The 112,928-nt window shown below is 41.6% G+C and overlaps 1 protein-coding gene across 2 annotated transcripts; it reads left to right on the top strand.

The window, feature by feature from the left end:
* Window positions 1–5,406: 5,406 nt before the first annotated feature.
* KMO (kynurenine 3-monooxygenase) lies at window positions 5,407–111,967 on the top strand. Of its 2 annotated transcripts, none has more exons than XM_075200697.1 (16): window positions 5,407–5,476; window positions 6,541–6,637; window positions 18,833–18,902; window positions 31,473–31,570; window positions 36,694–36,783; window positions 39,035–39,083; window positions 46,288–46,375; window positions 53,121–53,286; window positions 63,780–63,851; window positions 66,205–66,326; window positions 68,086–68,233; window positions 70,897–70,954; window positions 71,073–71,155; window positions 98,280–98,381; window positions 103,792–103,851; window positions 109,317–111,967. In XM_075200697.1, exons 1-16 carry the CDS (start codon window positions 5,436–5,438, stop codon window positions 109,494–109,496), a joined length of 1,524 nt encoding a protein of 507 aa, XP_075056798.1. In that variant the 5' UTR covers window positions 5,407–5,435; the 3' UTR covers window positions 109,497–111,967. The 2 variants fall into 2 exon arrangements, with proteins under 2 accessions (XP_075056798.1, XP_075056799.1); XM_075200698.1 differs by lacking the exon at window positions 5,407–5,476 and adding an exon at window positions 5,479–5,536.
* The last annotated feature ends 961 nt before the right edge of the window (window positions 111,968–112,928 follow it).

Below are 112,928 nucleotides of genomic sequence, written 5' to 3'. Positions count from 1 at the left end.
GACTGTATTTTACACCCTACACTTTCACATAGTGAAATTGACAAAACAGCAGCCTTCAAAGACTGTACGTTAAATAGAAATGCCCCAGTATGCAAAGGGACTGTCTGACATTTCCATATTGATAAAGCGTACATAAATAATCTATTATTTATGTTTAATTTTATAACATATATGAAGATATTCAGTCACAATTGAATTAGCACACTAGCTTTGCACAAAATCAGCCTTCTACCCCCATTGCAAACATTTGACCTGCTTGTAAAAACCAGATAAACAGGTTTTGAATACATTTGGCCAGTAATTAGCATATGAAAGCCTGTAGCCAGCTTCTAGAATCTGCCCACAAGAGGGGTTTACACTGGACAAGGAAAAAGTTCTCTCCCTCACTCCATGCTGGATTTCCAGACTGATGCAGGTCATGCAGCTCCTAGGTGAACAGGCCAACATAGGCCCTAAGTAGTGTGAATTATGGAACTGGAATGTAGTAAAAAGTGAGTGAGTGGATACATGAATGTTGTAACTTGAGAATGAATGTTGTAAGTGAAAGTTTAAGTGAGAATGAAAGTGTGACATAAATGCATGCCTGGTTGGGATAAATGAAAGCATTTATGTTATACATAGTTAATGATGTAATGCTGTGATTTGTGAGCCAGAGCCCGAACTGTTTTAGCTATCATTTCTTGAAGAGATAGTGGTGAAATTACTGTTATATTGTAAACTTTGTTATTTTTTTGGTAGAGGGGCGGGAACGAAGGAGGTAATATTTGTGTGATATTTCCTTACGCCTTTTCTAGAAAACGATTTTGACAAGTAACATTATTTCATCTTTGTCCTGGAAGATATATAATTAATTACAGCGAATCTAGATTATGATTTAGAATCTTAATTTTCATATTGTGTTGGCAAATAGACGTTTAATAACGGGAGTTGTATGTATCTGTTGAATTATTCTGTATTTATAGGAGTACTTTGTAAGCATTATGTATGATATCAAAGTAGTCTGATAGTTATTTCATGATAACTGCGAGAAATTATGATGGTTATTATTTTGTCTTCACTTATAATACAGTGTAGTTGGAAGGACTTGTGTTTACTTAGCGGTTATATTTATAGTTTAAATCTGATTCTGTGGACTGGTGGGGACAGATATACTCAGGAGAAAATTTTGTTTTGCCTCTTCCTTTTTAATCTCAGAATCAAATTTAGTTATAATTTCTCCTGTGGCAATTTATATTTTAATTAGGACTTTTTGCATAACCAAATTTGCAAGTTATGTGATAATTAGGGATCATTTTAATCACATAATAATTACACCTTGTCTACAGAATAGGTTTGGAGAGGTAGTTTTGGATACTTGGCGGTTTTTGTCATGGGGTGTGTGATATCTGGGTATTATAGGACCCTGTCAAACAAAAGAGTAGCACTCACGGATTCTTAGCAGGAACGCATAAGCGTGAAAGCTGGGACACCCTGTCCTGTATTGTAGTGGTAGGAGGTGATTGTTTTGAAGATCGTGTAGAAAGATGCCTCTATAGTACATCGGAGATGTCACGGGTGCGTATTATTTGACGAGACGAAAATAGCGAAAAAGGCGCAAATTGTATTATACGCCGATAGTTACTTTGGGTTGATACAATATTTTTATGTTATATGGATAGTTCAAGTTGCTTGTACCATGTAGATTAAGTATACTAGGTAATCCATAAAGGCAATTCCGATATGTAACTTCTGTAGAAACACGCCTTTGACAGTTGTTTAGTGGGTACGGCTACGGCGACACTTAAATTATGAGCGGATCATGCGCAGTGGTTCCCCAGTAAAGCCATTATTAGCGATTTTGGCTGGGTGCAACCAGATCTGCAAGACGAATTTACCAATCGTTATACGATCGAGAACAGCATTTCCACTCAGTAGACAGGGGGATGCTCACACACATTATTAACACACAAGTCTATAACAGGGAACATATGGATTTTATTTTTTTTAATTACTTTAGAAACTCGCAAAGTGTGGTATGTTTAGCCTGTTTGTTTAACCCTGCTAAAACTTATAGTGATCACCAGTAGTAAGCTTATAATCAGGTTATGTATTGATAAGCTGGGTGTAATTGCGTTGCCCATATCACAGGTCCCTGCAGGTAAAATATGAATATTTATATTATTCAAGATGCCACAGATGTAGTTTGTCTAAATCAAGTTGTTTTTTTAGTAAAGCAGGCCACAGGTAGGTATGTACATGGCTGCAAAAGACTTGATTTTAGATGGTAAAATATATAACATTATAAATTCTGAGAAATAAGGTATTATATGTACTCACAGCATTGAACACTTAATTGCCCTTGTAACATAATAGGGAATAATAAGTAAAATTTGGGTTTTGTCATTGGAGGTAGTTGAATGTATACAAGGAGACGTCCTTGCTGTTATATCAACAAATGAAAATTGATTTAGCCTTTGCAATGTCTGAGTAATATATGCATTTGTTTTAATACTGTATATAAGGATATATGGGATAATAGAGGTGGTATTTAAAATCCTACTCCTTTAAATAACCCAGGTATATACAGGTAATTTATAATGGTATATTGTAAAGAACAAATAATATTGGTAACAGACACACTACCTAGTGGTCACAGGTATGTATTGCAGCCCCTTCATCAGAGTTTGTACTCTGGAAACAGGCGGGATAAAATATAGATCTGATCATTTTACATGTCATTATTTTGGAGGTGTTTGGCAACATGTAGCATTACAATTAATGAAACCCCTGGATAATGGTAATGTGTTTTATTGCCTAGAGATAAAAAGGGGGATCCTAATGCACAGTGGTATATGCCACTCAAAAATGTGACATGAAATTTCCACTTATGTAAGGTTACACAGCATCTGATAACCCAGGGCATGAATATTAGTGCTTGCTGATGACAGACACAAATTTTTAAAGTAATTTGTGGAAATAGGTGTTCAGCGCTCCCTATTATAGCGTGTCAGTGGATAAGCAGCCACCTGGGGTGGGGGAATATAGGGATAGCTCAACCCTAATGAAGGATTAGATTGGATATAACTCCCTTGGCGCTTGAAACAGAAGGGACAGTGAGTGATATCAAAACCTGAGTTTGATGAAGGCAGTAAAAGGGTAACACCCTACAGTGTAAATGTATAACACTCCCTTGGCGCTTGGAACAAAAAGTCAGATAGGAAATAGTATACAGATTTATTGATCGTCAGTATATGTGGGTGGCAACCCTGCAGTGTGAATCACACTGACATAATAAAATAAACAAGGCACATGGGCAAATTTGTATAGCATGAAAGCAGGCAAAAAGTTATATGTTGTAAAAAAAAGTCCATATTGGCCACAAAAACTCTCTGATAGGGCTGGTAAAGTCCACTAGATAACAGAGATTACAACACAGTCAATAATATGCAGATGTGGCAATTGTGAATTCTCCTTTTGGCTTGTCAGTCCACAAAAGCACGGTTCTCTGATAGGGCTAATGAAGTCCACTGAATAACAGAGATAACGACAGAGTCAATCCTATGCGGATTTGGCAAATGTAAATTCTCCTTTAGGTATGTCAGCTGACATAAGGTTCCAATGGAGAACGCCTAAGATAGGCTTGGTGATAGAGGACTTACCCTCACTGTTGATGGGCTGTAGTGTCCTTCCACATAATCCTGCTTAGTGCCTAGAAAACCGATACGATGAGCACGCTTGTGCCATCCGCTGGAGTGCGATGGTGCAAACCCAGAAGTCGCGGGCGGTATCGTGGTCTTAGCAGAGTTGCGCATGCGTGAGATGGATCCATTTGCTTCCCAAAGCGGCGGTCTCTAGTGTGTGTGTGGTGCCTGTGAAAGGCAAGAACTTGGCCACCCAACGCGTTTCGCACTAGGCTTCTTCAGGGATCGATCTCTGATCTTCATCGATCCCTGAAGAAGCCTAGTGTGAAACGTGTTTGTTTGACCATACCTTTGCCTCTCACAGGCACCGCACATACACCAGAGACCGCCGCTTTGGGAAGCGAACGGATCCACTTTGCGCATGCGCAACTCTGCTAAGACTGCGATACTGCCAGCGACTTCCGGGTTTGGACCATCGCACTCCAGCGGGACGGCACAAGCGTGCTCATCATATCCGCTATCTTGGCACAAAGCAGGATCATTTGGAAGGACACTACAGCCCATCTACAGTGAGGGGAAGTCCTCTATCACCAAGCCTATCTTAGGCGTTCTCCATCGGATTACAATGTCGGCTGACATACCTAAAGGAGAATTTATATCTGCCTGATTCGCATAGAATTGACTTTGTCGTTATCTCTGTTATTCAGTGGACTTCAGTGGCCCTATCAGAGAACCGTGTTTTTGTGGCTTGACAAGTCTAAAGGAGAATTCACGATTGCCACATCTGCATATTACTGACTTTGTTGTTATCTCTGTATCTAGTGGACTCTACCAGCCCTATCAGAGAACTGTCTTTATGGCAAATATGGACTTTGTTTGCCGCATATAATAACTATCTTTTGCCTGCCTTCATGCTATTTACAGCTGCTTATGTGCCTTGTTTATTTTATTATGTCAGTGTGTTCAACACTGCAGGGTGCCACCCACCTATACTGCCGTCAATAAATTTGTATATCAATTCCTATCTGACCTTTATTCCAAGCGCCAAGGGAATATATTATTATACATTATATATTTACACTGTAGGTTTGGTACCCCTGTACTGACCCTTGAAATTACCCACTGTCCCCTCTGTTTCAAGCGCCAGGGAGTTATACCCATCTTACCAAAGTTAGAACAACCTTAAGATCTTAGATTTAATTGTTGAGGGATAATTTATTGGGAAGTACCTTGACATGTGTTGATTTTTTTTTTTCTCCTAAGACAAGGTTTTTTCATCAGATATGGCAACGTAGGAGACCCATTAGCGTCTCCCCCTTTCTTACTTGATATTTGTACTCAAAATTGCCTTACCATAATTAATTCCAAACTCATTATATATATATATATATATATATATGTATATGTAGCCCTATTGACCACCTGTTCACACACACTCATACACGTTGCATACAATGACTAGGAACACTAAGGACACTGATAAGAATTGACAACAGATATCTGTCAGTCTAACTGTAATGACAGACAACTGACATCAGGGGGAATGATAAAGAGTACATAAATAATCTATTATTTATGTTTCATTTTATAACATATATTAAGAGATTCAGTCACAATTGAATTAGCACACTAGCTTTGCACAAAATCAGCCTTCTTCCCCCATTGCAAACATTTGACCTGCTTGTAAAAACCAGATAAACAGGTTTTGAATACATTTGGCCAGTTATTAGCATATGAAAGCCTGTAGCCAGCTTCTAGAATCTGCCCACAAGAGGGGTTTACACTGGACAAGGAAAAAGTTCTCTCCCTCACTCCATGCTGGATTTCCAGACTGATGCAGGTCATGCAGCTCCTAGGTGAACAGGCCAACATAGGCCCTAAGTAGTGTGAATTATGGAACTGGAATGTAGTAAAAAGTGAGTGAGTGGATACATGAATGTTGTAACTTGAGAATGAATGTTGTAAGTGAAAGTTTAAGTGAGAATGAAAGTGTGACATAAATGCATGCCTGGTTGGGATAAATGAAAGCATTTGTTATACATAGTTAATGATGTAATGCTGTGATTTGTGGAGTGCTGTATTATACATAGTTTGAATTCCTGTTGTGCTTGGGATCGATTGGTTAGGCTTTGGTCATGAAAGCATTTATGTTGTGTTATACATGGTTCTGTATTGGTTAGGCTTTGGTCATGGAGACGTTTGTTGGTTAAGTGTTGGTCCTGGAAACATTGGTGCTTTATGTGAAATACCATGTGTTAAAATTGGCCAGTGGACATTGTGTGTTAATGGCTGAATAGAGAGCTATTTGTGGTGGATTGGCTAAATACTGCTTGTAATGCGTAATGGGGTCTGTACAGACTTCACATTGTTTAGTAAGTACATGTGTTTCTAACAAAGCAGGGCAAGTCAGCCATTTTGGATGGTGACTACATTGTAAGAAGTTCCATAATGGACTTTGAAGGAAGTGAGTTTACTTTAATGTACATGCATAGAAAGTGATGGATTAGGAAGTGATCAGATCGTTAAATATAACATTTTGTTTGCTGTGTTGGTGTTATACATAGTCCTGTGTGGTTTTATGTTGGTTTATGCATAGAATAAACCCCAAATTTAAAGATGGCCCCTGCACACCTGGGGCCAGATCTCGGGACTGTTAATCCCAAGCATACTTTTTATATTGTATTGACTTTTGCAATTAGATGAAGTGGAGATTAATGTTAGAGAGAAAGCAATTTATTTTTCCCTTCAGGCAGCAGGAATCATGCGTGTATCAGACAACTAAAGGTTTTAACCTTGTATTAAATATTAACTTGCTTTTCTCTGTTTGTGCTAACAAGTAAACATAGACTTTACTCAGTGGTATGTCAGCAGATTTAAATCCTTTAAATCATTTTAAAGTACAGTGTGCTTGATTTGTTAGGGTGAAATTTTTGCAATCCTGTACCCACATCTCAGCACTCTATAAGATGGATGTATCTACAAAGCAGAGGAAAATATCAATTATTGGAGGTGGATTGGTAAGTGTTTAATATCATAGAACACTTGACGTAATTTTGCCACTGCAGTATTAATTCAGTTTTGTGAACTACTTGTGTATTTTGGAACGAAAACTTATATGAAAATTTTATCACATACATAAAACTGGAGTGAGGATCTCAATTGAAATCTGTTCATGAAAAAAATGTAGTCTTGATGCTTTGATTCAATCAATAATCAAAAAATATATTGTATGAAAATGTTTGACTGGGTGAAGCTGCTGAAAGTTAAAGGTAAGAAGGAAAAAATATTTATTTGCATTTTTGGGAGAAGTATCGAAAGACACAAATAATACTTATGGAATATAGAACATTTTGCAGCTTTATTATTATAAATGTTGACTGATTTAATTCAAATTGAGATGTAACCACAATTGACCACAAAGTTTAAAAGGTATATAAAAAATTATATCTGTCTGCTCACATCTAATTGAGGCTACATCTATCATAATATGTACAGTGCTCTATTTCTATGGCAGCTTAAAACACTTGCCTAACTGATTCTATAGTGAGGACGGTGTTGTAAAGAGAGTAACCATGTAGACCAAATGGAATTAATACATTCGGTAACCATGCAGCAGATGATCAATGAGATATATATTTATAATTATATTATATTACAATATTATTAAGTAGTTATATATACAGAATTATTGTTTGAGTAATAGCCTTGCAAAATTCCCCACTGGATAACAATACAAACAAAAAGACAATGACAATGTTAGGGCTGACTGCAAATATCATAAACTCGTAGAACAGGCAGAAGACATCTTCACCTATAGCAGCCGCCTTTAATGTAAAGCTGAGCATGCTCACAGGTACTCGGATGCCTCCAGGGCTTAAACTCAGAGTAGGACAAGTTTATAATATTACCGTAGCGCAGACGAGGGCCAAGCGATAGTAGCAGCAGCGAAGTTCGAAAGGCTTAGGTCAAAAGGACCTAAGCAGCGGTAGTGAGGTCCAGGCAGAGGTCAGGGCTGGCAGCAAAAACAGCGTTTCCAGGTAACAGGCAGAGATCAGGCTCAAAAGCAATCCAACAGAGTCCAGTAAGCAAGCCAAGGGTCATACACAGAAGAATCAATCCAAATAACTATGAGCAGAGTAGCAGAGAAAGGGAGCAGGTAGTACACCGAAGCAGCAAACTATAACCGGCTAAACCCTCCCTGCCTAATATACCAGGAAGGACCAATAACAATAGAGGGGCATGGAATAATAATCATTCCCCACCTGGGAATGAATGACTTATGCATTAGCACACGGGACCGTCGACCGTCGTCATGATGATAGCTGGGGTGAAAACCGGAAGTGAGCCCCGGTCATCATGACGACGGCTGGGACGCGTCTGCAGGGCCGAAGCGAGTCACGACGGTGCCTGGGCCACCAGACAAATGTTCTCATGGACAAGCAGCTAGTCTAGACTGTTCTATAGATAGGACGTCAGTGGTGTAGACATTTAGCTTCCACCAGGGAAAGCAGAAGTAACTCAGTTATTGATTCCCTCTAGTTATATTTAGCATACAGTATGAGCCCATCCACACATCAGGGGCACTATACTATAATATAACTTTATATATGTCTGAAACCAACCGTACTTAAGAGAAACCCGGAACTTGAATTGGCATATCTGTTTTGGTACGCTTTTACTGCACTTTGTCTATGTCCGTCTTTCCCTTCTCATACCCATTCTGCCCTTCAAGTAGTTGACAGTTAAGTTCCAGCAGCGGCGCACCCTCCCTCAAATATAGTTGTGGCAAGAAAAATGACACAATAAACTGTACCTATTAATATTAATTCCAGCAAGGCCATCCCTTGCCATTGTTGAATTATATTTCTGTTACTTAATCCAGGTTAACACAGGTCATGACCAGTAAAGCTGGGGAAGTTTTTTAAATAATGTTATTGAACCTTTCATTGGTAGTACAACTTTTCTGCATTTTTGTGGAGATGAAAAATTAAGCAGACTTGTTTTAGCACTTTGAGGGTTATTTACAAACATTGCTCCAAAGTTCAAAACTGTTACATAATTGGAAATTTGGAATCGCACTAGGGATAGAACAATCCTCATTCCTGAATTAAAAAAACTCAAGTATAATTGACAAATACAGATCAGGGGGTACTAATACAACAGATTAACATTTTTAATCTTAAAGACCAGTGTTAGAATAAAAGCAACAAAAAGCACTCCAGTCCACTAATCTTTAAATAATATCTCATATATCACTTGTAAATTATTAATCACATAGCAATTGGCCGAAGCCTTTATTTGGAGACTAATGTAGGCGAAATATTAAAAGCATAGAAGAAAGAGGTGAGTAAATAAGTATAGAAAATTGTGAACGTAAAACAGTATCGGAACCCTTCAGTGGGTGCCGCCCTTATATCCACACCTTTTGTGATTTTATTAGTCAGTGTATTGTACATTAATTTGCTTCTCCCATCTTATTGTATACAAATATCTTAGATGTAGGAGTTAGCAACTATTAAATAATAGCATTCATTGACCTTCTTATAATTTCCTACAGACCATCTAAATTATGAGATCAGACTCCTCCAATAACTATTGGTTGTACTTATATAGTACACCTATTAAACAGGTCTCACTCAATGATGGAATCAACTAATCAGTCTTAGATTAAGATTGTATAAAAAAAAATGACAAAGGGATACAAATTGTATAATCCATGTAATCAAACTTTATAGTGGGTTAATATTCTTGGACTTCTATCTGTACTTCAGATGACCGTATTCGCCCACATATACTTGGCTAAAGCCATTTATTCTCAAAATAAGCATTGCTTTTATTGTATTGCACCAACGGTACCCTATGCATCCCACATATCCTCTTGTTTCCAAGATAATATATTTTTCCCTCTAAGAATGTGTAGCAAAAAAATATTTTTAAAAATTATTATTGCAGTACCGTGTTAGCCAGAAAAATCTATGTGATGTTAAATATTTTCATGTCAAAAAAGACAAAAGTATTATAGGAATGATACCTTTTATTGGCTAATCAAAAAAGAATGATATACATTCACTGATTGCTGTGCACACATACAAATCCTATAGTTTGCATTGGAGTCTCATATCTTCCAGAATGCTGCTACATCATGTATATTAGCCTGCAAATGTCCCATTGTGTTATAGACTAATCATAGTCAGAGCGTGGAATTGATCTTCGTAATTATTCTATTGATCATTGATTTGAGAGTGTGTATGTATGTATGTATCTATGTGTGCATGTCACACACCGGGCCTTTGGTTTCTATAACCGAGGCCCAGCACACTTACCTGCATCCCGCTGACCGCCACGCTCCGTCCGGTCGCCGGCATCTTCTTCTCGGGTCTGCTTATGCTCTATCTTTTTATGTCCTTTGCCTCTCTTCCATTGGCTACTCAATTTTGGCTCCAAAGTTTAAAAGGCACTTCCCCCTACAGCTCAGTGCCTGTTTACTAGACGTGGCTCCATTTCTCCTGCTGTATACCAGTTGTCCGCAGAGCTGACGCTTCATCACTCCTGTGTAACATGTTGTCTGCAGAGCTGACACTTCATTAAGTACTTTGCCAATATTCCTGTGGTATACAGTTGTCCGCAGAGCTGACACCTTCCTTACTCCTGTTGTAACCTTTCATCTGCAGAATTTCTCCTATGTACATTCCCCTATAGGTCTCGTCTGACAACTCCAGTAAGGGCCATGACCTGCGGTTCGAACGCAGCTAAGACCAAATCACCTTGCCGTGGTCCCTGGTTAATACCGTCCGTCCGTTAGACTCCGTGCCTTGCTGGGAGTAGTGCTAAATTAGGCAGATCTGGGATCCGACCCCTTTTAAACTGTGGCATATATATCTATATATATATATATATCATCTCCAAAAGTATGTGGACACCCACACATCTGTCAGCCACACGATTATTAATGAGGTTGGGCACTGATGTTGGGCGATGAGTCCTGACTCACAGTTAGAATTACAATTCATCCCAAAGATTGAGGTCAGGGAGAGAGAGGGAGAGGGAGAGATATATGAAGGAAATATTGGAAAAATATGTTAGTGGGCAACTACATAAGTTTGAGCACATAGGCATAAAAAAAAGTTGGCAATCATGCAAAGGGTTTCATGTATTTTTATAGCACAGGACTGGCAGCTTTTTCCCTGCATTGACTTAGAGATGACCCACTGTGTCTTAAGTCATCACATCCAGGTTTTCAAAAATGTTACTATAACTAAATTCCAGTAGTTCTAAATCCTGCTTACTTTTGTGTTGACCCCACACACATGAGGCCACTTCAAGAATTTTTTCCAGGGCCACTTTAAGTTCCCAATCCACCCCTGAATATATATGCATTAGCTGACATAATATGGATGGATATCAGTAATTTATAATTTTCTGTTCTTGAACAAACATGAGCATGTGGCATGATTATTACTTTTGACTGTTACGGTGTTTTCTGAATGTATAGTAGTATGAAATTACTGTGATTCTGTCTCTTCAACTGCCTATTAGCAACACCGACTACAAATAAAACAACATTTGCCCTAATATATTCCAGGACTGTCATAAGACAAACCCTGCAGCCATATCCATCAGCCATTATTTACTATTACATCTATTTAGTAGGACCTGCCATCTCACAGTGCACATATTCCCTTGTCATTGCTGTGCATAAGTGTCGCATTTATCATATCTGTGTTATTTCACTCTGTGCATGCAACCTGTGGCTTTGCCAATGGCAATGACATGTGGCATGGGCTTATGCATGACAAGCATAATCTTGGAAGAAGCAATAGGACAGAAAATATGAAAGAATTCTTACATTACTGCAAGGTCAGCTTAGTTTCAGCAAAGAACAAACACACTCCAGCCTAACAAATTGCAAAACATTCTGTTCCAATTGGGACAAAAAAATTAGCTGAAGAATTTTGAGGAAGATTACAAGATCGTCCATAAAACATATAGCAGACAAATCGGCCATTCCAATTGTGGGACCTATCAATCTTTAAGAGAAAGATGTAAAGTATTTATAAAAGTTGAATTCAATTGACTGCAGAACAGGACATGGGAGAGGGGTTTGGTTTGGTTTCTGATAAAGATGCTCAGGCTCGGTTCCTCGGAAACCGAACACACCCGAACTTAGGGGCTCCAGGTACCGAGCCGAGTTGGCTCTGTACTTTTGCACTTTTTCGGATTCCAAAACGAGGCAAAATGTCATTGTGTCATTGTTGGATCTCGGATCTCACGAGTTTTGGAATCTATAAATACCGCCCTCCACGGCAATCTAGCACCATTTGAGAGAGGAATACATAAGGGGTAGTATAGAGTGTTGAGCAGTTGGGCAGGCAAACTTACAGAAGTGAAATAGGCAGGGCTGCCAAGAGGAATTCAGGGCCCGGGTACAACAAATTCATGGGGCCCCCCTCATAGTCGAGTAAGCCCCAAAAATTCAGGGATGTGGTCATACATTCAGGGGCGTGGCAATGCGTCGTTGGGGCGTGGCTTGCCTAACAGCGGTGCAAATTTTTTGGGGTGTGTGGTCATACATTTGGGGTGTGGCTAGCACATCAAAATCACTAGGTCCTGAATTCACAAGAACGTCACATATGTCCCAGCACTCCTGACTTAAGACATCTACCACCACAGTGTAGTATACAAAGAATGCAGTGTGTACACATACAGTTCAGTCTTGGCCTGCACCTTACATTGGGCACGACACTCACCAAAAATTTCCATTGTCCCTACTAGAATCACAACATTTCACACACTCTGCTGCTCTCTCCTACCTGTTCTTCTCACTTTCACCACCTGTAGCTGCTGGTTTCTTTAGTTGCGGCTTTGTCTGCATCCTGGAATGTTGAAGGACCTATTTGGGGGGAAAAAAATGGCTACATTTAGAAAATTACAGCCAGACGCAGCGTTAAATTAATAGCACCCACGATTAATAATTAGGCCTTCCTCCAGCCCCAACATTAAAATAATAGTATTCACATTTATTAAATAAACCTTATTCCCTTCCTGCAAACAGCCTAGCAATACCTATTTCCCGCAACCATCACTGCCATTAATAAATTCATAGTCACATTTAATAAATAGACCTCATTCTCCCTAAATATTCAATAGCACCCAAACCACCCCATCTTAAATTAATAGTCCCCACTATTAAATGTGCCTCTCCCCTTTTTTTTAAACTCTGTGCTTCTCTCCCCTTTTTTATTTATTCTGTTTCTCTCTCCTTTTTTATTTATTGTCTCTCCCCTTTTTTATTTATTGTGTCTCTACTTTTTTATTTATTCTCAGCCTCTCTCCCCCGTTGTTTTACTCTCCCTTCTTTATAGCACTGTCCCTTTACACCCCTTGCCTCTCCGTTTCTTTACTTACCTCCTGTCAGCTTCTTTCTTTTTCTCTTCTTCTCTCCTGTCTTCTCTTCTTTCTTCTAGCTGTGTCTTGTCCGGCGCGCCTCACTGACTGACGGGCGTGACTTGATGACGTCACGCCCGGCAGTCAGTGTGAATGGAGAAGAGAAGAGGAGGGACGTGGCGCCGCGCTCACGTGAGTATTTTTTTTTTCTTGTTTTGTTTTATTGTTCCAGTTCCCCCCCACCAACGAACCGACCCGACCCCCCCCCCCCCCCCCCCCGCCCGCCGCGGAGAAAAAAAAAAAAACATAAAAAAAAAAAAGCAAGATAAAATAAAAATTACAAATTAGAACCGAGGGCCCGGCCCGGGCCCGGGTAAAATGTACCTGCTCCCCCCCCCCCCCCTCTCGGCGGCCCTGGAAATAGGAGGGTGGTAGCAGTGTTCAACAAAGCTCCATTGCTAATTGTTATTGCTGAAATACAAATATACAAGTCCTTGCAAGCTTTTTTTCTGAATTTGCACCAAAAAGTGTAAGGGTGCTATCCAAATGGGTTCAAAGCAGTACACAGAAGAGCAGGAGCACCAAACAGCTGCTGCCACCAGTCCTGATGATAGTAATCCCTGTACGTCATCTGGTAAAGCCTATGTAAAAGTACATAGTCTTTTGTAAGTCAGGGAAAAAAAGATAGAAAAAACACCTTTTACTGTGGTGAAGAAAAAAAGAGCTGGAATCCATGAAAAGTTATCTGCCGGAAAAAAATAAAATTCCAACATACCATTCTACACACGCAGTGGCAAAGAAAGAATGAGGCCTTTGCCTTTCTCTATGAGTGCGAGATCTAAAATTGTTACTGAGGCATCTTCTTGTAAGGTCACTCGTGACAAATCAAGACCAAGTAATTCGGACTCCAAGTGGTGTACAAATACTTTTACGTGTAAAAGCCAAGCTGGAAGGGTAAGGCATTAGAGAAAAATGTATGCTCAGATTCAGAAATGACACCAATCCCTGAGTAGAGTCCATCTACAAGTGCCTGAACAGCCCGAGTGTAGCCAGTAATACACCAATTGAGGATGCCAATTTGGAATTGGAAGTTCAACCTATTTTGGATCTCCTGCGATCCTGCACTTATATTTGAAATTGATCCAGAGTAAGCAACCGCCAATCTGTTTCAATTGTGAAAATCCCCCCAGACTCAATATTGCAGTCCTATTTTTACCCTGTATCCAGTACTATCCTTCATTTTAATTAACTGTCGTATCCCTGGATATACTTTTCGCTAAAAATTTGTCTAATGCTTTCTTAAACATATCTTTTGAATCTGCCATCACAACCTTCCCTGTCAGTGAATTCCATATTTTGACTGCCCTTACTGTAAAGAACTCCTTGCTTTGCTGGTTGTGAAATGTCCTCTCCTCTAAACTTAGGGGGTGACTGCGTGTCCTGTGTATAGTCCTTGGGGTAAAAAGTTCCCATGAAAGTTCTCTGTATTGACCCTTAATGTATTTGTACATAGTAATCATATATCCTCTTAGACGCCTCTTTTCTAAAGTAAACATGCCAAAACTGGCTAACCTTTCCTCATAACTTAATGACTCCATGCCCTTTATCAATTTTGTCGCCCTTCTCTGAACCCTTTCTAGTTCCAAATTATCTTTTTTATAGTGGTGCCCAGAACTGTACTGCATATTCAAGATGAGCTCTTACCAGCGATTTATACAGTGGCAAAATTACACTGTCTTCCCTTGCATCTATGCCCCTTTTTATGCATGCCAATACTTTATTTGCCCTTGCAGCTGCTGCTTGACATTGAGCACTATTGCTAAGTCTACTGTCTACGAGCACTCGCAAATCCTTTTACATTATAGATTCTCCTAAATTAATTCCATTTAATTTATAGATTGCGTTCTTGTTTTTGATCCCTAATAACTAGAATTCAGAATGTGTGGAACTATTTCTACCCAAATCCTGACAACAGTCCATTTCAGTAGAAAAGCTATTCCTCACCTCTACCAGAAGGTTCGTAAAAATTTTATTATTGGGCTGCAAAATGTACAAAATGTACACTTAACCACTGATATGTTGACAAGCGTAACTGGGCAAATTTAAGATTATATGACTGTGACAGCCCACTGGGTTGGTGATTCGCCTTCACCAGCAGGAACAGCGGCAGCATGTACCCAAGTACGTCACATTTGTCAGAGGCAGGCTACTGTGTGTATCAGCGACTTCACTAAGAGGCATACAGCTGACAATCACTTACAAAAACTAAGGGATGTCATAGCAACATGGCTTATCCTGCTTGGACTCTCCTCAGGATATGTCATTTCTGATAACGCCACTAGTATTGTGAGAGCTTTACAGTTGGGTTAATTCCAATCACATTTCCTGTTTTGCTCTGTTTTGCTCACACAATAAAATTGGTGGTTCAGAGCTTTTAAAAAAATGACAGGAACGTTCAGGAGATGCTGTCTGTGGCCCGTAAAATATCTGGACATTTCCAACATTCGGCAACAGCGTGTAGGAGATTGCAGCAGCTGCAAGAGAAATTTAATTTGACCTGCCACCAACTGAAGAAAGAGGTGGTGACAAGGTGCAATTCCACCCTGTATATGCTTCTGCGGATGGAGGAATAGCGAAAAGCCATCCATGCTTACTCCACAAGCCATGACATTGGGTAAGGAGGGGGATGTATTTTAGTCAAGCGCAGTGGAGAATGGTTTCCGTGTTGTGCATGGTGCTGAAACCATTTGAAGTAGTCACCTGTGAAGTGAGCTCAGACACTGCTAGCTTGAGTCAAGTGATTCCCTTAATTAGACTTTTGGAAAAGCAGCTTGAGAAATTGAGGGAGGAGATTAAACAAAGCAATTCCGCTAAGTATGTCGGACTTGTAGATCAAGTACTTTATTCGCTTCGTCAGGATCCAAGAGTTATCAAAATCTTGAAATCGGATCACTACATTTGGCGACTGTGCTTGATCCTTGGTATAAGAGCTATGTCTTCTCTTTGTTTCCAACTGACTCAGATCTGAAGAGATGCAAGGAGCTCCTGGTGAGCAAGATGATAGCTCAAGTGTTACGTTACAGGATGGTGTCTCCTCGTTCAGTTTCTCACTCAACTGCTGCTAGGAAAAAACGTAGCTTTCCCAAGAGACCCAGGGATGCTGCAGATGACTTTGCACCAAATTTTGACATCTGGTATGGTCTAAAAGAATTGACCAAAAAACGTGAAACCTCTGCCGTAACTCCACCTGATCCTACAATCAACATTCAAATGATTGTGGTGTATTATTTGCACGATGGCATAGAAATAGACACATCAGACAATCCCTTTACATACTGGGAGGAAAAAAAGGGAATTTGGAGACCCATATACCAACTCTCTTTGCACTGCCTAAGCTGCCCACCCTCCAGTGTGTACTCAGAAAGAGTATTCAGCACAGCCGGGAACCTTGTCAGAGATCGGCGTAGTAGGCTACTTCCTCAAAATGTGGAAAAGATGATGTTCATAAAAATGAACTTCAGGTTCCACGAGGAACTGCAAGTTCTGCCAATTTACATCAAAATACTGAGACTTCTGTAATGGTGTATTCCAGTGGTGATGAATTAATAATGTGTGAGGATGATGTACGTGTGTACAGATGAGGGTAAGGATGAGGTTGAGGATGATGACAACAACAACATCTTGCCACAGTAGAGTTCATTAACAGCACTGTTAACTTAGGTGGCTTAAGGCCATTGTTACCTTGTTTTGTGGGGGCCCAAACAAGCCAAGCACTTCAGCCACAAGGAGTGGCACTTTTGTGGCTGAAGGGCTTGGTTTGTTAAAGTGTGCATGTCCTTTTTAAGATCCAATATAAGGGTGGGTGGGAGGGCCCAAAGACAATTCCATCTTGCACCACTTTTCTTTTCTGCCACTGCTGTGTGCCAATGTGTCCTAGATGTGCTAGGAACTGCCGTGTGTTTACTCTGTCGCTTAGCATCCAGCCCGGTCGCTACAGTATTTGTCCAAAAGTGTACGAAAATAATAATGTGACCTGTGAGGGGGTCAAAATTGACTGCAAATGACTTTAAATTAGTGTTAGCGAGGTTAATAATAATAATGTAGGAACAAAAAAAGAGCAAAATTATGTGATTTTAGCAATTTTTCCCCAAAAATACAGATCCAAAACCAACCAAAAAAAAATATATACTGTTAATGAAGGAGGGGTGGGTGGTCTGCCACAATAAAAAAGCTAACACAGCCAATGCACATATAATATTGAAAAACCATACTAGAAATCATTGTATATACTGTTATGTGGGGTTTGACATAAGCCTGCAAATGAACACAAAAAACGGCCTGCTAGAAAACATTATATATACTAGTGTTGGTGTGGGGGTTCCTAAATACTATATTTATTATTATTATTATTATTATTATTAGCGGTGTGGGATTCTTGCAGGGCCTGATTATTATATTAATATTGGGGTGCAAATTTTTGAGGTATAAACTGAAATTCACTTTAAAATATAAGGGATTATTTGTTCTCCAAAGTAAAAAGAAAATATGAAAGAAAAATGTAGAAGGTTTTAATCTTGACGCATTCACATGGTAAAGGCTGGAGACAATGAGTCATCTTTGGACAGGCACTTGAGAATAAGCAAGTAGGAGAGACAGAGACGGAGACAGGCGCAGGAGTGACAGCCCCTCACATCTTCACTCTCAGTAGCGCTCGTTCATGCCTCCAATCTGCTCTACAATTCTGATTTTACAATGACAATGAAATCTGTGACAAACATTGCTGTGACCCAGTTAAAAAAGCCAAGTGTAGTGGAGTTTCAACTCTAGTTCTTTTACATGATACATGTAAAATTGGCCTTATTTGCAATGTCCACTTTTTCTTTATGGACCACACTATGGTGCTATACTTTGTTCTCCATGGGCTGACCACACCCCCTTTAATGACTAACCACACCTCCTTACAGTTGGCCACACCCCAGTGTAGTGGGTCCCTACCACTGCATTCCACTGGTGGGCCCTTCATGTCCCAATCCGACACTGGTTGTAGCATTAAGATTTCCTTTCACTGGAACTAAGGGACCCAGTGCAAACCATGAAAAACAGCCCCAGTCCATTTGTCCTTCTACACCAAACATTTCAGTTGTCCGTATGCATTCAGTAGAAAGTGCTCTCCTAGCATCCACCAAACCCAGAGTTGTCTGTAATACTGCCAGTTGATTAGACGTGATTTTTCACTCCAATGAATACATTTACACTGCTTCAGAGTCCAATGGTGGTTTTGCTTTACACCACTCCAGTAGACTTTGGCCCAGTGCATATTAATCTGAGGCTTATGTGCTGCAGCTCGGCTATGCAAACCCAATCCATGAAGCTCCTGATGAACAGTTCTTGTGAAGATGTTGCTTCTAGAAGCAGTTTGGAACTCAGTAATAAGTGCTGCAATCGAGAGCTGATGATTTTTATGCACTACCCACTTCAGAACTTAGCAGTCTGCTTCTTTGAACTTGTGTGGCTTAACTCTTTGCAGCTGAACTGTTATTGCTCCTAGATGTTTACACTTCCATATAAAAACACTTACAGTTGACCAAGGCAATTCTAGCAGGGCAGAAATTTGCCAAACTGAAGTGCTGGTAAGGTGGCACCCTATGACAAATTAAAGTCACTGAGCTTTTAACCCATTCTACTGCTTGACTACGGAGATTGCATGGCTGTATGCTCGATTAGCAATGGGTGTGGCTGAAATGGCCAAACACACTAATTAGAATTTTTACTAAAATTACATTAGTAAACAATTTTTTTTTTTTTACTATTTTCATAATGTCTTCCAGGTCGGCAGCTTAAATGCATGTTTCTTTGCTAAGAAAGGATTCTATGTTGATCTGTATGAAGCAAGAGAAGGTAAATCTGAACTAATTTCCTCAACATTTAAATCTATAAAAAGCAACTCATACTATAATGCTCGAAGTGGAATGGTATGTGCCAGTATGACATACTGGCACCTATTCTTCCCACTTCCTTTCATGCTGCACACATGCTCTGCAAGCAGGCCCTTTGCTTGTAGAACAGCATAGGACTTATAAACACTGCTGCCTATATAGCAGCTAAGGAATCAAGTCCATTGAGTGACAGAGGTGAGCAGTGTGTTGTGTGGGGATGGGGTGGCAGTGTGTGCAGTGTTAATCCAACTGATGGTTGTGAAATCAATGCTCCCCTCTGATTCTTTGGAAATATTCGGATCTGCACTGCCCTGTTCCGCATATTATTTATTATGCTGAGCTGGCCGTCCAATGTGATCTGATTATCGGGGGTAGTCATTAATTCGGCTGCCATAATGCTGACAAAGCTTTGAGCAATGTAAAAATAGCAATTACTATAAGGCCAACAAGCAGTAAATATAGACTTACCATATAACAGACATTCAGTATTTCCCCCACACTTAATTGCCGTCACATGTAAATTGCGACTGAGAAATCTCTCCAGCAAGAAGTGTCATCATTTCTAGTGGCCATTTGTGAGATTGCCAGTTATACAGGTGGTGATTCTGCATTTTACATGTGACTGCAATTAAGTGTGGGGGAAATACTGAATGTCTGTTATATGGTAAGTCTATATTTACTGCTTGTCTGCTTTATACTAATTGATATTTTTACGTCACTCTAAGCTTTGTCGGCATTCTGGCAGCAGCAAAAACCTACCCCACCCCTCATTATATTGTGTACCGTGTGAACCTTTTATAGATAAGTGGAAGCCAAAGCTCTGTTTTCTACAACTTCAAAGACAGTCACCATCAACCAGTTCCAAAACCAATCAAACTTAGCCTTGACAACCAATAGAGTTCCGTTCTATAAAAAGCCTGTCAGTCACAAAAATTAGAGCAGGCACAACTTCAGTGGCAAATGATTTAGATTCAGGCACCAATAAGAGGAGGCTAATCTGATATTCGCTTTGGGATTAATCTTAAACCGGAGAAGGCTGGATGTGAGGTACAGCTTGGTAAAGATGCTCCATAAGCATGTCGGTCAGTAGATGACAAACGAATATTTAAAACCATTTGTCTTAACATGCATTGGTACAATAAATGGATAAAGGGACTGTTGATGTAAATAGTGACTAAAGTCAATTGTGTATTAAACAATTAGTCGCCATAATGCTAAGAGCACATACTATGTACTAAACGGTGCAATGTACTTTATATTCACAATGTATTCAGCTCAAGTACTTAATATCAAAGCACATTGCCTGAGCTACAAGGCTCACTCGGAGAAGAAATTATCTAATAGGGACTGGTAATGTTGAAAATATCCAAGTTGTCAATTTACACAGAAATGAGTAGAAAAAGAAACAAATGTTAATGTGGTGTTCCATGGGCACTTCTCTGAACTTCAGGCAGTACATTACTTTGTGCCAAAGTTTGAGATTCTGTGATGTTTAGTGATGACTTGCTATGCTAATTTTTTTAAAATTCATCCCTGTAAAGGAGGAAACCTACACCTGTGCCCTCCCTGGACATGTGCTCCCACACTCCTGTGCCCTCCACTGACGTGTGCTCCCGCACTACTGTGCCCTCCTTGGACGTGTGCTCCCCCACACCTGTGCCCTCCTTGGCCGTGTGTTCCCCCACACCTGTGCCCTCCTTGGCCGTGTGTTCCCCCACACCTGTGCCCTCCTTGGCCGTGTGTTCCCCCACACCTGTGCCCTCCTTGGCCGTGTGTTCCCCCACACCTGTGCCCTCCTTGGCCGTGTGTTCCCCCACACCTGTGCCCTCCTTGGCCGTGTGTTCCCCCACACCTGTGCCCTCCTTGGCCGTGTGTTCCCCCACACCTGTGCCCTCCTTGGCCGTGTGTTCCCCCACACCTGTGCCCTCCTTGGCCGTGTGTTCCCCCACACCTGTGCCCTCCTTGGCCGTGTGTTCCCCCACACCTGTGCCCTCCTTGGCCGTGTGTTCCCCCACACCTGTGCCCTCCTTGGCCGTGTGTTCCCCCACACCTGTGCCCTCCTTGGCCGTGTGTTCCCCCACACCTGTGCCCTCCTTGGCCGTGTGTTCCCCCACACCTGTGCCCTCCTTGGCCGTGTGTTCCCCCACACCTGTGCCCTCCTTGGACGTGTGTTCCCCCACACCTGTGCCCTCCTTGGACGTGTGTTCCCCCACACCTGTGCCCTCCTTGGACGTGTGTTCCCCCACACCTGTGCCCTCCTTGGACGTGTGCTACCCCACACCTGTGCCCTCCACTGACGTGTGCTCCCGCACTCCTGTGCTGTCCCCTGACGTGTGCTCCCGCACTCCTGTGCCGTCCCCTGACGTGTGCTCCCGCACTCCTGTGCCGTCCCCTGACGTGTGCTCCCGCACTCCTGTGCCGTCCCCTGACGTGTGCTCCCGCACTCCTGTGCCGTCCCCTGACGTGTGCTCCCGCACTACTGTGCCGTCCCCTGACGTGTGCTCCCGCACTACTGTGCCGTCCCCTGACGTGTGCTCCCGCACTACTGTGCCGTCCCCTGACGTGTGCTCCCGCACTACTGTGCCGTCCCCTGACGTGTGCTCCCGCACTACTGTGCCGTCCCCTGACGTGTGCTCCCGCACTACTGTGCCGTCCCCTGACGTGTGCTCCCGCACTACTGTGCCCTCCCCTGACGTGTGCTCCCGCACTACTGTGCCCTCCCCTGACGTGTGCTCCCGCACTACTGTGCCCTCCCCTGACGTGTGCTCCCGCACTACTGTGCCCTCCCCTGACGTGTGCTCCCGCACTACTGTGCCCTCCCCTGACGTGTGCTCCCGCACTACTGTGCCCTCCCCTGACGTGTGCTCCCGCACTACTGTGCCGTCCCCTGACGTGTGCTCCCACCAGGGCCAGACTGGCCATCTAGCACTTCTGGTATTTGCTAGAACGGCAGATGGTTAGATGGGCCGGATCCTGACACTGCAGTCGGTACATCCAAGTTAATGGGGCTGGCCCTAGCCTATTAGAGCCTGGCCCAACACTGACAGGCTTCCTGGTGGCTGGCTCCTCCCAGGAACTGGAATATGAACTGGAACACTACTGTATGGTATAATCTAAATCTGGGGCACTACTGTATGGTATAATATAAATGTGAGACACTACTGTATGGTATAATATGATTTGGGGTCACTATTGTGGCATAATATGAACTGGGGCACTACTGTATGGTATGGTATAGTATAAATTTGGAGTACTAATGTATTGTATAGTATACATATGTGGCACTACTGTATGGTATAATATGATGGGGCCTTACTGTGTTGCATAATTTGAACATGGGACACTACTATATAGCATAATATGATTTGTGGCTCTATGGTGGCTTAATATCAATTGGGGGCACACATTCAGGCATGAGGGAAGGACCAGAGTGTTAATATAATGTGGGAGGTGGGCTAATAATTTAAAGGTGGAGTTCAGGTGGGGGCTAATTTAATTTGTGTTATTTTATTTGTGGGGTGATGTGGGTCAATTTAATTTAATAGTGGGGCCTATCAATTTAAGATGGGGTGATTGAACCTATAATTTAATGCTGGGATAGTTTGGGGGCTATTAATTGAAAGTGGGCCAGTTTGGGGAAAAGATAGCATCTATTTATTAAATATGAATATGAATTATTTAATGGCAGCGATGGTTGCGGGAAATAGGTATATTAAACGTAAATGCTATTTAATTTCTTGCTGTGGTTGTTTGGAGGGAGGGAAATAGGTTTATTTAATAAATGGAATACTATTAATTTAATGTTTGGGCTGGTTGGAGGGAAATAGGTCTATTTATTAATTAAATGTGTATGCCATTAATTTAATGTCAGGGTTAGTTGGAGGGAAATAGATGTATTTATCAAATGTGAATACTATTATTTTAATGTTTGGGCTGGAGGGGAGCCCAATATTAAAACGTGGGTGCTATATTTATTTGACACTGGGGCTGGTTGGAGTTTTCTAAATTTCATGTACCCATTTTTTCCCCAAAAAGGGCCGCCAACATTGCAGGATCCAGACAAGCCGCAACTAATCTAAAGACACCAATAGCCGCAAGTAGTGAAAGTGACAAGAACAGGTAGGAGATCAGGATAGTCTGTCAACTTTTCTGGATTTGGTAGATAACTGTCCCGCTTAGTCAAGATTTGGTCTGACTGCAAGGACAGTTGGTAGGTATGTCCTGCTTCACACTATACTGCTTGTGAAGGTAGAGCTGCATGCACCTAACAGTAGTGCACACAGTATTGCCTGTGTATTTGTCGAAAATGTGTTTAATACAGAGCCATAACTTAGAATTCTAGTGCCTGGGACGAGAAAGACAAATGCCGCCGCCCCCCTAGCCCTCAATTTTAACCAAATTAACCTAAAATATTCCAAAATTGCACCCCCCTTCAGCGTTGTGCCCTGGGTGGTCGCCCCTGTTGCACAGCCCTAGTTACGGCCCTGGTTTAATAACTATATTACATGATAGGAGCCCCCCTGTCATGGGGAGGGCGTGATAAATGTAATGTTTTATTATAATGTATGTATCAATGCACCATGTTGACCACGCCCCCCAACATAATGTGCCACACAGGTTTTTTCCTGCTCATCAACAGAGGTGGGCCTGTATGTTTTAAATGCCAGGGCTGATTTTTAGTCCCAGTCTGGCCCTGGCTCCCACACACCTGTGCCCTCCCCTGACGTCTGCACTCACACACCTGTGCCCTCCCCTGACGTCTGCACTCACACACCCGTGTCCTCCCTGGACGTGTGCTCCCAGACAGCCTGTGCCCTCCCCAGACTTGTGCTACCACACACCTAGGCAGGGGCAGGCTGGCAAATTTCAGCCCGGGGGGGCACAGGCGGCCGCATCACATGACAGGCGATGCGGCCGCCTGTGCGCAGACGCGGCCGCATCGCGTGTCATGTGATGCGGCCGCCTGGTAATATTCAGGTAATATTGCATCCGGGGGGGGGGGGCGGCCCGGCCCGGCCCAAACAGGGGTTAGACTGCCCCCCCGGCCCAGCCTGCCCCTGCACCTGGGGCAGGAAATGCTGAATACGAATATGTGTAATGGCATTTCAGAAGGACTAATTTGAGGTAACTTGAGGTAATGCACAGTGCAAAGTAGCATAATGTTTTCTAAGTGATTAATCTCATGACATTTAACAGCAGAGACAAAAATCAAACAGTACTCATTAACATTACTTGTATGGAATCTCTCCAGAATGTAATCCTAAAGGTCAAAGCATACTTGCCAACTCTCCCGGAATGTCCGGGAGACTCCCGCGTTTTGCGAGAGTCTCACGGACTCCCGGGAGAGTGTGGCAATCTCCTGGATCTGCACACTTCCTAGTGAAGTGGGCAGAATTAGATCCAAAATGCAGCGATTCACCAGGAATCGCTGTGTTTGGCCTCGCCCCCTGCCAGGAAATGACGCGATTGTGTCATTACATCACGGGGGAGGGTCCAAAATGACGCGATTTTCAAGGTGTTGACTTGGTCTCCAAATTCCCTAGATGTCAATCCGATTGAGCATCTGTGGGATGTGCTGGAAAAACAAGTCCGAGCCATGGTGGTCCCACCTTGCAACCTACAGGACTTAAAGGATCTGCAAATAATGTCTTGGTGCCAGATTTCACAGGACACCTTCAGAGGTTTTGGGGAGACCTTGCCTCAATAGGTCAGAGCTGTTTTGGTGGCATGAGAGGGACCTGCCCAATATTAGGAAGCTGGTTTTAATATTGTGATTGATCAATGTATATTACACTAATATCATTTGTTTGCTCTTTTTTGCATGTAGTGGAAGTGCAAGAATATTTAGTGTCTCTGAGGTCGTGACAGTGATATTTTTGAATCTGAAGATGTGCTACACTGCAGAATTTTGCTTTATAACTAAATTATGAAGATTATTCTGTTCAAACCTACATAAAGAACAGTGAAGTAGAGGAATTGAATAGTAGATGTAAGCATCAGAAAGCCTAAAACACGGAAAGATGTCTGGGTTAACTAGCATATGTATGTATGTGACCAATCACCATATTTTCTGATTCCGCCACTGTTTTCTAAACTGCGACCTTTGTGTGTGGCAGAAAGAAAGATTAGCCTGATTCTCAAGGAACATAGAACCCTATTTTCCTACACAATTTTAACAAGCATCCAGCAGCTTAATGATGAGCATTATGCTTACAATCTCCACAGATTTAAAAAAAAAAATTAGTTATTTGGAGTAGGGATGAGCGCACTCGGATTTATGAAATCCGAGCCCACCCGAACGTTGCGGATCCGAGTCGGATCCGAGACAGATCCGGGTATTGGCGCCAAATTCAAAAGTGAAACTGAGGCTCTGACTCATAATCCCGTTGTCGGATCTCGCGATACTCGGATCCTATAAATTCCCCGCTAGTCGCCGCCATCTTCACTCGGGCATTGATCAGGGTAGAGGGAGGGTGTGTTAGGTGGTCCTCTGTGCTGTTTAGTTCTGTGCTGTTTAGTTCTGTGCTGTTTAGTTCTGTGCTGTGCTGTGCTGTGCTGTGCTGTGCTGTGCTGTGCTGTGCTGTGTTCTGCAGTATCAGTCCAGTGGTGCTGTGTGCTGTGCTCTGTCCTTCTGAGGTCAGTGGTGCTGCTGGGTCCTGTGCTGTGTCCTGTTCAGTCCAGTGGTGCTGTGTCCTGTGCTCTGTGCTTCTAAGGGCATAGTTATTTCCCCAATATTCCCCTGTGTTTAAAAAAATAATTTTTTTTTTTTAAAAAATACCAAAAACTACTTTAATTTTTTTTAATTACCACAAAATTTGCACAACCAATCCTGCAGTATAAGCCCATTGGTACTGCAATATTACCAAGTTCACACATTCAGCAGTAAAAGTCCAGTGGTACTGCAATATTACAAAGTTTACACATTCTGCAGTATCAGTCCAGTGGTGCTGTGTCCTGTGCTCTGTCCTGCTGAGTTCCGTAGTGCTGCTGGGTCCTGTGCCGTGTCCTGTTCAGTCCAGTGGTGCTGTGTCCTGTGCTCTGTGCTTCTAAGGGCATAGTTATTTCCCCACTATTCCCAAGTTTTTTAAAAATAAAAAAAAAGTAAAAAAAAAATAAAAAATTAAAAAAATAAATAAAATATAATAATTATAACCAAATTTGCAAAACCAATCCAGCAGTATAAGTCCATTGGTACTGCAATATTACCAAGTTCACACATTCTGCAGTATCTTGTGCTACATATAATGGAGACCAAAAATTTGGAGGATAAAGTAGGGAAAGATCAAGACCCACTTCCTCCTAATGCTGAAGCTGCTGCCACTAGTCATGACATAGACGATGAAATGCCATCAACGTCGTCTTCCAAGCCCGATGCCCAATCTCGTAGTACCGGGCATGTAAAATCCAAAAAGCCCAAGTTAAGAAAAAGTAGCAAAAAGAGAAACTTTAAATCATCTGAGGAGAAACGTAAAGTTGCCAATATGCCATTTACGACACGGAGTGGCAAGGAACGGCTTAGGCCCTGGCCCGTGTTCATGACTAGTGGTTCAGCTTCACCCACGGATCTTAGCCCCCCTCCTCCTCCCCCCCCCTACAAAAAATTGAAGAGAGTTATGCTGTCAGCAACAAAACAGCAAACAACTCTGCCTTCTAAAGAGAAATTATCACAAATCCACAAGGCGAGTCCAAGGGTGTTGGTGGTTGTCAAGCCTGACCTTCCCATCACTGTACGGGAAGAGGTGGCTCGGGAGGAGGCTATTGATGATGTAGCTGGCGCTGTGGAGGAACTTGATGATGAGGATGGTGATGTGGTTATTGTAAATGAGGCACCAGGGGGGGAAACAGCTGATGTCCATGGGATGAAAAAGCCCATCGTCATGCCTGGTCAGAAGACCAAAAAATGCACCTCTTCGGTCTGGAGTTATTTTTATCCAAATCCAGACAACCAATGTATGGCCATATGTAGCTTATGTAAAGCTCAAATAAGCAGGGGTAAGGATCTTGCCCACCTAGGAACATCCTCCCTTATACGTCACCTGAATAACCTTCATAGTTCAGTGGTTAGTTCAGGAACTGGGGCTAGGACCCTCATCGGTACAGGGACACCTAAATCCCGTGGTCCAGTTGGATACACACCAGCAACACCCTCCTCGTCAACTTCCTCCACAATCTCCATCAGATTCAGTCCTGCAGCCCAAGTCAGCAGCCAGACTGAGTCCTCCTCAATACGGGATTCATCCGAGGAATCCTGCAGCGGTACGCCTACTACTGCCACTGCTGCTGTTGCTGCTGTTAGTCGGTCATCTTCCCAGAGGGGAAGTCGTAAGACCGCTAAGTCTTTCACAAAACAATTGACCGTCCAACAGTCGTTTGCCATGACCACAAAATACGATAGTAGTCACCCTATTGCAAAGCGTATAACTGCGGCTGTAACTGCAATGTTGGTGTTAGACGTGCGCCCGGTGTCCGCCATCAGTGGAGTGGGATTAGAGGGTTGATGGAGGTATTGTGTCCCCGGTACCAAATCCCCTCGAGATTCCACTTCACTAGGCAGGCGATACCAAAAATGTACAGAGAAGTACGATCAAGTGTCCTCAGTGCTCTTAAAAATGCGGTTGTACCCACTGTCCACTTAACCACGGACATGTGGACAAGTGGTTCTGGGCAAACGAAGGACTATATGACTGTGACAGCCCACTGGGTAGATGCATCCCCTTCCGCAGCAACAGCAACAGCTGCATCAGTAGCAGCAACTACAAAATGGCTGCTCGTGCAAAGGCAGGCAACATTGTGTATTACAGGCTTTAATAAGAGGCACAACGCTGACAACATATTAGAGAAAATGAGGGAAATTATCTCCCAGTGGCTTACCCCACTTAGACTCTCATGGGGATTTGTGGTGTCAGACAATGCCAGTAACATTGTGCGGGCATTAAATATGGGCAATTTCCAGCACGTCCCATGTTTTGCCCACACCATTAATTTGGTGGTGCAGCATTACCTCAAGAGTGACAGGGGTGTGCAGGAGATGCTTGCGGTGGCGCGCAAAATTGCTGGACACTTTCGGCATTCAGCCAGTGCCTACCGCAGACTAGAGGCACATCAAAAAAGCATGAACCTGCCCTGCCATCACCTCAAACAAGAGGTTGTGACGCGCTGGAACTCCACCCTCTATATGCTGCAGAGGATGGAGGAGCAGCAAAAGGCCATTCAGGCCTACACAGCCACCTACGACATAGGCAAAGGAGTGGGGATGCGCCTCAGTCAAGCGCAGTGGAGACTGATTTCCGTGTTGTGCAAGGTTCTGCAGCCATTTGAACTTGCCACACGAGAAGTCAGTTCCGACACTGCCAGCTTGAGTCAGGTCATTCCCCTGATCAGGCTGTTGCAGAAGCAGCTGGAGAAAGTGAGGGAGGAGCTGGTAAGCCATTGCGATTACACCAAGCATGTAGCTCTTGTGGATGTAGCCCTTCGTACGCTTTGCCAGGATCCGAGGGTGGTCACTCTTTTAAAGTCAGAGGAATACATTCTGGCCACCGTGCTCGATCCTCGGTTTAAAGCGTATGTTGTGTCTCTGTTTCCGGCGGACACAAGTCTACAGCGGTGCAAAGACCTGCTGGTCAGGAGATTGTCCTCTGAAGAGGACCGTGACATGCCAACAGCTCCACCCTCATTTTCTTCCACATCTATGGCTGCGAGGAAAAAGCTCAGTTTTCCCAAAAGAGGCACTGGCGGGGATGCTGATAACATCTGGTCCGGACTGAAGGACCTGCCAACCATTGCAGACATGTCTACTCTCGCTGCATTGGATGCTGTCACAATAGAAAAAATTGTGGATGATTACTTTGCTGACACCATCCAAGTAGACATGTCAGACAGTCCATATTGTTACTGGCAGGAAAAAAAGGCAGTTTGGAAGCCCCTGTACAAACTGGCTCTATTTTACCTGAGTTGTCCCCCCTCCAGTGTGTACTCGGAAAGAGTTTTTAGTGCAGCGGGGAACCTGGTCAGTGAGCGGCGAAGGAGGTTGCTTCCTCACAACGTTGAAAAAATGATGTTTATAAAAATGAATAATCAATTCCTCAATGAAGTACAGCACTGCCCTCCAGATACTACAGAGGGACCTGTGGTTGTGGAGTCCAGCGGGGACGAATTGATAATGTGTGATGAGGAGGAAGTACACACTGTAGGGGGAGAGGAATCAGAGGTTGAGGATGAGGACGACATCTTGCCTCAGTAGAGCCTGTTTAGTCTGTACAGGGAGAGATGAATAGCTTTTTTGGTGTGGGGGCCCAAACAAACCAATCATTTCAGCCAAAGTTGTTTGGTAGGCCCTGTCGCTGAAATGATTGGTTTGTTAAAGTGTGCATGTCCTATTTCAACAACATAAGGGTGGGTGTGAGGGCCCAAGGACAATTCCATCTTGGAACTTTTTTTTTTGCATTATATGACCAATCAACAGTCGTTTGCCATGTTCAAAAAGTAAAACCAAATGTAAAAAAATTCAAGAAATTAAACCAAAAGTAAAATGCCGTGTCATAATTTAAAACAAGAGGTATTGACGTGCTCTAAAACTACTGTATTGTTTATATTTTATAAACACTACACTTGAAAGCTTGAGTCTTTCAATAGAAAAGTAACTGTCCATTGCACGAATATTTGCAACAGGGACAATTTTAGGGTTAAGAAAGTCAACTAATAACACTTCGATGCTGTCTGTCTTTATAAACACTACACTTGGAAGTTGGAGGAGGTATTGTGGCCCCGGCACCAAATTTACTACCGGGGCCACTCCACTGTGCAGTCCATATTTAGGTGTATCAGATATTAAACAACGGTGACAGTTGATGCCCAATTTTTTAATTATATTGTGGCCTCGGTACCAAATTGTGTACCGGGGCCACCACACTACGCAGTCCATACCCTTTTTTGGTGGAATTCTGACCCGTGGAGGGTTTTATTATTATATTGTGTGGACCACTCTATCTATACCACACTACAACTCTATACCACTCTATTTCATACTTTAATTCTATTTCATACTTTAATTCTATTTCATACTTTAATTCTATTACTAATTAATTACCATAAAGAGGAACAAAATAAACCAATTTTACCAAAAGTATAATATGACTTAGACTTACAAACACTACACTTGAAAGATCGTGCCTTTAAATGAAAAATTCAGTCTTCATTGCACGACTATGTGCAACAGGGACAGTTTTTTGGGTTTACAAAGTCAAACAATAACACTTTGACCCTGTCTGTCTGGGATCTCAATGACGAATTGTCTGTACCATGTTTGGAGGAGGTATTGTGGCCCCGGTATCAAATTGGGTACCGGGGCCACCCCACTATGCAGTCCAGATACTTGTTTGGTGGAATTCAGACACGTGGAGGGTTTTTTAATTATATTGTGGCCTCGGTACCAAATTGTGTACCGGGGCCACCACACTACGCAGTCAAGATAGATGGATGCGTATTGCGTATCATAGATAAAGTACATTCAGTGGTGTGGGGCAAATTGAAAAATATTCAAAATGCACTGACATTATCAAAAACAAGAGGTTGTCACACGCTAAAACTCCAACATGTATATGATGGAGAGGATGGAGGAGCAGCCGTATGTGTAGTGTAATGCAGATCTGTTGAAGGTTTTTTATATATTTTATTGTGGTGCCCAGTGCCCACTCCTCTACGCAGTCCAGGTACAATTATTGGTGCGAATCATAAAAGTTCAGGGTTTTTAATATATTGTGGTGACCCACTCCTCTACGCAGTCCAGGTACATTTATTGGTGCGATTCATAAAAGTTCGGGGTTTTTAAGATATTGTGGTGACCCACTCCTCTACGCAGTCCAGGTACATTTATTGGTGCGAATCATAAAAGTTCAGGGTTTTTAATATATATTGTGGTGACCCACTCCTCTACGCAGTCCAGGTACATTTATTGGTGCGAATCATAAAAGTTCAGGGTTTTTAATATATATTGTGGTGACCCACTCCTCTACGCAGTCCAGAAAGATACCTTGTTGCAACGTTTTGGACTAATAACTATATTGTGAGGTGTTCAGAATACACTGTAAATTAGTGGAAATGCTTGTTATTGAATGTTATTGAGGTTAATAATAGCCTAGGAGTGAAAATAAGCCCAAAAACTTGATTTTTAAACTTTTTATGTTTTTTTCAAAAAAAATCAGAATCCAATACCTTAAATCCGAACCGAGACCTTTCGTCAAGTGTTTTGCGAGACAAATCCGAACCTCAAAAATAACGAAAATCCGGATCCAAAACACAAAACACGAGACCTCAAAAGTCGCCGGTGCACATCCCTAATTTGGAGCAGGTTCATAAATACATACATTTATTCGAAACAACATGTTAGTATGTTGAACCGTAGAATTATTTTGCATTGAGAATCCTGCCAGCAGATTTCCCTGACTTGCTATTAGATAGATAGAAAATCCTTATTCATTTAAGTTATTTTGATACATAGAAACTAATGGAATAATGTATTCATTCTTTGTATTAGATATCAGAACAGCCAAAATCGTCAGTGGAAGAAGCATTAATCTGGCACTTTCATACAGAGGACGCCAAGCTCTAAAATGTGTTGACTTGGAAGAGGAGGTAAATATTACTTTTGGTAACGTGTGTAACCTCCTGCTACTGTGTGTGTGTGTGTGTGTGTGTGTGTGTGGGGTCATGGGGTGTCTAGGTGGATAATGCACTGCTGCACTTTCCTCTGCCTTGACTAGCACTTGGGTGAGGATGTAAGTGACCAGCGTGCAGGCGCGGGCTGGGAGAGGCATGGCCGGGGGGCGCACAGGCGGCCACATCACATGAAAAGGGATGCGGCCGCGTCATTGATGATGCGGCCGCATCCCCTGTCATGTGATGCGGCCGCCTGTGCGCTGACGCGGCCGCATCTGATGTCATCAGATGCGGCCGCAGGGGAAAGCTGCCCCCTGCCCCCCAGGCCAGCCCGCCCCTGCCAGCGTGCCTCCGCTCATGTGAATGTTACAGCAATGTCTGCTAAGTATAGATACAGGTTGTGCAGTGTGGTGATGCAGTGTAATAGAAGTAACAGTAAGTTGAGCACCAGACCAACTGTATAATAAAATAGTACTCCTTTACTTACACACCTTCTTCACTCTAGCACAATACTTGGGTTGCAAACAGTAAAATAGATATGTACAGCTCACATATACTCCTAGCACCTCCTGCACAGTTCTTAAGTGAGTGACATGGTTGTGTTAATAGCATAGTCAAATGTAAAATGTTTTTTAGCGCACATTCATTTCTCTCAGCTGTGGTCAATCAACCCTCATCTGCTTGGGTAATATCATTCACTTGGCTCTGGCAGAGTCTTTAATGTACTCTCAGCTGCAACTCTCCTGATACTTCCTCCTGTGGAGCAGCTTTCAGCCCCTTCAATATACACAATGCTGCCTCTCTGCTCCCAGCAGCACCCCATTCTCCATAGGGTGTCTCTCTATTTTATATGGGCTGCTTGGATTGGGACTCTTTCTTGGGGTTACTTTATTGGAGATTCTCGCCCAAAGGTTCTGTGGTGTGCAATAAGGTAAGTGATGATACTAAATCACTTACCACATTCAGCACATATATGTTTTTTACCTGTATGTGATCACTGGAGAGTAACCAGAACTAAGCTCTAAGTAAATATTTTACCTCACTCCTTGCAAGTGTAGTTTGTCTTTTCAGGCAATTTTCACCTCTCTTCATGTTGCCTCTGTGTAATTTCTTCCTGAAATCTTTCCCATTACACTCCAATACAAGTCTCTCTTTTACCTGTCTCTAACTGACTTGTGGGGGTATATTTACTAAACTGTGGGTTTGAAAAAGTGGAGATGTTGCCTATAGCAACCAATCAGATTCTAGTTATTTGTTTAGTGCATTCTACAAAATGAGAGCAAGAATCTGATTGGTTGCTATAGGCAACATCTCCACTTTTTCAAACCCACAGTTTAGTAAATATACCCCCTGCTGTCTATTCTGTCTCTGACAGCACTTTTTTCCTATGCTTTCTATTATTTTATCCTCAAAACATTTCACTCACATTCTCCCTGTCTTCCTCTGTATCATAATGTACTTTGTCTTTCATGGCAGCTGGCCATGGACCCACTTCCTAACATTGAGGAATTCGGGACCGCCTACCCTCTAACTCTGATTTATATATTGTTTGTTTTGGAACGCCAGGCTATCTTTTCTTTTGTTTACACATACACAGTGGTCTTAATTGTCCTGGCTAAACTTTTTCAAATTATTTTATTCACTTGTACACATTTCATTAAGTTAAAGAAGTGTGCCTTGGTTTCACTGATCGCTAATAACATATACAACTATAAACATAAAAGGTTCAAGAGGTTATCAGACCCAAATATATTAGAGCTCACCCAGATTCTTTTAGCCACATTCTGCAGAAAATGGCTGAAAAGCAGTGAATGAAAGTATACATGCGCAATGACATCACAGAGTGTACTGCATGCCCCCAACACTAGGAGAAAAGAGCCCAGGGTTTGGGTGAGACTCTAACAGAGCCTTGATCGTCCTCATCCTGGCTCCTACAGATAGGTGGGTACTCATTTGAAAGAAAGTTCCCTCTTTCAAATTAGGTTACCCACTATCACATACTGTCTATATCTACACTACAGCAAATAAGAAAGAGTCCAGGCATATGGGAATGCCTTGCAAGATCTTCCCTCATCATGGCTGCTATTGGCATGTTAGTACCATTGGGAAATTTTTTCTGGTAATAACTTGTGATCACCCAACAACATATCCACTACGCTACAGCAAATTAAGTAGAGCAAGTATACATGCCAATTTGCATATAAAAAGCAAAAAAAAAGAAAAATATAGTCTCATATTTTTCAGAAGACCTTTGGCTTTTGAGGAAGGTTTTGCTTTCCATATTGTTGAAACTTTTTCCAAACATTTATAAAGATAATATGCGATTTCCCAGTGTTATTTTACCACATTCTGAGCATTCGACTCTAGGCTTATAAAGAAATTAATTATATTTTTGAAAAAAATAAACAAAGGGGCTGATGCTGAGGTGGATGCATATGTGTTTTTAAAAAAACAAAAACACTCAAATCATATGCATGTAGAAATAACAGATTTATGTCCTTATCTCCATAGGCATAGACATCTGAAGATCTATCCAGCTCTACATCAGTAACATATGCGCCAGGTTTCCATCAGGTGTACACCAGATACATTTACACCCAACCAGGTCTTAAGCAAACATTTGTTTTGATAGTAAAAATTCCATAACCTATTAGGTTTTAATTAAATTAAATAACCTCTATAATACAGCATGTATTCTCTTCCTCCTTGTGTACGCAGACGCAGAACTAGCAAACTGTGGGACACGGTGCAGGGAGGTGTGGAGGAGAGAAATTGTGCCCCTGACCCTCTGTATCTGCCATGCAGCGGGCCCCATTATCTCCATGGGCCCCAGTGCACTGCACCTGCCCCACCAATAGTAGTTCCGCCTCTGTGTGTGCAAATAGAAGTAGCAAAAAATTTGCTAAAATATATGGGCATAAAATCATATAATAGAGGCAAGACCAATAAAGAAAGAAAGAAATATCAGCCTCAGAAGGTAATCCGCAATCCGCACACATTTTTCCTTCCTGTCCTGCCACTCCAAATCTGCATACGGATGTAGGGTTTTTTGCAGTTGTGGGCATGCACAGTACAAGTTTGCGTACACCCAATTCAGCATGAGTCCTAATGTCTTCTGAAAAAACAGAGTATAATTTGTGTGGGCACTGCACAGAAAAAGTAAAATTGGTGTTTGAATATGACCACCCAAAAAGTGTCAAAATCATCTCTACAGTACACAGGCATTGGAGGATTGAGAATTTAAACTGATGCTGGAAAAAATTCTGAATGTAGCCTAAGCAGCATCTAAACTGTAGGCTGGTCCAACATAAAAGTAGGCAAAGTTATGATATGCTTGGGATACCGACACTGAAAACACCTACAAAACAAACCCGAAACCTTAAATCAATGACCTCTTAAACCTACACTTACCTTCTCACCTACGGAGGACATTAACGGAACAACTGGTATGCGACTGCTGCAAAATCCGAACATGCTGGTTGCTGGCACTTCATTGTGACATCACTGAAGACAGTAACATCTACATATAAGCAGGTATGTTACTGTTAGGGGTTGGGATTTGGGTTAGGGTTAGGCTGTGGCTTTGTGAAATGTCTGTGACGTCACAATGAAGCGTCAGACTCCAGCATCTTCGCATTTTGCCCCAGTCACATACCCGTTGTTTCGCTCATTTCCTCAGTCGGTTACAAGGTAAGTGTACATTTTAATAGGTCGTTGATTTAAGGCTTCGGTTTCTTTAGTAGGAGTATTGGGTGTCGGTTTCCCAAGCATTGGGATACTGTACCCAACCCACCCAGCCTACCCTTCCCTCCACTACAATAGAGTGGTATGCAGGTCCCTAAATCCATGCTATAGGAGGCACTCACAGAGGCCTAGTGCTATGGTCCTAAGGTCCTATGTGCTGCGAGCTGAGGGCTAAGGGATCGATTTACATTCCACCTCTTTCTCATTCTTCCTCCCTCCTTCTTCTTCTCCTTCCTCCTCTTTCTTCCTCCTTCCTTCTATTTCCTCCTTTCTTCTCCTTCATCCTCTTTTCTCCTACTTCATCCTCCACCCTACTCCTTCATCCTCCTCCTTCACCCTCTTCTTTCCTCCTCTGCCTTCCTGATATTTTGCTTAATTACTTAACCTCAGTCACGTGAAAGTGAGCAATAGTGGGCTGGGCCCTAATTGCAAGAGTGTATGCTGAAATCCGATTGGAGTAGCTGAGCACACAAAGCATGGACTGATCAACAGCACAAATAATAAAGCGGCTGGATCCTGGGAAAGCACAGCTACTAAGAAGCAGACCAATGTCTGGATGGGCCTAGGTCGGCCTCATCAGTTCAGCAACTACACAGTAAAACAATAATGAAATAAAGCACATATGAAGGGTTTTTTTTGCCCCATGAACCACTGGTCTTCTGGGAAAACTAGCAGTAAGGCCTATGGACAATCTGCTTCTGAGGGGGGAGGTAAAATAATCTTCAACGGTTGTGGGCTTGAATTGTTTTTTTGCGAAACCTTCACAAACCTTCAATTACAAGCAGTTCGCTAGTCAAGGTGTTCATCATCATCATCATCATCATCCACTACTTACACTTGCCCTTGACCACCCACAAATAAAGCAGTATCTGCGACTATGTCCCTGTCTGAACTCATACGCAGTTGCTTGAACACGCCTTTACAGTACGTAGCCTCCATTGAAACACCCCTTCCCTTCCACCTCATGCTTCTTCAGGATAAGGAGTCATAAGAGTCAAAAAGTCTACGGTCTGAATTGCTGCAGTTGCGTACATTCACAAACGGGCATCTGACTCTTAATCAACCCCTGAATCTCTAAGTGATGGCCTAGTTTAAATAATATTTTTTACATATGACATACAGGGGAGGTCTGCATCACTAGAGTATTCTACATTTGAGTAAAAATAAGTTGATCAGTAAATAGTCAAAATAGTTACTTACCACAAGACTGTTCTATCAAATTGTCAACTACATTGGGGATACGGTGATGGTGGTTAATGTACTAGACTAGGAACTAAAGCCTGTGGAACTTTTCAAATTCTAATAATGTATCTCCCTACTACATATTACTTTTGTTTTATTTCTTTTATCTGCAGATTGTTTCCAAAGGAATTCCAATGTATGCAAGAATGATACATTCAAGTAATGGGAAAAAACATGCTATACCATATGGAAAGCATCACCAGGTATTGGTAAAGCTTTTTTAAAGAATGTTTTATTTTTGTTTGTTGCTCTGAAATGTGTACCATAGGTTTATTTTGTAAAATATAATTTGAAAGTATGACAAATTTAGACACATTTGCCCTAATTTTCTTTTGATTTAGGTTTTGTTAGGTAATTCAATGCAAGATAGAGGCAGGAGAGAAGTTCAAACAACTGTGAGTTTATTTGAAAATGTTGAAAACATAGGGCCTGATTCATTAAGGAAGTTAAGTAAAAAAAAATTGAGTAAGTAGTCTCCAGGACAAAACCATGTTACAATGCAAGGGGTGCAAATTAGTTTTCTATTTTACACATAAGTTAAATACTGTCTGTTTTTCATGTAGCACACAAATATCAACTTTAAATGTCAGTGTACAAATAAGCTATCAAGTATTTGTGTGCTACATGAAAAAAACACAGTATTTAACTTATGTGCAAAATAGAAAACTAATTTGCACCCCTTGCATTGTAGTATGGTTTTGTCCAGGAGACTACTAACTCAATTATTTTACTTAACTTCCCCTAATGAATCAGACCCATAGAGAGTAACTGATAATCATAAATAGAGAAAACACAGTTAGCTACTAAAAAAGAAGCACAGAACAAATGGCAGTCTCTGACAGCTGTAATGAATTAAAGATCACCACAGACACTGGCAGACTAGTACTTTACACATACTTGCCAACTCTCCTGGAATGTCCAAAATTCGGGTTGGTCTCCCAGATTCCCGGGAGAGCAGGAAAATATCCCGCAAACGGCATCTTGCTGTCAAAAACGACATTTATTTTGCGGGGGCAGGGCCAAAATGACGAGATTCACAGCACCGTACCCCTCCCGCCCTCAAACCACGCCCCTCTGCCTGGGATCTCCCGGAAAGAAGTTTTAAAAGGTTGGCAAGTATGACTTTACACAGAATAATAAAAGTTCAGGTTGTAAAAACAGACATAGTATTCACACAATGCAATCTTGGTAATGGAGAGCTTGATTCATTAAGAAAGGTTAAGCAAAACATTTAGTAAGTTTTCTTACTCAAGTCTTCTGGAAAAAACCATGTTGCTATGCAAGGGGTGCAAATTAGTTTATTATTTTGTATATAAGAAAAATACTGCCTGTTTTTTCATGTAGCACACAAATACATGATAGCTTATTTGTACACCGAAATTAAAAGTTGATCTAGGCATGCCCTACCCCAACTATAAATCTGTCATCACATTTTAAATATACCTCCCCCTCCAATGCAACATAGTTTTGCCTTACTTGCTTACTTTTGCTTAACTTTCCTTAATGAATCAGGCATGGAGAGTTTCCAATATTCCTGATCTCCTGAAGGCAGCAAAATTCAGAGCGCAACTGAGACAAATCCAGTGCCCCTCAGTGCAGTATCTGCAGGCAGATTCATATAGAAAGATATTCATCCTACCCAGCAGGATATTGTTCTACATAGCCAGTTTCATGTTCAAACTGTGCTACTCACAAAGAAAATTCAATGTTAAATGAATGCCAGAATGATGAGTTTGAGTAGTAATGCTGTTTTGCAAACAAAATAGGAATATGCTGACATACATTGACAATTTGTCTGAAAAGCTATACAAACTAAAACATGTTGAATCAGCGCTAATGCAGTGGTGGATACGGGATGCGGTGGGGGGGTCAAGGCAATCCCCCCGCCTAGCAGGTGCATGATGTCTGCGGCCGCACAATATGTGCAGGTCCGTGCCGCCAGACAGAGAATCCTGCCCTGCCATTCTTATTGCGTTTTAAACACATTCTGTGCCTGATTGTTTCTGCCTACACGGACCTGCACATAGTGTGCGGTCACAGACAGCCCATTGATAGAAATAAAAAAAGGGAGCGGGGACTAAATCGACCCCCCCCCCAATTTTTTGTTATATATTTTCTTGATTCGGCCCTGCTCTAATGGCATTTAGTGCAGAAGAATATGAAAAGTGTATCTACAATATGTTTGTGTACAATGCCCACTAATGCATGGAATTTGGAAAATGCGACATTCTAAAACCTTAAATACCTCATTAAGATTTTGGAATACAGTGGTGTGATTTCCAACCTAAGAAACCATTGATGTTATTTTGCTTGTGTTAGACTTATGCATGGGAAGTTCCCTAAAACTGGGAAGAAAACATGCATCAAAGAATGTTTTTCATTTTTAGTTCCTGTTAGTCATTACTGCTGTGTTCTAGAACACCTTACACTTTTTTTTCATTATTCTCATTCTAGTATATCTTGTCAGTTGACAGAGCACATCTAAACAAAGAATTGCTTAGTGGTAAGTATGTCTTTTTAATTTTATTATGTTTAAATGTAAAATGTATTAACATATATAATCAAGATTTTATTAAATTCTAAGCATGACACAAAAAAAACAAATGCAACAGAGATAATTGGTGGAATATAACTTCACAAGTTGAAACAGGAATGTTATAGAAAAATCTGTAAATAAAATGTTAGATGTGAAGCGTTAACTCCACCTATAGACAAATAAAGGATATTGGGCCTGATTCATTAAGGAAAGTTAAGCAAAAGTAAGTAATTAAGCATAAAATGTAGTTACTCAAGTTATCTGGACAAATCCATGCTGCAATGCAAGGGGCACAAATTAGTTGATTATTTTGCACATAAGGAAAATACTGTCTGTTTTTTTATGTAGCACACAAATATTTGATTGCTTATTTGTCCACTGAAATTTAAAGTTGATCTAGGACATGCCCTACCCCAAATATAAATCTGCCATCACATTTTAAATTTACCTCCCCCAATGCAACATGTTTTTGCTTTACTTACTTATGCTTAACTTTCCTTAATGAATCAGGCCCTTTATCTTTATTATTAGTCCTGAAATGCGAAGTTAACAGAGTATTCTCTAGTAGGCTTCAAATCTAAGCTGGCCCCTGTAGCATGTTTGATATACAAAAAACAGACAAAAACAAAAATTAACTTTATTTCCTTTAATATAGCAACATAATTAAACAAATGTGCATTGTCGTGAACATAGCTTGCAATTATTTATAAGGGATGAATCATAACTGCAGTATAAATAGGTTGTCTCAAATGAATCCATGGATCAATTGAGCTGTTAAATTGTGAAGACAGAGAGTCTGATGTAAATGTATTTGCTGGCATTGCACATCCCAGTGTGAGAAGATAACCATGTAGCAGCAGCTTCAAAGATCTCTTGCGGTTAGTCTTGGACACTTGAATAGACTTGGTGGGGCCGATCACAGTTGGAGATCCTTGTAGGCAGCATGTGAAAGCCTATACAGGTATATGGAAATATGAGCTTCAAAGGAAAATGTTTTCATAGTTCATATTTTGGGGAATCTGGGTGCCACTACATACTAAGGAGCACAAATCACACCAGGGTTGTGAATGACAGGTACGGGGGGTTATCCGGGAACAGCTAAAATCACAAATCTTTGGAAAAGGTATGTCACATTGCCAAAATGTCATCATGTTTGGTATCAAAAGATGGATAGAATCATAGAGGATTTATTAAGGATAACATTTGATAGATGTGACCCTTTTATAGGAAAGTTAGATCACATAGTAGAATTGGTTAGTAAATTAGGCAACATGCAAATGGTGATTGGAAAAAGTGTCCCAGGCCACAACCCCTGGGGGCAGGGACAGGTCTTTAAAATGCTGAGATGAGACGCAGAAAACTGTCAGACTTTTTGGGAAATCAATTCACATTGATAAGCTGTCCATCTTCCAAGCCAAATTTCCCTTGGCCAGAATGCAATTCATGTAAGTGCAAATCTGAATGTAACCCCTTTTATTTTAAACTGCTTTGCTTGTTATGTCGATCTATTAATTGTTGTTCATTATTTTTTTTATCTGTATGCCCTGTATTTTTGTATATTAAATCTATAATTTATTATATTGCGTCCTTGATACTCTAACGAATCCATTAGCCTGTTAGAAGAGAGCTCAACCAAGTTAACCCTTGGAATGCCAGTGTGTGATTTGTTGATACATTTGATTTACAAACTGTGTGTTCTTGCATTTACATTTGTGTAACAGTCTGGAGGTGTGAAGAGGTAACCCTTTGTGTGCTGGTGTGGGTCTTGCTAGTCTGGGAATAACTAGAAGCCAGTGTGGGACAGTGTATTGGGGTCCTAATGCCCATATTCAATAAGTGGTGGCAAACCTGACGTGTCTGGGGGTGTGAGAGTGCTGTGTTTGGGGTTGATTCCGTAGGTCTATAACCTTTGTGATAGGTAGAGATAGACTGTGGGCTAAAATCGTGTGTGACCTCATACAGTGAACACCCCAAAGTCACGGCAGCTGGGAGCGTGTTCATGACATACATGTTATAGATTATAGTGTCTTTTTGTAGTATAAAATATATATAGTTTTCAACCCTTCAGTGTGCCTGTATTTTATGTCCAACACCAATGGTTCTGCTACAATGAATGTGACTGCATCCACATTTTCTTACAAAAACTGATGAATAAGAATTAAAATGCAGCCTCCATTGTATACAACCATTTATATATCATAATTTACAGTAATAAGAATGATTCATAATTGTAGTGTGACTCACCTTCTTGGATAAAACCCAAACATGAAAATCATCAATGATGTTTTAACTTACTATGTTTTGGGATCCAAAATGTATTTGGAATGGCCTGTTTATTGTGCACTTTGAAGTTACCATGGCATGGGCAATGTTTCTTATGTTCCTGCTACACACACGATTATTGGACAGATCCACCCATTCGAAACCTAGATTGAGCATGGGATCCCATGAGGGCTAGTTAGAGCAGCCAGCATACGTCGGCTAGATTTTTGAGTATACCCAAAAATGATTCCAAAGATTGACGGAAATTTTCAAATATGTTGATATTATGGGGTCAAGCAAAAGCCAATAAACGGGCAATTAGCATCTTTGTAGTGCTGTACTAAATGGGCTATATCTCTCCTGCTCCCCTCTTTCACTTTACAATGATATAGACAAAAAAAAGTAGATTTTTATATATATTTTTATAGTTTTTGCTGTTAGAACTATATATGCTCTATGATTAAGTGCATCATCTTTGTTGGTAAGAAATGAAAAAACAATTGTAATGCATAATGGGACTCACATAGAGTTGGACATTTACGTCCCAAATGTAAGCAGGAAAAGATGCAGACATAAAAAAGCACATCTTCTTGCATATGTTCACTTGAACGTATGTCAAGATGCCTTCAGCTGTACATCACTTGCATATGCACCAGGAGTAACAAGTGTGCATACTTATGCCCCATAATAACATGATAGCATAGAAATGTGCTTGACAGTGTTAGTAGCAGAGCTGTCTTTATGCATGATCACACTGGGCAATTGCCCGGGAGCCTAGGTGCGTAAGGGCCCCATAGGCTAGTCAACTTTTCAGAATATTATTCTGGGAAATTTATTCAGACCCTCTTTATTAAAATGTTTGGGTGGACAAATCAACTCAGTATCAGCCGTTATATGTACATGCGATCTTGCTGTTGCGAATACATATCTTGTCCTTGACAAAAACATGTAGAAATACTAATTATCATGTCCTAACAGTCATGGCCAAAAGTTTTGTGAATGATACAAATATTATTTTGCACAAAGTCTGCTGCTTCATTTTTTATGATGGCAATTTGCATATACTCCAGAATGTCATGAAGAGTAATCAGACGAATTGTAATTAATTTCAGAGTGCCTCTTTGACATAACAATGAACTTTATTCCAAAAACAACATTTTCCCTGCATTTCAGCCCTGCCACAAATGGACCAGCTGACATCAGGTCAGTGATTCTCTCGCTAACACAGGTGAGAGTGTGAGACAAGACTGGAGATCACTTTATCATGCTGATTGAGTTAGAATAATAGACTGGGAGCTTAAAAAGAAGGGTGGTGCTTGAAATCATTGTTCTTCCTCTGTTAACCATGGTTATCTGCAAGGAAACAAATGCAGTCATCATTGGGGCTTCGCAGGCAAGGATGATGCTGCTATTAAGATTGCACCTAAATCAACCATTTATCGGATTATTTCTCATATATTCTGGATCCATTTGGAGCTCTGTTCCGAGTAAAGAAGATTATTGATCACTCACAATTTTGCCTAAAAATACAGCCATGAATAAACAATGGTAGCAAAACAACTTCCAAGAGCAACTTCTCCCAACCATCCAAGAACAGTTTGGTCCGAACATTGCCTTTTTCAACATAATGGAGCATCTTGCCATAAGGCAAAAGTGATAACTAAGTGGCTTGGGGATCAAAACATCGAAATTAGGGTCCATGGCCAGGAAACTCCCCAGGCCTTAATCCCATTGAGAACTTGTGGTCAATCCTCAAGAGGCAGATGGAGAAACAAAAACCTGCTAATTCTGACAAACTTCAAGCATTGAGTGGCAATCAGTCAATATGTGGCCCAGAAGTTGATAGACAGTATGCCAGGGCGAGTTGCAGAGGTCCTCAAAAAGAAGGGTCGGCACTGCAAATATTAACTCTATGCATAAACTTAATGTGTCAATAAAGGCCTTTGACACTTATGAAATGCTTGTAATTTTACTTTAGTATACCATAGCAACATCTGCCAAAAAGGTCTAAAAACTCTGAAGCAGCAAACTTTGTGAAAACCAATACTTGTGTCATTCTCAAAACTTTTGGCCATGACTGTACACAGTGAAAATTGTGCACGTGCCTTTGGAGCTCGCATAGTGCAGCGCAAGGGGAGGAGGAGAAGAGGAAGGTTAGAAGAGCTGTCCTGCCCTTCACACCTTATGGCCTTCACAATCTTTGAAATGTAAAGTTTGTTAGACAAATCTTTGTATAGATCATGAACAGGGCCGCCGAGAGGGGGGGTGGGTACTAATTACCCGGGCCCGGGCATTCTCAAAACTGTTGACCATGACAGTATATAAGCAAGACAAAATCAACACACATCATTTTTTAAACCAATTTTGAAGACATTCTCTGCAAACAAATTTCACAAATGTTTGTGTTGATCATTTCATTAATAATAAATAATTCATAGTAATTTCGTACTGTGCCGTCTCCATCTATATGATTTACCAACTGAGTACCATTTTTATGTTGAATTTCTTGCTTTTCAACTTCAAGGTAAATGTTTGTGTTGATTCATCTCTGCTGTATAGCATGTTTTCTTAATGTCTTAACACTGATTTTGTTGGAGGTACCAATAAATGTAAGCTTCATTTCATTGAGGATTACATTTTATTTTCCTGTGAGTGGTTGTGTAGTTAGGGCCCCAGTACACTGCTTTGCCCAGGGGCTCTATAATGCTGTTAAGACGGCCCTGGTTAGTGGTAAATGCAAAAGTCACAGTTCCCTTTATGTACACAATATCATTATATAATCAAATGTCATATTCACAACAGGGAATAGTGTCTTGACACATTTTAATTAAATTACATATACTTACAAATGCAAACTATATATACAATTTAAATTGAATTGAATTCAAACATTTGTTGTTTTCCCCTTTAGAAAATCAAATGGGATTCCTCTTTCCTATGGTAGTCAAATTGGAAATATAACTTTAGTAATGCGAATAAACAACTGCAACTTCATGTAATATAGCAGCCACACTATTGAATTTAGGTACTGTCAGCTAGAGGAGTCCATATACAATCATCCAGTCAGAATCGGCTAAATAATAATGCTGCTGGTTGTAATCAGCATAACTGTCTCATTGCACCAGCCCTCCAGTACCTGCAAGCGGTATGCCCCCTGACAGGTGTATATGCGCCTGCATCCAGGTCTAGCTGAATCACATTTACATTAACACAACCTTACTACACAGGAATTCGACCTTACCACACATGAACACGCCATTACTACCCAGGAGCATGACCTTACTACACAGGAACAAGCCCTTACTACACAGGAACACTCCCTTACGACACATGAACACACTCTTACTAACCAGTAACACGCCCGTACTACACATGAACACTCCCATACCACCCAGGAGCATGACCTTACTATACAGGAACACACCCTTACTACACATGAACACACCCTTACTAACCAGGAACACGCCCTTACTACACATGAATACATCTTTACTACACATGAACATGACCTTACTATGAAGATACGTGGTTCCCAAATCACTCAGACACAGTATTAGAGGAAAAATAGAAGGATGATTTATTTTGCAGAACAGGATTAAATACAGCACAGCCCCCTTAATAATAGCAGGTCCAACTAGTGAGGAAATCGATTCAAATAAATCCAGTGAGATATGTTCCACAGCGAATCTCTGGCAGAGCATCACCTCTTGGCCAAAGTCAGTCACCCTCTCTCAGTTCCCAGGCAAGCCTCTTTTATCACCTCTTAATCCCACCCTGGGAACTGCTTAGGGCCATCTTTCCCATTGGGCACGCTGGGCAACTGCCTGGGGGCCCCCATAGGTAGGGCTCTGAAGTAAGCTCTGAAAAGGAACAAACAAGGAAAAAAACCCTACCTTTTTTTGCGGTCACGCAGTAGCGATTAGGCTCCATCCGTTTCCCTTCTCTGCGCTGAGCTCGCACTGAATGTCGGGCGTGACGCCATCACGTCCGGCATTTTCAGTGAGGAGGAGCCACACCGTGACGAACAAGCAAGCGAGGAAGAAAGGAAACAGAAATGTAGAAAAAAGAAGAGAAGAATGCGATAGAAAGGCAAGTGAAGTGGGACTAATAGAAGAATAATGGCAGGCACAGGCACATTATCTAATACAGTGGTGTGGGGACTGGGGGAGGGAGACCAGAAGGCGCATGATGAAAGTGGCAAATAAAAGAATAATGGAGAGCACAGTATCTAAAACAGGAGCAGGGGGAGACCAGAAGCATCATGAATGTGGCATATAGAAGAATAATGGAGGGCACAATTTCTTATACAGTGGTGTGGGGGTGTGTGGAGGTGGAATTTAACCCCTGAAGTGCTTTTCCAATGAGATGTTAGTTCCATCACTGATACTTCCTGATAACAACAGGGCTAAAAAGTGCAGGAACATGCCCTTACTATACAGGAACACTCCCTTACTACACATGAACATGCCCTTACTAACCAGGAACACGCCCTTACTACACATGAATACATCTTTACTACACATGAACATGCCCTTACTATACAGGAACATGACCTTACTACACATGAACACGCCCTTACTATACAGGAACACGCCCTTACTATATAGGAACATGACCTTAATATACTCTTCCTTTGCTTGCTCATTCCTTCCCTTCTCTGTTCCGTCTCTACAAGCATATGAAATCTTAAGTGTAAGATGAGACAAAATCTGCCTATGGACATATTCATTTTTGGTGCACGTATTAAGTACAGAAATGCATATTTTAGGCAAAACAGATGTACATCCAACTGAACGTGAGCCCCAATGTATTTAGGCAAAGTTAATTAAATGAAATGTGAAAAACTAGCGGGAAATTGATATGTCAATTTTCATTTGAGGTGTTAACATTTACTCTAAATTATTCACAGCGGCAGAAAAATATTCAAATGTGAAGTTACATTTTGAACACAAGTTGAGTTACTGTGATATTGACTCCGGCACAATGGCTTTTCACAGGTAAGCAGTACTTGCATTAAGAGTCTTGCATTAATGAATTTTACACTTCATGGCTTGATATACCCCTTTGTTTGTTCTCCTTGATTACCGTTCACTACAGCTTGAGTGGATAGGGATCATTTGTTCCTCAAAGTAAACAATATGTCGGTACACATTGCATACAGCATTCTTGATCTATCAAGTATTTGGCAAAGTTTCATTGTGTAGCATATTTGCTGTAGGAGTACATGATCCCTATTTTAACAGTCATTGAAGCTACAGTTAGAACAGTGGAACGTGAGTAAATATAGAAACCCTTACTGATGTATACCATCTTTGTGTCTTAAAATAAACTATCAGATGGTTTTCAATTGCTCCCTTCTAGATAAACCTGAATCCTTCTTAATGATATGTGGGATAACTTATGTGAATAAAAGTACCACAGTATCCTTTAAGATGTTTCCATATTCCACAATCCATGGCATTGTAGAAACTTTCCATTTTTCAGAGAGACAATTGCATGCACATAACTTATGCTTTATATTAGGGGTGTGCACCGGCCACTTTTGGGGTTTTGGGTTCTGATTAGCTTGAGGTTTTGGGTTCTGATTGTTTTGCCAAAACACCCCACGAAAGGTTTTGGTTCTGGTTTTGGGTTCTGATTTTTTTTTTTTTTAAAAAAGTGCTAAAATCCATATTTATTTTTTTTTTCCACTCCTACACTATTATTAACCTCAATAACATTCATTTCCACTAATTTCTAGTCTATTCTGAACACCACACACCCTTACAATATTGTTTTTAGTCCAAAAGGTTGCACCGAGGTAGCTGGATGTCTAAGCTAAGCGACACAAGTGGGCGGCACAAACACGTGGCCCATCTAGGAGTGGCACTACAGTGGCAGACAGGATGGCAGTTTGCAAGAGTTTGCTAGAGGTGCAAGATGGAATTGTCCTTGGGCCCTCCCACCCACCCTGATGTTGTTGAAATAGGACATTCGCACTTTAAACTACGTTCACTGTTCCTGATTGGTTTGTTAATCTTTGGTACTAATATTTCTGGACTGCAGGAACAGTGAACGTAGTTTAATCTTTGGTACTAATATTTCTGGACTGCAGGACTATCTCTGATCGAGATTGTGGAGGAAATTGACGAGGAGGGTGTTGCTGGTGTGGATACAACAGGACCAAGGGATTTAGGTGTCCCTGGACTGCTGATGGTCCTAGCCACAGATCCTTAACTAAACACTGAATTATGAAGGTTCTTCAGGTGACGTATAAGGGAGGTTGTCCCTAGGTGGCCAAGATCCTTACCCCTGCTTATTTGAGCTTTACATAAGGTACATATGGCCACACATTTGTTGTCCGGATTTGGATAAAAATAACTCCAGACCGAAGAGGTGCATTTTTTGGTCTTCTGCCCAGGCATGACGATGGGCTTTTTCATCCCATGGACAACAACTGTTTCCCCCCCTGGTGCCTCATTTAAGATAACCACATCAGCATCCTCCTCGTCAAGTTTCTCCTCAGCGCCAGCTACATCAATATCCTCCTCCCAGTGTACAACATTGACACCTTCATTAGCCAAATCTGTAACTGCATATGCTGGAAGGATCACCCACAGTCCAGAGGGCATGCTGCAAATGGTGGAAGGAGCCACCTCTTCCCGTACAGTGATGGGAAGGTCAGGCTTCGCAACCACCAACACCCTTGGACTCGCCTTGGGGATTTGTGATGACATCTCTTTAGAAGGCAGAGTTGTTTGCTGTGTTGTTGCTGACAGCATAACTCTTTTAATTTTTTTTGAGGGGGGGGGGAGGAGGGCTTAGATCCTTGGGTGAAGCTGAACCACTAGTCCTGAACACGGGCCAGGGCCTAAGCCGTTCCTTGCCACTCCGTGTCATAAATGGCATATTGGCAAGTTTATGTTTCTCCTCAGATGATTTCAATTTTCTTTTTTTGCTACTTTTAGTGAACTTTGGCTTTTTGGATTTTACATGCCCTCTACTAGGAGATTGGGCATCGCCCTTGGCAGACGACGTTGATGGCATTTCATCGTCTATGTCATGACTAGTGGCACCAGCTTCAGCATTAGGAGGAAGTGGTTCTTGATCTTTCCCTACTTTATCCTCCAAATTTTGGTACTCCATTATATGCAGCACAAGAGAGCGTACCCCTAAACCACACACACTCAGCAAATCCTTTACAAATTATCTGCGGCACAGGAGAGTACCACTGGACTGGAGTTATACAGCAGTACCTATTTTTTGGTACAGCAGCAACAGTGAACGTAGTTTGACTTTGAAATAGCAGTACCCATTTTTTGGTACAACAGCAACAATAAACGTAGTTTGACTTTGAAATAGCAGTACCTATTTTTTGGTACAGCACCAACAGTGAACGTAGTTTATATAAACTATATAACGTATTTTTATATATTGCAGTACTAATATTTCTTGACTACAGGAACAGTGAACCTATTCATATATTTCAGTAGAAATTTTTAGAGACTTTTTTCTTTATAATTTTTTTATATTTTTTTTTATAATTTTTTTATTTTTTATTTTTTTAGAACTTTTTAATAATTTTCAAATAACAATGCCCTTAGCAGGACAGAGCACAGGACACAGGCAGCACCACTGGACTCAGCACAGGATCTCAAAGGAAACCACTGAAAACAAAAGCAGGACAGGAGCTCTAACTACAACCTCCCTCACGAGTTTTCGCAGCCAGAATGAATATGGCGGCCGCGAGCGGTGAATTTATGACATCCGAGTCTCGCGAAATCCGACACGAGACTTGGATGTCATAGCCTCGTTTGGGATTTTTTTCGCGGGCGGAAGTACCCGAACAGTGCTCGGATCCCGTTGGATCCGCACTGTTCGGGTGGGCTCGGATTAGCGAAATCCGAGCCCGCTCATCACTACTTTATATGTGGTTGATTGAGTTGATTTCTGATATATCAAAAGCTAATAATTTAAATAAAGTGTGGGACAATATCCATTACTTTATTTCAATGTACTGGGTAAAACAAATAGCATCTGGTAAGTGTAGGGATCACACGTTCCCCCTTTGGCCACCCAAAGCCTTTGTAATATTTATTTTCCCATAAAGTAAAATAAACATAACTGGAATAGGCTTATTTAATTGTTTTTATCTTGTTTGGGGTTAAAGTGAAGGACTTAAGATATTATGGCCTGAGAAAGCTTCAGGAGAGATTGGTGTCCTAACATTTCATTTCAAAATCATGGGAGCCCATCTGTAAAAGCCATTGTGATTTCATCTGATTGCTACTTTTCATCTTTAGCAGTGGTTTGTTGGTGCTTGTTCAGTATTTTGTAGGCATAGAGGGCAATACCTTATGTATAGTTAATAATGTGTTGAATTAAGCTCTAGAGTTACTAAAATTACATTTTGCGTTTTGGGTGAAACTAAAATGAGCTACATGTGGTGGAAACAGCATTATTAATTTGGAATTAGCTGCAACTGTAACAAGGCCACCATCATTGATGCCCCTGGCTATCAATCAAATCTAGGGCCAGGAACCATATTCCTTACATTAGTCAGTGCACATAATATTCGTACTAACATTTATGTATTAAGAGTGGACGCTCCTGTATAAATACCCTGAAAAACTGATGTTGATTTCACAATGTGAAATATCACAGAGCACTGTTCTCACATTTCTTTGGAAATGTCAGCAGTTAACCTGTCAGCCATTTCAGTGTCGCAATTTAGTACCCAACCTCATCCCAGTCTCTCAAATGCAATGTAAACTAGAACTGGCCAGTATGTGCGTACAGCATGCAAGAGCATGTAGTATTTACCCTTCATTACACCCTTGCATTGCAACTTGGAATACTTAACTTCAAATTTTGCACCTGGGCAAAATTTGCACCAAACTCTAAATTAGCACCTTTGAATCTAATTTAGTTTAGATTAGCTGGACATAAATACATTTGCATGTGGTCACACAAAATTTCTCACACTGCACATATGCACAACTTGCACTAGTATTTTGAGGTGCATGTATCTAATACTTACAATCCCTTGCACATCAAGATTCTTATAGGAGGCATTTAAATGCAGCTGCAGTAGAGTAATGGCAAGGAGATGCACATTATCTACACCTCCTGAGTGGCTTGTGTATTTAGAGTTTGAATTATGATTGACTTGTGTGTTTTGAAGGCATACTTTTTGTGCATACACAAAAGTAGGTGTCAGTTTTACACTTGCCATATAAATACAAGCATTCATGATGGATAATAATCCCCATTAATGAACAAAAATGTAAAGAAACCCTATTTTGAATAAAAACATATTTAGTCCTGGTCTTGGATTTGTTCACAGGATTTCGGTCCAAATGTGATGTGTATTTTGCTAATGCCTTTTTTTCAAATATTTACAATTTACAGTAAAAATAAAATTTGCTGCCATTTCGCATTCCATATTTTGAGGGTCTCAGCGATATGAACAATATGCTCTCTACTGATGTAGTAGGGACCTGAACCCCTGTGTCTCTCTAGTCCAGTAGGTTCACTAGGGAGACAGGTCCTCAAGCTTCTCCCGATGTGGTACAGGATCACTGGAACAAAGTTTTCAGCATGATATAGGTCTCAGAGACGGAGGTGCAGGCAACAGAAGCAATGGAGCTTGAGGAGACAGAACTCCAACATCAAGCCCTTTCCAATCCACGACCAAACCTGGTACTCCTTGCAGGCTTCTTTTAAGTGGTCCAAAATTCCCATGAGTGGGATTCCACCCAGCAAAGTTTTCCTAGTTCCTCAGAATAGGTTACTGGCAGGGAGAGCATCTAGTTCCAATTCCTGGAAAGCACATATACCCACCTGGCTCCATTTAAGAATATGGGTTTTCCTTAAAACAGCAGACAGAAACCCCCATATCAAAACACACTAGCTCTTTACACACAGGGAAGGTGGTCCACCTGGTTGCTAAATCCACCTTCACCAGTAATGCAATATACAGTCTTCCAATTTACTGGTGATGATGAGAGCGAGGATGCCAGCAGCAAAAATTGCATAATGATGAATGATTCATTCACAGAGAGAGAGTTCTTGTTTTAATGGCAAGAGGCATATGTTGTAGTCTTAGATGAGAGTACAAACTCGTCACAGCCCTCCTATACACTTGGGTATGGCGTCATTAACAGAGCTAGGTGAATGCTGGGTTGCTGGATTACTGTGCCCCTTTCACCAGTGTCTAGCAATAGTCTCAGTGTACCAGACCCTTGACCCTTGGCATGTCTTTGACTATGAGTGTTGGTGTTCCCCAGTGCTTATTGCTTCAGAGTCCATGTCCTTAACCTTCTTATGCTTCTTTGCCTCCAGTGACTACTACAACCTGTGCTAACCAAAATTTCTGGATCTGTTCTGATTACATAGTGTACCAGACCCTTGGCTTTGACTCAGATCATGACTATAGATGTTTCCTGTGTATTCACACTCGGCACTAAATCTTGCATGTTACAATATATCTAAGGAAAGTGATCTCAATTCTTGGTGCCAATTTTCCAATGCTAATTTCAGTGTAGACTATAACATCTAATGCTATGCAAACTCCAATTAGCCTCTTCCTGGAGATATTCCTAAGTTGTTGCAGTTTACTAACCAAGGGCTTTGATCCTCGTACAGCCGTCAGGCATTAGGGTCCATTGCCTGGAACACTAGCTGTGAATTTTTTTTTCCAGCATTCATTACATACATAAACAAACTAAACAATATAGAAAAAGAAGTGCTGAAACCAGTGCTGTAACTACAGGGCATAGGGGTCTATTTAACAAGCATTTTTCCTGTGGTAAACCCCCGAAAACAACAGTTTTCTTTTCGGGGGTTTACCGTGAAATCACTTTGTACCATGGAAGCATCGCAGCAGATATCTCAGATATCTGCTGCTTTGCATTTCCTATAGTTTTTCTGAGCACTCCCCATAACAGTGTATGGGAAGTGCTCAGAACCGCTATGTATGAAAGTTTAATTAGAGAAACTTTTCTCTTTTTACATGTTAATGTACGTCATCTGAAGCTGGCGTACATTAACATATCTGAAAACTTTCGCGCTGTCCAGCTCTGTTCTGAAGAGCAGAGCTGGACAGCGCATGTGTGGAGGGATCATGTGATCCCTCCCTGTCAATCATCCTGCAGTTTTCCGGCAAGGATGTTACTGCTCATGCACCAACTATTCAGTCGGCACATGCGCACTAACAAAAAAAGACAAAAAAAAGACAAAAAAAAGGAGAAGATCATCGCAGCCTTGAAAAATGAGAAAAGACTGCGATGATCAGGTGAGTCACTTCTCAGGGACAGCAGTCTTTCGGCACTGCTGTCCCTGAGAAGTTTTTTAATACATAGCCGTTACTTTTCAATCCTTATCAAGGAGATAAGGATTGAAAATTATCAAGTCAAAAAAACGAAGGGTCATAAATAGACCCCATAGAGAGGTTGTTGCCACCATGTGTCCCAGAGGTAAGGGGGGCCCAGCAATGCTGGATCATTGGCCCTCCTCACCTCTGAGGTCCCACTCCTCCCTGAGGTCCCTGCTCTGTGGGTGCCTCTGCTGAGCATGTGCTCGTTCGGGAGGCTAGAGCAGCATCACCATACTGATTTCACCAGTATAAATTATATGGGACCTGGAATTGTTATATATTGTCATGAGTCCTACCACAAAACCTCTGAAAAAGTTAAACTGCAACTTATGTATTAATTTATATTTTAATATGAAATGTTATTTTATTTTTTGTTTCTTGTTCAGGACGCAGGGAAACCTAACACAGGCAAATGCAGATTTGATTGTGGGATGTGATGGTGCATTCTCTATTGTACGAAAGCAATTTATGAAGAAGACCCGCTTTAATTACAGCCATGTATATATTCCTCATGGTTACAAAGAACTGACCATTATTCCAAATAATGGAGAGGTAAGGGTTAAATTTAAAATCGCATATTGCATAATATGCTACACCAAATAAAAGCACACAAAAAAGTACCTTTTATATAAGAAAAGCTAAAATACCATTTTCAAATGTCCACTTTATTTTGTGTAAAATCTATTTCAACAATGTAAATTTGGCAGCAGATATTTTGTTCTTGTAGTCTGTCAATCAATCTATGTTGTAGTAAATGAGTGTCAACTACTTAACAGGAGAGGGAAAATGTGAAAACTCAGGATTTGCGGTCAACTGGATTATCATGTTTGCTGAAAATAAACTTAAAATCTTATATACTTCATCATGTGTATTCCATCCCTTAAAATGCTTGAGGCTAGGAGAAAAAAAAACACACACAAAAAATCCTAATCCAGTTACAGAACAATTGTTGGTAGCAGGAAACACTGTGATTTGAGTCACCTTTGTTTCATCTCTGCAGTGATTGCATACCTGCCCACTCACCCAAAATGGCTGGGAGACTTGTGAATTCTGAGTGGATCTCCTAGATTCCCGGGAGAGCGCATTTCTTAGTGAAGTCATTGCGGAACAGGGCCAAATTTCGCTATTTGTTGCTCCCTGTCCCCATCCATCCTGTCACTTTACTTCACCTCTGGGAACTCCTCAAAGAGGGGTATCAAAAGTTGGTATGTATAAGTGATTCCATTTGCAAAGTGGTGGCCAGCACATATAGAGTATCCACCCTCTACTTCAGCTATCAGTGACCATTATTGATGAATACACTGCAGGAATAAGTGCAGTGGAGGTGTTTGACGTCACTCTATTGCTCCCTGCAAATCAGTGTGGTGACTGGGGAGGGAAGAAACATGAAAACAGAATAAATAAATGGGAAGTGAGAACTTTTTCTGTACCATTCCTATAATTGTGCTGTCTGAGAAGAGCTTCTCACCTCTCCTTTGTAGGGCTTCCACAATTTTATGTTGAAAACCCATGGGACCTGGAGATTGCTCAGGCAATAAATTCCACCCCATACTTTCTACATTGTAGCTTTGGATGTCTGAGTCTTATAAAAAAGCTGATTGATGGAAAGAACAAAAGAAAAGTGGTAATCAATCATGTTGTGGTGGAATAGTTTATTCAAAACCATAATTTATTAGGGTCTCTTTAAAATCATATAGAATTATTCCTATTAAAATAAAAAAGGGGAAAATAATGAAGTATGGATGCACTCTCAATCCACTATCCATTAAAAGTTTTCTATAGGTCAGGCTATTATTTCTCCCAAGTTAAATGTTAAAATTAAAACGGTAGTGTGATCAGTAATACTGAAAACTTTGTGTAAAAGATTTAAAACAGAGGAAAAAAAGACTTTACCCCTTAGCTCCTCAATACCTAATTAGTGCATTACAATTTTCTTAAAAAAAAAACTAGGGTGGTATGGTAATCTAGAATTTTGTATCTATTATCTCCCACCATTTATCTTAAGTTATATTCCACTTGGCAGTTACTACTATGTAGCCCCATTTGTGCCATGTTCGTGAGGAAGAAGGGAGTGGGCGAGAGGGGAATTGGGGAGGACAGCCTGGGCTTATACAGCCCACATGACTTCCCAGCATGTTTAGCTCCCACATGTACGAAGCATTATTACACACAAGTGTAACATTGTGATCTCATCACACATGGCCAGCTAAATCCGCTGTGTCTGTGGATCGCATGTGCACATACAGTCATGGCCAAAAGCTTTGAGAATGACACAAATATTTTTTTTTCACAAAGTCTGCTGCCTCAGTTTTTATGATGCAATTTGCATATACTCCAGAATGTCATGAAGAATGATCAGATGAATTGCAATTTATTTCAAAGTCCCCCGTTGCCATGACAATGAACTGAATCCCAAAAACAACATTTCCACTGCATTGCAGCCCTGCCACAAAAGGACCAGCTGACATCAAGTCAGTGATTCTCTCTTTAACACAGGTTAGAGTGTTGACGACTACAAAACTGGAGTTTACTCTGTCATGCTGATTTAGTTAGAATAATAGACTGGAAGCTTTAAAAGGAGGGTGGTGTTTGAAATCATTCTTCCTCTGTTAAACATGGTTATCTGCAAGGAAACACGTGCAGTCATCATTACTTGGCACAAAAAGGGCTTCACAGGCAAGGATGTTGCTGCTAGTTAGATTGCACCTAAATCAACCATTTATCGGATCATCAAGACCTTCAAAGAGAGAGGTTCAATAGTTGTGAAGAAGGCTTCAGGGCACCCGAGAACGTACAGCAAGCGCCAGGACCAACTCCTAAAGTTGATTTAGCTGCGGGATCGGGGCTCCACCAGTGCAGAGCTTTCTCAGGAATGGCAGCAGACAGGTGTGAGTGCATCTACATACACAGTGAGGCAAAGACTTTTGGAGGATGGCATGGTGTCAAGAAGGCCAGCAAAGAAGCCACTTCTCTCCAGGAAAAACATCAGACTGATATTCTGCAAAAGACACAGGGATTGGACTGCTGAGGACTGGGGTAAAGTCATTTTCTCTGAATTCCCTTTCAGATTATTTGGGGCATCTGGAAAAACACTTGTCCGGAGAAAGAAAGGTGAGTGTTACCATCAGGCCTGTGTCATGGCAACAGTAAAGCATCCTAAGACCATTCATGTGTGGGGTTGCTTCTCAGCCAAGGGAGTGGGCTCACTCATAATTTTGCCTAAGAACACAGCCATGAATAAATAATGGTACCAAAACTTCCTTCAAGAGCAACTTCACGCAACCATCCAAGAACAGTTTTGTGACAAACAATGCCTTTTCCAACATGATGGAGGACCTTGCCATGAGGCAAAAGTGCCTCGGGGATCAAAACATCAAAATTTTGGGTCCATGGCCACGAGGTCAATCATCAAGAGGCGGGTGGACAAACAGAAACGCACAAATTCTGACAAACTCCAAGTAGTAATTAGGCAAGAATGGGTGGCCATAAATCAGTATGTGGCCCAGAAGTTGATTGACAGCATGCCAGAGCGATTTGCAGAGGTTTACAAAAAAAAGGGTCAACACTGCAAATATTGACTCTTCGCATAAACTTAGTGTAAATGTCAATAAAAGCCTTTGATACTTATGAAATGCTTGTAATTTTACTTTAGTATACCATAGCAACATCTGACAAAAAGGTCTAAAAACTCTGAAGTAGCAAACTTTGTGAAAACCAATACTTGTGTCATTATCAAAACTTTTGGCCATGACTGTACACAGTGAAGATTGTGCACGTGCCTTTGGAGCTCGCATAGTGCAACGCAAGGGGGGGAGGAGAAGAGGAAGGTTAGAAGAGCTGTCCTGCCCTTCACACCTTATGGCCTTCACAATCTTTGAAATGTAAAGTTTGTTAGACAAATCTTTGTATATATCATGAACAGGGCCGCCACGAGGGGGGGGGTGGGTACTGATTAACCAGGCATGCCAGGGGGCCCGGCCTCGGCCCTCACTTTTAATGTTTGTTTGTTTTTTTTCATTTTTTTTTTTTTTTACTTTATTTTTATTCAAATTAAATTTTTTAAATCTGTGTTTTTTTTGCGCGGGGTGGGGTAGGGGTGGGGGCGCCAGTGCCGCGATCATGAGAGTGGGGCCGGCGTCTCTTTTACCTCCTCCATTTGCACTGAATGTCGTGCGTGGCGTCATCACGTCACGCCCGACATTCAGTGATGAGCGGCACAGAGGACCAATACAGAAGAGAGAAGACAAAAGAAAAGAGATGGAAGAAGCCAATACAAAGGTCAGTAAAAGAATAGAGGAAAGCAGAAAGACACAGGGTGATCAAGAAGGGGGGGGAGAAATGCACAGGGTGATGAAGAAGGGGAGGAGCAGCATGGTACAGAGTATGAAGAGGGGCAAAAGCAGCATGGCACAGTGTGATAAAGGGGGGCCAAGTGAAGGGGGGAAAAGCAGCATGGAGGGTGCAGTGTGATCATAAGGGGGCATAGTGTGGGTGTGATCAATGGGCACAGTGATCAAAAAGAGGCACAGCGTGGGGATTATGAAGGGGCACAGTAATGTTTGTGTGATGGCACAGGGAGTCAATGTAGTGTGTGTGAGGTAGGTGGCGGCTAATTAATGGGTGCTACAATCCACTTATCGGTTGACATCTTTTACCTTTATAGACTTACACCTACAAGAGTTAACTTGCCACCATACAATAAAGACACAGAGACTTGCTTTGGTGAAATGAAAGGTCAGAAATTTATTGAAAGATAAATATATTGAGAAGAAGTGGCATTATATAAGCAGACCAATCAGCCCCCAGGTCACACCCGTAAATTGTAATATCTGTTCTAATTATTTGGACATGTCTAGATGTTAAATGCCACTCTACCCCATTTGGCTCATTAGCTATGGCCCGCCCACCCACCTAAGCAGAGCCTCATAACCCCATAGGGTTATTCTCACTAATTGCCCAATCCCTTTAGGGGAGAGTGCCTACCATGCCTTGAATGTGACCAAATTGGCCGCTGATGGGGCTACTTACCGCCACAGCTAGGTTCCAGAAACCAGGAACCTAAGCCCGCCACCAACTGACCTCTCATAGCCAAAGAAAACTAAAAAATCTGCTCCCCAAAATAAGACATCCCATTCTCCAACAAGTGTACCCCATCTGATCTATAAAACTGTGTAAAATGGGCTTTCATTGCCGGATAGCTGATAAACTCACCCCTTACTTCCAAGAATATTTTTCACACTGCCCTGTTAACTTTCCCGCGGGCCTTTCTAATATGACTCGGTCTATCCGCTCCCCTCCAATTAATTCTAGAGATGATGTCTGACCAAATGAGGTGACTGCTGGCCAATGTAATTTAATTGCTCCAACCTCCAATTTGATACTATCAATGAGTTCCAAGTTATGAGTAAGGCCACTTTTACCGGCCCAAAAAATAAATGATTGTCCAGCCAACCAAATATTCTTGCCATCCTGCCGTGAACCTGCAACATGGAGTGAAATGCACATAAAACAAGACCATGACAAAATACATAGTAAATAAATAAATAAGAAATAAGAAAGAACACCACTACAGTCGCTAAACACAGGCGCTCCTTTTCTAAAAGAATGGGTCCCATAATCTGCCTTTTTCAGGCCGAGCCTAGTAACATAATTCTTAAAGACAGCAGAAAACTGAAAGAGGGTACCCATCACTGTGCCTAAGCCAATTACTACCAAAGCAGGGACCATATATCCTGATTGCGATGCAAGCTAATCCACCCCCTTCTACGAAACGGGTCAGTCTAATATCTATGAGAACGATAGCATAGCTTGTAAGATTCAACCATAACATACTCGTGAAGTAACCCAGACCCACTTTCAAATTTAGAAGAAGTCACCAACTCACTTATCCTGAAAGCTCTGAAAAAAAACCCCAAACATTGCAAAAGCCACCCGAAACAAAGCAGCCTCAAATGCATCGTTAGCAACTACCAAAATAATATTTAAAAGACCTGCTAACAATCCCTTATCAATAGAACTACGTCTATCTTCCACCGCAGGGGAAACCTAGCCCATCTACTTAAAGCCCTACAAACCAAAGCATGCTTAGTAACATCACGACTACAGTTAATCTGCAGAAAAAAGAAAATGCCTGCAGAGCCGATACCATATATGGCTTCGATTTACCTGCATGAAATGCCACACAAAAAGACAGGATGCGCTGCCGATCAGTCTTAGCTCCAGCCTCCCTTGATGAACAAAGCCCTTCCCAGGACGACCAAGCCTCCTGATATTTCTTCAAGGTGCCCTTCTTTAACGAATGTTTTGCAAGCTTCTGTATACCGGCCTTATAAGCTGTCAGCCCAAATCAGGGCATGAAACATCATTCGCTTCAGGGGCTAGTGCGTGAAACTTATGCCAATCAAATCTAGACAAAGCATCCACAATACCATTAGCAGACACAGGCACATGCCTTGCCCAAAAGATAATGTTAAATGTTAAGCATTTAAGAACCAAATGTCTCAATAACCTCAAAGCAGGCGGGGAGGTAGCCTTTTGATTATGGATAGCATGCACAACCCCCATATTATCACACCAGAAAATGATGCCTCTTTTGCTACGGCTATCACCCCACAATTCCATTGCCACAATAATTGGGAACAATTCCAACAACAAGAGATTTCTTGTGAGATCCACCTGCCACCAAGAAAGGGGCTACGATTCCGCACACCACTCCCAGACCAGGTAAGCACCAAAACCAGAAGAGCCGGCCGCTTCTGTAAACAGTTGAAGCTCAACATTATTGGTGGCAGGCGAAGTCCACAAACAAACCCCACTAACATTCTCCAAGAACAGGAGCCACATAACCAAATCATCCCTAATCTCCTTGAATATCCTTACAAAATGACGGGCTTTTATAACACCAACTGTAGCACTCTCCAACTTACGATAAAAACCCTATCCATGGGGATAACACAACAAACAAAATTAAGCAGACCAAGCAGCGATTGAACTTGCTTTAACTGCATCTTACACTCACCCTGAAAGGAGTCAATCCCACCCCTTAACTTAGCCATCATAGGAAGCCACAACACCCCGCTATAATGTCAATTTCAATACCAAAGTATGACAATTTCTCCGTCGGACCTTCCGACTTGTCCACCACCACTGGAACTCCCATGACTCTAAACAATGACTGAGCGGAAAATAACAAATCCTGGTATATCATGGAATCATTTGTCCAAATGAACAAGAAATCATCTAGGTAATGGGCCACACCCTGATGTCCCAACCCAGCAACAATACACCAATGAAGAAAAGTGCTAAAACACTCAAGAAAGCACAAAACACAGAACAACCCATAGGCAAACATTAATCCGCATAATAACCACCCGGCAAACAAAACCCCATGTACCTAAAGGAAGATGGATGCAAAGGCAGAGGCCTGAAAGCTGACTCAATTTCAAGTTTCACCAGCAATGCACCAGCCCTGCAACACTGCACTGTCCACAAGCCGTCTTCAAAGGATAGATACACCACCGAGCGGCCGTAGATGCGGCTTCCGCATTAGAAGCGCGCCCTCGAAAGGCTTACTCACCAATACCAGAGCGTGATTCTTTTTTAGAATAGAAAAAAAGGGGGGGCGGTTTTTACAGGGGGGGATAAAAAAGGGGGGGTAAGAGAGGGGAATAAAAAGGAATGGGGAAAGGAAGGAAAGAAAGAGGTAAGAAGGGGAATGAAAAACAGAGGGGTGGATGGAAAGGATGAGGAAACATAGAAACAAAACACGGAGAAAGGACATTAAATGAAAAGTAAAATAAAACAATGAAAAACACTTCACAATATAGACTCACCAAACTAGCAGAGCAGGATATACTCACCAGAAACTCTCCAGACGGCAAGAGGAAGTTAACTGCTCTTCCTATACCTTATAATCCTTCCCAGATATAATCCTTCCCCCTTTGCTCACCACTGATTGACTGGCTATCGTCATTCCACCCAGCTAAATTAACTCTCGCTATACCCAATACTCTTTCTCTTACATGCACCCTCAGTGTTTATATTTTTTCGTGCTAATACCAACACTCTGTTATTCTTTTGTTTGTGCGGTGATGGTGGGGCAATGTAATAGTGCGGAATATGGGGTGGTTTGGGGTCTATTGAATGTGGGGGTCAGTTTGGGGAGAATGAGGTATTTTAATGTTGGGGCTGGAGGAAGGTCTAATAATTAATCGTGGTTGCTATTGATTTAACACCGGGGCTGGTTGAAATTTTCTAAGTGTACCTATTTTTTTCCAAGCCGCAACTAAAGAAACCTGCAGCCACAGGTTGTGAAAGTGAAAAGAACAGGTAGGAGAGAGCAGGAGGGTCTGTGAAATGTTGTGATTCTAGTGGGACGATCCCAATTTTCGGTGACTGTTCTGCCCAATGTAAGGTGCAGGCCAAGACTTTGAACTCTTTATGTACACACGGCATTCTTTATATACTACACTGTAGTGCTAGATGTCCTGAAAGCCGGGAGTGCTGGGACAAATGTCATGCTCTGGCGAATTCATAGCCTAGCGCTTTTCACCTGCTAGCCATGCCCCAATTAGGCATAGCCACGCCCCCAAAGCTATGACCACAAACACTTCTAATTTTGCATCAGCGCAAATTTTTTTACCATGCTCAACTTCTTGGGGCCCCATGAAGTTGTTGTACCGGGGCAGTGAATTCCTCTTGGCAGCCCAGATATGTTCGTACATATTGTCTAGGTTAACTCTGAGACATTTATTTGTCTCAGTGTTCTTAGCATAGGGTATATCTTGACGTGTTTGTTTGTTTTTAATGCTAAATTAAAGTTACATGGCATATAAATAATAGGCAACTGCAATGATATTGCACGATAAAGGCCACAGTTTTATTAATTTAAAACACAACAGATAACTTTTTAGCATCTATTCGAAACATTGAAAACCAATAATTGACCAATTAGAAAAATCTTTTCAAAATAAATGATTTAGGCTTAACCTGTAATATGCAACATGGGAGACCATATGGCACTAAAATACTCCTAAAAAAACGTTCTGGGCATCCCAGCTAAAATTGTAAACCATTCCAACGTCCCAGAGACCAATGCACATTTATTAAGCTATAACTATTTTTTACTAAATTATAATTCCCAAAATGAACAGGTTACTACTCTTTGTGTTGTGGGGGTGTATACGGGGGTATGCCATACCGTCACTTCTCCTATTGCCTACAATGTAAAACTATCACATTCCATATACTTACATTCCCATTACATTTTTCATACCGCCCCTTCTAAATTTCCATACAGTCACTTCTACATGTCCATTTTAACCATTGTATATACACATATCAGACACAACATTAAACCCACTGACAAGTGATTATCTCGTTACAATTGCATCTGTCAAGGAGTGAGATATATTGGGCGGCAAGTGAAAAGTCAGATCTTGAAGTTGATGTGTCGGATGCAATAAAAATGGGCAAGCGCAAGGATCTGATATAGAAATTAGAACAAAAGTGCACCAACTGTACGTACTTCTGTATATGCAGCTTGGGATAGGCGCAACACAATATACTCTTACATTATCAAGTAGTTCATGTAGTTCAATATTCCCAGTGCTCAAAAAAATATGTTTGATATATCGTAGTGCTTATTTTGTTGGTAAATGAAAGTTCCCACGTAATTGATATTAATTATAGGTAATTGGATGGGTGAGAATAATAGCACAGTTTAAATTGTAAATCATGTGGAGCAAAGGGTTGTAAGGACAATGTCTGGAATCACAATACAATTTAGTATAAGCAACATGTGCACAATATATATCAGGGATAAGAATACTAGGTTTTATTATTGTTCAATCAATAAAGAATGTAATCACAGTGGGTTATCTCAAGGCGCATCGGTGTGGAAAAAAAGAAGATAATGCAAAAAAGTATCTGATATTATCTGTTCTTCTGCCGTTAATAACACTCCATGAAATATAAATAATAATAATAAATATTCCCACTACTAATATCATTCTACAATACCACAATTCTCAGCACTATTCATTACCACTCATATAAATGCTAAGCATATCATTAGCAACCACTATGCAATCTAATTACACACATTCAACTGCATTATCAACATCTCCTGTGAACGAGTGATGACAATTAGCTAAACGATTCCCATGTGAAAATCTTGATTAACACCGACTATATAGGAAGAATACTGAAGATTCACATCCACACACTGTAAATAGTTTGCAGATCTCTAATCAGTCATTTAATTGTAAAGGTGCTTTTACAACGGATTCCACAAGGAAGTGGACTTCACCATACAAGTAGCTCCCTGATGCTATTAATTAATAAGAGCTGTTATGGTAAGCAACATGCTAGCAGTGAGTATCCAAATCTGAATGGGGACTTGTATATTACACTAGCCACCAGGTATATATTGTATACCAGCCACCACAAAATGTGGCATTTATTGTACATTAGCTACCAGAGAAAAGTGTTGTGAACATTAGCCACCAGAGACTGGGCTCTTTATTGTAGACTAGGCTGTCAGAGAGTGGGTTATGTATTGTACACAAGCAACTAGTTAATTGGCTCTGTGTTATATACATGTTACATTCTAGCCACTAGGGTTCTGCATCTTCTACTAGCCAATCAAATGGTTTACATTACACTCAAGACAGGGTTTTAGACTGTTCATTAACCACCAGAGATAACATCTGTATTTTACATGAGCCACCAGAGAATGTGGTCTGTACTGTTTTAACATTTTTTTTACAGGAAATAAATAATTGCAGTTGTCTTGTAGATAGGACTTGGTCATATGCAGCATAGAAAGGTTGGCACAAAACGTGTTCTCTTTACTCCTTATGTAGTCAATCTAAGTGTTAGTGGACTTAAAAGCAAATAACAAAGCGACAGAAGATACACACTTTTATAGACTGCTTTAAGTGTCTCAATATGCTGTATATAAATAGTTTCTGTCTTGTTAATGATAGTAATAACATAATCGTATAGACAGTTGTGTCATATTTATTTGTTTGTTTGTTTTTTAGTTTGCTATGGAGCCCAACTATTTGCACATATGGCCAAGAAATACATTTATGATGATTGCACTGCCTAATTTGGTATGTGATGGAGTCTGAATGTCCTATGTTTGTTATTTGTTGTCAGTAAACCTGTATTTAGATGCAGGAATCAGTATCTTTCATTTCAAAGTGTGGCAAGCACAGCTGAGTCAAGTTCACTGAGATGCAGTCAGGTGATTGCTGACATCACAGAGGCAGGGATTTGAACTCCCAAACAGTATTTAAACCTACACGGTCTGTTATTCTCTGCCAGAGTATCAGCATTGCTTTAAAGTGTCTGAGCATGTTATCCTTATTATTGTCCCAGCTTGTTCCTGTATTTGTGAAACTTGGATCCTGACTTTATACTGCACTGACTTGATTTAAAGTTTAGCTTCTCCTGACTATTGCTCTGCTTGTTGATTATGTTTGTTTACCCTGTATCCTGCTGATCTTGGCTAGTCTGACTATTCTGCCTTCAGAGCCAGGGCCATCTTTCCCATTGGGCACGCTGAGCAACTGCTCGGGGGCCACATAGGCAGGGCTCTGAAATAAGCTCTGTAAACAAAAATAGGAAAAAAACCCATCCCTTTTCTTGCGGTCACGTAGTGGCGATCTGGCTCCCTCCGTTTCCCTCCTCCCCGCTGTGCTCACACTGAATGCCGGGCATGACATCACATCCGGTATTTTCAGTGAGGAGCGCTGCACAGAGGAGATACGACGCGACGGACAAGCAAGTGAGGAAGAACGGAAACAGAAATGTAGAAAAAGAAAAAGAAGAATGCGATAGAAAGGCAAGTGAAGTGGGACAAATAGAAGAATAATGGAAGGCACAGTCACATTATCTAATACAGTGGTGTGGGGGCTGGGGGAGGGAGACCAGAAGGCGCATGATGAAAGTGGCAAATAAAAGAATAATGGAGAGCACAGTATCTAAAACAGGAGCAGGGGGAGACCAGAAGCATGATGAATGGGACAAACAGGAAAATAATAAAGGGCACAGTATCTGATTCAGGGGTGGGATGCAGGGAGATGACCAGAAGGTACATGATGAAGGGGGCAAATAGAAGAATAATGGAGGGCACAGTATTTCATACATGGGGGGGGGGAACCAGAAGCATGATGAAGGGGAACAAGTAGGAAAGTAATAAAGTGCACAGTATCTGATACTGGGGCAGGGGGAGGTAGACCAGAGGGCACATGATGAAGGGGGCAAATAGAAGAATATTGGAGGGCACAGTATCTGATACATGGGCGGGGGGGACCAGAAGCATGATGAAGGGAACAAGTAGGAAAGTAATAAAGGGCACAGTGTCTAATACTGGGGCGGGGAGAGGTAGACCAGAAGGTGCATGATGAATGGGACAAATAGGAAAAATAATAAAGGCCACAGTGTCTGATTCAGTGTCAGGAAAGGGGGGGGGGCAGAATCATGATGAAGGGGACAAACAGCAGCACAGTGTGTGATACAGGGGGAGACCAGAAGCATGAGGAAGGGAGACAAACGGGAGCATAATGGGAGGCACAGTGTGTAATACAGGGGCAGACCAGAAGATTGTGAAGTACTGAGAACATGCCCTTACTATACAAGTACACTCCCTTCTATTCCTGTGAGTGGTTGTGTAGGTAGGGGCCCCAGTGCACTGCTTTGCCCGGGGGCCCATAATGTTGTTAAGATGGCCCTGTTCAGAGCTACTTAGTTGTAGTGCTCTGACCACCATACTAAGGGCTAGTTCAGTGGTTACTACTCAGAGGGATGGATTTGGCTGCATGTAGTAACTTAGATTCCGTACCACAGCTCTCTGGTTGTGTCAACCTTAATTGGTGCTGTGTCCACAACCCCGGTCCTGATAGTTGTGCAATAATGTAAATATTAAAGCATGGAGTGTTGTGCTACTTTTGTTTGTAATCCTCTTTGTAATAATGTACCTCAATTATAATAATATTAGAAGTGCAAACAAAGCTGTGATTTAACATGACACATAGTAGTTGTTTCTGAAATTTATTTTTCTTAATACATGATGAAACACATTATTAGTTACTACCTACTTATAGTGAAGGTTTATATCTTCCAACATTTCTAAATGTAAACTTTGATAAATTAGGCTCATTTCAGGCAGGGTCTCACCATTTTCTGGGAAGCCGTGCCCTTTTGGTCGCCGCGTCGGGGTAAGTATTGTTGTGGTAGTCCGCATCGATATGCTGACTACCACCGGCCCTTTGTAGATGCCAAAAATTGTGACTGTGAGCAGATATGGTATTTACAATCAGCCTTTTTAATTGTAATATATCTGAAATGTCCATAGCACAGTAGAACAGTACAGTAGAGTCCTGAGACATTTTTGCTATTAGGTTTAACTCTTGCACAAAATTTCCCACCTTCAGCTAATGATGTTTTATTTTCTACCTCCAGGATAAATCTTTTACATGTACGCTCTTCATGCCATTTGAAGACTTTGAAAAACTCTGCACAGAAGACCAAGTACTGGATTTCTTCAGGACATATTTTCCAGACTCTGTAGATTTAATTGGACAGTAAGTGTGGTTTTGAGATTTTTTTAGAACTATTTAAGCTTTAGGAGATTTAGGTACAGTAATTTAATAGATTATGTTTCATCATCTAAATGAAGATGAACACATCTGAGGAAAGGCTGAGTACTGGAATATATTACAATGTATAGCAAGGAACATAGGAGGAGCTCTGCACTGTCAGGCCCCATATCAAAGTTTGGGTAGGGGTAACCTCCTGGGTCCCCTGCTCTGAATAGAGTACAGAGAGGGTGCCTTTACTGAGCATCTACATATGGTACATATGTCACACAGAAGAGGACGCTGCTCTGCTCTGTTGGAGCAGAGCTGTAGCCTCTGGGGTTGAGGTGGTGCCCAGCAGATCAAGTCTCTCGCAGGGGCCTCAGAGTGGCAGCACCGCATTGCCCCTCCACCTCCGGGCCACCTGCACCGACTGTAGTTCCACCACTGCCAATGAAGCAGGGATCTTGTTTACAATTTTAAAATACTCAACAGAAAACTCCAGTGTGAAAGGTTACATTAATCAAATATTTTAAGTAAAAAAAATTATGGCTGCATCTTTAAATTGTATACATAATATATTTTACATAAAAATAAAGTATACTTGCCCATGTTTGTACTGTCCTAAATAAATGTGTTGATGTGGCCCAGATTAATCACACAGAAACCTAGCCCACTGCCAAGGCCTAACTATGTTAATAATCCCCAAAGAAATTAAATTGTTTTATAGTTGATTCGGGTGGTCTTTACAGAGGCATATTAAGTTCTTAGGAGCACTTCCAGTGTAACATTAAAGTTTAACTAAGCTGCTCCTTCTTATCAGAACTGTACAGTGAAGTAGTTTTTCCCAGGTCTCCATCATATCTGTGAAAATGGGTAGCCGTTTATTTGGCTGATTATAAGTGTTAACCATTCAAATAAGTTTGCCAGATTAGGTCCAAAAGGAAGTTATAAGCACTCTCTTTGTGGCCACTATTGGTTTGTATGGTCACACGTCTATAGACTGCTGGTGCAGCATCAGCTTTTGTTTCAGTGTACAGTTTTTGACATTCCTCTAAGGGGAAGGAGCAGCTGCCTTAAAATTTAACATTTAACTGCCAGTGCTCCTTTAAAACAACACTCACGGTTAACTGTAGGAGTGCTGCCTTTTTGTCATTCTAAGATGTCAGTTGAAAATGTGTGGGGAGCACCAATAAGAAGCTGAAAGTTTCCCATTCGTCCATATGGTCACACATCCCTTTGGCAGCTTGAGCTCTGTGACAAATGGTAGACACATTGGAGACTACTTAAGAGAAGTAATGGGCACCCTGATATATTTTGGGGGCTGAATGATGCGGCCCTCACCCTTTCAAAAGGGTCACACATTACCCTTTTTCTCAGTAGTAATACATTTAATCGATAGAGACACATATGTGCCATAATATATCAACAAGCATTTAAAACAAGTGATACAAACCACAACAAACAAATTGTCACCCCAGCTCTTTCCTACTTTATTGTCCAGTTTAAGGTTTGGAGGATCCCTAGGGATGCCTGTCCAGCACTTTAAACATCTGTTGCTCTCTTCCAATTTTAGGATGACACCCTCGTAAACAGCAACAAGCTTTGACATAAATATTTATTATATAATGCTTATACATATACAAATTCTCAAAAATGTATATTACCTCTTGTTCTCCAACATGTTATTATTAATTGTGTATAATCACATTATTTTTATTATTGCGATTTCTATACTTATTGTCCTAACATTTCCATTTTATAGGGACAACTTAAAAAAAGACTTCTTCCTATTACCACCACAAGCATTGATCTCTGTTAAATGTTCATCATTTTGCTTGGATAGCAAATGTGTCATAATGGGAGATGCAGCACATGCAGTTGTGCCTTTCTATGGACAAGGAATGAATGCTGTGAGTTATACTTATGCAACTAAATTAAAATATGCAGTAGCTAGCATCAAAATCACTAGACTCTCAATTCCCCGGAGCGTCACATATGTTCAAGCACTCCTGACTTTCAGGACATCTAGCACCACAGTGTAGTATACAAAGAATGCAGTGTGTACACAAACAGTTTGGTCTTGGCCTACACCTTACATTGGGCACAACACTCACCAAAAATTGTCATTGTCCCTACTAGAATCACAACATTTCACACACTCTGCTGCTCTCTCCTACCTGTTCTTCTCACTTTCTCCACCTGTGGCTGCTGGTTTCTTTAGTTGCGGCTTGTCTGGATCCTGGAATGTTGAAGGACCTATTTTGAAAAAAAAATGGCTACATTTAGAAAATTACAGCCAGCCCCGGCATTAAATCAATAGCACTCACGATTAATAATTAGGCCTTCCTCCAGCCCCAACATTAAAATAATACTATTCACATTTAATAAATAAACCTATTCCCTTCCTGCAAACAGCAATACCTATTTCCCGCAACCATCACTGCCATTAAATAATTCATAGTCACATTTAATAAATGGACCTCATTCTCCCAAAACTCACACCTATATTCAATAGCCTCCAAACCACCCCATCTTAAATTAATAATCCCCACTATTAAATTGCCTCACCATCACCCTACAAACAAAATCGCGCCCATTAATTAGCTGCCACCTACCTCACACACACTACATTGCAACAAGCCCCCTGTGCCATCACACACACAATACTGTGCCCCTTCATCACAACTACACTGTGCCCCCTTATGATCACACTGCACCCTCCATGCTGCTTTCCCCCCTTCTTTTTTACTTTGTGCCTCTCTCCCCTTTTTTTTCCTCTGTGACTCTCTCCCCCATTATCTTTCCTCTGTGACTCTCTCCCCCATTATCTTTCCTCTGTGACTCTCTCCCCCATTATCTTTCCTCTGTGCCTTTCTCCCCCATTATCTTTCCTCTGTGACTCTCTCCCCCATTATCTTTCCTCTGTGACTCTCTCCCTTCTTTATAGCACTGTCCCTTTCTGTTTTTCCCCCTTGCCTCTCCGATTCTTTGCTCACCTTATGTCAGCTTCTTTCTTTTCTTTTCTGTCTTCTCTTCTCTCTTCTTTCTTCATGCTTGGTCCCCCTGGCTGCGGCGCTCCTCACTGACTGACGGGCGTGACTTGATGACGCCACGCCCGGCAGTCAGTGTGAATGAAGCAGAGAGGAGGAGTGCAGCTGTCACGTGAGTATGTATTTTTATTTTATTTTTTCCTTACAACTCCCCCCACCAACGATCGAGGCGGACGCTTACCCCCCCCCCTACCCCACGCGGAGGGAAAAAGAAAAAAAAATCCACAGGGAATGAAAAAAAAATAATATTTTTTTTAATTAACAGTGAGGGCCCGGCCCGGGCCCCCTGGCATGGCTGGGCCCGGGTAAAATGTACCCGCTCCCCCCCCCCCCCCTCTCAGCGGCTCTGCTTGGCAGCCCTGAATATATCTAGGCCTAGCAAACAAAATCCACTCTATAACCAATATTCACATCAGTAGAATTTAGGAGCCTAGACAATGGCAGTATATTTGTTATTGACATCATGTAAAGGGTACTTTGTTATGTTATAACCAATTTTTCCATTTGCGCTAGGTGCTGTTTAAACCTATTTTTATTCATTCAAGTATTTACATACATTTGTTAACTAAGTTTAGTCTTTTTTTAGTACTATATTACTTTTGTTCTATTATTGATTCTATTGAAACATTTACCCCCTATTGGAGTGACTTATTAATTTTTAATATTTGATGTCTTTTTGTATATAAAATTATTTGGTTTAATTGGTGTTTGAAATATGTGCAGCTTTGAAACAGTGAAAGAATTCATTGGGTATTTTCATTTAATTAACAGCTAGATATTATCCACTAAGGGGAGGGGTCTATTAATGTATTACCTTTGACATTGAAATTATGTAATCCTTTAATTTAATTTAAAAGAGTCACACGATAACATATAACACACAATTATAGTATGATACTAGTCTCCTTATAGACTATCCTGTGGTATCTGTTTCAGACTTAATACATTATAACAAGACTCCTCGACCGTCCACTCTCAGCATGGTAGCAGTCATGCTTTACCATCACCACACTAATGAATTTTTTTTGTCTGCCTGCCAAAAAAGTCATCTTCTCAAACAGTCCTTGAGCACTGAGGCATCTTAATCTAAGGGAGCCTGTCATGACTTTTAGCGTTGTCATGAATATGGCTCTGTCCTGTCCTTTGAGTTGGAATTTTATGTACTCTATGAGGCCTCTGGAACGGACCCTAAGGCACTCTGCATAACCTCAACATTGCAGATTCCCATTCGCCCCCCATAGGGTTGCGAAAATAAGTCCATGATATTGCGGCATCGTATTAATTATTAACATAAAAAATGCGCAGCCGCAGAGAGCCGCAATTTTATCCGGTAATTGAATATGTCCCCAAACTAGTTAATATAGACTCATACTGTAGACTCATGATTGAGGCTTGACATCTTAATGTGAATGGCTTCATATCCTCTATACAGTGCTGCCTAATATGATCATAAGTGCTATGTAAATAAATGATAAATAGTAACATTTATTTAATATTGAATTAATGCATTTTTATTTTCCCAGGGCTTCGAAGATTGCCTTGTATTTTCTGAATTAATGGAACAATACAAAAATGATTTCAGTAAGAATTCTTACAATACATACTATTACTTGGGACCAGCTGCTCAAATGTCCAAACTACATTGTACTACTTCACCTATCTTGCAAAATAATAACATATAGCAATAATATCTTTCTAGGAATCTGCATCCCTGAATTTTCCAGACTCAGGGTTCCTGATGCACATGCAATTTCAGATCTGGCAATGTACAATTACAAAGAGGTAGGTTGTCAACTATTTTTCATTAATATTTTCAAGCTTTAAACTTATGATCTTAGCTGTAAAAACAATTCTAAACAATATTGTTGAACAGTTTTGAAAACTAGTGGTGCAATGGAAAAATTGTTGCTTACAAGAATCAATCAAAGTATTCTTCTTTCTCTGGTTTACATGAACTAATAAATGAAATCAAGCATCTAAAGTTGAAAACAGACACAGGTCCATTATGTTCAACCTTTCATAAATTTAATTGTGTTTATGAAAAATAAAAGCGAAAAAAAAAGTGACAATCAGATAATCCGTGGGTTAATCACCTCCATAATGTTCTCTGTTAATTATAGCTACATATATACTATATAATCTAAGTCCCTCACAATTTCAGTTTATTCCAATTGTATTCAATTTAATGTGTAAGTTGCATAGTTAATTTCACTGTCTAGGTACATAAACATACATGTATCTACATTAAATTTCACCTGCCATGTGTCAGCTCAATTTGCCATTTTGTCTAAATCTTCCTGTAGCAAGTTACTATCAGGGGTCAGTGAATTACTTCAATCCAGTGGAATAGCTTTAATTTACTTGGAAATTAATAAAGGAATCATGAAGGAACGAGGCATTCAATTGCACCAATTAACACTCCTATGGCATTCTGAAAACAAACAACCTCCAATTCCCTTAAGCAGTATTGAAAATATTTAGAGATTGGTGCTCTAAACATGGGCTTATTCAGTGTCTGTGGTAGTGTTCCTAAATATAGGTTTTGATAAGAAACGGAGCTTCAATACATTGAAAGAACAAATATCGGGATTATCAACTAGAACAAGGTGGGCTCAGCACCCGCTAGTAATATTCTTCAACCAAGTTAAAATCTCATATCCGAGTAAAGTGCCCCCTTGAGATGTATCACTAGCTCTCATTTAAAAGCGCATACCTGTAAGATGATATAACTCCATAACATGTGCAGGAATAGAAGCAGTAATAGAAGTTGTTGAGGGTTTGTCACTATGGTTAAGTTTGAAATTCTGATCCACTGAATCTGTTTAGTTTAGCACTACTCTGCCCAAAGGTGCGGAGTATAACAAGGCGGATTGTCTTTGCCAGGGACCCCTTCAAGGAGGTATGGACTTTGCAGTCTCTGCCTTGCAGGTTACGGCCCTCTGAGTGAGTACTATACGAGACCCATTAGAAGAATGAAGAATAAGATAGCAGGCGGCTGAAGGGTACCACTGAACAGCAAACTGAAGAGTCATTGGAACAGCAAGCTGCACATAGGAGGTGATAATCAAAGGAGAGGATCGTACACAGCTAGCAGGTAACAGTACAAGTAATGCCGAGGAGCACCAGGACCAATTTCTTGCACTTCCAAGGAAATGCACACAAAGAACAAGCACCTGGCTGCAGTGTCAGGTGCCTTAAATATCCTGTGGAGGAGAGGGAGCCAATTACAGCAGAGAAGCTTGGTTCTAAAAGAAATCGGGTCTGCACATGCAGAGACCCGAATCCAAGATGAAGGCTGCCATTGGGAGATTGCGGTGCTCAGTGCCGAAGGAGAGCCCTGCATGGAGCGGGTAAGTATGCCGGGACCTGACTGCGGGCCTCGCGTGTGACAGTGTTTTAAAGACTAATCTAGTTTTCACAAAAACAATCTAGTCTTAAAGCTGCAGTACCACCTTCGGTAACATTTTCCTAATGTGGTCCCTCCCATCAACCAGAGAGCCAAGGGCTGATACATGCAGCCATTGTTCCCTGTGCTCTGTTGCTTCTGAAATACAGAAGCAGCAAAGTTTAAATTCAAATATTTTGATTGTGGCTTGTGATTGTTCCTCACATACACACACTCCCTCTTTTCACAAATGGAGGGTCAACCTTAGGAAAATGTTTTCGTAGATGGTAATGCAGCTTTAAGACCTGATTATTATTTTTTTCCTATCAAAAGTGGTGTAAACATTCCATTTAAATAAAGCTATCTTGCTGTTATGCACGTTTTGTTGCTATCCAATAACGATTGTCGAATCTCGATTTGTGTTTCTAACGCACAAATATTTATTCTCAATAAGTAGCAGTATAATTCAAGCGAAATAATAGTAAGTACAGCCGTTACTTATCGCAGGCGCCCTGGATCCAGTGAACAGTCATTCTGTCCTGAAGTCTGTGGACAAGATGTCTGAACACTAGATGAAAAGCTCCTGCTTACATGCAAACAGAAATACAGTGAAACAATGCAGATGGTATGGCTTGCTTCTATTGGTCCAGGTTTCAGGAAGGTCCAGGGGGTTGCAGATCGTAGGCTGGTTCAATCTAAGGAATCCAAAGGTGGGGGTCATCTCTCCAGGGGATGAGCTCTGTTCTTCCCGCCAAAACTCCAATTACAACCAGTCCATTAGCATTTTACAGTCAGCATCATATTAAAGGTTTATTCCCTAACATCAATAACTAGAGTATGCAATGTGCGATCTCTTTCCTGAATGCACCGAACAGCTGCTGATGTAAAGGGGATTAAAATGATATCAGACATGACACCTTTCCTTTAACCTGAACCATATGTATCACTAATATGCATATAGCTTATAATATTACACATAAACACTACTATATTTCAACATAAATAACTATGTGTTGCAACTACGATTAATGTGTAGTATTTACAAATGTGTGTATTGGTGCGAATGTATACAAAAGTGTAAAAACTGTTATTGGCACGTGTTGCGGCTGGATACGCCGTGGCGTGCTCTACGCATAATTTCAGGCAAAGACAATCAAGTTTGCTCGATATTAATTGAAATGACTTTATCCAATTTGCTGACTTCGACATTGCTATCAGGCTTCTGTCTGGGCCCAAAGGTATTAGCTCATATTTTTTATCAAAACATTTAAGCCTGCATCCCAGTGTCAAGGGATATAATGAGGTGCCCTTGATGCTGGGATGCAGGCTTAAATGTTTTGATCAAAATATGCACCAATACATAATGTTCTCATTTTGCTAGATACACATAGATATGCAGTGTTAAGGATAAGCACTAACAAGAAAAAAACATTTCAGTAAGTACAAATATTTTTTTTTTTCATTTTGTCTTCTAACCTTCAACTACTGCTCTTCCCATGAACATAACTTTACTCCTAGACCTTTGTCCTTTGAAGCTCATCCTTTAAAATAATTATGTTATGACTGAAGTCAAACTCACTGCTGTGTAATTGCCTGGTTCCAATTTTTGGCCCTTTTTTTAAAGTTGGTGGAAAACAGATATGGTTCCAATCTTGTGGCACTGACCCTGCAATAAGTGATCATAAAAATATGAAAAAGCGGGCAATCAGTTACTGAACTTGTTTCTTTTGTACATTTGGGCAGATACATCCTGGGCTTTTTTTATTTTAACTCTTTTTTTGGTGTAACAGCATCTCTGTAACAAACTTCAGCAGTATTATCAAGATCACCAGCAATAGACAATCAAATCTACTGCAGGTTTTAGAGATAGTTTCTATAAAGACCTTGCCTAGTTACCTGTCACAGACTTTCAGTGCTTTGTCATCCAGATTGAGATGTAAAAGGGAAGGACTGTTGATCTTGAGTGTTGGCAGGGGTAGGTGGTGTTGTTGCTGATTCTATTGTCTGCATTTGTACTGATAGGAGAGGTTAATATAGGCTTAGGTGTCATCAAAGGTGACTTTTGCACCTGTTATAGGATTCTGTGTTCCACCATAAAAATGATACAATGCCTTTGATCTTATTAATAACTAATCTCTTTAATTATTGGGCTATAATGCAATTTGCGACTTTTTTCGCTATGTTAGTTACCTCGAATAACACGCACCCGTGACATCGCAGATGTACTTTAGAGGCATTATTTTGCGCAAGCTTTTTGAGCTTTCGCCTCGTACCATGCCAACCATAAACAAGGAATCCCAGTTGTTCTGCTTACGCATCCCAACTAGAAATCCGTAAGAGCGACTTATGCAATTCTGCTGTTTGACAAGGCTTTATACCGCCTAAGTATCACACATCTATTGACCTCCACGTCAGATAGCCCACCCATTATGTGTTAATCGCTAAATAAATACCAATCTATCATTTACTTCAATATGCTGCATTATTCTAATAAATAAGAATTCTTCTTTGTTAGAAGTTGATGATCTAATAGGTCCACTTATAAATAGAGGTAAAAATGTAATTTTTCGGAAATCAAAAAAGTTGAAAGAGCGATTAGCTCTTAGTTTTTTCGATCGATATAGCAGGACTTAGGTCTCTTCTATTTTAACGGTATCTAGATGGCTTGTAATTAGGCCCAGCAGTTTTTACCGTTATGGTAAAAATAAATGCGTGACTTGTAAGTCTACGGATCATAAATGTACCACCTTTTCCTTATATCAATCTGGTGAGAAACTTTCTATTATTAGTACGTTAGATTGTCAGTCCAAGTTTGTGGTATATTTGATAAATTGTGAATGTGGTGGCCAATATGTGGGAAGCACAATTAGGACTTTAAACGTGCGCATTACAGAGCACCGACAAAATATTCAGATATCTGTTTGATATCTGTGCAGATCGGGCATATATGATGTTTATGAATCTTAGTTGCCTTATCTATTCTGTATTCTAGAGTATATAAGATGCAGGCAGATACAGAGAGATATGGTTTAAGCTTAAGAATATAGAGACGTTATTGCAGTAGAAAATTTACAGTGTAATGTTGCAATGTGAGCTGTAGACTCCAGGGGCCTGATTCATTAAGGAACTTAAGAAAACTTACTCAAATTCTTGCCTAAGGTTCCTGGACAAAACCATGATACAATGCAAGGGGTGCAAATTAGAGATGTCCACTGACCCCCGTGTTTTGGTTTTGGTTTTGGATCCCTATGTTTTTCCAAAATCCCTATTTTTTAATTTTAATATTTTTTTTGCTAAAATCACATAATTTTGCTTTCTTTCTTCCCTACATTATTATTAACCTCAATAACACTAGTTTCAAGTCATTTGCAGTAAATTTGGACCATCTCACAGTTCACAATATTTTCATACACTTTCAAAGAAAGACTGCAGCGACCTGGCTGGATGATAAGCGACAGAGCAATGACTCAAGCACACGGCAGTTTCTAGCACATCTAGGAAACATTGCCACACAGCAGTGTCAGTAAAGAAAAGTGGTGCAAGATGGAATTGTCCTTGGATCATGAAATCAGTTATGATTCATTTGAATCGCTCCACCCCTTCCTTGGATAACTGTGGTGATTCTACAGTTAATACATGGCGACAAGCGCTGACCCCTACCTGGGATGTGTGCATTTATCAGACCAAGACCAATCCAGGGATTTGTGTCATTTCTGAATCTGAACATACATTTTCCTCTAATGCCTTACTGTTTTCTTCCAGCTCTGCTTTTACACGTAAAAGTATTTGGACACCACTTTTGGAATCCAAATGACAAGGTCTTGCTTGGTCATGACTGACCTTACAAGAAGATGCCTCAGTGACAGCTGCAGAACTAGTACTCATAGAAAAAGGCGAAGGCCTCATTCTTTCCTTGCCACTGCGTGTGTAGAATTGCATGTTGGCAATTTTATATTTTTCTGCAGAAAACTTTGCCTGGATTATGGGTCTTTTTTTCCTTGACCAAGGTAAAATGTGTTTTTTTTACATTTTTGTTTCCCTGACTTAAAAACACTATGCACTTTAACATAGGCTTTAGCAGATGACGTAGTGGGATTACTATCATCATGACTGGTACCAGCAGCTGTGAAGAGAGGAGGTGTTTGCTTCAGCTCAAACTTCGAGGAGCCTGCAGGGTACAGTTTTTTGGCTAACCCAGCCTAGATGGAGCCTCCTGGGGCAGCATTCCAGGAGAGTCCCCTGCCTACTGGGCCTGGCCCGAGCCTAGGCCCAGTTTTAGCCAGGATCCATGATAATCAGCTTCCCAGGTTGAGTGGTGCTACTGCTGGTGAAAACGCAGGAAAGGCCCTGGCTTCAACATCTCTGGGTGACAAAACAACAGACAGTGATCAGGATAAAGCTGAAGTTAAAGCTTCTGGCTCTGTGCAGCCTGTGGAAGAAAAGAAACCTGCAGCAAAGGTAACCGCCTGTTTTAAACTTACCACATTAGAGGGAGAGAGTGATTCAGGGGGTGGGCTGGAAGCGCCTGTTTTATCCAGTCAGGGTGGTCAGGAGGTTGAAGCCTTGGTGGATGCCCGGTCAGTGCCTGACTCCAGAGAGTATCTATCCTGGGGAGACAGAGTGGAAATAGAGGATCTGCAGGAATAAGTGCAAAGGGCAGAGACCTCAGTTGCTAGATTGCAACAGAGAATTGCTAAAAATAAGCTAAAGAAAAATAAGTTGTTTACCCATGACAGAGTGGAAATGCAGAGGGCTATTGATGAAATGGCGGATAACCTAAAGTATAAAGAATCTCACCTGGAGGAGTTGCATAAGAGAGTGGCATATTACCAGCAACATGCCAGCAATCCAAGGGAGAGTAGTCCGCTATTAACATCTGCTGATTCTTTTACTACTGATCTGTCCCAAGGTATGATACAGCTGTCTGCGGGTCCTGCATGTGAAGCTGCAAAATGTGTGGATCCTGTCTCTGTAAATACAACCTCACAATCTGCCGCAGTCCCTCTGCCTGCTAATATCCCTGTGGCAGAGATGGAAAATATGGAAGGAGAAAATCCCCCTTATTCATCCATAAGGGCATTGGAAGATGGCGTGACATCGCAGAGTGTGGTCGTGAGTGCAGTATGGTCTGTAGTGGGCCTTACAGTGTCTAAAGTAAAAGAGTCACCTGAAGTCCAAGATGATGGTTTGTCAGCGGCGGCTGGGAGCACTGAAGGGTCTGTAGTTGGCCCTGTTGTACCTCAGTCAGGGGTCACTCCTCTCCCTGGTGGTAAGGTGGTAAAATTGAAAACCCAAGATTGCGGCTTTGGTGCAACTGGAAGTATGGCGCAGTCTGTAGTGGACTCTGTCGCCTCTGTGTCAGCAGCCAACTGTGTCGTACAGCAGGAGGAGACTCAGGTTGATCTTGCAATGAGTGAGTTCTCTTGGAGAAATAATGTCTGCAGCAGCCAGCGTTACCACAGGTGTAAATAAACTGAGTTCAGAGACTGAGGCACCAAGTGTTTTCGGCACTGAGATAAGTGGTGAGAGACCTGCATTTGCTAGTTTACCTAGTGCTGGTACTGTGTCTGTGCAATCAGTCTTTGGGCCTGTTGGTATTGAAAAATTACCCTGTGGAGCTCAGTGCGTAAAAGATATTGCAATTAGTGTGGCTGAATCTGTTTTGGCTCCTGCTATGTCTGTCGCTGCAGCTATGCCTAGGGGTGGGGGTGGGGAGATCTCTGATCCTCCAATTACTTCTTTAGAACCTCAACCTGGGAATTCAGGTGCTGTGGGTAGGCCAGCCCTTGTGTCATATGCTGGGGTATTAACAGGGAAGCGAGTGATGACTCCACAGCCTGTGTTAGGAGTGCCACCAAAACGGTGAAATGTTGTTCAATTAAAATGGATAAGTAAAGAGGCCCCCCCTCCCTCTAGGCCTGATTTTCTTAATCAATTTTTTTTACACTGGGCTTTGTAGCTAGTGATCTGTTTGCTTGCATACACCCTGTAGGCTCCCCAGAGTATGACATTAGTTTTTCCACCTATGGGGGTCTTCAGGCATTCTGGAATATATGTGGTTCTGTTAAAGGGCAGAGTCCCTGGCTAAGATATAGAGCCTACGCAGTTACTATACAAGAGCAGGTTAGCATTACAATACTAGTCCGTAATGAGTCTTTGTCAGTGGCAGATCTGTCCTTTTGGGTTAAACGTTACGCATACCTACATTCACCCTTAAGTAAGGTGCCGGATCCAGAACACCATGTCTGGGGTGGGGCCTGGTCTACGACCGTACGGCTGCAACAGAGTGAGGGGCGTACTCTGCATCTTCCATCTGCAGCCTACATAGGTTGGGATAGGATCCAGTGTTTCTACCCCGGGCAGCCTTGTTTATGCCACTGGTGTGGGTCTTTTCGGCACCTTAGCAATAATGGTACGGAATTAAAGTGTTCTCTGTGTCAGGGGCTAGGGCACACCGCAAGGGATTGTACTGCAATTAAGTGCAACCTTTGTGGTGAAGATGGCCACCCATATATTAGATGCCCACTGGCTGAGCATAATAAAGTTTCTTCAGTTGTAGTTCTCACTGTGACCCCGTCAGTAGTGAGCCCTGTGGTTGAAGAGGGAATAGTCTTGCAATAAAGCATGGAGAATACTCTGGAGCATGTAAGGGAGGAGGCTGTGCAAGGCAGATCTCAGTATAAGGCACATGCCGCTCCCGATCACGTCTGAGTCCGAAATGGAGATGGAGAAAGAGGAATGGACCCTAGTGGGCAAAAATAAAAGGAGGAAGCAGGTGTCCAGCAAATCAGGGGACATTGTGGTTGTAAACCGGTTTCTGGTTATTTCCAGTGAAGAGGAGGAAGAGGGAGAAGTTTATAGGGACATAGAAGGTGATTTTAAACTTAGGCGTAAGCGTCAGAGCAAGAAAGTGAAGAGGTTACCTAATAACCCCCCTCAGTTACAGGTGGAGGAACTCCCTGTTGGTGTAGGGGTTGGATTAGTGGTAGAAGGAGGCAAGGGGAAGAGGCAGCCAGACTACTCGGTGGTTCCTTAAACATCTAGGATGAATCCTGTTCTTGGAGTTGCTCCAGTTCCCTTGATCTTTAACACTAAAATGCCAGGGGAAGTACCCACCCAAGTAGAGACTTCAGAGGTTAGTACTCATTCAGGCATTTCCTTGGGTACAATTGCTGTTCCTAAGCCCCTTCAGGGCTCTGCTGAAGAGGTAGTCCTAGCTAAATCCATCCCCCCTGATAAGGAAGAGTGTGATGGTGGGCCAGGTGTGGTTGACATTTCCAAAAAGAGTGTTGGAGGGAGGACTCAGGTTTCAATGTCTCCTTCATAGGAGTTGAGAAAAGAGCTGGTCTCCTCTGTGGGACACAGCCAAAATAAGTAAAGTGGAACTAAGTGGGCCTACTTCTATAACCTAGAGTGATGGCTCCCCAACCTATTAGATTTGCCACCATTAATGTGGCATCTATAATGTCCGAACGAGCTCGCTACATGGCCTATAGTTTTTTCGACACGCTTGAGGTCAATATTTTTTTTGCAAGAGACTAGGGTAGGTCAACTGTCGGACCTCCACAAAGCCAAGCGTGAGTGGACGTGGGGTCCCTCGTATTGGTTTCTTGCGGCCGAGCTGTAAGGTGGGGTGGCGGCTCTTTTTACCAGCATGGTAACTATGCGGGTTATAGAACTTGAAGTAGATGTATGATTCTGGATGTCACTTTGAAGGGGTTAATTAACATCTATGCCAGTCCGCAATCTAAGTGGGACAGGAAGTGCCTTTTCAGAGAGATAAAGCCTTACCTTTTTACAGCCCAGCAGGTAGTTTTTTGGAGGTGATTTCAACACCATTATTAGGCCCAAAGACAGGGGAGGATCCAATTCTACGCTGGGCTACGATTCCTTTTTTCTAGTTTGCATGGTTAGACAGGCAGGTCTGGTGGATGTGCACGTTCGCCATTCCCCAGATCCCACGGGTTTCACCTTTTTTAGAGGTAGGGGTAGGTCTAGGATAGACATGTTTTTTGTTAAGGAGGGCTCTGTGACTTCGGCACCTGTGCTGAGGCCCAGGGCCGGACTGACCATCTGGCACTTCTGGCAAATGCCAGAAGGGCCGATGGCTGGATGGGCCGGCCCGACACCTCCCATCTTCTTGGTGGCTGGTTCCTTCCCAGGAACCAGCCACCTCTGCTGCGCGCTCCTCCGCTTCCTCCCCCGTTATGCTGTGCAGTTACACTGGTGAGTTTCCTGTTTTTTTGTGTTTTTTTTCTTTACTGAAGGGGGGGTGGGTGCCCGTGATTTTTGGAGGGGGAGGGGGGTCAAGAGTGTGGAAGAGCCATGGGGTGCTGGGAAAGGGGGTGAGAGAGCCAAAGGGGAAGAGGTGCTGTGAGAGAGCCAGGGGGTGCTGGGAGAAGGGGTGAGAGAGCAAGGGGGTGCTGGGAGAAGGGGTGAGAGAGCAAGGGGGTGCTGGGAGAAGGGGTGAGAGAGCCAGGGGGTGCTGGGAGAAGGGGTGAGAGAGCCAGGGGGTGCTGGGAGAGGGTGAGAGAGCCAGGGGGTGCTGGGAGAGGTGGTGAGAGAGCCAGGGGTGCTGGGAGAGGGGGTGAGAGCCAAAGGGGGTGCTGGGAAAGGGGGTGAGAGCCAAAGGGGAAGGGGGTGCTGGGAAAGGGGGTGAGAGCCAAAGGGGAAGGGGATGCTGGGAGAGGGGGTGAGAGAGCCAGGGGGAAGGGGGTGCTGGGAAAGGGGGTGAGAGCCAAAGGGGAAGGGGGTGCTGGGAGAGGGGGTGAGAGAGCCAAAGGGGAAGGGGGTGCTGGGAGAGGGGGTGAGAGAGCCAAAGGGGAAGGGGGTGCTGGGAGAGGGTGTGAGAGAGCCAGGGGGAAGGGGGTGCTTGGAGAGGGGGTGAGAGAGCAGGGGGAAGGGGGTGCTTCTATCCCCCTTAATTTATATATACTGTTATTTAAAATGAATAGAAAATACGCATATCCAATTACTGTAGTAAAACAAAAATATTTTTCTTTGACATTTTGCTGTAGATGGAAATACTTTTAATGCGGCCGTGTGGGTTCAACTGATCATTCAATAGTTTTGTTTTTTTTAGATATATGTTTTATTTCATGTGGAATGATTCATGAAAATTCTGCCATTACAATTTAATTGAAGGAAAAAGGTACCTGTTACCTATATGTGTGTGTAAGTACTCTGTTTGTTGTTGCTATTTTGTGGGAGATTTGAAAAAAGCAAAACATTGTTTCCTACAGTGGCGTCTGTATAATTGGTGGTATTGCTGTAGTATAGGGTGGCGTGCTGGTGGCAATGTTGTAGTGTGTTTGGGGCTTAGTATTGTTAATAAGTATGATAGGGTATTGCTGTAATGTGGGGGGGTGACGCTGGATGCTGTAATGTGGGGGTCATGCTGGACGGTGTAATGTGGGGGTCATGCTGGACGCTGTAATGTGGGCGGGTCATGCTGGACGCTGGAATGTGCGGGGTCATGTTGGACGCTGGAATGTGGGGGGTGATGCCGGTTGCTGGAATGTGGGGGTGATTGATGTAGTATGAGTGTGTGTGGGGGGTTATTTATTGCTGTAATTTGGGTACTAATAATGTATTGTCATGGTAATTATTGATGTAATGAGGGTGATAACAATGTAATGTTGAGGGTCATTAGGAGAAATAAATACCCCCCCACACACACACACTACACCATGTTGTACAGCACCAGCAACGCACACTGCGCCAGCATCAGTGTGCAACAATATAGTGCATAGAGCCCACAACAGGTGGGCCTGTGTGCTTTAAATGCCAGGGCTGATTTTTAGTCCCAGTCCGGCCCTGCTGAGGCCTGTAGAGTTCTCCGATCATGTTTGTCTGTGTGTCAGCTTGAACGCCTCAGAAACCCCTCAGAAAGGCAGGGGCCTGTGGCGCCTAAGCCCTGGGCTCCTAAAGGAGGATGAGATTAGACAGTCCTTTTGGGACTTCTTTAAAAACCCAGGAATCACTTTTGGAAGCAGGTTGGAGTAGGTCAGAGTGATGGAAGGTTTGCAAGTAGCGAACTCAGAACTTTTTCCACCACCTTGTAAGTCACAAAAACTTGGTAAAAATTAATACCTACTCAGCTTTAAGGCGGAAACTTGCTTTCCTGATCTCTGAAAAAGGAAACGGTGGGGAGAGCTCCTGGGTGAAGGCTCGGTTGAAGGAGTGTCAGTATGATCGGTATGCTTCCTTAGTTCTGGAGAGGGATTATGGTCAATACCACTCGCCAGACCCCTACCAGAGCTGTAGGAACTCTATCAATGCTAAGGAGGTGAGAGGACTGTGTGATGAGCGGGGTGTCATTCAAGAGTCTCTGGAGGGCATTCTTGGCATCATTGGCTCTTTCTATTCTGGCCTCCTCTCTGAGAAATCACTTGACAGAGGGAAGATGGAGCAATTTCTGAAGGAAACTCCTGGTGTGAATAACTTGCATGCTGAATTTGACACCCTTGATGGTGATATAACTGTAGATGAGGTCAAGGCTGCCATAGACAGTCTGTCTATGAAGAAGTCCCCAGGACCGGATGGCCTGACATCCAAGTTTTATAAGACCTTTGTTGACATCTTGGCCCCTCGTCTTATGGAAGTGTTTATTGACTGCCTGGGCGAGGGCTTCTCCCTCCTTCCATGAGGACATCTGCCCTTATAATATTGTCCAAGGGATTGGACCAATCCAAGATTGAGAACTGGCACCCCATCGCCCTTCTTTATATGGCTCGCAAGATTTTGTCAAAAGTGCTGTTTAGCAGGTTGATTTAGATTACAGACCTGGTATTTTCTCCTTCTCAGCATTGCACCGTGAAGGGTCGTAGCACCTTTAGTGCTGTCCTTGATGTCCGGGAGGCCGTTGAGTGGTGTTGTCAATTGGATTAGAGTGATTTACAGGCAAGCAGAGAGCTTCCTGCTTGTGAATGGTTGGGTAGGTACTACTTTCACGGTGAGTTCGGGAGTCAGACAGGGATGTGCCCTGAGCCCCCTTTTGTATGTGTTTGCAATCGATCCCTTCATCAGGAGGGTGGAAGACGACACAGTGAGAGGGTGCAGCTGAGCCCGGGGAAGCCGTTGAAAGTGGTGGCTTACGCAGATGATGTCACGATCGTGATTTCTGATGTGAATGAAGCGAAAGACGTGACTGTTCATATCTGTACATATTCTGAGGCCTCAGGGTTCAGAATCAATCAGGATAAGTGTGAAGCTTTCTGGATGGGGGAGGAGGGTCGACATTTCGACCTTCCGGACAGCCTTCACCAGGCGAGCGAGGAGATTAACATTCTTGGTAACCAATTTGGCCCTGGTGATTATGGAAAGCGAAATTGGGAGATTAGGCTGGGAGCAGCTTCCACTAAAGTGGTACACTGTAAAGGATGGCATTTGCCTCTTAGGGAAAGAGTGGACTTGATCAAGACTTACCTGATTCCAGTCTTTTTGTATATCAGTTATGTATGCCTTTTGCCAGAATCTTTATGGGCCTGGGTGAATGTAGTGTTCTTCCAGATGCTTTGCGGTAACAGGCTGAACCTTTTTAAGCGCAGCGTGACCTACAGATCGAGGGGGGAGGGGAGCCTGGCTATGGTAAACCCAGTGCTCTTCTTTATGCTCACCTTTCTTAAATTACATCTGCACAGTCTCATCTTGGACACTCCCCCTCGATGGGTAGAGGGCTTTCGTGCCTGGGTGCATCCATTCCTCAATTCCTGGGTAGAGGGAGGAGCGGTTAAGAGCTTTTGAGGTCCGCATGGTTACCTCCAGGCCTATGTGAAACTGGGTTTGAAGGTGACAAGGAAATGGCAACTGGAGGTGGGAGAGGTCAACAGCTCCTCTAGAAGGGAGTTGGAGAGGAGAGTCTTGCGGCCTAACTTCTGGGAGCCTCTGTCACTGAGGGACTGCCCGGGCAGTGTCTGCTCAGATGGCATAGCTCTGATCACTGATCAAAGGATACCACTGAAGCTCAGGGACATTGCCTGGCGCTCCTTCCACGGGTAGACTATGTTAGAGGAAACCTCTAAGGAAAGGAATGCCGATGATCGTGGCTGCCCATGGGAGGAGGAGGAGACAATGGATCATTTCTTGTTGAGGTGTCCTTTTAACATAGAGGTTTTTGATGGGGTCTCGTGTGTCTTGGGCACCCCTAGTCTTTTGGGGCTTGGTTACCCTGAGTGGGTTTACGGGGCGCTCAAGAGGTTTAGGGCTTTTGATTTGGTCACTCTGTTTTTAGTTACATTAGTGGTTAGGTATTACATGTGGAATGCACAGTGTTTAGTGACAATCCGCAAGAAAGTCCTCCCTTGCAAAGAGGTGGTGGGAGATTTTCTTCACGAGGTTTGGAGGATAAGGGATATGGAGAGGCAACGGATGGATACTGCGAGCTGGGCCAGGCTTAGGTGTGGCTTGAAACCCCTTTAGTGGGTGGCGGAAATCTGGGGCCTCTCCACCTGTTGGTATTTTATTTCTTCACCTCCCAGTAGATTTTGATTGGTTCCTTTTTTTAGTAAGTGCTTGCATATGTCTAGTCATCCTATTTAGTTCCACTATCCTTGTTTTTAGTTTTGGTACAGTTAAAGTTTGCTTTGACATTAAAGTACTGATTTATTATGGTGCATATAACCAGTTTACGTTAGCAATGAAGGCCTATGGACTTTTCTATTTTTATGGACTTTATTTATTATGAGCATGCACTTTTTTATTGGGATATGGGAGGCTTTCATTATTGTAAGATTGTTGAGATATGTATTTTGTTGCAAGTTTTTCTAAATAAATAATCAGCAGCTTCTTGGTGCTCCTGGTCTTCTGTGTACTGCTGTGAATCCATTTTGATAACACAGTAAAATGTGACTGCAGATTAAGAACAATACTGCCAGACCTATTATTTGTATTTCAGCAATGATAATTGGCAATTGAGCTCTCCTCTTTGTATGTGTTATGAATCCCAGTGCATTCACAAAGTGCAACGGAAGTGTAAGGCAAAGTGTCTTTATTCAGGTAAATATATAAGCAAAGATAACTCAAATCTACGGATAACCGGTTCCAAAAGAGACTGTATAGTAAAATGGCAGGAACAAGTATAATAAGTTTACCCCAGTCCAGAAGGCACAAGGCTGTCCAGGAAAGCAGACAGAGTCCAGGGATCATATAGAGACCAGACAAACAAATCCAAATAGCCAGGCAGAGATCAAGCAAATAGGCGAGGTCCAGAAGTCTGTCCAAAAGGTCAGGGCAACAGGAATAACAGCATGGTCCAAGGTACAGGCAAATGATTCGGGGTCTCAGGCAAGCAGGCAAGGTCCAAGGTACAGACAGGGGTCATACACAGAAGTCCAGTCCAGCAGGTATATACCAAATAGCACAGGAGCAGGTTAGCAGCAACCAGGAACAAATGGATGAACTGCTCAGAGCACAGCTAGAGGCAGGTACTTAAAGCAGTGCAACAGGTGCAGTTCTAATTAGCATCAGACAAGAAGATTAACTCCTTCAGGCATGTTGCAGAGTTCAGGAGCAGGACAGCAGCAGCACCTCTGATGGTTTATAGGTACTGCTGCCAGATATAAAACAAAGGCGTCATAACATAGCCCCCCTTTAAGGAGCGGATTCCAGACGCTCCATACATGCTCCCTTCAGGTTTTTCTCCTCTTCTTTTTCTTTTTATAAGATCTTCCTGGAGACACAATTGGGCTCTTCTCTAATGGAGTACAGAGAAGACCCAGTTCTTCAGAAGCAGAAGAATTGTAAAGTTCATCCACTAACTCTCTAGTATCCTCCACAAATTCACTTTCAGAGTCCCAACCTAAAGTCGGGATAGGACCTTTTATTTTATCACCAGATGATGATATGCCCAAAAAGCCAGTCACCAAGGTTGGTGTTTGTTGTGACTGAAGTGGCAAAGCAAAGGTTTTTCCATTCTTGTTAACCTTCTCCCTAGGTGACCTAGACTGTCTGATGGAAGACACATTCATAGAGGTCCATAAGACCTCTATGAATGTGTCTTCCATCAAAGTGCAGGAACTGACGCACAGGCTGGAATGGGCACAGAAAACCGTGATCAGATGACTTGACTGTGGATGGAGTGTACTTCTGACAAACAGCATTAACAAAGTCCATGGTATTATGAATAATGGGGTCATCGGAATTTAGTAATGAGAAGGCCCAGGTTTGTGGCTCCCCTCTAAAACACATAATAATTGAACCCACTTGGTTAAATTGGTCAACAAAATAATCCGGACATTCTTGAAACTGTTTCATGGAAAGTTCGAGTACCGTAACAAACTGTTTGATGTCTCCATCAAAGCAGACTGGAGGCGGATCTGATGACTCGGAAGAGGGTTTTGGGCATTCAGGCTCAATAGCAGTCTCTGGAGAGTACCCAGCTTGTGCAGCAGTCTCTGGAGAGTCCTCAACTGGAACGTCAGAGCAGGAGTCCCCGACTGGGATGGCAAGTTGGGCACACTTGACGGGAAGCCCGTACTGGGCACAGCACTCTGACTGGATTGCACTGTGAGATGCCTCAGAGCAGACAGCACTGTGAGATGCCTCAGAGCAGACAGCACTGTGAGATGCCTCAGAGCAGACAGCACTGTGAGATGCCTCAGAGCAGACAGCACTGTGAGATGCCTCAGAGCAGACAGCACTGTGAGATGCCTCAGAGCAGACAGCACTGTGAGATGCCTCAGAGCAGACAGCACTGTGAGATGCCTCAGAGCAGACAGCACTGTGAGATGCCTCAGAGCAGACAGCACTGTGAGATGCCTCAGAGCAGACAGCACTGTGAGATGCCTCAGAGCAGACAGCACCAAGTGGTAACTCGGGCTGGACCGCATGGACAGGCAACTCGGGCTGGACCGCATGGACAGGCAACTCGGGCTGGACCGCATGGACAGGCAACTCGGGCTGGACCGCATGGACAGGCAACTCGGGCTGGACCGCATGGACAGGCAACTCGGGCTGGACCGCATGGACAGGCAACTCGGGCTGGACCGCATGGACAGGCAACTCGGGCTGGACCGCATAGTCAGGCAACTCGGGCTGGACTGCATGGACAGGGCCCTCTCTGGAACGGGCTGGAGGGACAGGGCCCTCTCTGGAACGGGCTGGAGGGACAAGGTCCTCTCTGGAATGGGCTGGAGGGACAGGGCCCCCCCTGGAGCATTCTGTAAGGGCAGCGCCCCCCCCTGGAGCAGACTGTAAGGGCAGCGCCCCCTCTGGAGCAGACTGTAAGGGCAGCGCCCCCTCTGGAGCAGACTGTAAGGGCAGCGCCCCCTCTGGAGCAGACTGTAAGGGCAGCGCCCCCTCTGGAGCAGACTGTAAGGGCAGCGCCCCCTCTGGAGCTGATGACCCGGGAGTAGAGGCTGCGGACTCAGGACCCGGGAGTAGAGGCAGCGGACTCAGGACCCGGGAGTAGAGGCAGCGGACTCAGGACCCGGGAGTAGAGGCAGCGGACTCAGGACCCGGGAGTAGAGGCAGCGGACTCAGGACCCGGGAGTAGAGGCATAGTTTACCAATCCTTCTGCACCATCGTTCCTCCTCAGTGAGAGGGGGACGCAGGTAGCTTGGTCGTTTAGAATCCCTAATGGTAGGGACCGCTGGCAATACCATAGATGCAGCGCCAATGTCAGAAAAAGTTCTGGGAGGATTTTCTGCAGTCTGAATGCTTTCATTAGAGGAGTTTGTTGCTTTAAAATCAGAATTAGTAGTGAAATTACTTATCACAGCAGCAGGAAGAGTTTTTAGCAGTTCTTGGAGTAAAGTGGATAGTTGTACGATTTGGTAACGGAGCTGAACAATGTCCATTTGCAGCATTTGTAATTGTGGATTTACAGACATGTCTAATAGCCAAACACAGAGTTCAATGCAACAACACTAGGAATTCCAGGACTAAGGCAGAGGGCGTGCAATCAGCAGGCCCAGATTGTATGGTAGTTCATCATGTTATGAATCCCAGTGCATTCACAAAGTGCAACGGAAGTGTAAGGCAAAGTGTCTTTTATTCAGGTAAATATATAAACAAAGATAACTCAAATCCACGGATAACCGGTTCCAAAAGAGACTGTATAGTAAAATGGCAGGAACAAGTATAATAAGTTTACCCCAGTCCAGAAGGCAAGCAATAGGCGAGGTCCAGAAGTCTGTCCAAAAGGTCAGGGCAACAGGCAAAACAGCATGGTCCAAGGTATGGGCAAATGATTCGGGGTCTCAGGCAAGCAGGCAAGGTTTAAGGTACAGGCAGGGGTCATACACAGAAGTTCAGTCCAGCAGGTATATACCAAATAGCACAGGAGCAGGTTAGCAGCAGCCAGGAACAAATGGATGAACTGCTCAGAGCACAGCTAGAGGCAGGTACTTAAAGCAGTGCAACAGTTGCAGTTCTAATTAGCATCAGACAAGAAGATTAACTCCTTCAGCCATGTTGCAGAGTTCAGGAGCAGGACAGCAGCAGCACCTCTGATGGATTATAGGTACTGCTGCCAGATACAAAACAAAGGCAGTCATAACAGTATGTTACCTATATACAGGGGCGGATTAGGAACTTAAAGTGGCCCTGGAAAAAATTCTTGAAGTGGCCTTGTGTGGGAGGGACCAAATCAACTGTAGGTGGGGCCAACACAAAAGTAGGCAGGATTTAAAACTACTAGAATATGGTTGTAGTTACATTTAGGAAAACCTAGATGTGGTGATTTAATAAACATTGGGTCATTACTAAGGCAATGCAGGGGAAAGGCTGCCAGTCCTGTGTTATACAAATACATGAATCCTTTTGCATTATCTGCGACTGGTTTATACCTCTGTGTTCAAACTTGTTTATTGCCTACCAACACATCCTTCCGATATTCCTTTCATAGAAACATATTTTACTTTGTTTAATACATTTTTCTATTATGAAACATGTTGGCACAATCATATCTGATCAGTCTGCAAGAGTAGCATATGAGCACCTCACGCACTGATGCATCTTCCCCTGACATCATGAGCTGCAAACTACCAGTAAAATCTCTCTATATATAATATATAAATATGTGTACTGTGTGTTTCAAAAAATGCATTCAAAATAATCCTATCTGGCTATCCAGTGCGATCACCTCAAAGGTGAAATGCTTCAAGCATCTGCAAGCATCTGTGTGCTACATGAAAATACAGCCAGTATTTAACTTATGTGAAAAATAATATACTAATTTACACCCCTTGCATTGCAACATAGTTTTGTTCAGAAAACTTAAGTAAGAAAACTTACTCAATTTGTTGCCCAAGTTCCTTAATGAATCAGGCCCCAGGTGAGAGAGGTGTATGTAGCAAAGAGGCAGATTTCAGGGTTGAGTTTGAGCTTCTAAACCTTTACCCAGAATACATTGCTTCAGGTGTGTGGCAGTGAACTTTACCACACCCACACAACTGGACACTGAACGGTGAGTCACTACTCTGTGCTTACTTCCTGTCCAGTTGAGCACATGCATTTCCTTTGTTTGAAATGCTCTCTGCCAAATGCCACATGTAATTCTGTTTGTTTGATATACTCTGGCTTTCTGCCAGTTCATATCTTAATGTGCGCATAAGTTCAGCGCCTGTAAACAGCAGTGGAACGCTAGTGGCCATTATGCATGGCTCAAGCTCCGCCTACCATGACTGCGTCATCAGCGATATAGGAGCTACTTTTCAGCACCTCAGCCGCTATAACTGATTGGCAAACTGTATCAGTCAGGTCCAGATTATTGCACTAGTCATGTGAGCCCTTTATTGTCCATCTGATCCTGTGTAACAAATCTTTAGGCCTGACTCTTTTCTTGCCGCTGCATGTGTAATGACATGTTGGCAATTACATTTTTTCTGCAGCTAACTTTGCCTTGATTATAGGTGTTTTTTAATTTACCAAGGAAAATTGTGTTTTTTTACATTTTAGTTTCCCTTACTTTAAAAACACTATGCACCTCAATCTTTAACATAGGCTTTAGCAGATGACGTAGAGGCATTCCTATCCTCATGACTGGTGCCAGCAGCTGCTTGGTGCTCCTGGTCTGTTCTCGACTGATGTGAATCCAAATCGATGGCACAGTACAATGTCACTACACTTTAAAGAACACTGCCAGGCTTATTAATAATGGTACAATACAATGTGAGTGGAGACTTTGAGAAATAAATTCAAGGCTGATTACTTCTGTTAAAGCACTGAACACTGGCAACTAATTGGGGGTGAGCTATGGCTATGGCACAGTGTTTTGGGCAAAAGTATATAAAAATCATATTGTGACCTGTGAGGTGCTAAAAATTGACTGGAAATTAGTGTTGTTGAGGTTAATAATAATGTAGGCGCAAAATAATAGCTAAAATTATGTGATTTTTCCCCCAATAAGTGGCATTTTGTCAAAAAAAGCAAAAACAAAACCAAAACACGCGAGGGCGGTTTTGGCAAAACCAAAACCCGAACGTAATCCAAAACCAAAACATGGGGGTCAGTGAGCATCTCTACTATAAATTCATCCTTTCATCCTACAACACTGCCCTTTTCAATTGCCAAACGAACATTCTTTATATCTCTAATATCCACAGTTTTCAAACCACATCGCCTCTTTGCCACCTTCAACTCACTTCTCTGCCCACCTGCACCTCCTCCTCCTTACTCTCACTGTCCATGGTTTTGCCACCTATTTCAAAGAAAAAATTGAAACCATTCAACAGATATTTCCTCATGCCAATTTCCACTCACTCTACCTATGTTTACCTTTTACTCTCCAATCCACTCTTAATTAATTCTCTCCAGTAACTGAAGATGAATTCTCTGCAATCATCTTATCATCTCACCCTATAACCTGTCCAGAACCTTATTCTCTCCCAACTACTCTGCTACCTCTCCTCCACTGCATGCCCACCTCTATCTCACCTCTTCAACCTGTTTCTCTCCACTGGCACATTTCCATCCTCCTATAAATATGCACACATCTCACCTATTCTGAAGAAACCATCTCTCGATCCAGCCTCTCAAACTACCGCCCTATTTCTCTCCTCCCCATTTCCTCCAAACTACTTGAGTGATTAGTGTACAAACGTCTGTCTGACTTTCTCTCCACTCATTACATTCTCGACTCTTTGCAATCAGGCTTCCACCCCCAACATTCCACTGAAACCGCTCTCACAAAAGTGACCAATGATCTACTTCTGTAAAATCTAATGGTAATTTCTCCATACTCATTCTCCTAGACCTCTCTGCTGCTGTTGATACTGTTGATCATCCTCTTCTCCTACACACCCTTCACTTCATTGGCCTTCGTGACACAGTCCTTTCCTGGTTCACTTCCTTCTTATCAAACCACTCCTTTATTGTTTCTAGCAGTGGCAGATCACCCCCCCCCCTCCACTCCCACTATCTGTTGGGGTCCCTCAAGGATCTGTTCTTGACCCTTTACTTTTTCATTGTACACCTCTTCTCTTGGGGCACTGATTCACTCATTCAGCATCCAGTTCCACCTCTACACTGATGACACTCAAATCTATATCTTTTCCCCTGGCCTCTCCCCTTCTGTACTATCTTGTATAAGCAACTCTCACTTATCTCCACATGGGTGTCCCAATTCTAACTAAAGCTCAACATATCCAAAACAGAGCTTATTATTTCCCCTCCTGTCAGAATCACCACCTCCCCTCAAATCTCCCTCACTGTCAATAACACCACAATTTCCTCAGTCTCTGCTGCCTTGGTTTCACACTTGACTCTGCCCTCTGCTTTATTCCTCACATCCAAGCTCTCTCCCAGTCCTGTCAATTCCACCTTAAAAACATTGCCAGAATATGCTGTTTTCTACTTATGGAATTCCCTACTGTCCCGGTCACTAGGATTCTCGACCCAGAATTCTGCCAATAGTTGTCTACTTCACCAGAGGCACGGAGTCTAACGCAGTGGCTGGTCTTCTCCAGGGACCCCTGCAAGAGGATATGGGTTTGGCGGCTACCACTGCGCAGGTTGCGCCCTCAGGAGAGTATGGCAGAGTCAACGGACATACAGCTATTCAGGGAGAAGGTAGGGGATAGAGCAAACTAGGTAATAGGAGGTGATGAGATGCTCTGCGGGTTGCAGGTAATAGCACCGGAGTAGTGGATAAGTTCCTGGCCAGCAGGTGAGGTGATAGGAGAAGCTGAGTAGGTAAGGAAGCAGGAAGTGAGTAAACCACAGCTACCTCAGCAGAGTGAGGATCAAGAACAGGCATTGGGAATAGGTCAAAGGTGCCTTAAATAGGGGGAAGGCTGACAGAGAGCCAATAAGGAGTGAGGAAAGTTTTTAAAGCTTTTTCCGGTCTGCACATGCACAGAACTAAGATGGCGGATGGCCGCTGCGCTGCACGGACGCCAGCAGAAGAGTGAGTGGCCCAGGTCTAGGCTTAGAGGGACCAAAGACCCGACAAGTGACACCTACCATGCCCAATTAGGCTTTCCCGCAGCCTTCAAATCTATAGACAGTCTCTAAAGACCCTTCTCTTTTTTAAAGCTTACCTTATCCCTGATGATACTCTTCACACTCGTACAAAATGACAGCTTTCCCAATCTCCACTCTAAGGCACACTTGCTCCTTTTGATTCATCTGTGCCCTCTTTCACTTAGATTGTAATGAGCAGGGTCCTCTACCCTTTGTTTTCATGCCTGCATATTTCTTGTCTGCCTTGTATGTCCTGTTTTCCCTACTGTAGGACATTGGGGAGCACTGTGACACCTAACAAATCTATGATAATAACAATAGTTTAGGTTAGATTTCAGTAGTAGGCTTTTGTGCAGTGAACCCCTTGCCTTTTGTTAACTGTATTCATTCCTATGTGACTTTTATAGACATATATCTGTCTTTAATATAAAAAATAAAGTACGCTTGTACTTTTCCAATTGTGTACACATAGGACAGCCTTTTGGCTGATTAGCTAGCGCTGAGTGTGTTATAATTAATTTTTTAAAGTAGTCTTCAAATTGAGATATGCTGCAAAAGCTTTATCCTTTAAATGAAACTTAACTTGAGAGCTAAACGCGCTGACAATTCAGCTCTTTGAACCCATCTAGTCCATCTCTTAGGGTCCTATTTATGAAACCCTAAACCATTAGAAAATGGCTTTTTCCTAATGGTTTTGGGATTTTTAAGTAAAATGCTTATTGAAGATCATCCTCATTAGACAAATTACCCCATTAAACAGGAGTCCCCATAACATTCAGTGGAGATTCGTTAGCATTTCGGAGCTTCACCCCGATGGATATCGCCATTTAAAGATGGCAATAGCTATTGAATTCTATGGGGAGTTCATTGTAGGAGAGGGATCTCTTTTGCTCTCTCCTACTCTCTTTGCCACAAATGGCATCTGTGTAGTAAAGACTGTAGACTGACGTGACTGGTATGAATTTATTTAAAGGAAATAACGGAGGGGGCATATTTATATAATTGCATATGCACTTATTTTGTGTATTGTATATATTCTGAGATAGGAAATCGTTATTTCTGAGACCAGGGTAAAAACTGTTTTTTCCTGTTTTCACCTTACTAGAGGATATGCCTTATTTCTGATGCATATATCTGGTACAATAGACCTTTGTAGATGGAGGTCTTGTGTGTATTGGGATGTATTTTGTATGGAAGTGTCATTGTTTGGGATTTGTAAAGTTGCTAGTGGAAACCTCCAATTAGGCATTTGTGGAAGGGAGTTTGATAGCAGGAATTGCTAACGAAGTTTTGTGATGAAGTGTCATGCCTGCTCTGGCCAAAGTTAAGCAGAGGGTCGTTACTGTGTGGCCTTTTGTCCAGAATTAATTTGATAGATAAGCGCAAATTTTGTTAGATTTGCCATGCATGTAAATCCATGTTTGTGTAAATAGGGTACATTCTGATGCTAAAAATAGCCTGTGTCTGAAATGTATAAAAGGCACTAGTTTATATTTGAAATGTGTTCTTCTGATTTCAACTGACCTGATCACTGGGACCTTTAACCAGTGAGAGCAAATAAACATCTTGCTTCAAGACTTGCTTGAAAACGTCTTCAATATTGCTGTAATCCTGTGACCTGCAGATTAGACCCTAAAACTAATCCGTTCTCTGGCTGTCTGAGGTTTGGACCCAAGCTTTTTCAGTACCACCGCTCTGCCTGCTACCCATGCAGCCCTGGTTAGTGTGATAGGCCAGGGGGGGATCCATCCACAGCAACCCTGATCTATAGTGAGAGGAGTACCAGCCCGGGTACACCAGCAACGAGGTACACTAGAAGCATCAGTTACCCAGAAGGAACGTGGTTCTGAGTGCCATAGAAGGAGCTCAGTGGTGGCAGCATTATAAGCCCCTCCTACTGTGGCAAGAGGGCGCATTTGGTATAACGAAAGGAAATGACAGTCGTCATTAAAAAAAAAGTAATCACAGGGACAGCCTCCTATTGGAAGCGCTGTCCTTACATGACTTGTATAGTAAAGCCGAAAAGTCATCTGTTATCGTTGAGATGACAGATGATAATTAATGGTGCAACAATCTGTTAATTATTATATAGGCCCCTTATTGTTTAATGCAAAAACTGATTTCTCCTGGAGCCATTACATCACCAAAAACAGTTTCTCAAATACAGCTAATATTGGTAAGGAAAATGTATACAACATTCTCTCTAGATAAAGTTTTAAGAATACAGTGCTTTATTCCAAAAATGGCTTATTCATTTCATGTTAATCAAGAAATTATCTTCTAGTTTTAACAATTACAATATCTTAATACATTTTTATTTAATTTCATTGGTTGCCTTTTATCCTATAAATACTGTTGCCATTTGGTATGCAACACTAGCAACAGTATGTTGTAATATTTAATATTTAAGAGTACACCTTCCCAATCTACAATATTTAATGTCTATATTAGCTGGTTATTATTAGGGATGTGCACCGGCCACTTTTCGCGTTTTGGGTTCTGAGTTCTGATTACCTTCAGGTTTTGTGTTCTAATGGGTTTTGCCAAAACACCCCCCTCAAAGTTTTGGGTTTTGGGTTCTGATTTTTTTTTTAAAAAAAGCATAAAAACTGCCACCACACACCCTCCCTCTTCCCTCTCCAATGCCCGAGTGAAGATGGCAGCGGGAAGCGGGGAAAAATATTAATCCGGATCTCGCGAGATCCGATGGCGGGATGATGATGATGTTTTGCCTCGTTCTGAGTTTTGCGTCGGGCGGGAATCCCCGAACAGTGCTCGGATCCGGGCTCGGATCGGCACTGTTCGGGGGTGTTCGGATTTCAAAAATCCGAACCTGCTCACCCCTAGTTATTATTTGACTTTCTAAACTTCATAGTTTTTGTAGCTCACTTAAAGCAATGTTATCATGCTGTGATCACCATTCCCTAAATGTCATAGCATTGTGGTTCTAGAGCAACAATGACCATATCTGCTGCTTTAGGTTATCAAGTTTCCTGTTTTAGTAATTGGTTTAAAATGAAATATACTGGACTATACAAAATACTTTGCTAGATAAACTATATTGTATATATTGTATTTATTTGTTTATGTTATAAAGTGATGTTAATATATGTATACACTCATGTAAAGAATATCTGCATTAGTGAATTCTGATCTCAACACTTATAATTTGAGAGCTGTGACATCATCAGTTCAATGTCCATTAGGAAAATGTGTGTATTGTAAGGAATTATGCACCCCCTATTGTAAACTGTAATGGACATAAGGGGGTAAATGTATCATACATACAGCTAAAATTTAAAGTGGCACTGCGCTACCTTTACAAGCCAGCGCCGCTGTATATTGTAGCTGTCAACTCGCCGATTCCCGGCGAGTTGAAAAAAACGGGGTATGATACATTTACCCCTAGATGTTAATTCAGATATCTGTAGTCTATATAAAAACACTCATCCTAAAGACTGATGCTCTCATTTGCTCACAGAACCCCCTCAGTGAGGAGTATTCAAATATCCATATAATTTAAATTAGGGAGTCCATTGTCCTTTATATCATTATGTTGATTTTTTTTAAATTATATTACTGTCTGTGGATTTCTTCTAGTCACTCAATTATTCTCTGTGTGGAAACAAACAGCGAAAGCGACATCTTCAGTTTATAAAAACATTTTAAGCAAATAGTAAATTACAAAAGACTAAATTTACAACACTTAAATTTAATCATACTTGGCCACCGAATATAAATATCATAATGTATCAAAACACAGAGCATATCTGTTATAGGCCTTAGTTAGAGTTAGGATCAAATCCAATTAAAGGGTACAAATTTGTGCCTTGACAATTCATGTCGTGATGCAAGGGGTACAAATGCAATTTCTTGCACTGCCACATTTGCATGCAGCACATAAATAATGGGCAAGAATGACATTTCCTAACTACTGCACCTCTAGATTTAGCCCCATTCCAGCAGAGCTAGGTGCAGGTTGATTTTACATATGTGATTACAAAGACCTGCAGTGGGCATGTACTATGAAATGTACTATGCATACATTAGGAGTATTTGCACACATGAAGTGTTACAGGTATGCACTTTTTGCAGTTTGTAAATGTTTCTTAATGAATGGAAATAAACGGGTGTTGTAAGTGATGAGCAGAAGATCCATTTAACAACAGTGAATATTGAGGACACAACTCAATGCTGAACATGTTGTACAACACTTAACTTTCTGTTTTAAAAAGTGTCTTATATTGCATTACGTTTTCCAATGCCTATTAAATACTTGTGTCTGCTGGAGTTTGAGAATGAAAGAACTGAAATACCTAGTGAAATAAAGTAATACTGAAAGAAAACATGAAACTGATATCGGGCAAATACAGGAATTTGGGAGGGAAGTTTCCAACTTTACTTTTCACCAATATATTCATATTTAATGCATATACATACTGTACAAATATTACATACAACATATATATGCTGCTTTGGAAAACTTTACAAATCACACTACTTGCAAAAAGCAGCCATTGTGTTTCTACCATGTCATCTGCTTTTCTTAATACTTAAGACAGTACGTAAGTATGGTTTTGAGAGGGTTTTTCAGACACCAGTAATTCTCCCTGCGCTGACTCAAAAGATCTGGTAGACATTAGAGAGGAGACTGCTGAAAGACAGTCAGATCCGTTAGCAGTCTGACATTTCAGGGGATGAGATTGTGGATAATATGAGACAACCATATATGAAATAGAGGTTAACTAGAAGCTGGAAAGGAGACATTAAGGGCTCCTTGTCACTACACTTCATAATGTACATTTAGCTCATAGCATTTTCAGACATATTATGAAATGAATGGTCAGGGACCATGAGTATAGGTATCAATGGTCTCTATTACACTATACAAATTGCATGTGTTCACAACTCTAAGATGACCGTGTATGCATACATATGTAGCAGACAGGCTTGAGATCTGGATAATTATAGATAAGACAATGGCAATCAACTACATAAAAGGCAGCAGAGGCTGGCCGAAGTTAAATTGTTTTTTTTGCAATACTTTAAAATTTTACATTAACACATTAAAAAAATATATTTTCCATTAAACTGGTTGTATTATTGTTTCTTAACAGATGCGGTCTCATGTCAATTCAAAGTGGTTTCTATTTCGAAAATACTTAGACAACTTCCTTAACTTTCTTATGCCTTCCACCTTCATTCCACTTTATTCAATGGTAAGATATTTAATAATTAATCATATTCTATCTTGTAATAATACCAAATGTTTAATAATGTGCCTTACAATGCAAAAGAAAAAAAGCTTATAGAAATCATTCACCCAAGGGCATCCGACTTCCCCTGTTAAATAGGAGAATGATGTGAAGGCTGCAGCAGTTCTTGGTAATGCGTGTTCTATAGCTATGCCTCTTGTCCAATCATGTGCTGCATTCAGTATACACCTCACATCCAATTTAAATTACCCATCCAGTTTATTCCATACTTGCCAACCTTTAATTACTCCACTCCGGGAGACCCGAAGGAGAGATCAAGTGTCCGGTGCGGAGGTGAGAGGCATTGCAAACTGCATCATTTTGACTTTTGTGACATTGCAAGACGGGGACAGGGACAAAATGATGCAATTCGTAGTGTAAGAATTACTGAATGAGTGACTCGTTACTCCGGTCTTCTTGACCAGTTTCTGTTTTATTTTGTCACAACAACACTGTAACACAATTCTTAAATGTTCCACGACTTCCTGACACTAACTAAACCCACGAGGCCTAGCTATCGTCTGGCTGCTCTTCAGCTATAGGAGCCCTGGCCACCAGTTCCCACAATCCTTTTATTCTTAACAAGCACACCTCAGCAATCACACCCATATTGTGCACCTGTGAGTAAAATCCTTCCTTAAGATACCAGGAGAAATAATAGTAACTCTTTTGCAATAGTACTTGATTTAAGAAAAACAACCGATACATATTGATGCACTCGGGCAGACTTCTCCAAGAGACCTACTAAATCCATGGAATTATAGGGAGAGGTACCATGGAAGCTCAATAGTCTGGTTTAGGAGCAGTCTACTAGCACACTGGGCAGGCTTGACAGTATCTCTTGATGGCCATGTGGATTTCTGGCCTGTAAAACCTCAGGAGCACCCGATTTGGAGTCTTCTCCTCCCCCAAATGCCCACTCAAAAGTTGTGTACTGGCTGCTATTAAAACCAATGTGACTCCCTTAACATGCATGACCAGCCAATTCCTGATATTTCTAATGTCTTAGTTAGCAGCAGCTGCTTTGTTTTTCTCTTTTGTTTTTTTCCTCCACGGGAGGGAAAATAAACATCAACAAAACAAATCTTTTACATGTGTGCTACATGAAAAAAACAAAACATTATTTTCCTTATGTGTAAAATAATAAACTAATTTGCACCCCTTGCATTGTAATATGGCTTTGTCCAGAAAACTTAAGCAATAAAACTTACTCAATTCTTGCCTAAGTTCCTTAATGAATCAGGCCCTATATTATTAACAGGTAACAATAATTGAATACTTTTTTTTTGTGTGCGTTCTACTGGGACTTCATATGGACATATGTATAATTCCTAATGTGTGTTGTGTTGTATAGACAAAGCGTACCTATATCTGTATTCAACAAAAGGCATTTTTAAAGTCCACTTGTAGTTGAATACGGATGTGCATATGCTCAAATTCTGTGTTTTTTTTTGCTTTTAAATGCACATTATGTTTCTTTTGCGTGCTACAGTGAATAACAGACTGCATATTATGAAATGCTCAAACAAAAGGTAAAAGGGTCTGTTAAGAAATACAATACCTCCCTCCCTCCCTCTTCCTCTCTCCCTCTGTCCCTCTCTCTACATCTCCATTAAATAATGGGTTTGGATAGAAGGATACACGCTGAACACTTCCATTAATCACATTCCTGGGAAAACAACCCTTCATCACACAACAATCACCCCAACTTTTTAAAGATGGTCCAGACTTCGAGAAGTCCCACACATATCCTCCCCGATCTGTCCACTAACTCCAATACTTAACAACAAAGACTTTTCTTTCGGGCAATCAAAAACAGCCTTTGTCTGATGGACTGAGGTGGGAGTTTCGAGTGTCGGCTAGCCGTGGTGTCAGGTGCCGTCCCTGCACTGTGTATAGGTGCTGGGGACGGATGCCTGTCTCTCAGAGCAGATCTCGTCCCATTGCCTTTCAACGGGACGTACTTCCGGGTTCACCAACTCCAGCGTGCTTTGTCCTGTTCCCTTGCTCCTGTTATTGGTATATTGCTTCCTGACTCCTGGCTTGTTTCTGACCTTCCTTTTTGTCCTGCGATTTGGCTCTGTTGATATTTGAATTCCGACCTCTGGCTTGCTTCTGACGTTCCCTCTTAACCACCCTTGTGTACTGCACTATCGTTTGGTATTTGACCCAGACCATATGACTATTCCTGTTCTCTTCCGCTGCACTGATAACTAGCCCAGAGAACCGCGTCCTGCGCACCTCACACAGCCAAGTCCATACCTCCTTGCGGTGGTGGTCCCTGGTGAATACCGGTGGTGCATTGGATTCCGCACCTCCCTGTCTAGTTGCGCCAATATCAGTCAGTCAATATATTATCTAAAGTTATTATTGTGACAGACAGATGCATCTGGTGTCATGCCATTTACAGACATCCAAACAAACTGGACCTTACCTAACTCTGAAATATGGAGATACTTACAATTAAAATACTTTTTAAACTCCTCTCAGATTTACTTGATGGCTGGAAGAAAACCAACATTATTTGAGTCTCAATGCATAGAGACCCAATACCCTAAGCATCAGGGGCGGACTGGGACTAAAAATCAGCCCTGGCATCTAAAATACACAGGCCCACCTTAGTTCAAGCATGAAAGAAATTGTGTACCGCCGCACAGCGGCGGCGCCGAAAAGGGTGTGACCGCATTGTGTTGTGGGTGTGGCCAACATGGGGCTTTGATACATACATTATAATAAAACATTACATTTATCTATGCTTCTGGTGCTGCTGACATCCATAAGGGTGGGAACTTCCTGCAGAGTGAGCAGGGAAGCTCTTTGTCTCACGAGATTACAAAATCTCGGCTTGCTGCAGGCTGTGTCCTGTCCGGGAACTGAGAGCAGCTATCAGTTCCTTTCCCCTAACCAGAGCTGGATTAAGGCACAGGTGACCCTGGGTATTTAAGACAGCAGGGCCCTATTATGTAACATGGTTATCATTTTAGACAAATACACAGGCAATACTGTGTACACTACTGTTAGAAGCACACAGCTTTGCCTTCACAAGCAGTACGTAGTGAAGCGGGACATACCTCCCAACTGTCCTCCCAGTCAAACCAAATCCTGACTATGTGAGACAGTCACCCAAATTTAGGACAGTTGGCAGATTGTCCTGCTCTCTCCTACCTGTCTTGCTCACTTTCACCACTTGTAGCAGCTGGTTTCTTTAGCTCAGTTCTTTCTTGTCTTGATCCTGGAATATTGGATGCCCTATTTTGAAAAAAAATGGGGTACATGAGATTTAGAAAACTCCAACCATCCCCAACAAATAATTCATATTCACATTTAATAAATAGCCCACCTCCCACACTATATTAAGATCCTCCCTTATCTCACATATTATATTAAAATACTGCGCACGCACACTATATGAACATGACCAAACACACACGCACACTATAGCAACATGGGACCCCACAGCCACACTATTAACCCCACTATTAGACACACTATTAGACACACTGTTTTCTCCACTGTTTTTGCTCCAGTTTGCCCCACTGTTTGTTTTAGCTCCAGTTTGCCCCACTGTTTGTTAGCCCCACTGTTTGTTAGCCCCACTGTTTGTTTGCCCCAGTTTGTTTTATCCCCAGTTTGCTCCACTGTTTGTTTGCCTCAGTTTGTTTTAGCCCCAGTTTGCCTCACTGTTTGTTAGCCCCACTATTACTTACACACACAGACACACTTACCTTTTTACATCCAGCAACAACACTCTGCGCGCTGCTCGGCAGGCGGAGAATCAGTGACAGCCGCCTATGCGACCAATCACATGGGACAGCACCACGTGACAGGTGCCGTCCCATGTGATTGGTCGCATAGGCGACTGTCACTGATTCTCCGTCCGCCGAGCAGCGCGCAGAGTGTTGCTGCTCGGCGGGCATGTGCCAGATGGCCAGTCCGGCCCTTCTAAGCATACAATGTCTTCTATCTATAAGATTCTAATTGAACATACCTTTAGATCCTTACTGAATTTCACCAGAGATTGGGATCATGAAATTGTCATCCCTAATTAAAATTGGAAAAACATTTTCCAATGTACACACCTCAGCTCAATTAGAACTCAAGTAATCGAAACCCAATACAAAGTCCTGACTCATTGGTATCGATGCCCTAGTTTACTGACTAATTAATATGTATCTTGGTATCCCCAACCTATGTTGGAGATGCCAATAGGCTCCCGGTACCCAACTACACATCTGGGGGTGAATGTATTAAGCAGTGGATTCAGCAAGTCGTCGATATTCAGCGACTTTGCAAGGGAAATTTTAAAACGGCAATGGCTTGCAAGGCAAAACTTGAAAAATATTGGTGACTTGCAGAGTCCTCTGCTTAATACATTTACTCCTTGGTGGTATTGCACAGTCCTTCTCTGTTTCTGGGATGATGTAATAGTTTTTTCCAAAACAATTATGGGAATAGAGGTACCCAAGGGCCCAAACTTTGGTTGCTTAATGATTCTAGCTTACCCATTTCCCAATATAAAAGTCCACCTTGAAAAACCTCAATTGCGCAGCAAAGTCTGTAATATCAGTTCACTGGAAATTCCCAATGCCACCATCCTATAAAGAATGGTTTAAGCGATTTGATAAATTGATCAGATTGTTCATTGACATGTAGAAATCTAAAGAGAAGTTCCAAGAATATTAGCTACTATGGTTCAAATGGCTAGAATTCAAAGAAACACCTATATATAACCTTTGGAATAACTGAAACCTGTTTCCTTCCAAAAGCCATTGTCCAATATTATCTCAATATCCTCGTTTAACACAATCCGGTTCCTCCATCCTTCCCCCTACTTTTCCTCCCCAGCTCTCCTTTTCTCCCACATTCCCTATCCTAAATTTTTTATAAAATAATATAAAATACCAGTTTATCAATATATGTTTATATATGTTAATATCTATTTAATTTAAGAAGATTTATTTTTCTAATCTTGTAAACAAACTGTTATGCCATGAACATATGATACTTATGTTCTATTATGGGAAAAATATCCCACATTATTATAACAATATGTTCACTTTATCATTACATAAGCTGTACATTTATTTAACCAATATCAATTAATTGCAAAAAATGTTTTAAAAATAATAATTTTAAAATGTAGTGTACATGTTGCAGTTTATAATATATAATATTTTTACATGAACATTCAGGGGTGTAATAGTGAAGTGGAATTTATAAGTTAATTTCTTTATCCACCATTACGCCAATGAGCTAGCTACTCTATACTTCCCATACAAACTCCATACAGAGAGTCAAACCGATGGCCCCACAATATTACAATTGCTAAAAACACTATAAAAATACTTGCTTTGTCAATTTTTTTTTCTTTTAGGTAACTTTTAGTAGAATACGATACCATGAAGTTATTCTGCGCTGGAAGTGGCAAAAGAAGGTAATCATCACAAGTGCTATTTTTATATATCTAAATAATTGAATTAGGTTACCTTGTAGTTATGTGTTTATGCTAACTAGTATCACAAACCACATTTATTAATGATGTCTCATTATATCTTATATGGATAGATGGGTGGTACTCCCCCAGAGTAGGACAATTAGAGTAGCTCTAATTAGAGATGCTGGTTTTGGTTTTGGATCTGAATTAGCTTAATGTTTTGGTTTTGGTTTTGGAAAAACCACCCTCGTGTGTTTTAGCTTTGGATTTGGTTTTGGATCTGCATTTTTTTAGAAAAATTGCTAAAATAATGCTAAAATCACATAATTTTGCTCTTTTTTTTGATCCTACATTATTATTAACCTCAATAACACTAATTTCAAGTAATTTACAGTCAATTTTGACCACCTCACAGGTCATAATACTATTTTCATACACTTTCGAACAATTACTGCAGCACAAGGCAGTTCCTACCACATCTAGGACACATTGGCAATCAGCAGTGGCAGAAAAGAAAAGTGGGGCAAGATGGAATTGTCCTTGGATCATGAAACCAGTTATGATTCATTTGATCGCTCCACCTGTTTCTTGGATAAGTGAGGTAATTCTACAGTTAATTCATGGCAATGAGCGCTGACCCCCCCCGGGATGCGTGCTTTTATCAGACTCACACCAATCCAGGGTACCAGACAATGCACTAAAAAGAGCCATTGTAATATCCAGCAAAAAGCCAATTCATCAGTGAGCTTCGAATCAGCCCCAATTCCCACAAAATTATTATCTAGTTAGATACCTTTGATGTAAGGTGCAGATTATAAACACTTGATGAAACAGCAGCAAAGTGGAAGGTAATACATATACATGTCTATTTAGATATCCATGCTTACATTACTTCTGAAAGAAAGCTTGTTCTTTGTTAATAAAACTGTTGTCTTTTTATACGGTTTCAAAAAATTTAAAATAATCCTCCACCATTCTTTGGATGTTGATAGTAGAATCAGGTGGAGTTACAGCAGAGGTGTTACTAATTCTGGTCAATTCTTTTACAGTAGACAAGACCAGGGGGTAAATGTAAGTTTGCCTTTGCAGGTAAAATTTAAAGCGGCGATGGCTTGTAAAGTCGCCGATTTCCGGCGAGTTGAAAAAATCGGAGGATGATACATTTACCCCCAGATGTCAAAATGTTGTGCTGAGTCATCTGCATCATCAGTTGGTGTCTAAGATTTTTGCTAAGCACACAACAATATATAGCACATGTAGGCAACATTGGCACACAGCGGTTACTAAAAGGAAAAATGGTGCAAGGGGGAATTGTCCTTGGGTCCTCCCACCCACCCTTATGTTGGATCTTAAAAAGGACATGCACACTTTAACAAACCAAGCACTTCAGCCACAAAAGTGCCACTCCTTGTGGCTGAAGTGCTTAGTTTGATTGGGCCCCCACAAAACAAGGTAACAATGGCCTTAAGCCACCTAAGGTAACAGTGCTGTTAATGAACTCTACTGTGGCAAGATGTTGTTGTCATCATCATCAGCTTCATCCTCACCCTCATCAGTGTGTACATCATCCTCACACATTATTAATTCATCACCGCTGGAATCCGCCATTACAGAAGTCTCAGTATTTTGATGTAATTGGCCGGAAAGGCCTTCCTCGTGGAACTTGGAAGTTCATTTTTATAAACATCATCTTTTCCACATTTTGAGGAAGTAGCCTCCTACGCCGATTGCTTACAAGGTTCCCGGTTGTGCTAAAAACTCTTTCCGAGTACACACTGGAGGGTGGGCAGCTTAGGCAGTGCAAAGCAAGTTGGTACATGGGTCTCCAAATTCCCTTTTTTTCCTCCCAGTATGTAAAGGGAATGTCTGATGTGTCTATTTCTATGCTGTCGTGAAAATAATCCTCCACCATCCTTTGGATGCTGATAGTAGGATCAGGTGGAGTTAGGGCAGAGGTGTCACGTTTTTTGGTCAATTCTTTTAGACCATACCAGATGTCAAAATTTGGTACAGAGTCATCTGCATCATCCCTAGGTCTCTTGGGAAAGCTAAGTTTGAGTGAGAAACTGAAGGAGGAGACGCCGTCCTGTCATGTAACACTTGGGGGTATATTTACTAAGCTTCGGGTTTGAAAAAGTGGGGATGTTGCCTATAGCAACCAATCAGATTCTAGCTTTCATTTATTTAGTACTTTCTACAAAATGACAGCTAGAATCTGATTGGTTGCTATAGGCAACATCCCCACTTTTTCAAACCCGCAGCTTAGTAAATCTAGCCCGTGAGCTGTCATCTTGCTCACCAGGAGCTCTTTGCATCTCTTCAGATCTGGTTCAGTTGGAAACAAAGAGAAGACATAGCTCTTAAACCGAGAATCAAGCACAGTCGCCAAAATGTAGTGATCCGATTTCAAGATTTTGATAACTCTTGGAGAAGCGAATAAAATACGTGAAACACACACAAGAAGTGGATTTTTTGGTCTTCTGTCCAGGCATGACAATAGCCTTCTTCTTATCACGTGCCAGAACTGCTTCCGCCGGTGCAGGACTTACACAAACAACATCATCCTCATCAACATCCTCATTAGCGCCCGCATCGGCTACATAAATATTCTCCTCATCCTGTTCCAATTCCAAAGTGGCATCCTCAATTGGTGTATTAACGGCTACACTCGGGCTGTTCAGGCACACAGCTCGGCTTTTACACGTAAAAGTATTTGGGCACCACTTTTGGAGTCCGAATGACAAGGTCTTGCTTGGTCACGACTGACCTTACAAGAAGATGCCTCAATAAAAATGTCAGATCTCACACTCATAGAGAAAAGCGAAGGCCTCATTCTTTCTTTGCCACTGTGTGTGTAGAATGGTATGTTGGCAATTTTTCATTTTTTCTGCAGATAACTTTGCCTGGATTCCAGCTCTTTTTTTCTTGACCAAGCTAAAATGTGTTTTTTTTTACATTTTGTTTGCCTGACTTAAATACACTATGTACTTTTACATAGGCGTTACCAGATGATGTACAGGGATTACTATAATCATGACTGGTGGCAGCAGCTGCTTGGTGCTCCTGCTCTTCTGTGTACTGCTGTGAATCCATTTGGATAACACTTGACTACACATTCAGAAGAAAAGCCTGCAAGGACTAGTATTTGTATTTCAGCAATGGAGCTCTTCTCTTTGGGTGTATATAACAAACCGTACACTTTTTTTGTACAAATTCAGAAGAAAAGTGTCATGCAGGACCCGCACACGGGCACCAGCTCTGCGCATGTGCAAAGCCAACTCCCCTCTCTTATGACCTTCTACTTGTTCTCCATATGCCCTGGCATTTTGGAACACTATTTAAACCTCCCACTTACTCCTGTCCGATGCCTGTTCTTTGAGTTCATACACTCTCTGTAAAGACCTGGCTCCCTTCGGTCTGACTCTCCTGCTGTTGCTCCAGTGTGGACGCTACCTCTCATGATTCCTCCTGCTGTCGCTCTGAGTTACCATCATTGGACCAGCTATAGTTCTACACCTCTATTGGCTTGATTGAACTACCGCTGTCCCAGGGACTCTCCTGCGGCTGCTCTGTGTTACTAGCATCGGGTCAGCTATAGTTCTACTCCTCCATTACTCCTCTGAGCTGCCGTCATCTTTCCTCTGCTTCTGGCTCCGCCTATCTCTCTGCCCAGCACTCATCCAGGGGACCGCGACCTGCGGGATAGGGGCAGCTAAGTCCATACCCCCTTGCGGTGGTCCCTGGCGAACACCACCTACCCATTAGACTCCGCACCCCTGAATGAGCAACAGCACCTGGCAGTTACAAGGGATCCACTAAATATCCGCAGGTTCCCTACTGGTAAATAGTAAAAAAAAGTTTGTGCTTGAGGGGGGACTTTGCATGATGCTTTACAGGGGTGTAATTTGCAGTAATGCATAATGATTGTCACCAAACTGTTTTTATAGATAGACCCCACTAAAAAAGTTTGTGCTTGAGGGGGGACTTTGCATGATGCTTTACAGGGTTGTAATTTGCAGTAATGCATAATGATTGTCACCAAACTGTTTGTATAGATAGACCCCACTGTCTCTACTGATGTTCTCATGCTGTCTGCACCATCTACAATATAGTTTAGTGAATCACCTTAGCACCATTATGGTTTACACAAATGCAGCTCTTATATTAGTGATACTAACCACTAAGCACGGAGGCTTAGTGGTTAGCACTTCTGCCTTACAGCACTGGGGTCATGAGTTCAATTCCCAACCATGACCTCATCTGTGAGGAGTTTGTATGTTCTTCCCGTGTTTGCGTGGGTTTCCTCCGGGTGCTCCGGTTTCCTCCCACACTCCAAAAACATACTGGTAGGTTAATTGGCTGCTAACAAATTGACCCTCGTGTGTGTGTGTGTATATGTTAGGGAATTTAGATTGTAAACCCCAATGGGGCAGGGACTAATGTGAGGGAGTTCTCTGTACAGCGCTGCGGAATTAGTGGCGCTATATAAATAAATGGTGATGATGATGATAGATTCACCCTGTCGGTCTAGCTATTCTAGTTGATTCTATATGATACAATTTCTTTATTATGCAGAAAGACTAATCCATGTAATTTCTAAGCGGCACTGTGCGAACACAGAGTTCTGACCACTTGTGGCTTTCTGTCATGATAATTCACATTTGCAATTGCCTAACTTCATTCAATGTATTTTCATTGTTAGCGTTGGTATGCCTCCTGTCATTTCTCTGAGCAGTGATTACTAATTGTTGTAATGTGTTACAATTCTATTAGTATTTCTAAGGAGTTATTATGAATGAATTTTCTGTGACATAGTATATGTCTATTCTATATGAATTTTCGGTGATATAGTATTTATTACACAGATTTCCTAACAGTCGTCATACAATGCTACCGACGTACGTTTCTCTATTGCTAATCACGTTTAAATAATTTTGACCCAGAAAATTAAGTGCTATTTTTACATTTGGGTACCTAAGTAAAATAGACACATTCATGCACCTAGCATGCACTCGGCAGGGAATGCCCCCAATTTGCCCATCTCCTCTCATAAAAAGATGCTATTTTTTTTTTTTTTTTATATCCCTCAGACTACAAAGTTTGGCCACAAATCCATGTGCTTCCCCATAAAAACTGGTCCAACAGCAAAACTTTTGTAAATTATCTTTTGATCTGAATTTCTTACTGTAGGATACCATGCATGAGTAGCTATACAGTTTCATTATATTTTGTAGCATAACCCTACTTATGACTTAGTTTTAAAAAAGATTTAGATGTAGGCCAATAATTTTACACTATGCTGTCTGTTTATGGCCACCAAGGAATTCTACATTAGAATTCATCAAATGCCTTAAATTAAAAATGAAGTAAAATGATATAAGAATGCATTAGAAATGTACTAGTATTGCAAAAAATGTTGTTAATCTTAAACCATTAACAATGAACATCTTTTTGTTTTTGTACAGGTCATAACTGTAGGAATTGTTGTATCTGGTGTCACATTAACATGCAGCGGTACATATCTGCTAATGAAGTGCCTGCCTTCTGTAATTAAGAAGGGAAATTTTACTCAACTGCCAGTCTACTTGTCAAGAGTTGGGTACTTTTCATTGCCAAAACTTGATTTTACAAAATGTTCATCATGAGAGAAATGAAAATACCCCAACCAACAATATTGTCTTTATAATGCAATCCCTTATGTTCCAATATTGCCAAATTATGTCACTAGTCATGTGTCATTTTATTAAAATGTAATGCAAATATTTTTAATTACATACTATATAATGAATGATGAGCTATTTAAAAGGTACACATTTGTATATGTATATGCATTTGTATGCAATATGGTCAGCTTTTAACAAAATATAATTAAAATATTAAAGTACTGCTGCTTATCTTATGAAGAAGCATTATACAGAATATACATTATACATTAAAAATAGAGTAGTACATGTTACCCAAGAGGTCTGTAGATATTCTTCAAAATAATACTCAATTTTGGACTATATAAGACTGGAAACCAAACTACTAAACAGCACAAAATCTCCACCTCAAGCGGCTGTGCAGATTTATTTATATAGAACATAGATGGCAAAGCCCAATTTAGATAAAAAGTCTGCCCATTTTTAAAATAATACAAGAAAGATTATAAGCAAGTCTCTAAATATTTTACTAAAAGTAAATAGGGACAAAAAATGTATACCACAAGCTTAAACACAATTGCAAAGTTAATTGATATTTACTCCATGAATATATAACTACAGTATGTTTCTAAAATTAAAATTGTAAAGAATTCCGGATTTCGATTAAAATGGCAAAATCCTAATGATTTGTCAGGACCCAAATCTTGCTCAAATCGAAAGAACTATTTGGAATACTAAACCAAATCTAGGATTTGGCACAACTTTTATTTTCTATTATCTAACTAAATTATAGAATGCTGTTACAGATGATATAGTTGATTACATTTATCAGAGAAACAGAAGCTCACAAAAAAGCATTAAAGGGTTGAATAAAATCCATTGGTTACCCTTTGAAGAGCATTAATGTGAAGCTGCTTTAATTTTAGATTCAGTGATCCTTTTATTTCTCTAAGGATGCCTGCATTTGGGCATCTACTAGCCACCAAAGATGACTGAGAATTACCTCAATTGGTAATGAATGAAAAGAAGATCTGAACCTAATTTCTTATGAATGTCCAGCCAATCGGCTGATCATACAAATGGAGCCCCATGGGATTTGTGTGTTAAGCCTGACCACCCACGTAAGTGTCCAAATTTGAAACATAATGGACATTTTGGAGATAAGACCACATAGCCTGTAGATAATGCAGCACATAATGTGTAAGCCATTACCAGGCATTGTTGGTACAGAAAGTCCACAGCTAGTGAGCCATGTGTTGAGCGGATTAAATTTAAGTATGATGATTAGCTCTTTAAAACAGAATTTAATTACTATTTTGAATTTTGTCCCAGTTGATATCTGCACACAGTGTTCTTTATGAATATCACATGCAGCTCAATTAGGAATCCTGGCTGATTAAAAAAATTACAATCGAAACAAAAACAAAATGTGGCACATGGCAACCCCCCCTCCCCCAAGTGGCACATGGCAACACCCCCTCCCCCAAATGCTAAATTTAGAATATTTGTTATAAGCAAAGTTGGCTACTATGTTAATAAGGTGGAACATTGATCGATAGCTACAACTACCAGTTACTATTAACAATTATTATTACCATTATTATTTTTTATCTATAAGGCGCCACAAAAGGTCTGCAGCACTGTACAAACCTTTCACTAAGATTTTGTGGAAGGGCATTGCATAACATGTTAAAAATAGAATTATTATTACTTTAACGTAAAAGGTTATCATTCTAATTATTTAGTTACTATTCCCCAATTGATACTTGATAATTACTGACTCTGCACCATTTGGAAGCTTGGGAAAATCTGAATTTCAGTTCAGAAGAGTTCAGAGTGATGTGAACCAGTGGCAATCATCAGGTAACAATGGGTATCCCATAGGATAGCAATTACACCCACCCTAAGCTACTAAAGCCATTTTTACCACTGGGATAACCACCCTACATGCCTAATTACACCATGCCACATTTATCAAATACCTCAAGCAACTAATACTACTTATTTGCCAGCATGACTGCTTCACGCCTCTATTTTATGTGAGGATGTTTTCCATTAGACATTTTTCAAGTTTATTTTTGCATACTTTAAATATAGTGTGAGTAATAGAGGTCGTAAAACGATATTTAATTCTGATGATTACCTTGTTTTTGAAAATATATTGGTGTTGGGTGTCTTATAACTGCTTTATATTGTAATATTTTGGTGAATATTTTGCATAAAATTACAAGGTGTTTGTGGGGCTATGGTTGTCACATAATATAGTAATTGTAAATTATGGTATCAATTAGAGATGAGCGCACTCGGATTTCTGAAATCCGAGCCCACCCGAACGTTGCCGATCCGAGCCGGATCTGAGACAGATCCGGGTATTCCCGCCAATTGCAAAACTGAAACCGAGGCTCTGAGTCATAATCCCACTGTCGGATCTCGCGGTACTCGGATCCTATAAATTCCCCGCTAGTCGCCGCCATCTTCACTCGGGCATTGATCAGGGTAGAGGGAGGGTGTGTTAGGTGGTCCTCTGTCCTGCTATATCTCGTGCTGTGCTGTGCTGTTCAGTTCTGTGCTGTGCTGTGTTCTGCTCAGTCCAGTGGTGCTGTGTCCTGTGCTTTGTCCTTCTGAGTTCAGTGGTGCTGCTGGGTCCTGTGCTGTGTCCTGTTCAGTCCAGTGGTGCTGTGTCCTGTGCTCTGTCCTTCTGAGTTCAGTGGTGCTGCTGGGTCCTGTGCTGTGTCCTGTTCAGTCCAGTGGTGCTGTGTCCTGTGCTCTGTCCTTCTAAGGGCATTGCTATTTCCCCATTATTCCCAAATTATAAAAAATTTCAAAAAAAGTTAAAAAAAAAATTACAAAAAAAGTAATTAGAAAAAAAAAAAAAAAAATATCCCAAAACAATCCTGCAGTATAAGTCCATTGGTACTGCTATATTACAAAGTTCACTGATTCAGCAGTATAAGTCTAGTGGTACTGCTATATTACAAAATTCACTGATTTTGCAGTATAAGTCCATTGGTACTGCTATATTACAAAGTTCACTCATTCTGCAGTATAAGTCCATTGGTACTGCAATATTACAAAGTTCACTCATTCTGCAGTATAAGTCCAGTGGTACTGCAATATTACAAAGTTCACTCATTCTGCAGTATAAGTCCAGTGGTACTGCAATATTACAAAGTTCACTCATTCTGCAGTATAAGTCTATTGATACTGCAATATTACAAAGTTCACTCATTCTGCAGTATAAGTTCAGTGGTACTCTCCTGTGCCGCATATAATTTTTAAAGGCTTTGCCGAGTGTGTGTGGCTTCGGGGTACACTCTCTTGTGCTACATATAATGCAGAACAAAAATTTGGAGGATAAAGTAGGGAAAGATCAAGACCCACTTCCTCCTAATGCTGAAGCTGCTGCCACTAGTCATGACATAGACGATGAAATGC

The sequence above is a fragment of the Mixophyes fleayi genome, chromosome 3 (assembly GCF_038048845.1).
Source record: "Mixophyes fleayi isolate aMixFle1 chromosome 3, aMixFle1.hap1, whole genome shotgun sequence".
Taxonomy (NCBI): Eukaryota; Metazoa; Chordata; class Amphibia; order Anura; family Limnodynastidae; genus Mixophyes; species Mixophyes fleayi.
The sequence above is the reverse complement of the archived record's forward strand: the minus strand, read 5'-3'. Positions and strand labels throughout refer to the sequence as shown.

Excerpts from the sequence above, each read along its gene's own strand:
- KMO (XM_075200697.1), top strand. The coding sequence starts at position 5,436 with ATGCTGGATTTCCAGACTGATGCAGGTCATGCAGCTCCTAG. Across the intron at positions 66,327-68,085 it reads TCTGTAGATTTAATTGGACA|GGACAACTTAAAAAAAGACT; the intron begins GTAAGTGTGGTT and ends TCCATTTTATAG. Across the intron at positions 71,156-98,279 it reads CAATGTACAATTACAAAGAG|ATGCGGTCTCATGTCAATTC; the intron begins GTAGGTTGTCAA and ends GTTTCTTAACAG.